The sequence below is a fragment of the Dama dama genome, chromosome 18 (assembly GCF_033118175.1).
Source record: "Dama dama isolate Ldn47 chromosome 18, ASM3311817v1, whole genome shotgun sequence".
NCBI classification, from domain to species: Eukaryota; Metazoa; Chordata; class Mammalia; order Artiodactyla; family Cervidae; genus Dama; species Dama dama.
This window is the reverse complement of record NC_083698.1, coordinates 19,450,774-19,590,186: the sequence shown is the minus strand read 5'-3', so window position 1 is coordinate 19,590,186 and position 139,413 is coordinate 19,450,774. Positions and strand designations below refer to the sequence as shown.

Here is a 139,413-nt window from a genome sequence, read left to right as displayed (position 1 = left end):
ATCTGCCTGCAGTGCAGGAGACCAGGGTTTGATCCCTGGTTGGGAAGATCCGCTGGAGGAGGGCATGGCAACCCACTCCAGTATTCTTGCCTGGAGAATCCCCATGGACAGAGGAGCCTGGTGGGCTGCAGTCCGTGGGGTCGCAGAGCGGACATGACTGAAGCGCTTAGCCTGAACGTACACAAAGCACTTGGATGTGTTCTGAAGTTGTAATGCTCTAGTTTGCAGGCCTTTGATTAGTGTTTCTGCTTTGTCTTCTAACCTTACCTGCCACCCTTCTCATTCCTACTCTCCCACCCCCACTCCTGTGCTCCATCCACATAGCACTACTCCTCCACGTATCCCACAGCATGCTGTGGATGAAAAAAATAAGTCAGCTGATCTAAGAAAGAAATGGAAAATTTTACTGGAGCCAAATTAAGGATTACAGCCCAGGGCAGCCTCTCAGAAAGCTTCGAGGACTGTCCCACCTGTTAGAGGTCAAACACAAGGTTTCTGAGGCAGAGGACTGGCTGGACATTAAGTGACATTATTATTGACAGCTTATACACTCTAGCAAGTTGTGGGTCACAGCTCATCATGGCCCCTTATAAGATTAAGAAGGAATGTTATCTTTTAGGGAGCTGTCTTGTTGGTGCTAGGAGAATGTTGCTCTTCATGGCTGAGCAGGTATTTCTGCCGATGGGGAGGCTGGGTTGATGCATAACTCAGATACATGAGGCACAGTAGAGGGGAGATAGGGGGCCTAAGGGCACAGAAAGCTTTTATGTTTCAATTTTTCTTGTCTTGCCATAAAACATGAACTTTACTTTACAGTGTCCTTCTATTTCATGACTCTGCACTTCTTATATGATGCCCATAGGTCCCACATCTAGCCCTGTTCAGCCCTCCACTGACCCTTATTCCCTTGGATATCCATGTATCGCTCAATACCAGGTTCTAGAACCTGCGTCTCTAACTTTCTCAAACAGAATAAGTCACTCTTTCCTTTGTGCTGCTTCTAGATCATGTGCCTGCCACTACTGAAGCTCTCATCACTTTGAAATTCTTTGTTTTCACATCTTAGTCTCCTGCTAGACCCTGTGATCCCCAATGTCTAGCACAAAGCAATCTACCTTAATTAGGCTGATTATTTTTTTAAAGCAGACACAGCTACCATTTAAAACTTTCAGGATGCCCCTCCTTGAGGCTTATCTTTGGTTGGAAAGAAGCACTTTAAATGCCCCTCATCATTAAATAAAATGTAAAGTAATCAGGCAATCAGACAGAATAGGGCCACTTTTTAAGAAATAGTACTGCCACTCCAAATGGAATTGTCACTTGGAGAAGGACAAGACTTTGTCTAGAGCAAAGGAACATCCTGGATGGAAAAGAAATAAAATTCATGTACTTCAGTGAATCGTTCCATTTAGACTGAGATGGTCTCAACCAAGATCTATGGCAAGAATGGGCCTGAAATGAGGACAGGTAACAGAAAGTGAGGGAAGGGTCTACACTGTAACCTGGAGTCAAGACTACGATGCAGATGGAAGGTAACCCCAGTTCCAGGACCCACTATAGATGAATCAGAAACTCTCCCTCCCTCCACATCCTGTCTTCCTAACATGCTGGACTTAGTCCAGATGTAGGTGCACTGTTTCTTTACATCATAACTACTACAACTTCTGTAAAGATCTTGGTTAATAATCACATTAGAATAGTAGGTCCTGTTTGGAACAACAGTTCTACAGGCAAAAACAGCAATGAGTGAAAATCAAGAGGCACTGGAAGATTGGCCATATTATTCTAGACTCTATCGTTACAAAGTATTTAAAGGTAGAATTGGCTCATTAAGTTCCCATGGTTATCAGATCATTCAGGGAAAGAGGACAGGCCCCAAGAAAAAGATACTAGTATTCCTTGCTAACCTAATATTTGATCCTGAGGTGGCTGTATTTTGAAAAATAAGGTTTGTGACTTTCTTTGTGCCCCAAGCAGCTGATATCAGTCGCAGAATAAATAGTCATCAAAGATTTTATTTTTTTCATTTACAAACTGCCAAGCTCAGTTTTGTACTTTAGGAAGATTACTCTGGCCAAAAAATGGGTAAGAATAGAGAAAGAAAGACTGGTTAGGAAGCTTGGTAAGACTCCTGAATAGAGCTTAATTACAGCTCTATTGGATTGAGGGGGGAGGAGGAGTTAAATAGTTTGGAGAGAAGATGGACAGGTCCTAGAAATTCATTCAGTAAATGAGGTAAATGAGGTGTCATATGGCTCTTATGTATTTAGCCAGAGTAACTAGAAAAATGTTGTAACAATTAACAAAAAGTAGAAAGCATGCACACAAAAAATTAGGAGGCACCAAAAAAATTAGGACGTTCAAAAGGTGGCGTTGGTGTGGGAGAGAAGACAGATAATGAGCCTGAAGTAAGCATGCAGATTTGAGGCGGTGGTGATACGGGTGCACACAGAGCAGTCAGTCCAGAGGTTTTCGAAAAGTTATCAGAATCACTTGGTGAGGTTTGTCTGTCTGCTTATTGCAGAAATTTCTGTTAGTTGGAATTTTTAGATTACATGTTACATACATTATGATTGATTAAACAGGCAGCACATTCTGATTTCCTCACAAAGCTGTAAACTACTGTTGATTATAATGCTATCATAAACAGAAAATAGTAGGAAAATAATGATTGCAAACCAGCAGGGAGCACTAAAATAAAGCCTGCTTTCTTGTGCAACAGCTGCTCTGTGTGAATGTGTGCTTCCTATGTCAACAATTTTTTCAAGTGCTTAGTTGTATAGCACTTTTAAAAAATTTTGATTTTCATAAATCCGAGGGATAACAAGAATTCTGGCAGTGGGGGAGGGGCAACAGGAAGCAAGTCTGAATTAAATTAAATCTGGATTTACTTGATTTTATGGCTTCCCTGGTAGCTCAGATGGTAAAGAATTGACCTGCAATGTGAGAGACCTGGGTTCAATCCCTGGGTTGGGAAGAGCCCCTGGAGGAAGGTGTGGCAACCCACTCCAGTATTCTTGGCGGGAGAATCCCCATGGACAGAGGAGCCTGGTGGGCTATAAAGAGTCACAAAGGGGTCACAAACAGTCAGACACGACTGAGTGACTAAGCACAGCCCATATCTATTTTATAGCCACACACTTTCTGCCATTTTTTTAAGAACACGCAGGAAAGCTTACTCTTCTATATGACTAAAAATTTTTAGCTTCAAACTTTTTTATTTTCCATTGAAACATTTGTTTAATTGGCATACTTCGTTAATAATGCATGGCTTCTTAGAAATACAACTATGATGTATGGTCAAAAGATTTTATAGTTTCCCACCTAGACCTACTGAATCGGCTTACCTAGGGGATAAGGTCTTTAAAAACTTCTGGAATGAATGAGAAACAATTAGAAATCATTGACAGAAGCTGGTGCAGGATAAATTCCCAGGGGTTCTGGGGTACATGCAGGATAGGTGTGACTATTAGAGAACAGAGGACAGAAACTTAGAGGCCTATGTTTCCACATGCATAGCAATTTAAAACTTACATTACTTTATGTAATTCTTCATCTGTCAGGAAGGGGTCAGAAGAGATGGTGCCAAAACAGATGGGGGTCAGAAGAAAGGATGTGTTGGCTCCATCGAGGAAGACTGTGTCTCTGTTATGCATACAATCCTGGTCAGTATGTATGAATATTATGATCCAGAACTAAAAGAGGACTTAGAAGGAGGCTAAGGGGGGATTTGCTCCTGTTTAGTTACATTTAATCAGTACGGTTAAATACTGATATGAATGAGGATCTTCCTTTCACTAGAAGCGAAGAATCTAGGTCATCCCCGGCCCAGAAGGCGGGGATATCCAAGTACAAGGATCGAAGATAGGAGTGAGAAGGGCGCCCTCTGTAGGTTGTACAGGATCAAAGCAGGAATCAAATCAAACCCTTCTCAGAAACTCTACTACTTATGCTTTGGCCACCTGATGCAAAGAACTGACTCATTGGAAAAGACCCTGATGCTGGGGAAGATTGAAGGAGGGAGGAGAAGGGGATAGCAGAGGATGAGATGGTTGGATGGCATCACTGACTCAATGGACATGAGTTTGAGTGGACTCCAGGAGTTGGTGATGGACAGGGAGGCCTGGCGTGCTGCAGTCCATGGGGTCGCCAAGAGTCGGACACGACTGAGCGACTGAACTGAACTGAACTGATGTATAAGATCAATAATTGTTACGTGAAATAGTCCTTTATTAATTTATGATTACTTTTAATTTTTTAGCTCCCTTATGATTACAGAACCTAGTAACTACACAGCATTTTAGTCAAAAGTGATGAGGATTTAAAATTACTCTAAGCTACTGAAATTTTCTGGTGTGAAACCAGTAAACTGAGCAAAGACACAGCAAAATTTCTGAACTGTTGAAAAGGAAAATAACACTGGTGGCTATTTGCAAGTATTATAATGAGCAAACTGAGTCCTAAATTTGATATTTTATGTTATTTGCATTTTTATAAAAATCATTATTTGTTAAATAAATGAAAGAGCAGTTACAGTTTATAAAGCTATTTTAAAAAGAATTTTCCATATTTAGCAATGACGTCCCAAACTGCCTCAAAAAAAAAGGCAAAATCTGTGTGATTGATTCCAGTTTTATAAATGAAGAAACTGAGGCTCTGTGACAGTGAGAGATTTATTTGCCGAGGGTCACTAAGCTAAGGTTTTGGAATTGTAACTTGGCTGATTCCAGGTAAGAGCTCCGCCCACGACCACATGCTAACCAACTTTGGGATGTGGAGTAGAAGAACAGGAGGAAGGTTTTTTCCAGAAAGCTTCTGCTGTACCAAACTGGGGCTTCCCTGGTGGGTCTACCTGCAATACAGGAAACCCAGATTCAACTCTGGGCTGGGAAAATCCCCTGGAGAAAGCAATGGCAACCCAGTATTCTTACCTGGAGAATCCCATGGACAGAGGAGCCTGGTGGCTGCAGTTCATGCAGCAGAAAATTACGGAAGGTCAATATGTCCTTGTTTTAAAAGTACATTTACTATTTTTAACACAATAATCCCTCATATGCTTACTTTTATCATGAAGACATAATATTTAAGGATTAATAACCAGCAGGCTGAAATCTATTGAGAACTGGCAGCAAATTTATGATGTTCTCAATCCAAAGGGATTTTTATGGTCTTAACACATATCCAGATGTAGTTTTAAAATCAGGGAATGAAATAGTTTAAAGTTTAGCACTGACACAGAACAAACTAGTGTTGGGGAACTGCCCTATCTTCTATTTAAAGATAACTCTACCCTTTAAAGGAAATTGGAGGTTTTTTTAATGAGATCATCCTCCAATAAAATGATGGGTCTTTACATTTTCTTTTGAATAGTTATTCTCCATGACACTAATTGAAGGTATTCATGGATGGCTTATTAATCTTAGAGTCAATTGCTTTTTCAGGAATCTGACAATTAAATCAGGCTGATATTCAGACTGAGACATTGCTTATGTTTTAATTCATATCTTAAGACAATAGAAATGTACAAGCCAGGTTCTCAAATATGCCTATAATTCTGAAATTAAACTTGGCTTCAAGATGTGCTAAGCACCAAGTATAATAAGGCAATGTTGTTTCAGGGAAAACCTGAAATATTAGAAAGAAAGTTATATGTTGAATTATGACAAAAATAAGTAGTATTCAACTGGAAATCTTGGACTATATACAATACTGTATACTATAGACCACAAAATAGAACTCCATCTTACCATTTAAGTTTCATATTGGAAAAAAATTTATTTCATTCTAAAATAGTAGGTGCAAAGAAAGTGTAAGTGATCTATTAAAATACCTTGGGATAACTAAAATCTCAGTGTGCGTGTGTGTGTGTGTATGTGCATGTGTGTAGGTGTTAAAATCCAGCCATATTATAGATGCTAAACTATCAGTATCAGAAAATCAATTTATCTAAGAGTAAAATTAAAATTATTTCTCAGTGCTGTTTATCCATGTGTAAAATTGTAAACATAGCTGAAAAAATATTAAGAATTTTGCATATTCTGTTTAAAAAGGAAATTATCAATAATGGACACAGGTAACATTTTCTACTTGAACTTTCCATTTATTTAGTTGAAGGTTAGAGGTGGATTGGATTAGCCTCTAAAGCAGGGATGAAAAGTGGACTGTAATTGGATCTTCTGAATTTCATATACATCTTGTAAACTTAGAAAATAAAACTATATTAATAAAGGAAAAAATCTATTTTCTTTGAAGAAATGGATATTAAAATCAGGCTTCTAAAAATCAATTTCCTTTTAATACTTTGAATATGAAACTATAATTTCCAAATAATTTAAAAAGTCCATTTGTTTAAGTTTTAGTCAAATATTATGGAATAATATATTGTTGAATACAAAAGTTGAAAGTTTTAATAAGTTCCAAGAATCCGCCTGCAATGCAGGAGATCTGGATTCGTATCCCTGGATTGGGAAGATCCCCTGGAGAAGGGAAGGGCTACCCACTCCAGTATTCTGGCCTGGAGAATTCCATGGACAGGTGAGCCTGGGGGGCTACAGTCCACGGGGTCGCATGAAATTAAAAGACGCTTACTCCTTGGAAGGAAAGTTATGACCAACCTAGATAGCATATTAAAAAGCAGAGACATTACTTTGCCAACAAAGGTCTGTCTAGACTATGGTTTTTCCAGTAGTCATGTATGGATGTGAGAGTTGGACTGTGAAGAAAGCTGAGCACTGAAGAATTGATGATTTTGAACTGTGGTGTTGGAGAAGACTCTTGAGAGTCCCTTGAATAGCAAGGACATCCAACTAGTCCATCCTAAAGGAGATCAGTCCTGGGTGTTCATTGGAAGGACTGATGCTGAAGCTGAAACTCCAGTACTTTGGCCACCTCATGCGAAGAGCTGACTCATTGAAAAAGACCCTGATGCTGGGAGGGATTGGGGGCAGGAGGAGAAGGGGACGACAGAGGATGAGATGGCTGGATGGCATCACTGACTCGGTGGACATGAGTTTGAGTAAACTCCGGGAGTTGGTGATGGACAGGGAGGCCTGGCATGCTGCGATTCATGGGGTCGCAAAGTGTCGGATACGACTGAGCGACTGAACTGAACTGAGTGACTAACACACACACAGGAATATAAAAATATTTTGACATTAAAAAGTATATGCAAGTGCTGATGGGAATACAAATGGTGCAGCTGCTTTTGGAAAACTGGCAGTTCCTCAAAGGTAAAACATAGACTTATCATATAAGCCAGCAATTTTATTCCTAGGTATCAACCCAAGAGAAATGGAAACATATGTTTATACAAAACTCACATATTAATATTCATAGCAGCATTATTCATAATAGTTAAAAAGTGAAAACAACCCAAATGCATCCTTCAACAGAAGAATGGATAAACAAAAATGTGATGCATTCATATAAAGGAATATTACTTGGCAGTAAGAATGAATGAATACTGATGTATACTCTAACATGGATGAACCTTGAAAACATGATGCCAAATGAAAGCAGTGAGTCACAAAGGGCCAAAGGCTGCATGATTCCATATATATGAAATGTCCAGTTCAGGCAAACCTATAGAGACAAAACAAACAGCATCTCTATATAGTGTCTCTAGGTAACCTAGGCTAGGAAGGAGGTATGCTGGGAAAAAGTGAGAATTGACCACTAACATGCATGGAATTTCTTTTTAGGGTGAGAAAATGTCCTAAAACTGATTTCAATGATGGTTGAAACTGTGAAAAAAAGGGGGGAGCAATAGCAATCTCTTAAAAACTAACTGACGCAAATAAATCATGTTTCTTCAAAAAAGATTTGCACACTTGCCCATATACAAAGATATTTAAATCTAGCATGTTTATAGGAGTAAAAAAAAAAAAACAATTTACAGTACTCCAATTCTTCAGGATATATATGCAGGCTATTATTCATGTTCAGTAGAACATTCTGACTGAATTCATTATAGTTCTTTGACTACAAAGGGAAAACATCACTAGGCTTTAATAGATCTCCTTGAGTTTTTATATCAAAATAAATAAATAAATATATTAAAAACACATAAGCATATCAAAATATATCTGATCATCTGAAGAGTAATTCACTAACAAGCACACAGTTAGCATATATCAGCTGACTATCTGAAGTCATCTATTCAAGACTTCACAAAACAACAGAATGCCTCTGAGGGGTTCAGTTCAGGATTGTGTCCACTGCGTGTTTTCATCTCACAGATGATCCATTCCAAGTAAAGTATTAATATAAAAATTGCCCTGCTGCAACATCAAAGAAGAGGACTAAACCAAGATCAAGCAAAGGTATTTGGCAATCCACTGTGCCAGTGGATGAGGACTTAGTTTAGCAACTGCGTTTGTATACATTCTAATGCAGGCTGAACATCTGGACTGTTGAGCAAGCTCAACACTCATGTGACTGGGAGAATTTTGGCATAAACACAGACAGTGTTATGTATATGGGTTCCTTTTGCAGACTGACATCTATGTCTTGGAAATTAAACATGAATTTATGCAAAAAGAAAGGATATCAGTACATATGTACGGTATTTAGAGATTGCCTTCTTGCCAGTACTGTAGTAGGCTCTGGGGAATTAAAAATGCATGATGATATGTATTTATAAAAAACATGAAAAAGAGATACAATATGTTCTTTAATCATTATTATAATAGATACCCCCACGTATTATTTTCCTTCATGAATTTAGCCCTAAACACATTATAAAATATTTAATCAAATATCTACAACACTAAAATTTTATTTGCTTTGTTTTCCCCTCTGCCACTTCTTTGCCTATAATTTTAAGTGACTTAAAAGGGATCAGGATACCAGACTTTCCTTTTTCCATCCCAAGGAGCTCTGACAACAAATCATTTCACACATGGAATAGACAAACGGTGGGCTCTTTTTTAGATTTTTGAGATATCCAAAATTAACCACTAAAGTAACTTTGGGGACTCTTTTGAGACCATGGAACATTCTGCATCACCCACATATTTTTTGGAAATTCAGCCTTCACTGAAGCCAGAATTAGAGTTGACCACATGGGAAGATTTTTGTTTTGTTTTTTTTTTTCAAGAAACCCTCAACTCAAACACGTTTGTCTGTGTACAGCAGTCAGTGCTGTTAGCTACCAACAGATGAAATCACTTCTAAGTGGATAAAGATGTCAGGCAGCTCTTTGAATCTGCAGGAGGGCCAGAGAGCCTGGCTTGGAGGCTGCACAGTCAAGAACCATAATTCTACTCCCACCATTGATAAATGGCACCAGCAAAGAGACCAACCGCTGCAGCAGTTGCTGGATGAGGCCACCACAGACCACACTGCCCACACTGCTGAGGGTGAGTCCTGGACAGCACTACCAGAGCCTTGGCCACGGGCAGCTCTGTAAACTGAGTGCATCCACCACGGCGCTCAGGCTTCCCAGGTGGCACTAGTGGTAAAGAAAATTGCCTGCCAATGCAGGAGACACAAGAAACACAAGTTCGATCCCTGGGTGGGAAGATCCCCTGGAGTAGGAAATGGCAACCCACTCCAGTATTCTTGCCTGGAAAATTGCATGCATAGAGGAGCCTGAGGCGAGAAGGGGCAGCAGTCAGATTAGTGAGCTGCTGCCCTAACCCAAGAAAAGAGTAAGTATATATAGGCATATATGTGGAAAGCTACTGTCTTAAGGAGGCCTGTCCTCCAAGGTTGTTTGGAATAGTTATCTCTTAAACGGCTGGGGCAAGGAATTCTGGAGATCGGCCAGAGGCTGGACCGGCGGGAGCTGGGCAAATCAACCTTAATGTCCATTTTGTTTTTCCTAAAGGTGAGAGAGTTCTTTGTTTTGCATAGAATGGTGGGGAGGGCCTGGGGGGGGTGTTTAACTCCAGGTTATTTTGAGCGAGGAAACTTTCCTTCAGAAAGAAGCAATGAGGAACTAAAGTCAAAAGGCAGAATAGAAAGGGAGAGGCAGTGGGGCACCTAAGTGAAAGGGTCTTCAGGCTTGTAAAACATCTCCAAGGGAATGGCCAGCCTTTGGAAGGGCTGTGTTAATCTCTTCCGTTCATAGGTGGGCAGGGTCAGATAATCTCTCTATGAGCTAAACAAAGGCACTTTAGTTTACAGTCAGGCAGGGGGCAGGGTCCTTTGGGGCAAGCCATTAACTATGATTATAATAACAAAAGCAAGTCAAAGAAACAGTTTCCAAAATGGAGTAAGAACTGGCTTCTTCTCCACTACAGTGGGGGAAGCACTGGCCAAAACTGCTGATGGCCTAACAGCCTAAAATATTCAACAGGATGTGAAAACATTGCTTTTCAGATTCCTGGTGGACCATGCCTTTCTCTGCTCTGAAAATGTAGCTTCTGCAATAGGTGAAGAGGGCTGGAGAAACAGATTCAGAGGGCTGGAGAACAGAAACAGTGTTCCTTCCCAACACTGCTGGTCCCTGACACATAATTCTTTCGTATGCATGTTTACTTATAGATTATGTTCAGCATCATAAAATTTCAGTGCCAATACACAAAGTTTGATAATAAATTTTTGATACACAATTATAAAAAGAGAAATAATTCATGTCAATGTATGCCAAAAACTACTATAATATTGTAAAGTAATTAGCCTCCAACTAATACAAATAAACGAAAAATTAAAAAATAAAAATAAAAAGAGAGAAATAAGGGAAGTTGAAACTATGGCAGAAGAGTTGATGTGACTGTCTTCCTCCTATGCCTGGAATGCTTCTGGAAATAAAACATAACTACTCAACTTAAAAAAATTGGGCACTTTCATAAATTCATGGTTATAAAAAACAAACAGTTTCTCAACATCATTCCTCTCCTGTTTTTCTTTTCCCAAAAACACCCCTCTCTCCATGGTGACTATTTTAAGCTTTATCTATTTGTCTTGAATGCCCATCTCATCCTGCCCAGGGCAGATAAAACACCTCATTCTCTGGCTATCATTCTCTTTCCCTCTAGTGATGGTAGAGCCTGAGACCCTCTTGCCTGAGACTAATGCTGCCTGTGCTCTGGACCCCATCTTCTCCCACTTTTTCATGGGCCCCCACCATCATTTATTTCACTGTGTCATGGGTTTGCAAACTCTACATCTATACTGGCTATTCTTCCTCAGTATGGAGACATGCTCAAGGTTCTCACGTTCTCAAAAACATCTTTCTTCATCCAGAGGGCTGTCTTCCTGTTGGTACCAAGTTTTTCATTGCCCTTACAGCCCCATTTTTTCCCACAAGTTTCCTGGACTACCTCTATTATCTCACTCTGCAGGCCCTCTTCAGCCCCTGAGATCCCCTGTACTGCTCCCAGAAGTCAGCAAAGACCGTGAGAACTGAGTCTAATAGTTCTTAGGTTTTATCTCCCTTGATCACTCAGAAGCTTTGAGACTGTTGACACCACTTTTCTCTTCATTTCTCTGAAACTACAGTCTCTCCGTCCTCCCCTCCTTCTCTGGTCTCTTCTTCTCAGGCTCCTTGGAAGGCTTTAACCCGCTTACCTCTTAATGTCATTATTGCCCAGCCTTAGTCTTTGACCTCACATTTTTTTTTCTCTTCACACCTCAATGGGCTTCTGCATTTCCTCTCATGATTCCAAATATCATCTCAATAATGACGACTCTAAAACCTACATCTTCTCCCTCATCTTCTAAGCTTTTCAGCTCTAGACCCACGTTTCTGACACCGTATCTCACACAGGCTCCTGGAAATCCCACAGGAATCACCGACTCAGAATGCTCAAAACTGAGCTCCCAATTCCTCCCTCAAAGCCTGCCTATTTCCACAGCTGGATCTCTTCTTTATGGAATGTCACAGCATCATCCCAGCTGACCGAGCCAGAAAACTGTCATTACCCTTCACTCATCAAGTTTTTCTCACTCCTCATATCCAGCCATTCATGAAGCTCTTCCTGCTGATTTACCACTTCAGTATCACTCAGGACTGTTCATCTCTCCATCCCTAAAGTTTTACTCCAGTTTATGCCATGACTGTCTCTTGTCTACGTCTGGATGGCCACCCAGCTTCAGTATTTCCCCTGCCTCCCATCCCACCCGCTCCAGTACATTTTCTACACTGCAGCCAAGGGGGGCTTTCTAGTATCCAAATATGCCTGCTGGCTTCTTTGTCTAACATCTTTTACTGCTACCCCTCAGTCTCCAAGGATAAAGTCTAAACTGTCTAACATGTTTTAAGATCTTTTGCAGACCTTGCTCCTGCTTGCTCCTTCAGCCTTACTAGTTACTCACAATGCTCCAGCCACTGTAGCACTGTTTCTGTTGGCCGTTACACCCGGCCACATGTAAACAGTGACCCAAATAACTGAACGGGGTAGGAGGAGGGACGTTATTACAGTAAGTCCTCTACACTGGAAACTTCAAGCTGCAAACTTGCAAAGATGTAAATGTGCGTTTGCATGTCCAGTTGGGAAAGTTAGTTCACGAGCCTGGCGTATATTTTCATTGCATGCATCCTCTATAAGTAGGTCTGCTTTTGTGAACTTTACAGTACTGTATGGAGTACATAGTCCAGTATTTTTATCCCAAGTCCAGGATGTCTGAAAGGAAGTGTAAAGGCAGAGGTGATGTAGCTGGTATTGATAAGAAGCACCAGCTGTTGTACTGTACAACTGTACTTTTCAAGGTACTGTATTCCAAAATGAAAATATATTTTTATTTTTTGTATTTGTTTATGTATTATTTGTATGGAAAGTATTATAAATCTAATACAGTACAGTACTACATAGCCAAATGAGTTAATTGGGTATGAAGGCTAACTTTGATGGACTTACAGATAAACTGGACTTGAGATATGGAATATTTCCTGCCATACCTGGTGGCTCAGACAGTAAAGAATCTGCCTGCAATGCAGGAGGCCCGGGTTTAATCCTTGGGTAGGGAAGATCCCCTGGAGAAGGAAATGGCTATCTGCTCCAGTATTCTTGCCTGGAAAATCCTATGGACAGAGGAGTCTAGTAGGCTATAGTCCATGGGGTTGCAAAGAGTTGGACACGACTGGGCGACTAACATATGTTACCTGCCATAGCAGTAAACAAGGATGTCACAGTCATCAGGGATTGTAGCCTTCCTACATGAGCTGGTGAGCCCTAAGAGGACTCAGAGAGGAGAAGAATACCTGCTCTCTAGCAGCCATCAGACTACTGCCATTTCCTAAGGTAAGCCCTGAAGAAACGAAGCTCAGGATGTGAAAATACGGGATAAAGGCTCCAGGATACCTGAGATGCATATGAAGGGGATGATTTCATTGAGCCCAGATTCTTGCATCTTCCCATACATAGAAAAGCACTGAATTCCTTAACTTGGGTTTAATCTGGTTTTCTTTCATTAACAATAATTTTTTAATGTTCAGACTACCTGCCCTTTGTTGCAAAACTTCTATATAACTGGCTTCTCCCTTCACCTTCTCAGAGCAGTTCTCTCAGGGTTACTTGAGATGCTGTCTCCTGGGCTTGAAGTCCCCAAATTCCTATAATATACAACATAACTCTCAACTTGCAGGTTGTGATTTTTTTTTTTAATTTCCCCCACTTATTTTATTTTTTATTTGGGTATAGTAGGTTTACAATATTGGATTAATGAAGTGTTCAATGAAGTGAATCAGTTTTCTGTATGCATATACCTCTTCCCTCTTGGACCTCCCTCCCCCTCTCCATCACACTTCTCTAGGTCATCACAGAGCCCTGAGCTGGGCTTCCTGTACTATACAGCAGCTTCCCATTAACTCTCTATTTTACGTTGACAGATTTATGAAAGCGCTCTTGAAATGGAACTCATTTGTATGTAGGTGACTTACTGTATCAGGAAATCCAGAGGGATATGGTTCAGGGTTACAACTGTAGCTCCTTGATATCATCCACCTCCCAGTCTCCTTATTATATCCTTTTATGCTACCACCCACAGGCTGTATATTGTAACCCTGCTTATTTAATTTATAGGCAGAGTACATCCTGCACAATGTTGGGCTGGATGAAGCACAACCTGGAATCAGGATTGCCAGGAGAAATATCAAGAACCTCAGAGGCAGATGACACAACCCTAATGGCAGAAAGTGAAGAGGAACTAAAGAACCTCTTGATGAAAGTGAAAGAGGAGAGTGAAAAAGCTGCCTTTAAACTCAACATACAAAAAACGAAGATCATGGCATTCAGTCCCATGATTTAATGACAAATAGATGGAGAAACAGAGGAAACAGTGACAGACTTGATTTTCTTGGGCGCCAAAATCACTGTAGGTGATGACTGCAGCCATGAAATCAAAAGACACTTGCTCCTTGGAAGAAAAACTATGATGAACCTAGACAGCATATCCAAAAGCAGAGACAACACTTTGCCAACAAAGATCCCTAGAGTCAAAGTAATGGTTTTTCTAATAGTCACGTTCAGATATGAGAGTTGGACCCTAAAGAAGGTTGAGCCCCAAAGAAATGATGCTTTTGAACTGTGGTCTTGGAGAAGACTCTTGAGAATCCCTTGGACTACAAGGAGATCAAACCAGTCAATCATAAAGGAAATCAACCCTTGGAAAGACTGATGGTCAAGTTGAAGCTCCAATCCTTTGGCCACCTGATGTGAAGAGCCGATTTATTGGAAAAGACCCTGATGCTGGGAAAGATTGGAGGCAAGAGGAGAAGGGGACAACAGAGGTAGGGGACAATGAGATAGTTGGATGTCAACTATTGACTCAATGGACATGAGTTTGAGCAAACTCTAGGAGACAGGGAAGGACAGGGAAGCCTGGCACACTACAGTTCACGGGTCACAAAGAGTCCAACACGACTCAGTGACTGAACAATGTTACCACCTACAGCTTTCCTCCTTATGGTCACCTCCCAGTAACAAGATGACTGCTTCACCTTGAACAATACATTCTCTTTACAGATAGCAGATGAGACAGGAAGCAACAACTCTCTCTTTATCGAGAGAGTGTTGCAAGGAAAAGCCAATTCTGACTCCATGTTGGAAACTGTTTCTTGGGCTTGCTTTTCATTGCTTTTGTTATTATAATCATACTTATTAGCTTTCCTTAGAGGACCCTGTCCCTCTGCCTAACTGTAAACTAAAGTGCCTTTGTTTAGCTCACAGAGAAATAATCTGACCCTGCCCACCTGCGAACAGAAGAGCCCTTCCAAAGGCTGGCCATTCCCTTGGAGATGTTTTACAAGACTGAAGACCCTTTCACTTCAGTGCCCCACTGCCTCTCCCTCTCTATTCTGCCTTTTGACTTTAGTTCCTCATTGCTTCTTTCTCTCTGACTCTCCGAAAGCACCTAGCATACAGACCCCACAAGATAGTTATTCTGAGGCACTAGCCTGCATCTGGAAAAGGACTGGGGAAACAGTCTCTTGGAGGGCACAAACAAAACCTTGTGCACACCAGGTCCTAGGAGAAAGGAGCAGTGACCCCACAAGAGACTGACCCAGACTTGCCTGTGAGTGTCCAGGAGTCTCTGGCAGAGGTGTGGGTCAGCAGTGGCCTGCTGCAGGGTTGGGGGCACTGAGTGCAGAAGTGTGTGCATGGGACAGTTTAAAGGAGGTCCCCATTATCTTCACTACCTCCACCATAGTTTGGTCTCAGGTAAAATAACAGGGAGGGAACAGAGCCTTGCCCATCAACAGAAAACTGGATTAAAGATTTACTGAACATGGGCCCCCCAATCAGAACAAGACCCAGTTTCCCCCTCAGTCAGTCTCTCCCATCAGGAAGCTTCCATAAGCCTCTTATCCTTCTCCATCAGAGGGCGGACAGAATGAAAACCACAATCACAGAAAATTAACCAATCTGATCACATGGACCAGAGCCTTGTCTAACTCAATGAAACTATGAGCCATGCTGTGTAGGGTCACTCAAGATGGACAGGTCATGGTGGGGAGTTCTAACAAAACGTGGTCCACTGGAGAAGGGAATGGCAAACCATTTCGGTATTCTAGCCTTGAGAACCCCATGAGAAGGCAAAAAGATAGGACACTGAAAGATGAACTCCCCAGGTTGGTAGGTACCCAATATGCTACTGGTGATCAGTGGAGAGCCAACTCCAGAAAGAATGAAGGGATGGAGCCAAAGCAAAAACAACACCCAGTTGTGGATGTGACTGGTGATGGAAGTAAAGTCCGGTGCTGTAAGAGCAATATTGCACAGGAACCAGAATGTTAGGTCCATGGATCAAGGCAAATTGGAAGTGGTCAAACAGGAGATGGAAAGAGTGAGCATCAACATTTTAGGAATCAGCGAAATAAAATGGACTGGAATGGGTGAATTTAACTCAGATGACCATTATATCTTCTACTGTGGGCAAGAATCCCTTAGAACAAATGAAGTAGTCATCATAGCCAACAAAAGAGTCTGAAATGCAGTACTTGGATGCAATCTCAAAAATGACAGAAAGATCTCTGTTCATTTCCAAGGCAAACCATTCAATATCACCGTAATCCAAGTCTGTGCCCTGACAAGTAATGCTAAAGAATAGGAAGTTGAATGGTTCTATGAAGACCTACAATACCTTCTAGAACTAACACCCAAAAAAGATGTCCTTTTCATTATAGGGGACTGGAATGCAAAAGTAAGAAGTCAAGAAATATCAGGAGTAACAGGTAAATTTGGCCTTGGAGTACGGAATGAAGCAGGGCAAAGGCTAACAAAGTTTTGCCAAGAAAACGCACTGGTCATAGCAAATACCCTCTTCCAACAATAGAAGAGAAGACTCTACATATGGACATCACCAGATGGTCAGTACTGAAACCAGACTGATTATATTCTTTGCAGCCAAAGATGGAAAATTTCTATAGAGTCAGCAAAAACAAGATGAGGAGCTGACTGTGGCTCAGATCATGAACTCCTTGTTAGCAAATTCAGACTTAAATTGAAGAGAGTAGGGAAAACCACTAGACCATCCAGGTATGACCTAAATCAAATCCCTTACAACTATATAGTGGAAGTGACAAATAGATTCAAGAGATTAGATCTGATAGCCAGAATGCCTGAAAAACTATGGACGGAGGTTCATGACATTGTACAGGAGGCAGTGATCAAGACCATCCCCAAGGGAAAGAAAGGCAAAATGGTTGTCTGAGGAGGCCTTACAAAGAGCTATGATAAGAAGAGAAGTGAAAGGCAAAGGAGAAAAGGAAAGATATTCCCATTTGAATGCAGAATTCCAAAGAATAGCAAGAAGAGATAAGAAAGCCTTCTTTAGGGATCAGTGCAAAGAAAGAGGAAAACAATAGAATGGGAAAGCCTAGAGATTTCTTCAAGAAAATTAGAGATACCAAGGGAACATTTCATGCAATAATGGGCTCAATAAAGGACAGAAATGGCATGGACCTAACAGAAGCAGAAGATATTAAGAAGAGGTGGCAAGAATACACAAAAGAACTATATGAAAAAAGATCTTCATGACGCAGATAGCCACGATGGTGTGATCACTCACCTAGAGCCAGATATGCTGGAATGCAAAGTCAAGTGGGCTTTAGGAAGCATCACTATGAACAAAGTTAGTGGAGGTGATGGAATTCCAGTTGAGCTATTGAAATAGGATTTGAAAATTAGGATTTGAAAATCCTAAAATATGATGCTGGGAAAGTGCTGCACTCAATATGCCAGCAAATTTGGGTAACTCAGCAGTGGCCACAGGACTGGAAGAGGTCAGTTTTCATTCCAATCCCAAAGAAAGGCAATGCCAAAGAATGTTCTAACTACCGCACAACTGCACTCATCTCACAGGCTAGTAAGGTAATGCTCAAAATTCTCCAAGCCAGGCATCAATGGTACATGAACCATGAACTTCCAAATGTTCAAGCTGGATTTAGAAAAGGCAGAGGAACCAGAGATCAAATTGCCAACATCTTTTGGATCACTGAAAAAGCAAGACAGTTCCAGAAAAACATCTACTTCTGTTTTATTGACTATGCCAAAGTCTTTGACTGTGTGGATCACAACAAAATGGAAAATTCTTAAAGAGATGGGAATACCACACCACCTGACCTGCCTCTTGAGAAATCTGTATGCAGGTCAGGAAGCAACAGTTAGAACTGGACATGGAACAACAGACTGGTTCCAAATAGGAAAGGGAGTATGTCAAGGCTGTATATTATCACCCTGCTTATTTAACTTATATGCAGAGTACATCATGAGAAATGCTGGGCTGAATGAAGCACAAACTGGAATCAAGATTGCCGGGAGAAATATCAGTAACCTCAGATATGCAGATGACACCACCCTTATGGCAGAAAGTGAAGAAGAACTAAAGAGCCTCTTGATGAAAGTGAAAGAGGAGAGTGAAAAAGTTGCCTTAAAGCTTAACATTCAGAAAACTAATATCATGGCATCTGGTCCCATCACTTCATGACAAATAGATGGGGAGACAGTGGAAACAGTGTCAGACTTTATTTTTGGGGGCTCCAAAATCACTGCAGATGGTGATTGCAGCCATGAAATTAAAAGACGCTTACTCCTTGGAAGAAAAGTTATGACCAACCTAGACAGCATATTAAAAAGCAGAGACATTACTTTGCCAACAAAGGTTCTACTAGTGAAAGCTATGTTTTTTCCAGTAGTCATGTATGGATGTGAGAGTTGGACTATAAAGAAAGCTGAGCACTGAAGAATTGATGCTTTTGAACTGTGGTGTTGGAGAAGACTCTTGAGAATCCCTTGGACAGCAAGAAGATCCAACCAGTCCACTCTAAATGAAATCAGTCCTGAATATTCATTAGAAGGACTGATGCTGAAGCTGAAGCTCCAATATTTGGGCCACCTGATGTGAAGAACTGACTCATTGGAAAAGACCCTGATGCTTGGAAGGATTGGGGGCAGGAGGAGAAGGGGACGACAGAGGATGAGATGGCTGGATGGCATCACTGACTCGATGGGCATGAGTTTGAGTAAACTCCGGGAGCTGGTGATGGACAGGGAGACCTGGCGTGCTGCGATTCATAGGGTCGCAAAGAGTCAGACATGACTGAGTGACTGAACTGAACTGAACAAGAATACCCGTATCAGGAAGGCTAAACCTAGTCATAAATTTCCTGAATATCTACTTATGTATTGGGCAGAGCTCTGTCATGCGGCCCTTAACTCTAAGTCAAACAAGAACAAGTAGCTTTCTGTCTGTTTTTATATGTCTTTTAACCTGGGTGTTTTGCTACTTTGAACAAAATGAGAGCTCTGTTAATAAGAAAGAACTAAAAATGCCATTTTGACTAAATAACAGAATTTACCCCAGGAAATTTTATGAACCCCTGAAATATGAAAACATTCTCTGTCAGGTCCTTTTCTCATTGTCCCTTGCTGCTGTTTTCACCTGGAATGATTTTTCGTAACTCTGATGTGCCTGGCTAACTTCTACCTATACTTCAGGTCTACCCTAAATATCACTTCTTTCAGAATGTCTGCTTGGAACCACTCCTATTCCCCCTTCCCTCAGATTCCAAACCAACACTTCCTGTGTACTCTCATGATGTTTGGATTTTTAAACTCTGACATAATTTTTTTTTTACTCCCCATGCTTTCCCACAAGACTGTCTATTTTGCTCACCACTGTATGTTCAGAGTATGCAGTATACACACTCAGTATAACTTGTTGAATGAATATGAAATACACATGACTATGTTAGTGATTGAAAGGATATATATAACATATATATACTATTTATATACTTTATACATCTATTTAACACACTATACAGATGTTAGTAGTTAGAATAGGGAAAAGGAGTCCAAAATGGCAGTGGCTAAAAGACAAAGAAAGGGAAAAGCCCTTGAAAATGGAACAAAAGAAAATCCAGGGACTGGAGTGAGAACCTTAGGAGAAACAAATAAGCCCCCTTCCTGGCTAGGCCAATCTGCCGTAGGGCAACCTGGTTGGGGGTGCGGGGGCGGAGGAGGAGAAAAAACGTATAAAAAGAGGAAGCTAAGAGGGATTGCTTCAGCAATACATTGACCAAGAACTTCCAGATGTTCAAGCTGGCTTTAGAAAGGGCCGAGGAACCAGAGATCAAATTGCCAATATCCGCTGGATCATCGAAAAAGCAAGAGAGTTCCAGAAAAACATCTATTTCTGCTTTATTGACTACGCCAAAGCCTTTGACTGTGTGGATCACAATAAACTGTGGAAAATTCTGAAATAGATGGGAATACCAGACCACCTGACCTGCCTCTTCAGAACCCTGTATGCAGGTCAGGAAGCAACAGTTAGAACTGGACATGGAACAAAAGACTGGTTCCAAATAGGACAAGAAGTACGTCAAGGCTGTATATTGTCACCCTGCTTATTTAACTTACATGCAGAGTACATCATGAGAAACGCTGGGCTGGAAGAAGCACAAGCTGGAATCAAGATTGCCGGGAGACATATCAATAACTTCAGATATGCAGATGACACCACCCTTATGGCAGAAAGTGAAGAGGAACTAAAATGTCTCTTGATGAAAGTGAAAGAGGAGAGCGAAAAAGTTGGCTTAAAGCTCAACATTCAGAAAACTAATATCATGGCATCTGGTCCCATCACCTCATGGGAAATAGATGAGGAGACAGTGGAAACAGTGTCAGGCATCATTTTTGGGGGCTCCAAAATCACTGCAGATGGTGATTGCAGCCATGAAATTAAAAGATGTTTACTTCTTGGAAGGAAAGTTATGACCAACCTAGACAGCATATTAAAAAGCAGAGACATTACTTTGTCAACAAAGGTCCGTCTGGTCAAGGCTATGGTTTTTCCAGTGGTCATGTATGGATGTGAGAGTTGGACTGTGAGGAAAGCTGAGCACCAAAAAATTGATGCTTTTGAACTGTGGTGTTGGAGAAGACTCTTAAGGGTCCCTTGGACTGCAAGGAGATCCAACCAGTCCATCCTAAAGGAGATCAGTCCTGGGTCAGTCATTGGAAAGACAGATGCTGAAGGTGAAACTCCAGTACTTTGGCCCCCTCATGCGAAGAGCTGACTCATTGGAAAAGACCCTGATGCTGGCAGGGATTGGGGGCAGGAGGAGAAGGGGACGACAGAGGATGAGATGGCTGGATGGCATCACCGACTCGATGGACATGAGTTTGAGTAAACTCCGGGAGTTGGTGATGGACAGGGAGGCCTGGCGTGCTGCGATTCATGGGGTCGCAAAGAGTTAGACATGACTGAGCGACTGAACTGAACTGAACTGAAGAGGGATCGAGGCCTCTCCTTTGGGGCCAGCCTGCCCTCACACCTCCAGGGTTTACTATCCTTTGTTTGCCAAATAAAACTCGGAGCTGTAACCAAGCTATAACACTGGCTCGCCATTTTAAAACTTTGTTGTGGCAAGACAGAACCAAGGAAATTACACACTCCCCCAACACAGAGATCCAAGGAATTAGAACATACTTAGAGAAAAATATGGGCTGAATCATGTGGGGTGGATCAATTTTACTCAAAATTAATAATATGTGCTCCCTATCCCCCACCACCACCCCTATAATGTTACTGGCCACTTGCTTGGATGTGTCATTTTTAAGATGTTAGCATATGTTAGACAGATCAATGAGATTCAAAAAAGCTAGCTACTTTGAAGAAATGAATGACTAGAATAAAGATCAGGATTAAAGAATATACCAGATGATGAATCAAAGGAGAGATTCTAATATTTCTCTCTCTCTTTCTCTCATCTTGGCAATGAAAGCTTCCTAATTGGAACATAATAGTTTTATTATCACTTTATGAAGCCTTACTCATGTTTTAAACTATCATCATCAACTTTCAAATGTTATTACACATCTTCTCCCACTTCCCAATGCCTTAGCATTTAGCAGAGAGTAAACAAAATTCTGTTGGATAAAAATGTGCCAGGAAAGTGGCTGGATATGTCAAGAAGCAACAGTTAGAACCAGAAATGTAACAATAGACCTCTTCCAAATTGGGAAAGGAGTATGTCAAGTCTTTATGTAGTCACCCTGCTTATTTAACTTATATGCAGAGTACATCATGCAAATGCTGGACTGGATGAATCATAAGCTAGAATTAAGATTGCCAGGAGTTAAAAGCTATATATGACAAACCCACAGCAAGCATCACCCTCAATGGTGAAAAATTGAAAGCATTTCCCCTGAAATCAGGAACAAGACAAGGGTGCCCACTCTCACCACTACTATTCAACATAGTGTTGGAAATTTTGGCCACAGCAATCAGAGCAGAAAAAGAAGTAAAAGGAATCCAGATAGGAAAAGAAGAAGTGAAACTCTCGCTGTTTGCAGATGACATGATCCTCTACATAGAAAACCCTAAAGACTCTACCAGAAAATTACTAGAGCTAATCAATGAATATAGTAAAGTTGCAGGATATAAAATTAACACACAGAAATCCCTTGCATTCCTATATACTAACAATGAAAAAACAGAAAGAGAAATTAAGGAAACAATACCATTCACCATTGCAACAAAAAGAATAAGATACTTAGGAGTATATCTACCTAAAGAAACAAAAGACCTAAACATAGAAAACTATAAAACACTGATGAAAGAAATCAAAGAGGACACAAATAGATGGAGAAACATACCGTGTTCATGGATTGGAAGAATCAATATTGTCAAAATGGCTATTCTACCCAAAGCAGTCTATAGATTCAATGCAATCCCTATCAAGCTACCAACGGTATTTTTCACAGAACTAGACCAAAGAATTTCATAATTTGTATGGAAATACAAAAAACCTCGAATAGCCAAAGTAATCTTGAGAAAGAAGAATGGAGCTGGAGGAATCAACCTGCCTGACTTCAGACTCTACTACAAAGCCACAGTCATCAAGACAGTATGGTACTGGCACAAAGACAGAAATATAGATCAATGGAACAGAATAGAAAGCCCAGAGATAAATCCACACACCTATGGACACCTTATCTTTGACAAAGGAGGCAAGGATATACAATGGAAAAAAGACAACCTCTTTAACAAGTGGTGCTGGGAAAACTGGTCAACCACTTGTAAAAGAATGAAACTAGAACACTTTCTAACACAAAAATAAACTCAAAATGGATTAAAGATCTAAATGTAAGACCAGAAACTATAAAACTCCTAGAGGAGAACATAGGCAAAACACTCTCCAACATAAATCACAGCAAGATCCTCTATGACCCACCTCCCAGAATATTGGAAATAAAAGCAAAACTAAACAAATGGGACCTAATGAAACTTAAAAGCTTTTGCACAACAAAGGGAACTATAAGTAAGGTGAAAAGACAGCCCTCAGCCAGGAGAAATATCAACAACTTCAGATATGCAGATGATACCACTCTAATGGCAGAAAGTGAACAAGAACTAAAAAGTCTCTTGATGAGGGTTAAAGAGGACAGTGAAAAAGCTGGTTTAAAACTCAACTGTCAAAAAACTAAGATCTGGCCCCTTCACTTCATGACAAATAGAAGGGGGAAAAGCAGAAGCAGTGACAGACTTTACTTTCTTGGGCTCCAAAATCACTGTGGATGGTGACTGCAAAGATGAAATTAAAAGATAGTTGCTCCTTATAAGGAAAACTATTAAAAATACAGCATATTAAAAAGAGAAGACATCACTTTGCCGACCAAGGTCCATATAGTCAATGCTATGGTTTTTCCAGTAGTCATATATGGATGTAAGAGTTGAACCATAAAGAGGGCTAAGCACTGAAGAACTGATGCTGGAGAAGTCTCTTGAGAGTCCCTTGGACTGCAAAGAGATCAAACCAAGTCAACCCTAAAGGGAATCAACCCTGAATATTCATTGGAAGGACCGATGCTGAAGCTCCAATACTTTGGCCACCCGATATGAAGAGCCGACTCATTGGGGAAAAAACCTGATGCTGGCAAAGACTGAAGGCAAAAGAAGAAGGGGCTGGCAGAGGATGAGATGGTTAGAAAGCATCACTGACTCAACTGATATAAACTTGAGCAAATTTGGGGAGATAATGGAGCACAGAGAAGCCTGGTGTCCTGCAGTTAATGGGGTCACAAAGAGTTGGACATGACTTAGCGACCGAACAACAACAACAGCATCAAAATGTCATTATTCTTCATATAAGGAGAAAAATGGCAAAACTTAGCTTAGAAATTGTTGTCTAAGGATTTCCATATTGTATTTCGCAGAAGAATAAGACTCTATGCAGGTTTCTCAGGCCTAATTTTTCTTCTATGTAGAATTCTGTATCTTTTTATTAATCCTTATGACATGTATTGATAATTTAGCACATCCATCTTCCCTCTTAGGTAAACCTGGACTCCAAAATCTATATGAATTATTTATGAATTAATGCTTTCTGAAAACTGAAGAAAAATTGAAGTGTAAACTAAAAATTAAGATTGAAGAAGAGTTAATGTTTGCTAACCTCATTCTGATGCTGGGAAAGATTGAAGGCAGGAGGAAAAGGGGATGACAGAGGATGAGATGGTTGGATGGCATCACCGACACAATGGACAAGAGTTTGAGTAAGCTCCAGGAGCTGGTGATGGACAGGGAGGCCTGGCGTGCTGTAGTCCCTGGGGTGGCAAAGAGTCAGACACAACTGAGCGACTGAACTGAACTGAACCTCATTCTAAGTGGGACAGTCATCAGAGAATATGCTTTGGGAAAACAAGCCATATCTCTGAATGATATAAACACTTTAACTTCCACATTTCAATAACATGAATAATGTAAAACATTACAATGTAAAACATCAAGTGATGACATTTATATTTTCAGTGAGCTGACATAATTTATAAAAACATTACTAAAAAATTAAAGAATTTCAAGGCATAAGTGAAGTTAAAAGTCTACTTGTAAATAAGCCATTACTTATTCATTCTTTCTATCTTCATCCAAATTAATCACCTGCTATGATACAAGGGAGGTCTCGATTGGGCAAATGTTTGCTTTCAAACCTAGAACCAATATTTTTCTTCTTTTCTCCCTCTAATATTACTTCTTCTCAGATTTACTGAGATATAATTGACATATAACATTGTAAAAGTTAAAGATACATTAGCCTCTTGACTTGATACACTTGAATATTGCAAATGATACCCCTTATAGCCTTAGCTAACACTCCCATGCCATCACATAATTACCATTTCTTTTCTGTAGTTAGAACATTTAAGCTGCTATTCTCTTACCAACTCTCAGTGTACAATGCAGTATCATTACCATAATCACCATGCTCTATGTCAGACCCCCAGAACTTGTTGATCTTATGACCAGAAGTTCGTACCATTTAACCGTTTTCTCCCTATATTCCCTCTACCCAGACTTGGTAACCACCATTCTACACTCTGTTTCTCTGAGTCTACTGTTTTTTTAGATTCTATATTTAAGACCAACCATGCAGTATTTGTCTTTCTTTGTCTAACTTATTTCACTTAACATAATGTTTTCAAATAGAACCAACATTTCTTAATTAATCATTTTGTGCACTCTCTAGGGAATAACTTTCACTTCATAACTTCGCTGGATTTCCCCCAAAGGATGATGAGGAAAGCAGCTTTTCTGATTCATACACGGCTAATACATCCTGTTTCACATTTCTATTTGATTCATCAGAAACTGTTTGAATGAGTGTCCAAAAAAACTGGGGGAAAGTAAACTCCTACATAATAGAGAGCTGCCAAACAGAAGTTTACATAATTTTAAAAGGAAGAAAGAGAAAAAGGAAGGAAGAGAGGAAGGAAGGAAGGAAGGAGGCCTCTGTGTCTCCAGTGCTTTTCCCTAAAATGTTTTTCTTTTACCTTGGCCTTTCATCTGTCTCTGAAGACCTTACTATTCAATTCATCTCTAGAATTTATCGATTAGCTGAGTCTGAGTCTGTGTTTGGAAAGATTGTAAGAGGAGTTTAAGTGAGAACAAGTTCTAAACAGCTGCAGGAAATTACTGAGAAAATCCACAAGCATTAATAGTAGCTACGTAGATTGATTCCTATTTGTTTCCTCATAAAAATCTATCCATTCTAATAGTGTTTAGCTTTTCTTTGTTGTTGAGTCATTTCAGTGGGCTATCTCCACACTAGCTCAGAGTCACTGCCAGCTCCACTGGCCGTGGACAGTCCACGCATGTCATTGCTTTCCCACAGAACTTACTAGACCCTAGACCCTACTAGCTGAATGCATTTTGTTGTGCCTTTCTTGCTCTTTAATCAACTCTTTGTTTTGAATTCTGTTCTTTCTCTTAGTCTGTTTCCCATAAATTGAATGTGAAAGCCGTTCCCTCACCCCTTCTAACTCGGGCCTCATAAGATAATACTTCCAACTCACCTCTCATGCCAGAATGTACTTCCAACTGCGACCAATCTTCCACCAGGGGATGAAATGCTTCTTTGTTTGTTTCCCCATCCTCACACCATCATGCTGCTTCTATGAAAGGGAGCAGAGGCTAGCAGAACCTTGCCCCACATTTGGTTTTTTCTTTTTTTTTTTTGCCACATTGTAAGGCATGTGGGATCTTAGTTCCCTGAAAAGGGATCTAACCTGTGCCCCATGCAGTTTTGTTTTGTTTTTAATTTACTTATTTTTTAATTGGCTCTCTAAAAAGATATTATTTGTTTTTTTAAGGATGTATTATGACACTGAGATCAGAGACAACTGGTAAGGAACATTTAAGTGAGATTTTTATAAGCAGGAAATAAAGGCAATTTCTCTGACAAGACAGGACATGCGTATGGGTGTGTATACGTACACCAGGCTACTCATGATAGCTCATATTCAGAGATGGTTATAGATGTTCAGGAAAAGAAAAGATTTCTTCTGACCTGACCAGAGTCACTGGAGCCCGCCAGACTGATGCTGTCAGGACTTTCAATTCTAGGTGGACAACAGATGTCCTCTCCTCGTCTTCAGAACTCCATTCCCTGAACGATGTGCCTGGGAAACTGATTCCCAAAATATTACCTTCTCGTTATCATATTGCCTTCTGGACTGTGCTGCGCTAATCCAGTTATAATCCACTGCAGCCTGGAGCAACTGCAGGTAAGCCTGGCACCCTGCCTTCTCTGGCCCCAGAGCCTGCATACTTTAGCACTGCAAACGTGTCAGAGTTCATAACCCAGGACACCTCCCAAAACAACAGCAGCAGCAATGTTGTGAAACCCTCTGGAGCCCTAGCAGCCTGTGTGAAAGAAAGTGAAAGTGTCAATCGCTCAGTCATGTCTGACTCTCTGCACCCCCATGGATTGTAGCCTGCCATGATTTCTCTGTCCATGGAATTCTCCAGGTAAGAATACTGGAGTGGGTAACCATTACCTTCTCCAGGGGATATTCCCAACTCAGGGATCAAACCCAAGTCTCCTGCTGCCAGTTTACCAGGGACTAATAGACAAAGCCAATACAGGACAATACCTGTACTCTGAAAACTTTGCTTTTGTTGATTTCCATTTGATACTGAATGAGTGAAGCCATCATGAGCATCAAATACCCTCAAGTAGCGGTCTACATATGTGAAAATTCCAAGGCCGCCTATGGGATGCTCTGTGTAAAGTGGGGACTATATATTTGGGGGAGCAGCCCATGGCCAGGGTTTGCCACTGTGGCATTTTAGCCAACCATTGTGGCTCTCTTAACATATTAAATATGGTTTAGAAGAGGGATAGTGATTTGTATTGTGATATCTATCTCCAGTTAAGTAGTAGTCTAATGCATTATTTAAGCCATTTTCTTCTTCTGGATGACCATGTAGATACTTTTTCTGGATTTTTATCTCCTTCTTAATGTGTGGTGGTGTTTTGTATCCACACCAAAATGACACATGATCTCTAGCACGTCTTGTCTTATCGCCAGTCCAGGCATCACCAGTTAAGGTAATCTTCTGACCCCATTGACAGGTCTGGCTCCCTGATTTATTGCTTCTAAATTTTAAAGATGGTGTTCAAATACAGCCAAGTCTGCATTTCCTTTCCACTGGGTACTGTCCATACAGAAGCAGACCAATCCATAGACAAATGCAAGATCAAATGTGCTCTCAAAGAGGATAAACAGCTACGTAGCTGCCTATTTTCACCCCACTGAATTAAAAACTACAACAGCCCTGTCCAGAACACTTCATACTCTATAGAAATTACAATTCCTGTTTCTCATATCCCATGAGTTCCCCAATTTCACGGATACACTTGAGGCAACCTGTACCTAAGAGAAAAGATGTGTGCTGTGTGCTCAGTCATGTCACATGACTCTTTGGGATCCCATGGACTGCAGCCCACCAGGCTCCTCTGTCCCTGGAATTCTCCAGGCAAAAATACTGGAGTAGAAGTAATTAGCCTCCAACTAAAAAAAAAAAAAAAAAATACTGGAGTAGGTTGCCATTTCCTTCTCCAGAGGATCTTCCTGACCCAGGGATTGAAGACACGTTTCCTGAATCTCCTGTATTGGCAGGTGGATTCTTTTACCACTGAGCCACTTGGGAAGCCCGAAAAGAAAAGATAGGATGGTTAAAAATACCTCCAGGATGGCATTTTACCCATAGGCAAAAGGCAGGACACAGCACCAAGCTATGGCAAGATCATATAAGGAGTCTTAGCTTCACCTCTCATCACAACCACTCTTTACAATCACATGTCTCCTCTAAACTGATGGAGACAATGAACCTTACTTCAGTTGTCTCCTTTCCTTATTTATTTAACCCCAAAACTCTATCCACTATGAGCTCCATTAAGCTTAGCCATGCGAAGCAAGACTTTCCAGAAGGTATTGCATTACTGAGAACTCCATACTCAACTGCTATTTCCAGTTCATTGGAAAGGGAAAGTATCAGGAGAAATTTTTAATCTCCATAGCATCTATGATGGGTCAAAAGTCCAGCAAAAACCTACCCACATTCATCTAATCCTCTGACCTTTCTAAGGAGTTAAGAACTATTCTTGGTCATTCTCACTTCACCCCACCCAGGGCTCATCAGTCTCGTGGTGAAGAAAGGTCTAACAAAATATATTCCAGTTGTAGATCTGGCACAAGCTAATGCCTGTGTCAGATAATTAGAAAAACTGAAATTAGTTCATTCCTGTTTACTTGTTTACCAAGGAGTTGGCATTAGCCAGAATGATTAGGATAATATCAACATTAATCTTAATTCATGAATTATTAAAACCTTAGACTGAGTTACAGTAAATATGCAGGAATAATATTTTAATTTGGTTCTGTCTGCAATCAGTGCTGAAATGATGGAAAAGCATCTTATGATTAAGTATTGGCAATAAAGGTGTCATTTTCATTATAATAACATTAAAGATAATCCCTCTAAATAAGATGAACTTTGTCAGGTTACCTAAATTAAAAGACCCATTTTTCACCAGAAACAGAAAATATCATGACTCCTGAATTCTTATTCTTGCACCAGGAGAAAAATATGTTCGAAATCATCATTCTGAACAACTAGAGACCAGATAAAATATACGCAAACATCACAGCCAATTATATATTGAAAATGATATCTTAATAGACTTATGCTGTCAAATAATAGTCAGTTGCTTTTCATATCAGTATGAAAGAAACACAAGTTGCAAAGCACAGGGGAAACAATATTTCCAATTTGTCTTCCAGTGACTGCATTAGACAAGGAAATTACTAATCAGTATCTTCAATTTTTTGCCAATGCAAAAAAGAAACTTATCACGTAAAAATTCAGTTATATTCCTTGGTGCACTTTTATACGCATTTCTGTTGGGTTTATTCCATGGAGTAGAATTTCTAGGTTATAGGGTGTGTGTGTGGTGTGTGTGTGTGGTATGTGTGTGTGTGGTGTGTGTGTGGTGTGTGTGTGTGTGTGTGTATTCAGTCAGTCAGTCTTGACCAAATCTTTTATAACCCCATGGACTGTAGTCTGCTAGGCTGCTCTGTCCATGTAATTATTCAGGTAAGACTACTGGAGTCAGTTGCCATTTCCTTCTCCAAAGATATGTGTATGTTCATTTTAATGGAAAGTGAAAGTTTTTCAAAACCAATGTATCCTTTCATACTTTAACTACCCATGGATGAGAGTTCCAGTAGCATCACATCCTCTTTAGTATTTTTACTTTGTACTGACAAGTAAAATATTTGATTTTAGCCATTCCCTAATGAATACTTGGTTTGAACCACTTTCTATAAGTCTAATGGCTTTTGTATGTCATTCTTGGTGAAGTGCATGTATAAGCCTCAAGTTATTTGTCTTTTCAGGGACAACAACAAGCTGGAATGAATGGTCATTCTACAAGTTTTGACCTATGCAGCTTTAAAATTCAAACCCAGTTCAAATACATAATAAATTCTTATCATTTTCTTCCTCTTAGTTCAGTACGTCTCAACTTATTATTATTTTGGTAGAAAAACTGGTTTCTTTACACAATGATATATGTTCCCAGTGTATAGCTTTGGAAAATGACTAATATGAAAACTGCTGCCTGACTGAGTGTTGAGCCCAATGGACAGATGCTTAATCTTTAAAGTTATCGTGGGTTCCTAACCATTACTGGAGGCCAAATATTAGAAAAATACAATATGGAGACAACTCTGTTTACCAGGACTGTTAGAAATAGGTGGTGTGAAAATCTATTTGATAAGCTACATGAGCTAGGAGATGAGAATACCAAGAATTATGCTTGTATAAATATTGGTGATCGCAATAAATGACTCTTCAAGGTACGGGTTGTTGTCGCTGCTGTTGTTCAGCTGCTAAGTCACGTCTGACTCCTTGTGACCCCCACGGACTACAGCACGCCAGGCTTCCCTGTCCTTCCCTAGCTCCCAGAGCTTGCTCAAACTCATGTCCTTTGAGTCAGTGATGCTACCCAACCATCTCATCCTTGCTGCCCCATTCTCCTGCCCTCAATCTTTCCCAGAATCAAGGTCTTTTCCAGTGAGTCATTAATAGAATAGAGTATGTACTCTGAGCATCAGAATGGCAAAATGGGAGTGGTTTCTACTAATAATAGATCTGGTTCCCTGCTGAATCCAGAAAAAAGAACTTCCTTTCCTTGCACGTGATTATTTATTAGGTAAATATGCCAAAATATCACTTTCAATGGATGTCAAAATACTAGCCTACTCAAGAACATACATTTCTCTCTCTTCCATCAGTACCCAGTCAAATGTTTTTGATTTTAGATCAGTGTGTATGTTTGATAAATATGTTTTGGGTGTATTTTTTTAAATATTACTGCACTACACATCAAAAGTTTTGAGCAATTGGTACAGCCATTAAGAGTGTATTTGTGTACCTGTGTCCCTATACTCTGATGACCACTAATGTTTTGATATTTTAACATTTGCCAGTTTGGTAGATAGAAAAAAAATATGTTTCTTCTGTTTAATTTTGATTTCATTAAATTATGAGTGTCATAGAACATCTTTTCCATATTCATTGGTCATTTTCATTTTTTTCTGTGGACTATCTCTTCATATCTTTTGACTGTTTCTCTATTGGACTGCTGACTATAAAGACAGCCTTCAGAATGGGAGAAAATAACAGCAGATGAAGAAACAGACAAAGGATTAATCTCAAAAATATACAAGCAACTCCTAAAGCTCAATTCCAGAAAAATAAATGACCCAATCAAAAAATGGGCCAAAGATCTAAACAGACATTTCTCCAAAGAAGACATACAGATGGCTAAGAAACACATGAAAAGATGCTCGACATCACTCATTATCAGAGAAATGCAAGTCAAAACCTCAATGAGGTACCATCACATGCCAGTCAGGATGGCTGCTATTGAAAAGTCTACAAGCAGTAAATGCTGGAGAGGGTGTGGAGAAAAGGGAACCCTCTTACACTGTTGGTGGGAAGGCAAACTAGTATAGCCACTACGGAGAACAGTGTGGAGATTCCTTAAAAAACTGGAAATAGAACTGCCATACGACCCAGCAATCGCACTTCTGGGCATACACACTGAGGAAACCAGATCTGAAAGAGACACGTGCACCCCAATGTTCATCGCAGCACTGTTTATAATAGCCAGGACATGGAAGCAACCTAGATGCCCACCAGCAGACGAATGGATAAGGAAGCTGTGGTACGTATACACAATGACTATTGATTTTTAAGAGTTCCATTTCAATGACAGAAATTAGTACTTTGTAGCGATAATGTTAGCTGTATGTATTACACATTAATTTCTAAGTTTTTCGATTTTGGGTACTATGTATGTCATAGTTTCATCTAATAAAGCACACTGTATTTTTCTTTTAATGCCTTCTGAGAGCATATGCTTTTGCTGTGATGCATACAGAAATTGTTTGTACAGCTGTGGTTTTTTCTCTTTCCTTCGGGCAGGTTAAAACTTTTGCAACAGGATTAAGTAATCATTTTAGGCTCTAAAATCATTCCACTTTATCATCTTGCCCAGATCCCATTTTTGAGATTGCCATTCAATGAATATTAACTGAGACCCAGCTATTTGCCTAGGCCTATGCTGAAATTTGAGTAAACTCCGGGAGTTGGTGATAAACAGGGAGGCTTGGTGTGCTGCAGTTCATGTGGTCGCAAAGAGTCAGACACGACTGAGCAGCTGAACTGAACTGAACTGAACATGCTGAAATTTGGGATGAGAAAAGCCATTAGCTAAACTACAGAAACTTAAATACAACTTACACTGAACCAGTAACCTTGTTCCTTAGTAATTTCATGAAAAAGTCTTCTTCAGACATTTTCTTCTCACTAGTCTTGAAATATACAATTAAGCTTGCAGGAGGAGAAGGGGACACAGAGGATGAGATGGTTGGATGGCATCACCGACTCAATGGACATGAGTTTGAGCAAGCTTGGGGAGATGGTGGAGGACAGGGAAGACTGGTGTGCTGCAGTCCATGGGGTCACAAAGAGCAGGACACGACTGAGCAAGTGAACAACAGAAGATATTAATACTTATAAATACATATATATATATATATATTTGTTTTGCACTCCATTATTATTCCTAGAAGTAGCTAGATGGCTTCCTATAGCATTCTTGGAGAGTGCAGGGGAAGTGCTATCATTATTAGTGCTCAGGTTAAACTGCTGTAGCAAGACTAATTTAAAAGAAAAAAAAATTTTTTTAATTTATTTTTGGCTGCACTGGATCTTGGTAGCTTTATGAAGGTTTTCTCTAGTTGCAGTGAGTGGGGGCTACTCTTTGTTGCAATTTGCGGTGGCTTCTCTCGTTGTGGATCACAGGCTCTAGGCACATGGGACCTAGAGCACAGGCTCCGTAGTCGTGGTGCATGGGTTCAGTTGCTCTGTAGCACGTGGGTCTTCCCAGACCAGGGATCCAAACTGTGTCCCCTGCATCGGCAGGCAGATTCTTAACCACTACACCACAAGGGAAGTCCACAAGATGACTTCTTAGGCAAACGTCTTATTAGGTAAATGTCAGTACTGAGTCACATGGCCACAGTCAACTCCAAGTGAGGCTGAGAAATTTCATTTCTACTTGGACCACCATATATTTGCTAAAATTCTGGTGGCTTCTACGATTAGAAGGAATTAAGAGATATTGATACTAGGGACACTTGGCAGTTTTTGCCATAACCCATTTGGATGTAACTCAACTTTTTTTTTTTGCTTCTTTTACCCCATGTGGACACACCTCTTTTCCAAAGGTGAACAATGTAGAGTCCAACCCAGTTCAGCTCAAAATCTAGAATTCCTATGTGATATGAAGTTCTTTCCATGAGTCCTGAGGAGGCTTCATCTGGTTCTGGGATTGACTAACTAGTAGATAATTTACCTGCCACTTCCCACAGCCCTCACGTTCCCACGAAAACACAATCTACAGTAGTGCAATAGAACCAGGACAATTGCAATAAAAATTCCTACTTGGAAAAGAGAAGGATATAAATGATACAGAGAAGCTGGTCTCTAGCAATGCAGAAATCTCGCTGGGCAGCAATTGCAGACTCCCCTCACTAGCACTGGAGTGAGCTCCCTGATGACATCCTGGCTCTGCCTTCTTGGAAACCCCCAATCCACTGTCCTTTCGGTCTCTTGGCTTTGTCCTTTAGGAAATTCCTCTTTATCCATCATCCCCTGGGACACTTCTACAGAGCACACTGGAAAGCATATTCTCGTTTCACTTTAGATGTGATGATAGACAAGGAGTTTCAGGGCTTAAATTGAATGCAGCCCAAGTTTCTCAGTTCCCTGCAGATACAGGGTTAGAATCTCAGGAGGCGTTTTCTTATCAGACTTTTACACACTAGACTTGCAAGTTCTTTGGCACTATAATTTGCTCAAAAAATAGTTGAGTTCTTATCTATTCCAGGTAGATGTATGTGAAAGAAAGCACAGCCAAACACCTTATCCGTATATAACCCTGATGATGCTATATTCTCTCTCTCCCTTGAATTAACAGCAGCTACCCCGGGTTTGGAAACCACATCCTTAATCTGATTTTGGACTGGCTCACATTCATGGAGAAACCTTAAGAGAGGGCTCTAGAGCAAGGTCCTGGGTGACAAGTTTTATCTGCTGTGATTTTGTTTATAGAAATAGTTGTCTTTTCCAAGTTACTAATCCCTCAGTCAATTTAGATTAAAGGCCACCTGCTGAGAATAGAAAGGGAGTTATACTCCCTTTCCAGCTCTGCGTCACACTGATTAATTCTTGCCTGACTCATCTCTCTCCTAGTGCATTGCTAAAAGCTGCAAGGGACAGCCAAGGCACATTAATATTCTGCAACTTTCTGAGCCCTGTTCCAGGAGATACAGAATTGGTAGGCACATGATCTGCCTTCTTAGTTACCACGGGTAACAGTTTTATTTAATGTTTACTATAAAAAGGATTACTGGCTCTTCAGTCTGAAGTATCTGTTTACTCATGCTCAGCAAGTCTGTCATTAAGGATGGGACATGTATGTGAGAATAGTTTTACAGTGTAAAACTCCACGTATGGTATCAATTTTTGTATTAATTAGGGTTGAAGCTGAACTGCTTTAAAAAGAGACTTCAATGGCTCTAATGAGAAGAACATTCTTTTTATCTATTCATCTTAAACAAGATTGTAACAGGCAAACTCTGTCAGCAGCTACATGTGGCTTCCATCTCTGAGCCCAAGGTGGCTATTTGAGCTCTTGCTGTTTCACAGCCAGTGGAAAAGAGAGTAGAAAAGTGGAGGACAAAGAGCTTTCTTTTCAAGGAAGTGACTAGACACCTGTCTTCATAACTCAAAAAACTTTATCTCACATCATTAGCCTGAATTTATTCAGATGACCTTGCTACTAGAGACACAGAAAACGTGACCTGCTAAGTCACTCAGGGGGGTTTCTGTTACTAACAAGAAGAATGGAAGAATGGATAACAGACAACAATCAGTGGATACAGATAATACACTAACATATTTACAAACAAACATATTGCTTGATTTTTTGACATCATTTTGCGGGAATGGTATGCATAGTTACAAATGCAGTTTTTAGCTTCCAAGTTACGAAATTACATGTTTTCAATCTACATTTCATATCTTTTGAATATTCAGGCTGTTTATCAATACCAAGTCACTATTTTTTATCTCTGCTACTTTCTGCTTTTATTTTTTTTCTCCTTCGAGTTACACATAGTTTTTTTTCAAAGCTCTCTAAACTTCTACCTTATACTTTCTGAAACGTTCAATAAAACCAAAACTTCTTACTAATGTGTTTGATGGTAGGAGACTATATACGCTAATGCAAAAGGTGAGTGAATACATAAAACAGCTGATGATATTCTTATAAGAGGTGTTTTCTTCCTTTCAACAAAGGAGGAATTCTCCCTACCACCTGAACAGGTATTGTTCATCTTAACTTTTACTTCTCACCTCTGCATATATAACCCATCTCATCAAGGATAAAGCACTGCAAACTAGTAATAGTTTCGGGCATTCAGTTTTGTTCCCTACAGTCCCGCCATCACCATTTTTGTTGTTTTATTTATTCTACTCACTCCCTGAGCTTCCCCCAATATTCCCTCCTTTCCACAAGGTTTCCATGAGCAGTTGAACACTTATGCTTATATTTCCCTTTCTCGGCACTCGCGGATGCTGTCTGTTCGTTTTAGTTTTGCTCAGATGGTCTTTCTTTCTTCACCATATTTTGCGTGTCCTGAGCCTGTGCCATCCTCTCCTCCTCCTCTTTTCATTTAGCTTAACCTGGGGCAGCAGCTCAACAGCCTTGTGCGGACTCCCACCAGCTTGGCTGCGTTTTTGACCCCAGCCCCCAGCTGACCACCGAAGGCCACTGGGCATGTGGATTTGAAGAAGAGTAGGCAGGCAGATGCATGCTTAACCCTGAGAGAAACTGAGGTTAAAAAACAAATGATTTACCTAATACACTTAGTTCAACCAGCAGTGGTGCAATTAGGATTCTTCCCAAGAATCCTGACATCCTTTCAATTAGAGGATTAATTAAAAGACTTCTCAGGATATCATACAGTGTTCTTTACCATTGCACTGCTATTGTAAACAACCACACTGCTTTCAGACAAACCAACGGAAGTCCAACAGCCTCAGTAATCTGTCAGTCACATTTGACTATTAGGGAGGATCCAGGGGAGGGTCAGGAAGGGATCTGGTTCTGCCAAGGCTGAGTAATTTACCTTCTGGAAGAAAAACCATGCCCAGAAAATTGAATGAAATTACACCCATTTCTTTTGGGTCTCACTTAAAAATTATGTTGAAAGCTAACAAGTACAAAATACATTTCAAAAACCTATAAAACTAGAAATTTTAGGATCATAGAATATTTTAACAAACTGTAGGGTACTTGTAATCCTTGTTGGGAAATAGAACAAAAACTTCCATACTTTTTGTTAACTATTTTTTTCATTAAAAATTGGGGAATCATTATTCTATTGCTTTTTTTCCCCAACACATTCTTCTAAGTTTGTGTTCGTTTTAGTGCTAGAATATGGAATGATTTGCTCCTATGTATCATTTGTGAAATTCCCTGAGAAATATATTGTGGTTGGCAGAAACCTCTTCACTTAAGGAATATCATCATGGGAACATAAAGAAGAGGCTTATGTGGATTCTACAGGAGTAGTTCACCATTATATAAATTTTCTGCTTTGAGTAATTAATGACCTCTTTGGACCTGAAACATTACAAAGAAAAGAACAAAACTATAGTCTATTCAACTGTAGCTGAAAAAAAAAAAAGATGTTATCTTTGGTGCCTTAAATAAAAGTTCATGTAAAATAATTGTTGTTGTTGAGTTACCAAGTCATGTCGAATTCTTTACAACACCATGAACTGTACCCAGCCAGGCTCCTCTGTCTCTGGGATTTCCCAGGCAAAAATACTGGAGTGGATTGCCATTTCCTTCCCGAGGGGATCTTCCCGGACCAGGGATCCAATCTGTGTCTCCTGCACTGGCAGGCGGATACTTAACCACCTAGCCACCAGGGAAGCCCCATGTAAAATACTTGTGACATTATAAAAACATGACCTTTTTGAAACACTTTAATATTCAGAAGTTATGATATCAAATAATAATTATTCTCACTCAAATCTGGGTTGAATATTATATACCATTAGAAGCCTGTTGGCTAACCTCTCTGATGATTCACTGAAAATATTACCATTCTAGCAATGTTACTACTGGCTCTTCAAATACATAAAATTTACTACTCTCAAAAACCAAAGCTCAGGGTTTCTATGGTGGCTTAGTGGTAGAATATCCGCCTGCCAATGCAGGAGACACACGTTCAATCCCTGGTCTGGGAAGATCCCAGCTCCTGCCGGGCAACTAAAGCCGTGCACTGCAACTACTTAGCCTGAGCTCTAGAGCCCGAGAGATGCAACTAAGAAGCCTGTGTGCCTTGAGCCTGAGCTCTGCAACAAGAGAAGCCACTGCAACGAGAAGGATATGCAACTAGAGAGCAGCCACCACTCACCATCGGAACTAGAGAAAAAGTCCATGCAGCAACAAAGACCCAGAACAGCCAAATAAGTAAATATTTTTTAAAAAAACTCCAAAGCTCAAAAACAATCTTACTAAGTTAGGTGTTTAATTGTTCAAACTATTTTACTGTTGGTTAGACCCTAAAAAATTGTCATATCCACTCCCTTGTCTCCAAAGTGTCTCACCATAGGATATTTAGCAGTGTTACTCTAATTGTGAAGATACCAAGTGCCTTATGTGAACCTAGTATGGGAAATTTCATTCTGCATCTGTTTGTAAGAGGGTCAGGTTGAAACCAGAATACTCTCTTGCAAGGATTAGCGAAGAGATGAAATATTGACCAGATTTCCCCCTAGCTACAATTATATTTATTTTCTGTTTTAGAAATTGGAGTCTAAGCTGAAGGACAGAAGAGAGTAGGAAAATGTACCGGCTTCCCAGGTTATCAGCTTTTATCCACTATGCCAACCAACTAGAATCCTGGCTTCACTGTATATCTTTCTACCCAGTGGGGCAGTGGAGGAACAACTCCCAAAGATGACCACATCTTGTCCTGAACCTGTGAATGTATTACCTTACAAGGCAGAGGGACATTACAAATGTGATTAAATGAAAGATCTTGAGAAGGGGAGATTATCTAAGATTATTCAAGAGGGTCCAAGAAAATATAAGGATCCCTTATAAGTGAAGGAAGGGGCAAGAAAGAGTCAGGGAAGGAGAAATGACTAATGGTCACATGGCAGAGGGCAGATAGCGAAAGAGAGATCTTTGAAGATGCTACAATGCTAGCATTAAAGACTGAAGAGGTGACCACAAGCCAAGGAATGCAGGAGGTAGGCCACTAGAACCCAGAAAAGGCAAGGAATGGAATTTTCCCCCCAAAGCCCCCAGAAGGAATGTAACTCTTCAGCCCAATTTAGAATGCTGAACTCCAGAACTGGAAGATGATGTATTTATGCTGTTTTAAGCCACTGTATTTGGGATAATTTGTCACAGTAGCAATAGGAAATAAATATACCATGATTCAACAATATTAATTTTAAATATAAAATATCAAAGAATAGTGGAGTGAATTGCCATGACTTTCTTCAGGGGATCTTCCCAACCCAGGGATTGAACCCAACCCAAGTCTCCTGCCCTGCAGGTGGATTCTTTACCTGTATCCATATAACTTATCTTATTCTATTTTATTTATTTATTTATTTTGGCTGCACTGGTGCAGTTTGTGGGATCTTAGTTCCCTGACCAGGGATTGAATCTGTGCCCTTGGCAGTGAAAGCATGGACTCCTAACCCCTGGACGGCCAGGGAATCCCCTATCCATCTGCTAAATAATTAAATCTCGGGTACAGGGTTTCTCTGGAGAAGGCAATGGCACCCCACTCAAGTACTCTTGCCTGGTAGATCCCATGGACAGAGAAGCCTGGTGGGCTGCAGTCCGTGGGGTCGCAAGGAGTCAGACACCACTGAGCGACTTAGCAGCAGCAGCAGCAGCAGCAGAGTTTCTCTGCCATGATGACAAGAATATATAGCAAATTTAGTTAATTAATTAAGAGCTCTCATTTAGTCCTTCATGTGAAACAACACGTTAAAAAAAAAAAAGAGGCCGTTGTCCTACCATGTGGTAGTATCTCATTTTAGCTTGTTTCCTTAAAGTTTCTCTGGAGTAACAGCGCATTTTCATTTTGCACTGTAACGACTCTACGTTAGGGATTCGCAGTCTTGACCCTACTGACATTTTAGACTAGACAGGCCTTTGTCGGGAGAGACCTTCCTGTGCATCCCCGACTTCTACCCTCTAGGTGCCGGCAGTGCTAGATGTCCCCCAGCTGTGGCAACCAAAATGCCATCAGACATTGCCAAATACCCCCAGGGGGGCACGGTCGACACTGGTGAAAATCACTACTTAGGTAACGCATTATTTGGGGATACACACCCCACAAGTACCCACTAGAATATTCACAAGAACATTTGGTTATGCTATTAGGAAACAGGGCTTCCCAGGTGGGGCTAGTGGTAAAGAACCCACCTGCCAATACAAAGGACATAAGAGAGGCGGGTTCGATCCCTGAATCAGGAAGATCCCCTGGAGGAGGGCATGGCAACCCACTCCAGTAGGCTTGCCTGGAGAATCCCATGGACAGAGGAGCCTGGCGGGCTACAGTCCATATAGTTGCTAGGAGTTGGACACGACTGAAGCGACTTAGCACACGCTAGGAAATGATCAGAAAGACAAAGGCTGCTGTGTCTTTGAAATCCATGTTTGTAACTAAAGGAGATGGAGAACCTCAACAAGGCAGTCTCTCTCGGACTCTACTGGTTTTCTTCTTGCCCCACCAGGATCTTCTCATCCTCTTTGCTGCCTCTCCCTCACCTCTACATGCTGGAACATCCCAGGGCTCAAGTTATCCACTCAGAGGTCTTCTGTATTGACACACACCCTAGGTCATCACATTCGCTCTTAAGCCCCCAGATGTATCTACACACTGATTCACAGCAAATATATGTCCCCGGCCATGAATTCTCTACTGAACTAGAACAGCTAGTCAACAACTTCAACTAACTGTCCAATAGGGTGAGCATCTCAAAAATAAACACATTCAGCTCCTGTTTCCCCACTCAAACCTTCTCCTTCCACTTTCCCAGCTCAGTAAATGGCAGCGCCTCTGATACTCAATTTCTCACATCCTCTATCAAATCCACTATCCTCTCACTGGCTCCATATCCAGAATCCATAGGAATCCAATCCTTCTTTGCCACCAGCACGATCAGCTCTGTCTGGGATTAGAATCAGTGCCTCCTAACCGGCCTCTTTTTCTGTCTTCTCATCCTGCAGTCTCTTCTCAACTCAACAGCCAGAGTGTTGCTCTGAAAATGTCAGACAAATCACATCATTCCACTAAATCCCATCCAGAGGGAAAATGAAAATGCCACGAGTTGTATATGATCTAATCTTTCTGATTTCGCTTCCCACACTCCTCCACCTCTCCATCACTCTAGTCACACTGACTTCCTCACAATTCCTTGAGCAAAGCAAGTAGCTTCTTATCCCTCTGCATAGAAAGGCCCCAACCAGAGATGTGCCCAAAGCTGTGTGTTAGTCACTAGTCATGGTTCTCCATGGAACAAAACCAACAGGACAGACAGACACAGATCTCAGTATCTACTTACATCTATCTAGACAAAAAAAAAAGATTTATTGTAAGTTATTGGCTCACGTGAGTACGAAGACAGAGAAGTTCCACAATATGCCATCTGCAAGCTGGAGACCCAGGAAAGCCGGTGGTATAAATTTCCAGTCCGAGTCCAAAGGCCTGAGAACAGGAATTCTGATGATGTAAGTCAGCCCAAGCGCAGGAGAAGACTGACGTCTCACCTCAAGCAGTCAGGCAGAGAGAGCCAATCCAAACTTCCCCCACCTTTGTGTTCCATTCAGGCCCTCAGTAGGCGGAATGATGCCTGCCCACATTGGGAAGGCTGTCTGCTTTACCCAGTCCGTCAATTCAAATACTAATCTCTCCAGGAAATACCTTCACAGATGCACCCAGAAATAATGTTTAACCCGATAACTGGGCATCCCATAGCCCAGTCAAGATGACACATACCATTAACCCTCACAGTTCATTCCTCACTTACTCCAGGTCTCTGTCCAAATATCACCCTGGAGAGACCTCTCCTGTTCACTCTATCTAAAACAGAATTGCTCATCTCAGGATCCCTGGCCTTGTTTTCCTTCATAACATGACTAACTGACAGAATACGGATTTTAACATTTGTATCTTTCTGTTTCCACCCACTAGATTGTGGCTTCACTGAGTGAAGGTATCCTTAGCTCTCTACCCTCTGCTATATTGCCAGCACTAGGCTATAGACCAGGATATACAGAATGAGATAGATATATATTCATATGTATCTATCTCAGAAAGATATATATATATATATAGATGTGTGTGTGTGTGTCACACACACACACACACACACACACACACACACACACACACACTTCAGGATATACATGCCAGGATAGCCTAGCAAGTAGCAAATATATTTTAAAAGCAATATAGGGTTGCACTCTGTTAGGCTTCCCTGGTAGCTCAGATGGTCAAGAATCCACCTGCAATGCAGGAGATCCAGGTTCAATCCCTGGGTCAGGAAGATCCCTTGGGAAAGTGCATGACTCAGGATATACATGCCAGGAGAGCCTAGTAGGTAGCAAATATATTATAAAAGCAATATATGACCGCACTCCACTGAACTTCAAAATTGGAAAACAGTATAAAATACTTCCACAGCCACATCCAAATTGCTTTGAAAGTCACTCAATTGTGTCCGACCTGCTTAGAAGTACTCTTCATTTCCAATCTAAAATAAAAGTAAGTATTGACTGTATTTTTCAGTGTTTTCAAGATCTAGCAAAATCTTTTTTTATTAAAATGAACAAAGAGTGCCCTCTACTGTGCTATACAGATGCATGCATCTCTGAAGGGATTTTTGGCTTTTTAAAAAATTATTTATTATTGGCTGTGCTGGATCTTCATTGCTCTGCGTGTTTCTCCAGTTGTGGCTACCAGGGGCTTCTCCTGACAGGCTCCAGGGGCACAGACTTCAGTAGTTGTGGTATATTGGACTTGGCTGGTCTACGACATGTGGAACTTTCCTGGACCAGGGATTGAACCTGTCCCCTGCACTGTCAGGCAGATTTTTATCTGCTATACCACCAGAGAAGTCCTGAAGGTATCTTTTTTTTCTTAATTTTTGCTTTAGTCAGGGAGAACACTGTTTGAAGAGGTTTACAAAGAGATAATTTTCATCTTTGATGCTATTAGTATTTCTAGAGTAAACAGAAAGTAAATCTTACGCTGCTGGGGTGTAGATTTTTCTTTAATGGCTATTTACCACCTCACACTGGATTTGAGGCAAGAGTAGGACATAAACAGAGTTTTTTAAGTCAGGGATGTTTTGCCAGTTATCAGATACCGTGTAGGCTAAACAGCTACAGTTTTTGCTGCTTCTTGCATCTGAATGAATATAAGAAGTCTCCCTGGATAACGAAGCCAGAAGAGAACTGTAGTGATTTGCAGAAGGCTCTAGTAGGTATTTATCCTGGCTGCATATTATATTCACCTGGGAGCAGTTAAAACTATTAACACCCAGATCACTTTCAGCAGCAATACTCAAGTCTTCCTTGCCAGTCTGTGAGCCTTTTAGTTCTTTCTCTTGCCACGCTGAAGTGGTTTTCCGCTGGGGGCAATTTGGCTTCTCTCTCCCCCCAAGGATATTTGTAATGTCTGGAGACAGTTTTAATTAGTACACTGGCAGAAGGAGGAGGAGAGGAAGGGGTTACTGGTATCTGTTAAGCAGAAGCCAGTGATGCTACCAGTCATCCTGTAACACCCAAGCTCCCAGAGCAAGAATTATCAAAATGTCCATAGTGTCAAGACTGAGAAACCCTGCCTTCTCAGCCTGGGTAGGAGCTCCAGAAATGGAAACGAAACTTCTGGATTTCATACCAGTCTTAGTGGGAAAACACTTGGTCTTCTGCTCTTAAATATGATGTTGCTTGGTGGTGCTCAGTCATGTCCTACTGTGTGACTCTGCGTACTACAGACCCATCAGGCTCCTCTATGGGATTTCCCAGGCAAGAATCCTGGCATGGGCTGCCATTTCCTTCTCCAGAGGATATTCCCAACCCAGGGATCAAACCCACATCTCCTACATTTGCAGGCAGATTTTCTAGTGCTGAGCCTTCTGTACATATGATGTTAGCTATAATTTTTTTTTTTTTTATAGATTCCCTTTTTCACATCAAGGAACTTCCATTCTATGCCTGGTTTGCCCAGTTTTCATTATCAGTGATTGCTGAATTTTATCAACTACTTTTCTGCACCTATCCAGATATTCATATGATTTTTTTCTTTTTAGTCTGGTAATATGGAGATTAATTTTTAAATGTTAAAATAGGTTCCTGGGATAAAACCCATTCAATGTAGATTCAACGTGATACATTTTAAAGACTTTTACATCTATGTATGGAGGAATGCTGGCATATAGCATTCCTTTCTTATAATTCTTTGTTTAGCTTTGATATTAGGGTAGTACTGGCCTCATAAATGGGTCAGAAAATGTTCTCTCATCTTCTATTGTTGTGAACAGTTTGTACAGAATTGGTATAACTGTGTTTTCAAATGTTTGATAGAAGTCACCAGGGAAGCCCAATGAGACCTAGGCCTTTTTCTGCCAGAGGCATTGAACTATGAATTCAATTTCTTTAGTAAGTGTGTGTGCTGCTACTGCCCCCTGGTGGATCAACGTAAAGAATCTGCACAGCAATGCAGGAGACTCAGGTTCGACCCCTGATCTGGGAAGATCCCCGGAAGAAGAAAAGGGCAACTGACTCCAGTATTCTTGTCTGGGAAATCCCATGGACATAGCGGACTGGCGGGCTATAGTCCATGGGGTCACAAAGAGTAGGATACAACTCAGCGACTGAACAACAATAATGTGTTGCTACTTAAGTTCTGTTTCTTCCTGAGTTAACTTAGTTTCTGTCTTCCAAAGAATTTGCCCATTTCATCACTGTCAGATTTATAAGCATAAAATTATGTTTCTTATTTTCTTTTCCGTGTCCATAGATTCTGTGCTGTAACCCCTCTTTTATTCCTGATATTAGTATATATAAATATAAATTTATATTTTCCCCCACTTTCTAATAGTCTGCATTGTTTTCTTCTGTTTCCTTTAGATTTAATTCACTCAGTTTAAGGTGGAAGCTTACATCATTGAGGCCTATTTATCTAATATTAGCATTTAGTGCTATAAATTTCCTTTTAAACCCAGAGTTAGCTGTATCCCACACATTTTAATAGGCTGTATTTCAATTTTCATTGAGATAAAAATAATTTGTTTCCCTTGTTATTTTTTCATTTATCTGAACATTTGCAGATTAGAAAGATATCTGCCTGTTATTTCTATTTTAATTCCATTGTAATTAGAGAACACAGTTTGTATGACTTCAATACTTAACATTTGTTAAAATTTGTTGTATGATCCAGAATATTTTCTCTCTTGGCAAATAATTTAAGTGCCCTTAAAAACCAGTTATGTGTACTGCCAGTGTTGGTGGGGGCTTCCCTGGTGGCTCAGATGGTAAAGAATCCACCTGCAATGCAGGAGACTTGGGTTCAATCCCTGGATTGGGAAGATCTCCCGGAGGAAAGCCTGGCAACCTACTCCAGTGTTCTTGCCTGGAGAATCCCCATGGACAAAGGAGCCTAGCAGGCTCCAGTCCATAGGGTTGCAAAGAGTTGGACACAACTGAGCGACTAAGCACTTTATTGGTGAAGTGGTCACTACACATCAATTAGGTTAAAGTGGCTAGGAAAGCTGTTCAAATCTCTAGGTTCTTACTGATTTTCTTATTCTATCAGTTCTTGAGAGATTATCTCCCCATTACAATGGAATTCCATGTTTTAGTCTATTATTTTCAGTTTCATTTTCACATTAAAATTTTTGGACCATATGGATTTATCCAGGCATACACAATAAAATGTGGATCCAACCTTTTCTTTTTCTTCTTTTATCACTAAAGTATTTCATTATTAATATTTTAGGTAGTACAATAAGGATGGTATTTAGGAGAGACTGTTTTAGAAAATATACAAAATACATAGCATACTTTTAAAGTATCTAACATGTATTTAAAACTAAAAAGGGAGAAATCACAATGGGAAAAAAATCTAAAAATAGAGGAAGAAAAAATATTTTGAAAATACAGTTTTTAAACTTCAAGATGTGCTTCCTTATATGCAATGAACACTACTATTCTTTTCTTTCTTTTGACTAGAATTTCATCTCTCTGAGTAATGTATCCAGCACAGAAACTATTTTGAAGCCAATTCTAGGACATTCTTGAAAAACAAACAAACAATGCTCAGACACAAAACAATAGTTCACTTTACATAGGTTCTTTGTTTCCTGGTCTTTTGTTCAAAGTTAATGCCATGATCTGATTGCTTATTTGAAATTTCTGAGCAAGCTACTTCAGAAGTAGTCAATAAGAAATACTTATTTCTGGCTAGTACTTGACTTTCCTGGATTCACTAATGTTCTTTCCGGTCACAAATTTCACACAAAGACCAGCTTGCTATATTTTTTGAAGCAAAGAAAGGTCTGTAAAGCATTAGCTGAGAGCTAAATTTGTTACAGTTTTTCAACCCAAAAATCTTTGAGGAAAATCAGAGACAATAAAGCAATCTAACCTTTCATATTAAACATTAATAAGCAATCGCTTCATTCTAGAAAAATAGAAAATATATCATGTAACTTTTTTTTTATTAATTCGGCTGTATGAAATTGCATTTCAAATCCAAAAGACTAATTTCCATATGTGTTTACGTGTAATTGGAGTTTTAAGGCTGCACAATGTCACAGAACGACGGCCCTGCTATAATCCACCAAATGTTCTTTTTAGAAGTAGACTGGTTCCCCTGCCCTAGGATGACTTCACACGTGTTGCAGGCGTTTCTCCCAGCCACATCAGTTTTGGGTGTGAAATGCAAAAAGGAATTCCCTAGCTCACCTTTTTCAGGTAATTTTTACAAATCCTCTTTATCCCCGCCAGCAGCCCTTCAATTTGACTATACCGCAGGACTGATGATACCGCAGCTGATTTTGCTGGTAATTTCTGTGACCGCCCCAGGGTTTTGTCCTTCCCTCAGGGCTTGCGACGATGACCCACCTGCCTCCTCAGGAATTGCCATCCCTGCCTCCGAGTGCTTGCGTTTGCGATTTGGAAAGTCATGTTTTCACAGTGCAGGCTTAAACAGTTGGGTCTGTTAAGGGGAATGTTTTGTAGTCCAGTGGTGACCGGAGAGAACCCCGAGGAATCTCCCCGCTTTTTTAGGCTTCAGACCCACCGTTTAGGGAAAGCTCCCACCTCCGGAAGCAAACCAAGATCTAAGCCTGTAAATGCCTCACAGGTTACGAAATCCAAACCTAAGGACAGCCAATCACAATCAACTAGGCTCCAAGCTGTAGCCAATCAGCAGTCATTTCCTTGCTTTCTTGCCACCTTTTCTCCATGAAAATCTCTCCCCACTGCTCGGTTTGGCACTGATGGATCCAAGAAGGTTTTTGCGCAAAAAATATTCTTAAAATGGTTAGTACCCTTCTATTTATCTTTTAACAGGGCCTGGGTTTCATTTGCACTATGATATTTAACTCTGTAACGATGGAAAAGTTTAATTCTAACTACTTAATGAGTATTTAAAAATTAAATTCATATTTATTTATATATAAAAGTATTTTAACCTTAAAGTTGACCGTGTAATTAACTCACACATCACACTTGAATAAAATGTCACAACATGTCACCGTTTTAAAGATACGTATTTTAATGATAAAAGACAGTATTAGTGAAGCCTTTTTGTATATATCTTTTGTGACGTTAAACATGTACTGTCAAATATATAGATGTATATAAAAGTGGTTAAGAATATAAATCATTTTGTCAAGAAAGAGCTGTGCTTTCAAAGCCTTCTTAAAAGGCCATAAAGGCAAAGTTTCTCTTAGGAAATGACGCTTAGGAGTTAATAGTATCACAGTTACATCAGCTAAAGAAGGAAAATAACAAACTTTTAAAACCATCTTAACAGAAATCTTACTGCAAATAGGTGATTCTTTTCAACACAACACATAGAAAGAAGAATAATCTCAAAGGCAGGTATAAACTTTCTTCCACGGTGTATTAAAAGTAGGAGTTTGGCTAATGGCTCCGGAATTGTAAAAGTTGCTGACAAACTCCCCTAGACTGTGTAGTTTTTCCTCTTTAAAAAGTCATATAAAAAGATACGTCAGCATCCAGCAGAGCTAATATTGGTCCATAAGAAAAGTTATAAAAATATTAACATAAGAAAATTCCAGTTTAAAAGAAATTTCAAACCAATTCTAAGCATGGAAAAATAGCCATATGGCTGAGGTTAATTTTATAAAGTCAAACAAGCTCCTCCTCCCCCCTAAAACAGCAATGGGACAGCTGCCCCATTATATTTGTTTTTTTCCTACAAAAATCAGTTTACCACCTGCTGGAATCCCAGCCCAGGAACCAGCCTGTGAAAGTAGGTGGCTCATGACCCTGTTTTATGATGACAATTGGCGTCCTCTTGTCTCTTCCAGAAGGATCAGTCTCAAGGTATAATTTGGCTAAAAAGAGGTTAAAAAACAAATTCGGTTAGTTTCAACTAAAGTAAAATAACTAAAGAATGAAAAGCCTTCCAATAAAAGTAGTAAATTTTCATGGGCCCAAAGTAGCCAATGCTACTCCATTTGAACAATTCCTTATTATTTTCTCACATCTGGAATGTGCATGTCTCATTATTGCCTGAAAAAAATTCCAAACTTTATGGAATTATCCTTACAGCATAATTATTGTTTACTTTGCAATAATGAAAAAAAAAAAAAAAAGCACTGCCTGAAAGAACAGCATTCCTCAAAAGGAATTTATAAAAATCTAGATTATCAGAGTTATGGAACTTTTACTATTTCCATAATTTAAAAAAATGAATTTAAAAGTCTCCAAATAAATTGATATAATTATATCCTAAACTAGATAACAAAATATAATTTTCTTGTTCCTATTCTGAAATTCTTCAGTTTTAAAAAAATTCCATTACTCTTTAGTTCTGAAGGTGAAAGCTAAGATTCTTCTGATTCTTCTCAATTTTGATATATGGTTTTGGAGGATGTGGTGCAAAGAGAAATCAGGATCTTAACAACTGTTCAGAATTATGTCCTAATTGCCTACAGGATCCAGCTTACCAGACTTCAAAGATTCTGCTTTCTCAACTTCATTGGCATCTTTTCCGATCCAAATAAAAATCTGCAAAATGAAGTAATAATAATACTGATAATTTTGGGAGTATAGAGGCAGTGTGAGCCTTATTCAATGTGCTTCTCATACCATCTCCCTTAATCTTCACAACAGCCCCAAAGTCAGGCATGTGGAGATGCAGGTGCAGAGAAGTTCCGTCGCTTAGGCTAATGTCTACACTTATTAAGAGGGACTTCCCTGGTGGCTCAGACGGTAAAGTGTGTGCCTACAATGTGAGAGGCCCGGGTTCAGTCCCTGGGTCGGGAAGATCCTCTGGAGAAGGAAATAGCAACCCACTCCAGTACTCTTGCCTGGAAAATCCCATGGACAGAGGAGCCTGGTAGGCTACAATCTATGGGGTCGCAAAGAGTCGGACACGACTGAGCGGCTAAACTTTCACTTCAAACTTTCACACTTATTAAGAGATGCCTGAATTTGTATCCAGCCAGTTTGACTCCAGATAGCACATTCTGGTATTTTATGTTTATATAGTATTTTTCTAGTTTATAAAGTGAGCCTTCCTGAAAATAACATACTGGCTGGTTTTTTTGCACACACGCTCCTGGGGTGTGTAAAGCAGGCATTATTCCCATATTATTATCCTGAGGGAGCCACATGTAGCTTGTTCATGGGCAATCCACACTCCCTTTAGGAACCCCTAACTTAAACCTAGTCTTCTCCTATGTTATGGTATCGGTCACACTTTGGTAAAAGCACTATGTGTGTGTGAGCTTAGTCGCTCAGTCGTGTCCCACTCTTTGCAACACCATGGACTAGAGCTTGCCAGACTCTTCTGTCCGTGGGGATTCTCCAGGCAAGAATACTGGAGTGGGTTGCCATGCCCTCCTCCAGGTGATCTTCCCAACCCAGGTTCAAACCCACATCTCCCATGTTGCAGGCAGATTCTTTACTGTCTGAGCCACCAGGAAAGCCCAAATATTGTTTAGTATTTAAATACTGATTCTTTAAAACCTGATATAAACTCTGCATGCATCCTTCTTATCAAATGTAGGTTGTGTACTTCAATGATGAAAAATTCTCCTCAATTCCCTTATATTTAAATCACTTTAAGATCACTTGTTGGCAGAGAAATTTTGGTCAAGTTGGTTTTGATTATATTCTAATTCGTACTGAAAGTGCCAGAATATTTGCCTGCAGGCACAGAACAAACTATGACAGCACAGCTGAGTAAATAAATAGTTTAAAAAAAAGTGAAGGGGAGTGCAGGAAATATTCTAAAGCATCCTTGATTATGCAAGCAACAGAGCTGACTACAAATGGAAAAGATTAAATTCTTCTGAATAACAAAACTTTCTTATTTTGTAATTCTTAAATACACAAAGGTGTTTTATTGACATGAGGTTTTACATTTCATATCTAGAAGTGGTCCATTCACTTAGGGAGAATCTATGACCAGATCCCAAAGTCAAATATGCTAATTCAAGACCAAGAAGCTAAAGTATAATATAACTGAATGATTTAGTGAGTAAGAGCAGACCTAAGGATAACAAATCTCTGTGGTTGACTAAAGACTAGGCCTAATTCAGGGACGTGCTTTATATTTGTTCTATATTTATGTAGCTCCTAACATATTTAATTTTCCTTGTCACTATTCTTAATTTGCTGCTCTTTAGTTGATAAATCATGTCTGACTCTTTTGCGAACCCATAAGACTGTAGCCCTCCAGACTCCTCTGTCCATGTGATTTTCCAGGCAAGAATACCAGCGTGGGTTGCCATTTCCTTCTCTAGGGGATCTTCCCAACTCAGGGATCAAACCTGTGTCTTCTGCATTGTCAGGCAGATTCTTTACCAATGAACCGCCAAAGAAGCCATTATTAGTTTACATAGAGGTTAAAAGAAAACGACTCTCAGGTATGATTTCCCTGGTGGCTCGGACAATACAGAATCTGTACAAAGAATCAGACGTGACTGAGCAACTAACACATAACACATCGAAGTGACATACAAAATCACCATTAATTTGCTACAAATAAAGATATATATATTAACAGTAACGTATTTTAGTGTGTAGATTCAAAAGTATTCTGTTTGTTTCTTCTCCAGGGGAGAGGTCTCCTATGACTTCTTGTCAGACTTCAAGAGAAATTCTGAATATTTCAGTCTCCCTGAGGCATTGCAACCCACTAATGCGTTTATTACTTAAATGTCTGAATAAATAAGGAACAAATGGATCTCACAAATAAATGAAAAACAGTTTTTTGTTGTTGTTTGTTTGTTGTTTTCACCTAAAACTAGACAGCCAAAGATGGATAGCCATGGAATTATTTCCAGCTTAAGAAAACAACTTGCCATATGCATTAGTTTTATTTTTGCCAAACTGTGGAAAGTTTCTTATAAACATAGCCTAAATCCATGGGTCTATTTATTATTAAACTTGCCATTTCTCAAAGAAGGTTGTATCAGCTCCCAACTATAAGCACACTCTCTCGCTATGAACAAAATACAGTTTTACCTGTTCCCAAGCATCTAACAGCATGACATCATCTTCTGCTAAATCATCCTGAGTGAATTCTCCTGGAACCTCTTCAATCTGAAATAAAAATAAAAAAGCTTTATAACCCAACAGTCAAGCAGTGATTTTTCTAATATAAAGGATACAAATGCTTTGTATTATCTGGAGCATAGGGAAAAAAAAGTTTGTTAGTCATTTTTTACCTTCCCTTTGGGCAATAAAGACTTCAATAATTGTTTATCTATTTAATCATGTATCACAAACTGAGGCTATCTTATTTAGGGAGGAGAGTACTTAACATGAAGATTGCACATGGCTTTAGAGAGGCCGTGCACAAGCAACACAGCCGTAGTTTCCTCTACTTTCAGATCCTAGTGACCAGTTGCTCCACAGGTTTCTGTTGCCTTCCTAGTTCCTAAAGACATTTAAGTTTATGATGCAGGTATTAAATCTTCTTTCATTTTGTAGGTAGGTCAAGATTATTTTAATAAAATCAACAGGTCTGGTCATGTTTAAAAATCAATCCTTTTCAATAAAATATTATAACAATATTCCATAAGCAAAGTGTCATTATTTTTATTTTAAATGGGTTAAATTGTGCTCTCCAGAGCTAACATTAAAGGGTAATGGGCTAGTTTAACAACCCAATACCAGCAGGCATTCATTAAAGTTCAAATTTTTGAAAGAATTCTGGCTGAGACTCCCCCTAATCATTAGGGAGGTGGTGATAGATTGGATTAGGGTTTGCAGTTCTTCACGTCTCCCCTCTGCGGGTGATTCTGCAGGTGAAGCTGACTGTGGCCTTGGCCGAGTCACATTAGCCAACGGTACTCAGCAGGGCCTCCTGTGCTCCGGGGCTCTGTCCACGGATAAACAGGCATGAACCTAACCTGCGGCCCCTTGAGCATGACAATACCTGTTTGTTGTAACCTGATGGTATTCTGAGATTGCTACACAAAAAACAAACACTAGCCATTTACAGAGGGCAAGAAATGTGTTTATGTTGGTCTTTTAATGGACCGGAACCTGGTGGTCTGAAGAGTAAGAGAGAGAAAGAGGCTGACATCCCCTGGTTTACGCGGAAAGCCAATAGAGCCCTGTTCTTAAGGCTCGCGCTGATGCACGTAGGCATCAGGCACCCTCTCGAGTGGGTGAAGGCACAGTGCGCCTTCTCGAGAGGGTCTTAGAAGCCCGGGCAAGAAAGTGAGCTCAGCGGGCCTCCACACTCCAAGGAATTAGTCAGAAATAGAGAGACAGAGAAAAAGAGAAGGAATAGAAAGCAAGAAAGACACTGGGACCAAAGCTCTGATGGAGCAAAGGTGTTTTAATCAACATGGCTTGGGCATATATACAGTAGTTATTCTCAGCAAAGATAAAGATTAAAATTCCAGACTTACAAAACAGAAGATGATCCCTATTAAAGAGAGAGTTGCAAACAATCACCTTTTACCGTATGGCTCATAAAAAGGAAGAGGGTACTTATCACCATAATGAGAAATGCCTGGATTCCTTAGCCCCGGGAAAGAGAAAGGTGTGCCCCTCCTCTTAATTCCTGAATATTCAGGAATCAATAAGGGCCAGAGGGTTCCTGACAGATCCAAAACAGCACACAGGCAGCCTCTTGTTAAATGCTTCCAGACATGTTTATATGTCTTTTTACAGAATATACCATGCCAGGCACGGCTCTAATTCTTTATATGCAACAACCAAGATAATATTCACAACAACTCTCAGAAGTCAGTACTAGGATCAGCCCCATTTTTCAGATGAGAACATTATAACATAGAGAAGATAAGTGACCAGCCTAAGGTCACACGGCCAGGAAGACATGTCACCAAGTGAGTGATATCGAACAGGCACACGGGTTCTAAAAGCTGTGCTTTGGACCAACAGACTCTGCTGTCTTGTATGAATCTACACGTCCAAAGCCTGTTTTCTGATGATGGTAATAAGATCAAACACTTGTTAGCAACACCCCTTTTCCTTAAAATGTTAAGAATTAGAGTTCCAAATGTCAAACAAGAAAATGAATAGGTATAAAGAAAAAAGTGTATTTCTCTTATATAGGTGAATGACAAAAGCCAAAAACTAGTAAATTTTTTTAACCTAAGAAAAAAGCCTAGGAATTATATTTGTAAGTATATATTTGCATATTCATTTTTGTAAAATATATCTTCATTGGAAACAAGCATGATATTTATAGCAATATTAGCAAATAATACTCAAGAAATTCGAGAGGCTCACACTGAAGAAGATGTTATTTGGATGCGATACCAAATAACAGTCAAAAGAGTAAAACAGATTTCCTGACAACAGATTTATAAAATACAGGGATTTCCTGCAAAGTAGATGAACAATTGTGGTGCCTAACAACCTAATATTTATCACAATTCACCATTTAAATCTTTAATCTTTAGGTCGAATCACTTGTAAGCTTCAAGTGTGTTTCACATATGAGCAGTTTCTTCTTCAAAGCGTTTTATTTCAAGTATGCAATGTACCTGGAAAAATATTAATTTCCATGTGTATGTTCAAAAGTAAAGCTTGTATTTACCAAGACATGGTAACCAAATCTTTAGTTCAAATTTTATCAGCAAAGAGTTTGTTCCTTAAATGAAAAATTTACACAAAAACCTAGCATGTCAAATGGAGAAAGCAGAATTTTTGTGATTAAACTGAGATGAGAGGCTCAGCCCAGGATATTTCAGAGACCCACAGAAAATCACTCTTATACACAGATACTTTTACTTCGAATTGCCTTGAATTCAAAGCTTGTGAATGTGACTGTGACATAAAATATTCCTGTTGATTTCAGCTCACTTGCAGGTGTGTGCAGAGCGTTCTGTGATTTTGCTCAATGATCATAATATTTTCATAATGTTTTTCATTCCATCAACATGGTGAGACTTTTTACTCCCCTGGGAAACTGAAGTGTAAAATTTTCCATAGTTTGATCAGAGAAACCACGATTGCTGCCCACCAAAAGTGTCAAATTATTAAATTAACAAATCCAACCATGTGCATATGCATACAGAAATAACCACATGCTGAGACAGGTGCAAAGTAGCTGGTATTTTTAAGAGCCGCTCGATTTATATGGTACATTACAGCATTCCCATGCTTTCCCATCCATTATCATTGGCTTTTAAATCAACCCTGTGTGGAGCAAAGATTGTCATCTGTGGTTTGCAAGTAAACCAAAACTGGGAATGGGAGTAGGGATGTCACTGGAAAGAATCAGCAGGATCAGAATGCCTCCCCTTCCCCCTATTGTTCCGTTCTACCCCATGGTTTCTCGGGACACTTACAATGAATCTTCCAGTTTTGTTGGAGCAGCCGTAAAGCCGAGGGGGATGGTCTTCAGCCTGGGATTCGAGCAGAGGGGAGGTCTGGTAGTCTTTTTTCCCTCCAAGGGAATTCCAAAACTCCTCTGTGGAAAACACACTGAGTTAACCTATGCATTTTCAGGAGCATATGGTCAGTATTGCTTTACAGTAACGAATAATTGCATCTCACCTCAAGTTCATTCTTAAGTTACTTAAATATAGCAGGAGAGGTTACACAAATATAGCAGGTACCATCACCCATAATTGCAACGAGTGAATGGGTTTTTAATGCCCTATAACCATTACAAAGTTCCTATTTATAAAAAAGATAAATTACGTGATAAGCAAGTACACCAAATGTAAGTTCTGGCTCGTGTCCTTGGCCCCATCTGTACACACCTGGTTCCTCGCCTTCCTGAATCGTTGCAGTTTTGCATTTGAGGACACTTGCCACGTACTCTGCTCCTTTCTCCTCCTCCTGTGTGGCGCCTTTTCCTACCCAGATGTAGCCATTATTTTGTCGCAGTTTCAGGACAAAAACATCATTGGAATTCAATGAATTTGCATCAACATCTACCTAGAGTATGAAGAAAAATAACACGATTTAAATTCATGGCTGGTCCCTCAGTAAAGATGCCCAAGAAGCTGTGCTGGTGCCAAACCACCTACAGACTTCTGTCCTGATCCAGGAATTAATTCAAGGGGCACTAGGACACCACATGTTATTGTTGTTCAGTTGCTAAGTTGTGTCCAACTCTTTACGACTTCATGGGCTGCAGCACACCAGCCTTCCCTGTCATTCATTACTGCTGGGAACTTGCTTAAACTCATGTCCACTGAGTTGTGATGCCATCCAACCATCTCACCCTCTGTTGCCCCTTCCTCCTCCTGCCTTCAATCTTTCCCAGCATCAGGGTCTTTTCCAGTGATTTGGCTCTTCACATCAGGTGGCCAAAGAACTGGAGCTTCAGCTTCAGCATCAGTCCTTCCAATGAACACCCAGGACTGATTTCCTTTAGGTTTGACTGGTGTGATCTCCTTGTAGTCCAAGGGACTCTCAAGAGTCTTCTCTAGCATCACAGTTGAAAAGCATCAATTCTTCAGCACTCAACCTTCTTTATAGTCCATCTCTCACATCCATATATGACTACTAGAAAAACCATAGCTTTGACTAGACAGACTTCTGTTGGCAAAGTGATGTTTCTGGCTTTTAATATGTTGTTTAGGTACAAAAAACTTTTCAGAGCCAGGCTTCAACACTACATAAACTGTGAACTTCCAGATGTTCAAACTGGATTTAGAAAAGCCAGAGGAACCAGAGATCAAATTGCCAACATCCACTGGATCATCGAAAAAGCAAGAGTTCCAGAAAACCATCTACTTCTGCTTTATTGACTACGCCAAAGCCTTTGACTGCATGGATCACAGTGGAAAATTCTGTGTGGAAAATTCTGAAACAGACAGGAATACCAGACCACCTGACCTGCCTCTTGAGAAACCTGTATGCAGGTCAGGAAGCAACAGTTAGAACTGGACATGAACAACAGACTGGTTCCAAATAGGAAAAGGAGTATGTCAAGGCTGTATACTGTCACCATGCTAATTTAACTTATATGCAGAGTACATCATGAGAAACACTGGGCTGGAAGAAGCACAAGCTGGAATCAAAATTGCTGGGAGAAATATCAATAACCTCAGATATGCAGATGACACCACCCTCAATGGCAGAAAGAAAGAAGAACTGAAGAGCCTCTTGATGAAAGTCAAAGAGAGTGAAAAAGTTGGCTTAAAGCTCAACATTCAGAAAACTAAGATCATGGCATCCCATCATTTCATGGCAAATAGATAGGGAAACAATGGAAAACAGTGAGAGACTTTATTTTTCTGGGCTCCAAAATCACTGCAGATGGTGACTGCAGCCAAGAAATTAAAAGACGGTTGCTCCTTGGAAGAAAAGCCATGACCATCCTAGACAGCATATTAAAAAGCAGAGACATTATTTTGCCAACAAAGGTCCATCAAGTCAAAGCTATGGTTTTTCCAGTAGTCATGCATGGATGTGAGAGTTGGACTATAAAGAAAGCTGAGCATCAAAGAATTGATGCTTTTGAACTGTGGTGTTGGAGAAGACTCTTGAGAGTCTCTTGGACTGCAAGGAGATCCAACCAGTCCATCCTAAAGGAAATCACCCTGAATATTCATTGGAAAGACTGAGGCTGGAGGTGAAACTCCAATACTTTGGGCACCTCATGCGAAGAACTGACTCATCTGAAAAGACCCTGATGCTGGGAAAGATTGAAGGCGGGAGGAGAAGGGGACGACAGAGGATGAGATGGTTGGATGGCATCACCGACTCAATGGACATGAGTTTGAGTAAGGTTCTGGAGCTGGTGATGGACAGGTAAACCTGGTGGGCTGCAGTCCATGGGGTTGCAAAGAGTCAGACACGACTGAGCGGTTGAAGTGAGCTCACCTAGGTACCACTAGGTAACTGCTAGGGGTTTAGAAACATTAGAACAGGAGCATATATTGCTGGGTCACTGTAAGGCTCACCTGCCTGCATGATCCTCTGAGAATAAAATGAGGCACATTCAAGTGATACATAACAAGGATAATATTCAAAGAGACCGCAAAAAGGATGATGGCCTATAACTAATATTTGGAAAGAGGATGTAATATTCCCAAATGACACACATAAAGCACAGTGTTCAGATTTTCTCTCCCCTACTAAAGAGGTTTGTCAAATAATCAATGGGACATCTCAAAATCATAAAACAGGGAGTGAGATTTAATGTAAGAAAAGACTGTACCAGAGGTTGACGAAAAGCTTCTCCAGGCTCAGATAGAAAAAGAATATTTAGAAGGGGTTAAAAGCATAGCACTGACAAACCCCCTTCCTTTTAACCAAGATGCTGTGGATACCATCTGGGATGAGCCACGTGAGCGCAGTTCTGGTCCGTGTGGCCCAGAGTGAGTGAGAGACGCCTGGTTGAGACCAGACTCCAGGCTGAGGATGAGCCTGAAGGTGGAGCCTCGGGGCAGCAACAAGGCACGTGCAGTCTCAGGCTCGGGAGGGAGCCTGTGGTCCTCGGATGGGCTTGTGTCTAAGCTCGTCATTTCGTGTCTCTGCCTGGTCTGAGGCCCTCTGGACACACATCTGTGTGACCGTGTGTGTGTGACTTTCCACAGGACTCCATGTGACGTGTGCTAGCAGGGAGATGAAGAAGGACGAGAAAGCAAGACTGCGATAGGGCAGCCACAAGGGAGGAGGGGTTCCAGCGTGTGGTGTCCTGAGGCCAAGTGCAAACAGCCCATCGGGAAGCAGCTCCTGATGCCGCTTGGCCAACCGTGTGGAGTGGCCAGAGGAAATCATCAGCGTGTGGAACGCCGGTCTTGCCCAGGTTCATCAGACCCCTGTCCCCAGAGATAGCACTGGAGGAGCAAGGAAGCACTGCTGGAAGTTTTCAAGATGTGTCCCAGGTATTGGTCACACCCAGGGGAATGGTTATCATCCTCTTTCAGTAAGACGTTGGCCCCATGGACCAAGCTCGAAGGGATCCATCAGATGTGATGATGAAAACTGATAGGAATTGTGACTCCCAATTCCTAATCCAAATGTCTCCTTGTTTTGTGTGTGTGTCTGCTTTCAGTCACTCAGGCATGTCCAACTCTTTTTGACCCCATGGACTGTAGCCCACCAGGCTCCTCTGTCCATGGAATTTTCCAGATAAGAATACTGGAAAGGATTCCCACATTCTACTCCAGGGGATCTTCCTGACCCAGGGAATGAACCTGCATCTCTTGCTCTCCTGCACAGAAAGGTGAGCTCTTTACCAAATGCACCACCTGGGGAGCCCAAATGCCTCCTTGCTGGTATAGAGGAAAGAGCGTGGATGATGGAGAGACAGGTGATAAGAGCCCCAGACTATGTGAGGTCAGGGTGGTAGTTCCACAAAAGAACCTTACAAAGCTTTAGCCTCCCAGGAGATGAAAACAGAAAGCCTTATCAATAGTGTTTTGACTGGTGCATTTCAGAGACTAGGAATGCAAAGGTTAGTTTGAGAGGCTGCAAGAAAAGAAAGAATCTGCATCACAAGCAGCTCACGATGCCTCATAAAGAAGTGTCCACTGGGAAGAGACCAGGACTGTTCTGATTCTTCTTGACTCTTGCCTCTGAAATCAGATGAGAGGGCCTGGAGATGAAAACTTCACTTTCAATTTGACAGATTAAAAAATCAGTCATAATTGAACACATGAGAATCTAGGCACAGAATGTCGTGGATGAGTCAACACAGAACAGCATTTAAATTATATGACTAAATGAGATCACTCTGAAGAAGGCCAAGACAGTCCTGGAGAGCTCAAGAGCTTCGAGGACAAGCAGAGGAGGAGAAGTCAGCAACCGGGTGGGAGTGAAAACAACCTTCAGAAGGGTGACCCTCAAGTGTGGAAGAAATCCTGGTAAGTGTGGGGTTTCAGAAGCCTAGTTTAGAAAATAGTGTTTTGAGAAGACAAAAAAGAGCAACTGAGTCAAATGCTAGGAAGAGGTTGAAAACAATGGCATCAGAGAAGAGACTTTAGATGGCAAAAGGTAGGTCATTGGCAAACTCGATGAAACCCATGTGGGTGGTGTGGCCGGAAGGGATGGCTGAGCGGAGTGGCTTTTGACAGAGGAGGCTTAGCATAGCAGGGACAGTGAGGGGGTGAAGATGTCTCAGAATAAGGAGTGCAGAGAAAGGATGTGGTAGCCGGGTGGGTCAGAGTCAAGAGAGTTTTTAAAGAAAGGATGGAAGTGTTTTCAAGGCATGTTTGTGCTGCAGAGTAAGTAATCCAGAAGAGAAGAATAAATCTTCTTCTGATTTGAAGAGAAAGGAGATGACTGCCTGCAAGAATGATGAACTAGAGTTAGGATGAGAGCATCGGACAGAGAAATCCAGGGAAGTCCTCAGAAAAACCCAGGACAGGGGACCCAGGACAGAAGTCAGTGGCGGGGGATGGGGGCAGATGGAATTTGGCCTGAGACAGGAGTCATTTTATTTATGTAATAAATATGTATTCATTTATTTACCAGTGTATTAGTTTATACAAACATTATTATTTTTATTAATGTATGGATAGCAATATATCAATATTAATGTGTACCTTAGTGTTTATATGTAAATTACTACTATGTTTATTAACTGTTAGCTATCAATAAATTAACAACTGAAATTGATTTCGCAAAATAGGCAAGAAGGAGAATTCTATATACAGATGCAGACAAGCTGGTGATATTGGAGGGGAGTAGATAAGGTAATTGGGCTTCCCATGTGACTCCAGTGGTAAAGCTCACCCGCCAATGCAGGAGATGTAAGAGATGTGGGTTCGATCCCTGGGTCAGAGGGCATGGCAACCCACTCCAGTATCCTTGCCTGGAGAATCCCTCGGACAGAGGAGCCTGGTGAGCTACAATCCATAGAGTCACAAAGAGTCGGACACGACTGAATCAACTTAGCACACACGTGTGCAGATAAGGTGGATCTTCTGGGATTATTTTTATATTCTCTGTGAACTCAGAATCCACTATCAGTAGAGAACTGGGATGTTGGAGATGTGGGGTACGGGGGGTGTGATGGGTGCAGAGGGTTCGTGGATTCAGCCGTGAGACTGGAGAATTGCTGGAAGAAATGGGGGCTAAAGGGCAGGAGACATTTGTCACACATTAGATGCTTGAGGTGCTAAAGCTATCACCAAGGACAAGGTCTAGTACAGGACCACAAGTGTGAGATGAAGTGGGGTCAAGATAAGACTGCTAGATGAGAGGAGCCAGCGATGGAGACAGTGAGACAAGAAAGCCATCAAAGAAGAAAGAAGAAGGGAGCAGGACTCTTGGCTCAGCGGACACAGAAAAGGGGATGGAGGAGGGAGACGGATAAGAAGGAATGAAGTCAATGGGGCAAAAGTGAGCAAGGAGGGGAGTCTGCCGTCCCATCCCTGCTCAGTCTGCATCAGGGAAAAACACAACTTCCACTCGAGAGGGCTGTATGGGCCTCTGTGACCTCAGAACACAGAACAAGAAAGGGGGCAGCTCAGAGGAGAGGCTCCAAGGGGAGGGACGCTGTGACCCACCTGCTTTTAAGGGCTCATCTGAACAACTTGGCAGAGCGGTCCAGGTTTGCGGACATACAGAGAGCGCAGGGCAATTAGGAGACTTGGGAGACCTGGCTTTCAATGATGGCTGAGGGGATGGGGTGAGGAACTGTGAAGAATCCTCCTTGAAGTCAAAGTACTCAGCCATCCAAAACCCTGGGCCCACTGGCCTTGCCCCACACCTGGCGGGCTTGGGGCCTGACACCGCGATCTGGGGCTTTACTTCTTTCATAGCTGCTACTCAGAGTAGCTCGTTCGGCCAGCTGAACTATGCCTCTGGTCCAGGGTGGCAAAGCTTGCTTTCCATGTTCCCTTACATTCGTGCAAATAAGGGCCTTCTCTCTTAACTTCCCCAGTGTGGTCACCGGACCATCACCTATGATACATCCTCCCCCAGGCATTTCAAGACAGAGCTTAAGCTGTCTCATGCCTTCAACAACTTGATTTGTTACATTCTTCTTCTTCTGTATATAATTCAATTTATTTTTAACTGAAGGATAATTGCTTCACAGTATTGTGTTGGTTTCTGCCAAACATCAACATGAATCAGTCATAGGTATACCTTGTCCCCTCTCCATTAGTCTTAAATCCATTTGTTTTGTTACAATGTGGCCGAAAAATAGGAGAGGCCTGGTATCTGATTAACTTTTTAACTTTTTACTTGATTCTCCTGCTTTTAGTATTTTTAATGGTGAACACTGGATAAATTATAGCAATGAAAGGGGTTTACTTGCCACTTTTTTTTAAAGACTAATATTGGCTGATGGCTCGGGTCCACTGGGAAGTCCATGAGCAGGGCAGGTTTTATTGACTGCGTGACATTACCTCCACAATTCTGGTGATCGAAGCCAGGTTTCTTCGGACTTGAAAGAGGCGTGTAGGGGGGGCTGGCGCCTGACCTTCTTTCTTTGATGTTCCGTTCTTGTAAATAATGAGCGGTTTGTCTTTGAACAAACTCAGCAGGTGAGCAGGTTCTTTGCCTTGGGAGACTCGAATCTGGGGGCAGAGGGGATAAAGAAATGTAATAAAGAGGGCAATGAAAGAAGGCTGTATTTCCAAAGACGTCCTTACTTTTCTTTTCGAAAACAAAATTAAAAGTAAATAAAAAGTCAAATGCAGGAGGAATGATGATTAACAGAAAATATAGGTTAATAATAACCAAGCACAGCTTCCTTGCTGACTTAGGAACCATTCGTTATTCCAGATACAGCACACTGGGGCGGGGGGAGGTGGGTACAATACCACATTGCACTGCTTTCTGCTTCCACACTGTACCACTTGCATCTTAGCACAAAGATGTAAAAAAAAAAGAGTAATTTGTATAAAAGATGACAAAGATAGCACTTCGTTGTTTTTCACTTTTGGAGATGTAGATGAACACGTGTGAACATGTTAGTCACTCAGTCGTGTCTGACTCTTTGTGACCCCATGGTCTATAGCCTGCCGGGCTCCTCTATCCATGGGATTCTTCAGCAAGAACAGTGGAGTGGGTTGCCATTCCCTTCTCCAAGGGAACTTCCCAACCCAGGGATCTAACCCAGGTCTCCTGCATTGCAGGTATATTCTTTACCATCTGGGCCACCACCATAATCTAGGAGTGAACAAAGATTTCAATCCAAACATCAAATGCTGGCAAAATAAACAGAATAGACTTTTACTTTTTAACTTACCTGTAGAAATGGTTAATAGTAGATTTACTTAATATAATCATTTGTCAGGATAAGGAAATTGAAGAAAATAAATGGTAAATGACTTAATTTCATCTATTAGTTTAACAGTCAGATACTGGATTAGACATGAATTGCCTATATTTTGCATAAACTATTGATGCATTTATTTACATAAAGAGTTCAAATTTTGTGTCAGTCTCCTATTTTTTTCAATTACCTTGCCTTTTGCAAAAATTGAACCATCTCCCCTACCTTGGTCTGTTTGTTTTTTTTTTTCCAGAAACCAAGTGAATGAGAATGCTGAAGTACACACCATCGTGGGGAGGCCTACGGAGCAGTGAAAGTAACTCCACAGATAACCTGCAGTTAGCAGACATTTATTTAAATAAGCAAGTAGCCAATTATGAAACTGTGTTTTGAGTCACAACCCCAAAGCTTGGGGCAAGGTTAGCTAAGAGTACCTAAAACTCCTGTTGGCTTAGCATTTCCCATACCACTGAGAAAACCTCAATTACCGGATGGAGAGAAAGAGGGCTACTGATTAAAACCCATTCTCCACTGTGAATGAAAACTGGAAAGAAAAAGCGAAATTCCCTGGCAGTTCATGCTTAGGACTGCACTTCCACTGCAGGGAGTTCAGGTTCGATCCCTGATCGGGGAAGTAAGATCCCGCAAGCAACACAGCAAGGACAAAGAGAAAGAGAGAAAGGTAAATTGAAAACTTTTCAGTACTGTTAATAACTGTATGAAGGAATGTTTAAAATAGTGATTTTATTTATTGTAAACCTCTGCCATCTAGTGGTAAACTGAGGCATTACGATTTCATTGTTAATTCAGGATTCAAATGGTTGACAAATTCATTCATTGGGTGTATTAAATATTAGTAATTAACTGTGAAATTTAGAATTTATAAGGCACAATGCATATCTTCAAAATTTTGTGTCACTTGGTAAGAACAGTTGAAAGATTGATTAAATGACATTGATGATGTCAGTTCTTAGACATATTTCATTCAGGAAATGAATGTAATAAATAGTTCACGGGGAAGGTCACAGAGAGTTAAGTATATTTAAAGAATTTAATAATCTTATTAACTTGTTAATTGACAATTAACAATGTTAGTTTATTTTAAAAAATTAATATGCATCTTTAAATTTAAGTCTAACTTGCTTTGTTTAGGAACTAAAAACCAAGATGGAAAGAAAACCAGCTAGAAGACCAGATTGGACCTCTACATCTTACATATTATGCACTAAAGTATCGGACTTGCTTTTCTAATTAATTATTACCTTTGAATCAGGTAATAATTTAGATAGAGATTTGATTTATAAAGATCTGAAATGTATAAAGATTTGAAAACTGGAAAGTGATCAGCTGGAAGTGATAACTCAGATAGAACGGTTTTAATACCTAGTAACAAGTGGCTGCCATTGATCTCAAATGATTCTAAAGGAAAGATTCTTTGGGGCTCTAAATCTGTTAATAGCCAATTTTTGTTTCTATTTTTAAAAATTTGTCCCCTCTTTTCCAGAATCTGAGAGAACAAGTACGGCATGAGACTAGGAATATTTAAATTCTGAAATGAAAAAAAGGAAATATTTAGAAAGTGTCAAATCTGCATCTCGACGTGGGAGAAGGGTTTTAACAAGACATTGGGCTTGCAAAACTTGTATGAGTTTAGGGGGTAACAATATCCCAACCTGCACAGCCTGTCCCCCAAGGGATCTATCCAACTGAACAGTCAGGAATGCAGAGGTTGTCAGCTCATCCCGCGTGGCATTTGCTCCTTGCCTGGAGGAACCAAAGTAAAACAAATTAGCTTGTATTTAAGTTTTAAGATCTTCTAAGGTAGGCATTTCAAACAGAAACTTGAGTTATTATGAAAGATCAAGAAGAAACCTTGCTGTTTTGACATTAAAAAGCCATAAATGCTATTGTTTTTTAAAGTACTAACACTGAGCCATGATCTAGCCTATGTATTGTTTAGAACAACATATCACAGATATTTTTAATCTCCATTTCAAGGGTCCATTTTTAGTTCCATAATAACTTAGCTAAGTAGTCTATTCTGTCTGATTTCAACTTGGAGCTGCCTATTTTGGGAAACAATCTCAACAGTGAAAATAATCCATTTGAGTAGTATATGAGCTACATCTATTGGGCTGGATACTAGAGGCCCTTTTTTTTCCATGACTATTTGGTGAGCATAGTAACAAATGTGTGGACCCAGCAATGGAGGGGCTTTCCAATTGGCTCAGTGGGTAAAGAATCTGTCTGCAATGCAGGAGACACGGGAGACGCAGGTTCAATCTGTGGGTCAGGAAGATCCCCTGGAGGAGGGCATGGCAACCCACTCCAATACTCTTGCCTGGAGAATCCCATCAACAGAGGAGCCTGGCGGGCAGTCTATAGTGTTGCAAAGAGTTGGACACGATTGAATCAAGTGAGCACACACACCCACACACAGGCAATGGAGAGGCCCCCATTTTGTCATTCTGGTCATTCTTTAAAGGAATTATGAATAAAATGGTAAGAGAAGCTAAAGTATCAGTGACCAGAGAGGAGTCAATAAATCAGTTCATCGAGTTCATTGGTAACTTCTCTTTCTAGGATAACTTGTGGCTCTAACTCTAAACACTGGCTTCACCTACACAACAGCCTCTGGGAGATCTGCTTGTTCGATGACTGTGGGAGGGAAAAGCCAGTGAAAAGCACTGAGCATTGTTTGTACCCAATCCTCCTGTCTCTACATGACCGCAGGCTAGCAGGAAGAACACCAAAGATGGAAACGGATTCTGACAATTAATTCTATTCTTTCTTCTGAAGGTTTGAGAGTGACCTACCTATTCCATACCCAGAACCAGACAAACAATAGGCTCCCAACCTGGACAACACACACACACACACACACACACACACACACACACAGACATACACACACACACACCACACATACACACACACACACACCACACATGCACACACATACCCCCCAGCACTGAATGTAGGAAGCATGTCTCATTTATCTCAGAATATTTCATTGAACCAACAGAGTCAAATGGTTGATATGAAAATGTTGTACAATGGGGTGAAAAAAAAAAGGACATGCTCATGTCAGACATATGTTTAAAAAAATAGAAAATGCTTTCCATAATAAGGGCACACATGAAGATACAGTCTTTTAATGCAAATAGCTGAAATGTTCCATGAGCCTGTCACACTAGCAAACACTTCTGGGAGCCGCTGGAAGCACCAGGTGGGGAGGAGCACAGCTGAGGAAGCAGCAGGCTCTGTCATCACCTGTCCTTTATTCCCTAGCTCGGCAATTTCTTGGATATTTCTTCATTTTCTATTTTTTCTTCAGGAAAACACCAGCTAACAGACAACATCACTAAACTTTTGTCATCATTTTGTTTTGTTTTTTTTCTTTCCTGGAGTATTTCAATCAGCAATAGTGAAAACCCTCAGCAAACTTTTGCCTTCTGACACTCTTAATAAATATTTCACTGTTTATCTCAAACCCCTCTTTCTCTTCCTGTCAAAGTGACCACGCTTTCACCCACACAGATTCAAACTAATTTGCTTTATGGATCTGTGACCCAGGCAGTCAAGGACTGCACTGTAATCAAGACCATAAGAAAATTGCTCTTTGCCTCTAACTTTGAAATCCTGTGCTTAGAGGGAGAAAAGAAGCTATCTACTTTGATATGATTTCTTCTTTATAAATCGGTGGTACTTGTTACTCATTAAAAATAAATGCTGCATGAAAATGGAATTTACTGCTTCAAGAGACTCATTATCACCACTGATCAAAGTTTGTTTAATTTCAATTACTTGACAGTTCAGAGAAAAGATCACTGCTGAAGTTAGTTTTCTCTTGTCATTTTAGAGTATCAGTAGCTTCAGAAATAAAAAGACAAATTTGTGTATTCAGCAGTGATTTCATTCAAGTTTGTCACCTTTAACTCTGCCTCTTGGACTTAATCTATTCATATCCCATGACTGAAATGACCACATAAACTGAAAAGTTGTTTAGTTTGAAGCTAGTCTTCAGGAGGCATTTTCTAAATGCCTTCTCACTATGTTTATGGAAGGTTTCAAAGTTCTGCAAACTATACATCAACAAAACTGACAAATTTAACATCTGTGCTATTAAACGACCCCATGGACTGTAGCCCGCCAGGCTCCTCTTGTCCATGAGATTTCCCAGGCAAGAATACTGGAGTGGGTTGCCATGCCCTCCTCCAGGGGATCTTCCCGACCCAGGGATCAAACCCAGGTCTCTGGCAATGCAGGCAGATTCTTTACTGTCTGAGTCACTAGGGAAGCCCAACTAATCACTTGGCTGCTTCTCATTCACTGGTTTTATCTTTTGCTTCCTAACTTTGCTCGTGCCATACACCATTACTGATAGATTAGAGCTAGGAACACCTTCCTATCTGCTCCCATCTCTGCTCCCACTTAGATGTCCCTTTTAGGAGTCCTTCACCAATGACCTAGCAGTGAGCTTGAGTGTCTCTTCCTAATTCTACACAGATCATTCAGCTTGATTTTATCTTAAACCTTCATACTTCATTGAAATGGCTGATAACCATCCTTCTCTCTTTAAGTATAATTCTTGGGGAATGTTTTTTTCACCATTGTATCTTTAGTATCTAGCTCAGTGCTTGGCATACAGAAAGTGCTCAATGGACACTTTCAAATGATTTAAAGAACAGCTTTTACATTCAAAATTTATAACCTGTTTTAATCTGTTTTATCTATATCCACATAGTTATTTATGTGGATTGCAAATTGCTCATTCCTCAAAACATTCTCTTGAATTACTTATTTAATCTTTCCTGTTTGATCTAAGTGCCACAATTATTAACTATATTTTTTACATACCAAAAAGAATTTAGAGGAAGACCAAGAAACAGAATGTAAAAGAAAAGCTTACTCAGAATGTAAGTAATGTAAATTCATTATGTACTTACAATGAATTTATCCCTACAGATGCCATGCTTTGCACAGATACTTTTCTGAATTAAAACTTTAGAAAAGGAAATTGCTTCTACCAGGGGATAGCTGCAGACAGGCCTTAAAGATAGCTGCAGGTCAGGGTGTGAAATGTCGCTTCACCCGTTACAAGAGTTGTGACTTTGCATTAAATTATTTACTCTATCTGATTCCCCCCTCCTTTTATATCTTTTGAAAATTACCTGATTGTGAGGAAGAGAGATAATACATGGAAACATTTAGCATTTTGCTAGCACAAACATACTGCTCAAAAAAACTGGTTGCTATGAAGATGGCATCTTAAACACAGAGCTAAAGAGCTAAATATATTCATCTTTGACAGGATATGATGCGACTGTGGGGTCAGAAATGTCTCTGAACACAGTGGTTCTCATTAATGCCATGGTGTACATAAGAAACTCAGGAGTCCCACCAACTGGAGGTCTGATTTATTTGGTATAAAAAGGGCACCAGGTATTCAGCTTTGGGAAAAATTATCCCGGTTAGTATGTGCAGCTAGTGTTCGGAACTATTGCCTAAGGCAGTGCCTGTCAATCATTAAAGTGATTCTGAATCATCCTGAGAACTTGTTAAAACACAGGTTCCGCTTTAGTAGGTCAAAGGTGGGGCCTGATATTCTCTATTTCTAACCAGCTCCCCTGTGACGCTGACAAACCTGGTTTCCAGACCACCCTCGGGGTACCAAGAACCCATGGGGTGGGGACAATCATCTCATCTCCTGATCTTGGTTAAGCTCAAGGCACTGGCCAGTATAAGGGGGAAGTGGTCACACTGTGAGGACAGATGACTCTGTCATCCGGTGGGACACTCACCATAGAGAAAAGTCAGCTTATCAGCAGACACCTGAGTCCCTGTCTATTCAGTATCCTCACTGAAGACAGCTACCACCACGTAGGCAAAGGCAGGATCCTGCGTCATCCTCACAACTTCAACCTACACCTCTCAGCTTTAATATCTTTTTGGAAAATTCTTTTCTTTTCCTCAGTCTTCTCAGCAATATTCCACTTTATCTGATCTCACTTCATAAATAGCCTGAAAATCCAGCATCACGTGATTTGTTGCAGAATCCCGTCCCTTTGGACTAGTCCAGCATGCTCTGTGTACTTCACTTACTCGGTTGGACGTTCCCATTGGCACTGACTCTAAGTCAACTTGAAGGCGAACGTGTTAGTTACTCAGTCATGTCCTGAGGCTTTGCGACCCTATGGACCATAGCCCATCAGGCGCCTCTGTCCATGGATTCCCCAGGCAAGAATACTGGAGTGAGTTGCCATTTTCTTCTCCAGGGGGCCTTCCTGACCTGAAGATCAAACCCAGGTCTCCTGCATTGCAGGCAGATTCTATACCATCCGAGCCACCAGGGAAATACACTTAACCTTCAATTAACTCAAATCATTATGCAAAAAAAGGATAAGAAATGGAAGCAATAGTATTTTTTATTTAGTACTGCTATGAATTTCATGAGGACAAAGAATAAGGATGAATCAGTTTGAGATCTCCAGAGTCTGAAATAGAACCATAAATTATATACATGCCTTAGAGTATCTGATTCATTGAAATGTTGCAACTCCAATCAGGATGAGCCTCTGTGAATTTTAACTTATTGTTAAAATGTACCTGATGCTGGCCAGCTGGAGTGTTGTTAGCTTTCAAAGGAGAAAGGTTATTCAACTACATCTCCACTAAATGAACACTCCCCTTCAGCTATCAAAACCTTTCTCCTAAATTAGTAAGGATGACTATTATCTAAACTGCTTATGGACAGCAGCTACAAAAACATAGCCAAAATCACACTAGAAGAAAATACGACATTCTTGTTATACAAAGCTCACTAGGAGCTTTATAGGATAATTTTTTATCCCACATTGCATGGAATTTAATGAAATTTAACTCTGGAGCAAAAGGTGGCCTCTACAAAACTTGAGATTTTATGAAAGAGGGAAACTTACCAGGTGTAGATAATCTGTCCTCTGGGATAAGTGTAAAGTATAATGTAGCAGTCACCACCATAGAATTCACCATAGGAGTTTCGGTCAATTTCAACCCTACCGTTGTTTTCTACACGCCAAATCTAAAAGGAATAAATATGTGTCTCAAAATAAAAATCTTCTTTATCTAATAATACTTCTCTAAGGTTTAAAAAAACATTTTGGTTTAGATCTGTCATTAAAAACCTTTTACTTTTCTAACTAGTTACAAATCAAGCAACAGGAAGACATTTTTGTCAATTTGGTTATTGACTTCTTACACGCTTATAGTTCTTTTATATTTTTTTCTTTTACACCCTTTGTGGTATTTATCTCAGTTGTGAGCCTGTTGGTTAATAAATAACTATTGTTTGATTGATCAGTGAAAATAACATGACACTCGAGTGAAACAACAAACCGAAATAGTCATCTCAGAAATACATCTCTTAACTTATGTAAATTTTTCATCAGTTGGGAGGCAATTTTTTAAAACTTCTTCCCTGTGCTTTAAGGCATGAGACTGTTTTTTTTCCCAGGTAAGAGTGGCAGATTGTGACCAAACAATAAAAATGCCAACTTGCATGACTTCTATTTTCAAAATGTGCCATAAGACTGACTAAGATAGAAGCAGGCAGAACTAGCTACTTTCTATTTCCTCCTCCTCATCACAAGCTAAAGATACTTTTAACTAAAGGTTAAAAGTTGGAGAGAGAGCTGTAAATGAAATGGGAAAGTAACACATGAGTGAGAGATCGCAGACACTGCCTGCATCCCGGGGAGGCTCAGGATAGATCCTCTGTTTTGAAATTGAAGATGAGCAAGTAGAGTGGAGCAGAGCAGTGCTTTCAGAGAGCAGCCTTCCTGCTCCATCCCAGAGGAACAACGGCAGCATGGCTTGGCTAAACCCAAAATCCTAGAGAAAATCCTGGATGTCAGCTTCCCAGGGTGGCGTGGGAGGACATCTCAGAACACTACGCTCCGATATGGAGACTGCAGCCAGGACACATTTGGAGCTGGGCACCCATGTCCACCACGGGGCTCTCTGGCTGTGCTGAGCTCCAGAAAAGGATGTCTGAGCAGGACACAGACTCGGGCCCCAAAGCTGATAACCCTCTGACAGCGGCCACAGGAGGCACTTCTCTCTTTGCAGTTCCCATAAGCCCTGCCCAGCTTAGACTCACACTTGAAGCCTTTGAAAAGGGGAAAAACACCTTCTTAAATCTCTTACTATAGACTTTGGTCTGAGCAGTGTGTGATAAGCTCTGGGAATGAAGAGATAGATTATTCAATTTCTTCCCTCAAGGAACAACAAGAGGTCTGGGAGGAGAAATCTCTAAGTAAGTGAACAATCCTGTGGTACTTCTGCAATGAATCTGTGAAGAACATGACTTCTGGCTTGAGAACAGAGAGAGACATTTCAGTGCAGAGAGAAGTCTCTTCAGAAGAGATGAAGCTTGTGACTTAACTGAGTTACAGAGGAGGAGTGGGAATGTCACCCAGATGGCGGAGGGGAGGAGCCCTCGAGGCTGTGGAAGGCCTGGGAGGCCCAGCTAAGGACGGATGTTCTCAGGAAGACTGTGGAGAGCCACCAGCGTTCTCTAGGACAGAAGCGATCTTACACGGTTCCCCTTAAGTTAGATGACTCAACGGTAGACCAAACATGAAGAGATTTTAGTTAGGCAGAATTCTTAGGTGGGTTTCAACAGTTTTTGTCAGAAAATGGCAATAATCAACAAATTCATTTTGAATACTCCAGAAACATCTGTGAGGTTGGCACGTAACACAGAATTTGCCTTTCTGAACACCCCAAAGGTGCAAGGGAAGGACAGACTTAAGTCCGTGGAGCTTTCGGAGCAATGTACCCACACTGGCCAAGTCTATCCGAAAGCAGAAGCAGGCTTGGACCAGGAAACGAGATGGAGGCAGCTGGGTTCCTTGGAGGCCTCTAAGGTGATTAGGTGATCTCACACAAATTACCTGGCTTCTTAGAATCTCAGCAAACACACTATACACTAGGACTGAAGGTCAGACAATGTCGTCTTCCAACTTTCAACTACCTGGTTTAATATACAGTCTTGGATAATCTTTATTAATCATTAAAATGCACATTTTTACAATGTGTAGCTTCCTGAAGTTATATTTCCACATAAACTGGCATAAATGGGCTTGACAAACAAATAAAGAGAAATATGTAAGTACCTCCACTTTGCCAGAACCATCATCCACCATATGATGCTGGGCTGCCATCTGTGGAGAACTGTGCAATTTTGAGGCATCAAATGGAATTTGTTTTATTTGAGCCACTTTTTCTGTGACATACACTTTCCCGAAGCCATCACTCTGATCTCTATCTCTCCAGTCCTTAAAGAACTGTTTGAAGATTGGTGTTTCACCTCCTTCTGGAAGAACTTGAATCTGAAATGTAAAAAATTATTACTATTATTAGTTCAGTGGGTAAAGCATCAGACTTTTAATCCAAGGGTCCAGGGCTCATGTCTCTGTTCAGCTGCTCTGGTTTGGGCTTCCCTTGTGGCGCAGTGGTAAAGAATCTGCCAATGCAGGAGACATGGGTTTGATCTCTGGGTCAGGAAGATCCCCTGGAAAAGGAAATGGCAACCACTCCAGTATCCTTGCCTGGGAAATTCCATGTAAAGAAGAGCCTGGCAGGATATAGTCTGTGGCATCGCAAGTAGTTGAACATGACTAGTGACTAAACAATAATAATTATAAACAGAAAAATAAGAGGCCAAAGAAAAACATTAATCTAGTTGTGGAGAAAAAACTAAGGAAATGCAAGGAGGATCCTTTTTTTTAAAGATGACAAATGCAAACTTAGAAACTGGAATCCTTATATGAATGCAAAAGGAAAAGTATCATATATGAAGCTAAAACAATTCAACCCTGCTTTTTTTCTTATAGCTAAAGTAATTGCCAATGAATGTGGATGTTTGAGAGAAGAATCAAGTCATTTCATATGTTACCATTACAGTCAAATAAGTTTGACTGTTTTTCTATATTATGTTCATAGGAGGCCCATGACCTGAAAGAAATGATCTCCTTGAGCTACTTTTGCCGGGACATAAAAATGAAGAGAAAAGATGAAGCTAGGAGATTCAGAAAAGAAGAGCAACTAGTCAGTGTCTAAGTTAATCTCCATGAAGGCAACTATTTTCCGGGCATTCAGTTCAGTTCAGTTCAGCTGCTCAGTCGTGTCCGACTCTTTGCGACCCCATGAATCACAGCACGCCAGGCCTCCCTGTCCATCACCAACTCCCGGAGTCCACCCAAACCCACGTCCATCGAGTCGGTGATGCCATCCAGCCATCTCATCCTCTGTCGTCCCTTTCTCCTCCTGCCCCCAATCCCTCCCAGCATCAGGGTCTTTTCCAATGAGTCAACTCTTGGCATGAGGTGGCCAGAGTATTGGAGTTAGTCCCTGTTTATACAACTTGCTCTAAGGAATAACTGATATATGCTCTCAGTTAATTCAACTGTGCTTGACCATCTGGACTTAAAGCCTGTGCAGGAAGTGAATGGGCTTTTTATTCTAATCACAGAGTCCCATGGAAAGTCTAATCTATTTCTGCAAAATTCCATCCTCCACAGAGAGTTCTAGGCGCACAGGACATAACCCTGCACGCACATAGTTAAGAATGACGTCTGTGTGTGCTTTTTTGAACTAAATTCGCTCATAAGTTTTGTGGTGATGTCATGAGCTCCCAAATTTAAAAATTTTTTCCTAGCTAGTTCATTTCCATACGTACTTGGGTATTCGTAGAATAATTCATTTGCCCTAGGAATTCCTCAGCAGTCTTCATGGCAGCCTTTCTCTCCTGGGGATTAGCATCTTTACCTAACAGGCAACATAAATGAAAGAGAATTTTAGAGGCAAGATATTACATCATTAAGAGATACTTGTGCACCAAAAATTAAACATAATTAGAATTTAATTTAACTACAATACTGAAAAATGACAAAAACTTCCTAGTATACTAAATATGTTTAACAATATTATAATATACAATATATAAAAAAATTCTATTTCTAGTGCCCAAAGACTTTCTTTTACCCCATCATCCCTGGTAAATAAGGCTAATAGTAAGAAAATACGGTTTTGATGTCTGTATTGTATAGATCATGCAGAGAGGTAAGCAATTTTTTAAGTCAGAAAAGATGTTTTATTTATCTTTCTGAAGAAATACATATAAATCTGAAGTATGTCAACAATGCCAATGGCATTTTTTTTTTTTTTTACCTTTCCATACAAAAATCTGTTTTGCAGCACCATGGTCCAAAATGAAGCATTCTTCAGACAGAAGCATCGCCATGGAGAAGGGGTTTTCTTCTGCCACCAGACTCACTTTCATGGAGCCACTGGCATCTGAAACCTGACATGAAAACCATGAGCTTGCTTGAGGATGATCAGTGAGTTCTAAACTGTGATCGTGGTGACAGTTGCCAACACTGTACATGTAATAAAAACCACTGAACTGCACACTTTAAATGGATAAACTATATCACATGTAAGTTATATCTCAACAAAGCTATTTCAAAGAAAACAAAGACAAAAAAAAATCCCTCATGAACCCAGTTATACCTTGGAAAAGATTTTCTCAAAGCCCTTTAGCATAAAAGTACTAATAAAAAGCTGAGTTTCAACACAGAAAATAATAGTGATAATAATCATGGATAAAGTTTGTTTCAGTTTTCACATATACCAGGTGCCACACAATGAACTTTACATGATTATTTCTTAGTCTTTATAAAAATCTTTGAAATAGATAACCTTGTACTCATTACACACAGAAAGCTGAAGCTTAAACGTTCATTCATTCAATATTCACTGAGTACTACCATAGGCCAGACACTGTGGTAAGGAAGGCATTGATGCATTATAGCTTATGCTTACAGACTTTTTCAATATGGAGCCTGTAATCTCCTTAAATACTTTGTATAAATTATCAAAGTAAATCTCATGTCACAAATAAAACATCATAAAATAAAACTTGTGACATCTGTGTCACAAGTAAACTTACCGAGACTTCCAAAGTTTAGAAACGGCTACAGAACCTTTTTTTTTTTTTAAAAGCTGGAGACTTACAGCTTACAAAGTCTTAACAAAATTTCCTAGGTTAGAACTCAGTTTTTTCAAGGCCTGGTAGGCTGCAAGGTAATCCACCTGGGCACTTGTTAAATATGCAGATTTGAGGGTCCTCCCTAGATGAGTGGTGGGGTTTTACAGCACTGCGGTGGGGTTTGAATTCTGTATTTTTAGAAACTACCCTAGGTGACTCAGCTTCCTAGCCCTGTGTTGTGGCGTTAAGTCATTTCAGTCGTGTCCAACTCTTTGAGACCCTATGGACTGTAACCTGCCAGGCTCCTCTGTCCATGGGATTCTCTAGGCAAGAGTACTGGAGTGGGTTGCCACGCTCTTCGCCAGGGGATCTTCCCTAGCCAGGGATCGAACCTGAGTCTCTGATGTCTCCCGCATTGTCAGGAAGGCTCTTTACCACTAGCGCCACCTGGGAAGCCCTGTTCAGCTAGTCCTAATTATTTTCAGGACAGAAATAGAAGTATGCAATACATGATACACCCACTAGAGAGAGCATTGACTCAAGATTAACATGTGTGTGTTAGTCGCTCTGTTGTATTCGATTCTTTGAGACCCTGTGGACTGTAACCTGCCAGGCTCCTCTGTCCATGGGATTCTCCAGGCAAGAAATCTGGAATGGGTTGCCATTCCCTTCTCCAAGGGATCTTCCCGACCCAGAGGTCGAACCCTGGTCTCCTGCATTGCAGGCAGATTATTTATCAACTGAGCCACCAGGGAAGCCCCAAGATTAACATGTTCATGCTTATTTCTTTAATCTCAAGACGCTATCTGAGGGGAGAACAGCTTTATTTAATGAGGTGACATAAAAGGTGTTTGTTAAACTCTTGAAATTGGGTTTTAGAAACCCAACTCTAATTATAAAAATAATAAACATAAATTAAAATAAATTTGTTTAAAAATAAATAATTTAATTAAAAATTAATTTAAAATAAATTAATAAAAATGAAACCCAATAATAAAAAATAAGCAGTCACAAAATCTTTAGAATAATAATTTCTGTGTGGCTTATATTAAAATTATCAGCATTTAGGAGTGGTAAAGACATTTTCCTTTGCCATCTAGAAAAAAAGAATCTACTTCTCCTTTCTTTCTACAAAAAAGGAAGTTATTCTACACAAGACAGTAACTTGAACTTCATTTAAAAATCAGTGTGTCTGAGCTAGCCCATCCGTTTAAAGAGCAGAAACTAGAAGTCCTTCTTATCAGAGATGAGAAAGGGACTCAGTTCCACAGGGAGACTGTGGTCTGCTCCAGATCATGTGCTTGGAAAGTTACAAAGGGAGGGAATGCCTAACGGATGCCATGTGACCAGTCTCCTCACCTGGTACATCGTGTGGATTTTGTTACCCTCACCAGCAATAAAATCATAAAACTGTGGGTTGGAAGGAACCTAGGTAGTCTTCCAATTTAATCTCTCTTTCTTCAGATAAGAAAACTAAGACCCAGAATGGCCGTGTCTTGGCCAAGGTCACCCAGGCAGTCCTTCCCATAGAGTTAACATGGAATTAAGTCTGCCAACGCCCAGGACAGTTTTTACCTTTTTTCCTTCCAGCTGTTTGATTTGATAGCCTTGCCCTCTTGTAAAAATAAAGACTTCATGATAGCTAAACAGGATATTTCAAGTAAGGTCACAATTTTATAGCTCATTAGGATTTCATAAGAAAAAGCTTACCGTCTTTTTACTCTACGAAGGAAACACTTTATTGACTGCATTGTACTGAATGTAAAATATCAGGATATATTATTGCTGGAGCGATGAGCAGCGGCTGCAAGGAGCTGGAGCAGCAAGTGGCCAAGAGAGCTACCCCACGTCCAAGGTAAGGAGCAGCGGCTGCGCTTTGCACCAAAGAATTGATGCTTTTGAACTGTGGTGTTGGAAAAGACTCTTGAGAGTCCCTTGGACTGCAAGGAGATCCAACCAATCCATCCTAAAGGAAATCAGTCCTGAGTGTTCATTGGAAGGACTGATGTTGAAGCTGAAACTCCAATACTTTGGCCACCTGATGCAAAGAGCTGACTCATTTGAAAAGACCCTGACGCTGGGAAAGATTGAAGATGGGAGGAGAAGGGGACGACAGAGGATGAGATGGTTGGATGGCATCACTGACTCAATGGACATGAATTTGAGTGGACTCCGGGAGTTGGTGATGGACAGGGAGGCCTGGTGTGCTGTGGTCCATGGGGTCGCAAGGAGTCGGACACGACTGCGCGACTGAACTGAACTGTTGCAAACTAGTACAGCAACAATATGTATAATTGTTTAATTTAAATCACAGCAAATTATTTGTTGTTTTTAATAAAAAATTTTAAAGTAATAGAAATAGGAGTTTTAAATAACTGTGTTAAAGCACAGAACAAATTCTTCCCACACACTTCTCTTTGAGGGCAACGAGGAGCATTGTCATCTGTGGCAAACAGTCCCTCCCCAGCAGGTCTCCCCAGCACCAACCTGTCCAATAAAAACAACAGAACTTCCTACCAGTGAACTCACCATGTAGAGTTTAGCCATTTTCCTATTAGTTATATCTGCTTTGATGTCATCATCATCTTCTCCATCCCTAAGCTCTGGCTTTTTCCCTAATACCTAGAAAAAAGTGTACAGATAAAAAGATAAAGACCTCTCATTAATGGTGCAAAGTTTTAAAAAAAGATTCTAAAGTCATAGATTATAAAATATTAGCAACTGCAATGACGAGGCTCAGACATTTCTCACCAATCACACTAAACTGGCCTTCTCCCACAGGTCAAATCAATCGATAGCATTAAGTAAACAAACACTGCGTTTGCTGGTGATGTGAACTTTCAAGAAAGAGAAATCCCAAACTTGAAAGTGTAGGTCTCCGTAATTTTGAAAACTAGTAGCAATTAATTAAAATATGAGTTCTAAGTTCAGCTGTGCAACAAAATATCTTCTATAACCTCTGCTTCTACAAGCAATCTATAGGTTTTGTTAATTTATTATAACAAGTCTTGGTCAAAATTACTCTTTGAGGGTAGGGTACTATTATTATTATTGATATAGGCCAGGCTAGATAAAATGTCAGTTAATCATATCATGCTTTGCTTCCTGCTGCATTTTTGACACAGAACAAACGAACATCAAATGAATGAATGTGCTTATGTACTCTTCGCACACCTGATGCAATCCAAAAGTTTAAGGAAAACACTTGGTAGAAAATACATTTGGATCTGCTCTGAATTTCTGTACACTAAAATCATCCCCCAAAATGCCTATAAAGATGTTAATTAATGAATTTAATTAATTGACATAAATATCATAGTATGTTAAGAAGAGGAATCAAATATAAATTTATTCAAAACAATGAGTTTTATAACACAAAGATATAAATTCAAGTTTAAAAATGCAAAGATGCTACTCATTTAGATTTAATAAATATTTAATACACAATGAGATTCCATGCATAATGTGTTTTACAGTCAGTATTCCTTACAAATATACTGTATGAAAATACATACTACTGAATATCAGACAACAATAAAAATTTATATGAATTCTAATCTATGCATGAGTATGGCACAGTCTCGAGTTTAGAAATCTACTAAAGACTTATTTTCCTCTGGGACTATGCCCATCTTTTTGCTTACACAATGATGCATAAAATCCTTTAATTATTGGACATACTAAATGATTGCAATATAGTTTTTCTTTTCTTGCTAAAAGTAGGATCAAGACAAAAGTTAAAATGCAACCAAATTTGCTTTTTTTTATAACAATTTTATCTTGGTTAGAAATATGTATTCCTTATAAGAGCAGTGAAAGATGTCATATACCCTTTTGAAGTTCTACTCCAATGAAGACAGTCATTTGGAATCAATAGTTTGGGATAAGGACATATTTAACACTGAGACATCTCCCAGTGGACTAAGTAAGTCTGAGATTTGGGGCATACTCTTAACTTTTCATTTTCAGACCACAGTTCCATATTAGCTAAGGATCTGTTTTATTTTTATTTATTTTTTATTGAAGGATAATTGCTTTACAGAATTTTGTTGTTTTCTGTCAAACCTCAAAGTGAATCAGCCATAGGTATACATATATCCCCTCCCTTTTGAACCTCCCTCCCATCCACCTCCCCAACCCACCACTCTAGGTTGATAGAGTCTCTGTTTAAGTTTTCCTGAGTGATACAGCAAATTCCCGTTGGCTATCTATTTTACATATGGTAATGTAAGTTTCCGTGTTATCTTTCCATACCTCTCACCCTCTCCTCCCCTCTGCCCATGTCCATAAGTCTATTTGCTATGTTTATTTCTCCACAGTTGCCCAATAAATAAATTCTTCAGTACCGTTTTTCTAGATTCTGTATCTATGTATTAGAATACGGTATTCATCTTGCTCTTTCTGACTTACTTCTTTGTATAATAGGTTCTAGGTTCATCCACATCATTAGATCTGACTCAAAGGTGTTCCTTTTTATGGCTGAGTAATATTCCATTGTGTATATATACAACAACTTTTTATCCATTCATCTGTTGATAGACATCTAGGTTGCTTCCATGTTCTAGCTATTGTAAATAGTGCTGCAATGAACAATGGGATACACGTGTGTTTTTCAGTTTTGGTTTCCACAGGATATATGCCTAGGAATGGGATTGCTGTGTCATATGGTGGCTTTATTCCTAATTTTTAAAGAATCTCCATACCGTCTTTCATAGCGGCTGTATCAATTTACATTCCACTAACAGTGCAAGAGTGTTCCCTTTTCTCCACACCCTCTCCAGCATTCATTGTTTGGAGACTTTTGATGATGGCCATGATGATGGCCTAACCCTAACCCTAACTCTAACCCAACCCTAACCCTAACCCCTAACCCTAATTCTAGCCCTAACCCTAACCCTAACCCTAATGATGATGGCCATTCTGAGTGGTATGAGGTGATATCTCATTGTAGTCTTGATTTACATTTCTCTAATAATGAGCAATGTTAGTATCTTTTCATGTGTTTGTTAGCCATGTGTATGTCTTCTTTGGAGAAATGTCTGCTTAGGTCTTTTCCCACTTTTTGATTGGGTTGTTTTTTTTTTGTTTTTTTTTTTGGTATTGAGTTGTATGAGCTGCTTGTATATTTTGGAAATTAATCCTTTGTCAGTTGTTTCATTTGCTATTATTTTTCTCCCATTCTGAGGGGTCTTTTCACCTTGCTTATAGTTTTCTTTCCTGTGCAAAAGTTTTTAAGTTTGATCAGGTCCCACTTATTTACTTTTGCTTTTATTTCCATTACTCTAGGAGGTGGATCTTAGAGGATCTTGCTTTGATTTATGTCATGGAGAGTCCTAGCTACAGCAATCAGAGAAGAAAAAGAAATAAAAGGAATCCAGATCAGAAAAGAAGTAGTAAAGCTCTCACTGTTTGCAGATGACATGACACTGTATATAGAAAACCCTAAAGATAGTATCAGAAAATTACTAGAGCTAATCAGTGAATTTAGCAAAGTTGCAGGATACAAAATCAATACACAGAAATCACATGCATTTCTATATATGAACAATGAAAAATCAGAGAAATTAAGGAATCAATCCCATTCACCATTGCAACAAAAAGAATTAAATATCTAGGAATAAACTTAGCTAAGGAGACAAAAGAACTGAACACAGAAAATTATAAGACACTAATGAAAGAAATAAAAGATGACATAAACAGATGGCAAGATATTCCATGTTCCTGGGTAGGAAGAATCAATATTGTGAAAATGATTATACAACCAAACACAATCTACAGATTCAATGTGATCCCTATCAAATTACCAATGGCATTTTTCACAGAACTAGAACAAAAAATTTCACAGTTCATGTGGAAACACAAAAGACCCCGAATAGCCAAAGCAGTCTTGAGAAAGAAGAATGGAGCTGGAGGAATCAACCTTCCTGACTTCAGATTATACTACATAGCTAAGGATCTTAATTAGCCTCTCAAAGGACTAGAGGGCCTCCCAGGTGGCGCTAGTCGTAAAGAACCCACCTGCCAATGCAGAAGACACAAGACACACGGGTTCAATTCCTGGCTGGGGAAGATCCCCTGTAGGAGGGCATGGCAACCCACTCCAGTATTGTTGCCTGGAGAATCCCAGACAGAGGAGTCTGGCAGGCTACAGTCCATAGGGTCACACACACACAGTCGGACATGACTGAAGCAACTTAGCACACACTCATGCACAGACTGTAACATAGTTGGAAATTGAGTCCAGGAATTTACCAGAAACAGGCTTAACTCCAGAGGTACACAGAGGCTATCTGTTGTCCAGTATCATTTTAAAATTCAGTTCAATAACCAAGCATTTTGCCCAATATCTGACTGGGACGAATTTCCAACTGCCTGAATTCAAGTGAAGTGAAAGTTGCTCAGTCATGTCTGACTCTTTGTGACCCCATCAACTATAGCGCACCAGGCTCCTCTGTCCATGGAAGTCTCCAAGCAAAAATACTGAAGTAGGTTTCCATTCCCTTCTCCAGGGGATCTTCCCAACCCAGAGATGCAACCTGAGTCTCCTACACTGCAGGCAGATGCTTTACCAGCTGAGCCAACAGGATTCCCTGATGACTCAAATTGTAAAAAATCCAATTGCCTGCATAACGCTTAAAAACTTTACATCTTTCCTAGAAAGAAAAAAATACTATGTTCACTTTATCAACGAGGCCATACATTTTGATCTCTGAAATAACCTGTAAATACAGCTTTTCTTTTTCTCAATAGGTAAGATAATGTCTAAATTTAAAACACTCATTTTAGGTTTCTCAATTGATGAGCATTTAGCTTGTGTAACTCTTTGTGTGTGAAATAACATGTATCAACAATCTAAAGAGGAAGTGAAACAGAGAAATCTTATCTGAGAATGCTCCTTGAAAGTTTCACCTAAACCAAGACCTGCCATTCCAGCTTGGAGTCCCCACTTTCCTTCAATTATTTCCTGTAAGTTTCCACTTAAAAGTACCACCATCCTCTAACATGCTCCAAACTTAACTTTATCTTTCCACAAAACTGACCATTCTCCACCCGTGTCAGTGAATCTCTATTCCTCTCTCCACCTGGACTTAAAATCATGACATCAGTTTTGAATACCTGCTGTCCTTCATTTTGAATCCCTTAGCAGCTTAGTCATTGAATTCTCCCTCTTTACCGATGATGCTGAAAGTCTCTGATTCCTGTCTATATTAACCTCCACCCTAGTTAAGTTCTTCATCACTCAAGTCACAGGTTAGGCCTACTCCTGTCAATTCCCTCCTTCCTTCAGTGCCCCATTCATCTTTTCATCCAGAAAGTTATTCTTTACAGTGGCTGGAAGACTCCCTATTTCACTTTACTTCAGTGTTTCAAGAAGATGACTCCAGATACGATTTACATCTTTTATCTGCAGTAGTGATTCTTTTTGTTTGTTTGTTTGTTTTATTTATTTATTTATGGCTGTGCTGGGTCTTCACTGATGCCCAGGCTTTTCTCTAGTTGCAGAGAGCAAGGGGCTATTCTCTAGTCGTGGTACACAGACTTCTCTTGTGGCTTCTCTCATTGTGGAGCACAGCTCTAGGGCATGTGGACTTCAGTAGTTGCACCTCCCAGACGCTAGAGCACAGGTTCAGTAGTTGTGGCACACTGGCTTAGCTGCCTCAAAGCATGTGGAATCTTCCTGGAGCAGGGATGGAACCCATGTCCCCTTCATTGGCAGGGGGGATTTTTTATCATTGAGCCATCAGGGAAGCGGGGCAGTAGTGATTCTTAAGCTTCAATGTGCTCAAGCAGCATCTGGGTAACTTGATAAAATACAGATTCCCAACTGCCAGCTATTACAGTGAATTTGAGGTGAAACCCAGGAATCTGCAGGATTCCTAGGTGGCACCAGTGGTAAAGAACCTGCCTGCCAATACTGGAGCCATAAGAGAAGTGGGTTCTATCCATGGGTTGGGAAGATCCCCTGGAGGAGGGCATGGCAGCCCACTCCAGTATTCTTGGCTAGAGAATCCCATGGACAGAGGAGCCTGGTGAGCTATAGTCCATGTGATTGCAAAGAGTCAGACACAATGGAAGCGAATTAGCACACGGGCATGCACCAGAAATCTGCAGATGATTCTGAATTGGATGCTACTGACAGAGCCCCAACTCCTCTGAGATGATTCTGAGTTGGATGCTACTGACAGAGCCCCCAACTCCTCTGCTCGGATTCCAAGGCACCTCCAGAGGCTGGATATAACGTACTCAGCATTATTTCCCAGCATCTACCAAGTAACCTCCTCTAATCAGGCTGATATTTTCCATGTTCCCTGGCAGCTGTGCACTTTCCTTCCCCAGGGCTGTACTTAATGCTGCATGTAACTCACCTAGGTTGACTGGGTGTGGCAGAAGCAAAACCAAACAACTACTCTTTGGTTGATTCAGCTAATTATAATTAGCACAATACTATTCAGCATAGTAATAGCTACCACTTACTGAATGTCTCCTATGAGTCACACATAGACACATGTTAATTTCAACTTCATAAGAGCTCCTGTGAACCAGATACTGTTATTTTACAGAAAAGGTCACTGATACCCAATGAAGCAAAGGGATTGTTTTACACACTGCTACGTGTTGAGGCTGAGATTCTGGTTGTTGTTCAGTTGCTCAGTCATGTCTGACTCCTTGTGACTCAATGGACTGCAGCACACCAGGCTTCCCTGTCCTTCACCATCTCCCAAAGTTTACTCAAACTCATGTCCACTGAGTCAGTGATGCCATCCAACCATCTCATCCTCTGTAGTTCCCTTCTCCTCCCACCTTCAATCTTTCCCAGCATCAGGGTCTTTTCTAATGAGTTGGCTCTTCACACCAGGTGGCCAAAGGATTGGAGTTTCAGCTTCAGCATCAGTCCTTCCAATGAATATTCAAGGTTGGTTTTCTTTAGGGTTGACTGGTTGGATCATCTTGCAGTCCAAGGGACTCTCAAGAGTCTTCTCCAACACTACAGTTCAAGAACGTCAATGCTTCAGCACTCAGCTTTCTTTATGGTCCAACCTTCATAACCATACATGACTGCTGGAAAAACTGTAGCTTTGACTATACAGACTTTTGTCGACAAAGTGATATCTCTGCTTTTTAATACATTGTCTAGGTTTGTCATAGCTTTACTTCCAAGGAGCAAGTGTCTTTTAATTTCATGGCTGCAGTCACTGTCCACAGTAATTTTGGAGTCCAGGAAAGTAAAATCTTTTATAAGCTTTCTCAGGAGAAAGGTAAGGTGGTCTGGCATTCCCATCTGTTTAAGAATTTTCCACAGTTTGTGATGATCCATACAGTCAAAGGCTTTCAAGTAATCAGTGAAGCAGAAGTAGATATTTTTCTGGAATTCCCTTGCTTTTTCTATAATCCAACAAATGTTGGCAATTTGATCTCTGGTTCCTCTGCCTTTTCAAAACCCTGCTTGTACACCTGGAAGTTTTCAGTTCACATACTGCTGAAGCCTAGCTTGAAGGCTTTTGAGCATAACCTTCCTAGAAGGTACAATGAGCACAATTGTGTGGTACTTTGAACATCCTTTGGCATTGCCCTTTTGGGGGGACTGGAATGAAATCTGACCTTTTCCAGTCCTGTGGTCACTGTTGAGTTTTCCAAATTTGCTAACATATTGAGTCACTTTCATAGTATCATCTTTCAGGATTTGAAATAGCTCAACTGGAAATCCATCACCTCCACTAGCCTTGTTCGTAGTAACACTTCCTAAGGCCCACCTGACATCAGACTCCATGATGTCTGGCTCTAGGTGAGTGACCACACCGTCATGGTTATCTAGGTCATTAAGACTTTTTTGGTACAGTTTTTCTGTGTATTCTTGCCACCTCTTCTTAACCTCTTCTGCTTCTATTAGGTCCTTACTGTTTCTGTCCTTTATCATGCCCATCCTTACATGAAATATTCCCTTGATATCTCCAATTTTCTTGACATGGGATATTTTATACTTGTCTGAGACTGATGATTTTATTTCTTTGAAAATTATCCATTAATGATAGTACCCCCACTTGTCTAAACACCATGTAGTGGAATGCATTTATATATTTATTGCTTTTTATTATGTTGCATGTATTCAACTAAAACTTTTCAAGTGCCTTAATGTGCCACACTTAATATAACCGACGGTTATATATCAATGTGTACCAGACACCTTTCTAAGCACTTTACATTTATTACATTGTTTCATATTCATAACAAGCTATGAGGTGGCACTTTCAATATCCCATTTTATGCTTGAAGAAACAAGTTCATGCAGCTAGTAAATGACAAAGTCCAGATTTGAACTCTGACCCGAGAGTATGTGTTCTTAACTAACAGGCTGTGCTGACTCTCCTAGCGATGTCAAAAAGTCTTCACTTAACTGTTTAGGACTTGTCGTTGGAGATGAAGCAGAAGGAGTTTCATAGCAGAGATTGTATATTTCTATTTATTGTCATGTTTATTTCTCCCATTCTGATCAGAACAATGCCAGCAAATACACCGTGCAGCACTCATGCTATACACAGTGGGTATGGTACGCTCCCTTCCTCTCCACATAGCTTCCATTTTTCTCCAAGTCCTATCTGTCTACTCCCCTTTCCTCTTGATTCTGCCTATGCTGTGGGCCTTAAAGGCTGAAAGAGAGAAGTTCTTCCATCTGTCAGTGTTGTGGGAGCAAATAGCCCTTAAAAAAAGATAAACAAGCATGAAAGAGCTACTAAAAAATGTAAAATAGTAAAACTATGATTTTTTTATTCACATAATCATCAGAGGTTAGGAAAAAACTGACAATATCCAGTGTTGGGAAAAATTCAGTATTCTAAAAGTATTCCCGAGAAGGAACATTCTTCAGAGTGATGAACAGTAACAAAAGCCTTAAAAGCATGGCCTATCCAGCCTACTCTGTTGACCATACGTCTCAAGATATGTGAAAAGTCCACTAAACACATATCCTAACACAAAAGACCCATCTGTTCACCTTCTGAAAGTCACAGCCACCCATTATTCCACAGCATGTTTCTCTGTATATATATAGTTTAACTAGGTATGCTACTAAATTATTAAAAGCAAACTTCATAAATTAAACTATGAATGGTGGCCACTTCTTTTATAATTTTATTTTAAGGATATGGAAGAATATTTAATAAATTTTCAGAAAAATGCATGTGTGGCATCAACAGCACTTGTGTAATATTTTAAAAAATACAGGTCAGAGATAAGAAAGAGTTCCTCCACCAACTATGTCTATTCACACTTGGAAAGCAGCTCTGCTCACCTCTATACCACTAACACTGTACTCTATTTACTCTTATATGTAAGGTAAATCATGTCAACATATGCATATAAATACACATTAAGGAATATGATGGCATTTCAAATAAATGACTTGGATGGAAAAAAAAAAAGGATGCCTATCATTTGATTCAATCCTTCTACTCAAGTAGTTTATTCTAAGGAGATAATTAAAATGTATGCAAAAAATTAACCTGATAAATGTTCATTACACTGTTTTATAATATTAAAACCACCTAAATTGATGCTTTTCAACTGTGGTGTTAGAGAAGACTCTTGAGAGTCCCTTGGACTGCAAGGAGATCCAACCAGTCCATCCTAAAGGAGATCAGTCCTGAGTATTCATTGGAAGGACTGATGCTGAAGCTGAAATTCCAGTACTTTGGCCACCTCATGCAAAGAATTGACTCATTGGAAAGACCCTGATGCTGGGAGAGATTGGGGGCAGGAGGAGAAGGAGACGATAGAGGATGAGATGGCTGGATGGTATCACCAACTCGATGGACATGAGTGTGAGTAAATGCCGGGAGTTGGTGATGGGCAGGGAGGCCTGGCGTGCTGCGATTCATGGGGTCACAAAGAGTCGGACATGACTGAGTGACTGAGCTGAACTGAACTGAAATGCTCAACATGGAAGGAACTCATTAAATAAATTAGGCTATAGCAATACAGTGGAAAATTATACAGTCATTATAGTATGAAAATTATTTGATGATCAGGAAAATGTTTACAACATTTCAAGTAAAAATTTAGATTTCAAAGCATTATCTACAGTATGAACTCTTTCTTACAAAAACACTGAGCTGTGTATGTGAAGACAAAGGCTAGAAAAAATCTGGTAAATCTTTTTTCAAAGGTGGGACTTAGGGTAATACCTTTCTCTATTATGACTAATTCAAAAATTTCAACAATAAACATCTATTTTTCTTTAATAAAACTATAAAAACTTTTACTTAAAAAATGCTGACATCTCGTATTTGTTTCCCAGTGGTAATTTATTACTTAAACTGAAGTAATTACCACTTCATTTTAACTTTGTGATGGTGGTTTAGTAAAAAAATCATGTCTGACTCTTTGTGACTCTGTGGACTGTAGAGTCCAACAGACTTCTCTGTCCATGGGATTTCCCAGGCAAGAATACTGGAGTGGGTTGCCATTCCCTTCCCCAGGGGATCCTCCCAACCCAGGGATCAAAGCCAAGCCTCCTGCATTGCAGGCAGATTCTTTACCAACTGAGCCACCAGGGAAGCCTGACTACCTTAGGCTTCTGTCTCAGCCTTATTCCTTCAGTTCATCAAAGGATAGTAAATATTACTGGTTCCCTAACAGCTCTAGGCATTTTGACCAGAGAAGCACTTGTTAATGTCAAGACCTAGAAGGAGCCAGCAGGGGCCCAGGGTTCTTAAGTTTTCAGCTAGGAAATGAAGTAGCTCCAAAGATGGCAGGGACTAGGTTGTTACAGATAGGATGTGAATACAAAAATGGGAGTATCTGTATCTTTTCCTCTGTTTTATCAGTAACATAATGGAAACACTTAACAATGCAAAACACTACTCTAAATATATTAAAGAGGTTGGAAATTTGTGGAAATACAATTTTGTTCTTTGCCTAGACTTTCTTTTCTGCTGTTTATTCTTTGCATTCAACAGAAGCTCAATTCAAAACAACTCAGAAGATATTTATATTAAATTATTAAAGCAAACACACAACGCAGCTCTATATTCACAATCCCCTATCTTCAGAATTTCTAGGTTTTCATGACCTGTGCCAAGACCATCCTCAGTGTCTTGTGTGTTTCTTTTGTAAGATCCACTGCAACTTTGTTTAAAGCATAAGTTGGCCTATGTGTAAATTTGTTTTCTTAGAAAGAAGGATCAAGCAGTTAAGGAAAACTTTGCTTGCTGTACTTTCATAATCTTTACTGACTTCTCACATTTACAACTGTCTTTATTTATTTTGAACCTTTTAGCCGGAGCCATCTATTTTGGACAGAAAATTCCAACATTTGCAATCTAGCTCATACAAGACACATTTTCCCTCCTTTGACATTCAACAGAAACGTCAAGATGCTTGGACACTTTACAGTAAGAAATTGAAGTAAATAATAAGAAAAGAAGAGATAATTATATGGCCTGGAAGAAGAACAGTACATAACTCAAACTCCAAATAACCTGGGATAAAAATTATCTACGCTGGTGTCAAGTGCTATAGAGTTAAACAGAGGGTCTTACGTACTTCTCAACCCAATTTCATCTCAAGATTAGGAAAATGAGTTAGGAGTGTGCCTTAGGCCCAGGTCTTAAAAACACTGAAGCAAGGATGTAACTAACCCCTGGAATTCCAACTCCTACTGCAGTGCTTTTAAGAGAATGAGACATGGCATTGTTTTTGCCTTAATTATTTTACTGTAAATGGCTCTGCTGCTTTTTTTTACTAAATACAGAGTAAGTTTCTGCATTCCAAGAGCTAAAATTTTAATTGCTCAGTAGTTTTTGTGTCTTATTTCCTTTCCCTAACTGGAAAAAAGATCAATACAGTGCAAGCATATGGTGAATAGAAAGAAATTGTTCAAGTGAAGTACAGCCTCATAGTTATGGTATATTTACTTACTTAGAGACAGTTTATGTCTTTGGTAAGACTAATATTTGGTAACAGGGAAGAAACACTCATATAAAATGACAGGCAATTCTGAGAAAAGTGGCACCCTCCTGTAGCCAGCTCCACCTAATATGGAAACAGTCCAAACATTTGCCCTCCTGCTGTCTCTCACTGATGGACTTCCCCACCTCTGAAAGACCTTTAGCCCTTTACTGATAAGTCATATAAACAGTAATTTAATACATCAAATGGTGGGTAAGGTATTTTAGACTGAGGGGAAGCGTGTGAAATACATGTTTGGATAAAAGGACAAAAGTGAAATGAGTATCCACAAGAGAACTTCATTTCATTATCTCGCTCAGGGCGGTCCAGTAGAATTTTCTGTGACTATAATGTTTCATATCTGTGTGATCCAATACAGTAGTCACTAGCTACCTATAGCTACCGAGCACCTGAAATGTGGTGAATGTCACCAAGTAACTAAATTTTAAGTGTCATTTAATTTTAGCTAATTTAAATCAAAACCTAAATAGCCACTTGTGTCTCACACGTCAAATACATGCCTCATTTGACAATGTAGCTCAGGAGGATACAAAGAATGCTGTGGCCTAGGGGAACTGATCATGACGGAGACCTGCATTACTGTAACATCCACATTTTAGAGATTATATTTGGGGGTCAATGTCATGAGAAAGTTAACTCATAAATTATTATAATATAGAAAGCTAATCCACAAATTACTACTACATAAAGCTAACATGACTTTCTTTAACATGGAAACATAACTCCCAAGTTATTAAAATATATAAGCCACAATGTCAACTTACTAAACTAGAGCAGCTGTTTTCCGCTGACTGCATAGTAGACCCACCTAGGAGTTATGCTAAAGAACACTCAAGTCTGAATCCCAGCCCCAGAGATTCTGAACGAAGCCCTGGCACTGTGTATTTGGAGAGACCCTGGGCTGGATACAGTGATACAATTTAAACCTTCAGTGGTATCAGCTTTGTTAGCATGGCTCACTCAACCATCACGACAAGTCTGCCGAGCATTTCTGACTTTCACATGCGTGTGGGCTAAGTCACTTCAGTCGTGTCCAACTCTTTGCAATCCTGTGGACTGCAGCCCTCCAGACTCCTCAGTCCATGGGATTCTCCAGGCAAGAACACTGGAGAGGGTTGCCATTTCCTTCTCCAGGGGATCTTTCCAACCCAGGGGTAGAACTCACATCTCTTATATCTCCTGCTTTGGCAGGTGGGTTCTTTACTAGCAGCGCCACCTGGGAAGCCCATATCTTCACAAAAAGAATTAATCTTGTGGACAAATTAGCATAGGCTGGTGGTCTAGAGGTTGCCCTGGGTCAAATCTTAAAGATTCTAGGCTTTCTGCTCCTTCTGGGGATTATTAAACCTTTTTCCTGTAAGATCTCAAACCCATTTGGACATTTCTACCTGATCAGTGCTTGAATGGACACTTTCATCATTGGCCTTTACGGTTCCTAATCTTTATGCTTCACAATGAGCACCCTCCAACCTTGTCTTTTTCACAATTCCTTCACTTACTAATATTAGACAATCTGAGCTGGATGGACCCACAACTAAATGACTCTGTGACCTTATTCTCACATTTAAAATGGTATAATAATTAATACCACTCACAGTTATGATGATGATTAAATGAGGTAAATAAACCTGACTTACATATAACACTTAATCAGATTAGGTAGAGTTTTATGACAAGAGAATTGTGAAAATTTCCTCTTTATCTAATTCAGAAAATTCCCAAGCACCAACATTTAACTGAGAAAATTCAAAATGGCTTTCATATATTCTGAGGTGCTTGAAAAATATCTGCCTACCTTTTATACTCACATTAAAACAATGTATTTTCTTTCAAAGAAAATATCCACCCCAATTACCCTGCACCTAAGGCCTCTACAGTATGGATGAAAGGTTGCACACTGAGCCTAAGTGATATAAAATAAAGGGTCAAGCCAGCCTATTGAGCACAAAAATTGTGCTACAAAAGCTAACACTTTCAATACGGAAAACACAAAATAGGTATGACTGTCAAAAATGCGTAGCAAAATTTTGGAAGAGCAACAGATGTGAGTCCCATCTCTCTGCATGTTTAAGATCTGCCATGGAATGAAAATCTGCCATGATGTGTGAACCACAGACGTCCTCTTCCCAATCCACGTGGGTAAGTTACATAGGCTCTCCCCGACTTACTTTCTTCATAGAGTGAGGACGCAGAGATGCTACTGGTGTTTTGCCTGTCTCACCTGGGTCTACTCCCAGACTCAACAGCAAGTAATTCCTTAAAGTCCAAAGGCTTCTGCTCTCTTATCTGATGGCATGATCTGGCCACGAAGCTATACCATACCCACACACAAGGCATCTGGAGGCTCTGGGGAGCTAATACCCAAGGGGTAACCCTCAAACAAAGAGGGATGAGAGTTACCAGCTAAATCCTGCAGCCAGCTCAGCCTTCAGTGGGCCAGTTCTCAAGTGTTTTCCATACAGTTTCTCAGAGGGTCCCTCTGGGACTAGGTCCCAGTTGCCTGCAGCAGTAAGTAACTTACTAACAAACTATTGCCTCATTTTACTCCTACTCCCTGCTTCCAGGATCATCTTCCAAATAACAATCTGCTCCCAAGTCCTTTTCCCTGAAAAGGCATTTGAGGAACCTAAACCAAGACAGGGGATAATAAATGTATCCACTTCATAGGGGTGTTTATAAAGTAAATGAGACGGTAACAGGCAGGAAGGCCAGGGGTCTCCAAACGAAGGAAATAGGCTGCAAGTGTCAGACATTTTTTCTCTCTCTCTTAAGCGGCAGGAGGAAACAAACTAGTGATATATTTTTTTCCCTTCTCTATACAAATTTAAAAAGGAAGTTCCTCTTAAAATACTGTGCTGCCATAATGACACCCGGTTCCACCTGAAGTTAACTATTCTCAAACCTTGAATTAACCAATGCATTTTTCTTATGCAAATGTTTGTCTTAAGCTATGTTAATATACTATGTTAATATACTATGCATTTACCCCAGACTGGTTCTGCCTAATGGCTCAGAATCAACTTGACAAACCAGTATGTTATACTCAGACACTGTTCCCCTAATCTATGTAAACGAAACTATTTGTATGGTAATCTGCCTTTCTACAAGATTCAAGTCAACCATTTTATGGCCCAGGATGACTTGTCTGGTGCCAAGATTATCCCAAAATACATCTTTCGGATGAGAGGCCTGGTTTTGAGTTTTAAGACATTCTGAGTTTTAAGACATTCCTCTCTTTCATTAACAGACTGCTAGTGACTATATAACATGCAGCTAAAAACTAGCAGGCGGGTATTCTTTCTGCCCCCTTTTGATGTCTATGTCAGAAGCTTTCTCTATCTCCTTTCTACTTTCATAAAACTTTATTACACAAACGCTCTGAGCGATCAAGCCTCGTCTCTGGCCCCGGACTGAATTCTTCTCCTCTGGAGGCCAAGAATCCTGGCGTCTTTTCGTGGTTCAGCAACAACCTTTCATAAACTAGCTTATCTATGTACGGCCCACACAAGAATGCCAGTTGCAAGTAGGCCCTGGATGTTTGTCCTGGGGCTGCTTGTCTTACCTCCTCTGCAGCAAATAAAATCCATGACAAATTTGTTTCTTAGGTTATTGAGTTTTTGTGTCCTTGATAAGAAGCACTTGCAACACCTAAAGAAAAATGCAGCTAGAAAGAAGAAAACGTGAACAGAAAATTCAGCCAACTAGTGAACCATTTGTTCTTACCCGTGTAAAGGAAGACAAGATGAAATTAGTATTATATATTTTAATATTTAATTTATAAAATGAAACTCAAGGAGTTGTGAATCACTGAATCTCAGAGATCTGGCCCTTTGATATTTGAGTCTGGCTAATTCTTAGCACCGGGATAAGAAGAAATCTCCTGAAACTGCCAAAAGAAATATAGTCTTACTATCAATTCTTTTTTACTATATATATATTTATATGCACACATATATATAATCACTATTATCACAGCAAACATGAGGAGAAATATAACTAATAGAGAAACTAGAAACATGCCTTTCTAGTGTAATATTTGTGTTAGTTTATCAGTTCAGATATAGGGAAGAGCCACCCTTCCATACAGGCCATCTGTCATGGAACTGCATTATCTTATTGATAGGACTTATCACTCTTCCCTCACTTCAGCTACAAACTAAAGGAGAAATTACCTCATTCAGAAAAGCTTGCCAAGTAGTATTAGCTTGGATTGACTATATAAAGGTCTTATCAGTAAGGTCACAAATCTTTATGTTGAACTTTGGTGTGATAAAGTAAATTATTTGAAAAAATCATCTTCTTATGGTTAGCTATACTTTTACTATATTTCTTATCTTTGTTCAGAATATTTCAACTGCCCCCAGTGGATGAACCAATGAGGAACAAAGTGGGTATCCGAATTAAATACTAGACAGGGCTTTGCTGGTGGCTCAGAGGTAAAGAATCCGCCTGCAATGCTGGAGACCCGGGTTCGATCCCTGGGTCGGGAAGATCCCCTGGAGGAAGGTATGGCAACCCACTCCAAGTATTCTTGCCTGGAGAATCCCAAGGACAGAGGGGCTTGGCAGATGGCACAACTAAAGCAACTGAGCATGCATCCAATAAAAATATTCATTAAAATAAATAACAAATGAACAGTGCCTGGCACATAAAATAAGCTATCAATAAATGGTAGATACAAGGAGCTACAGCAACTGTAGTGCTCTTAGAGGCATAACCTTGCAGCGTGCCCTGCTGGTCACTATAATTCTGTTGATTTGGCATGTGTACTAAGCATCATTTACCGTAAAGCAAAATGGGGGATAATTGAAGTGTACTGCAACAGAGAGAAGGAGAGATTTCCATTTGCTGGTACCTCTGATACTTCCTCTCTACTCAATGTGTAATGTGAGGATTACTCTAAAGAGAGTGGCAAATATTTTGAATCCTCTTACCTCAAAAAGCTTTGAATGGTAAACCCATAATGGACCACGTGGCTCTCTAACAATGTTATTTCAATCACACAACACGTTCTGGTGAACTTCTCTGGTGTGCCAGACACCACGCGACATGACTAGGAAATTCCAAAGTATGTAAGACATTGTTCAATTTCCCAAGAACTTAAAGAGGCTGGAAAATAAAGGAGGGGTAAACAAGGAAGCTAAAGCTGCTGGGATAGCACACAAAGAGAAGTGTACGTATCTAACAAGTACATTTCTCTAACAAAACGTTTTCTGTTGTCTCTTAGTGTTAATATGTTTACTGTGCCTACTGACCAAACCAATATCTTACACAACTCAGATTTCCACCCTCACAAGCATGAAGTTGTGACTAACAAGGAATTAAGAGGGTGGGAGCTGCTTCCCAGGGGCTCAGACAGTAAAGAATCTGCCTGCCATTGCAGTAGATGCAGGTTCAGTCCTTGGGTCAGGAAGACCCCCTAAAGAATGAAACGGCAACACACTCTGGTATTCTTTCCTGGGAAATCCCATGGACAGAGGAGCCTGGCGAGCGAAGTCCATGGAGTCACAAAGAGCTGGACATGACTTAGAGACCGAGCACACACACAAGAGAGCAACAGAAACTAATTTAACGAGTGATGTGCGTGCGGGTGCATGTGGGTGTGTTAAAAACCCCCAAAACAACTTTGTGTTTTACATGTAGGGAGATCAAAATACCCATGTTTATTCCCTGACACTAAAAACCTGTGGTTTTTATTCTTATTTATACCATTTCCCTATAAATCTTTAGACCCTTTAAAAATACTACATACTCGTTGTTCCAAAATTGTCATGAGGGGATTTTCAAAATAGCTCCCAATTTCTATTAGTGGTACTTCTTTGGTTCATTTGACACTATTCTACAAAGATAAATGGGGACTGATATATTTAATCAAAAATCACCCCCAGAAAATAAAGTTTCTTCTATTCTCTGTGGTATCACTTTCAAAATGATCAAGCTTGATTCAAATATACAATATTATTTTAGTTAAAAGATTAAAATATAATCCCATATAAATCCAGTAAACTTAAGATTATGCTATGAAAGCAAACATTTCCACAAAGAAGCTTCATGGAATGTCAACAGAATTATAAATTTGCAAATTCCAACTTGCTTTTTCATCTTTTACTTTATGTGATAAAAATGTATGACTATTCCAGTGCTTAGATTAAACATTCAAAAGCATTCCTGCTTTTACTTTCTGTAAATTCAAATCGTACAACCTTGAAAAGCATTAGTACCCCAGCCTTTAATGTAAAGTATTGGAGAAAAATAAACAAATATAGGGGGTGATTTCAAAAATAAAGCTCTACATCTCTATAGTTTCTTAGAGTTCATGGAGCGTATTCCTTTTAACACGGGCATCAGGAGAGGCAGCACCAGGATTATTGACAATGGCCATGCAAAGTGGTCGGGGTTGGTGGCCGGCATTGATACGCACTAGAGAGTGAGCGGAGAGGGCTTTGGACCCTAAGTGAACAAAAATAGAAATGGTGTCCAGTTTTACTGAACACTAAGTGGGGAGTGTCTACTGAACACTAGACCTGGGAAGGAAGATTTTACAGATGGCGAGACCCAAATGTAACTCCTGGGGACCTGCACTTTTACAGAATCAGTTTCAGGCATCAGCTATCTATTTCTTCCAGTACTAGGTATTCTCACCTGGAGAACACACAATCTACCTAACACATGGGAAGGCAGACAAGTTCAAGGCTAGGTTATCACTTTCCAGGAGATAAGTTGTAACTATCGATGTATAGAAAGAAGACTAGCAGAATATATAGATTATGCTTATCTAAACACTAACTGCTCCTATATCAATGTTGTCGGTTTTAAAAGTTAACCATCCTATGGCTTTCTTCATATCTTCACCAACACTATCGTCTAAAACACAGGAAAGTTTTTAAAGCAATACTATCCTCTATGCAACAGGAAGACAAATGTGATTGGTTATCTAGTACCTCAAAGTTCGCAGTTAATTGTATTAATTATCTTCATATTAACGAGCCATGAGTTAGAGCTGTGAAGTTTACAGATAATAAGGCAGTATCCCGCCCTCAAGGAATTTAGTGTAGCATCATAATTAAAATACAAATTTCACTGGGCAAAGTACTTTGGGGAAATATAACTAAAATTTTACTCTTTGTCTAAACAGACATCTCTAAAGGATAATTTAAGAAACACCTCTACAATTCAACTCTACTCTACTCTTACTTACAATATACTCAGATCTTAAATATAAATATCCATCATAAATATGTAATCAACTTGTCAAAAGAATGACTGAATAAATTTTCTTACTTTCAAGCAATTATGACTTATAATAACAAGATGAATACAATTACTATATGGGGAGATCCTCTAGAGATGATCTTATATGCTTTTGTCATGCAGTTTAAAATACTTAAGTTTGGGAGGGATGGATTGGGAGTTTGGGGTTAGCAGATGCAAACTACTATATACAGAATGGATCAACTACAAGGTCCTACCGTATACAGCACAGGGAACTATATCCAATATCCTGTGATATTGGAAAGAATATGGAAAAAATGTATTTATAAGCAAATCACTTTGCTGTACAGCAGAAATCAACACAACATTGTAAATCATCTATACTTCAAAAAAATTAATTTTAAAAAATACACTGTTGGTGGGAATGCAAACCAGTACAGCCGCTATGGAGAACAGTGTGGAGATTTCTTAAAAAACTGGAAATAGAACTGCCATATGACCCAGCAATCCCACTGCTGGGCATACACACTGAGGAAACCAGATCTGAAAGAGACACGTGCACCCCAATGTTCATCGCAGCACTGTTTATAATAGCCAGGACATGGAAGCAACCTAGATGCCCATCAGCAGATGAATCGATAAGGAAGCTGTGGTACATATACACCATGGAATATTACTCAGCCATTAAAAAGAATTCATTTAAATCCGTTCTAATGAGATGGATGAAACTGGAGCCCATTATACAGAGTGAAGAAGCCAGAAAGATAAAGAACATTACAGCATACTAACACATATATATGGAATTTAGAAAGATGGTAATGATAACCCTATATGCAAAACAGAAAAAGAGACACAGAAGTATAGAACAGACTTTTGGACTCTGTGGGAGAAGGCGAGGGTGGGATGTTTCGAGAGAACAGCATCAAAACATGTATATTATCTATGGTGAAACAGATCACCAGCCCAGGTTGGATGCATGAGACAAGTGCTCGGGCCTGGTGCATTGGGAAGACCCAGAGGGATCGGGTGGAGAGGGAGGTGGGAGGGGGGATCGGGATGGGGAATACATGTAAATCCATGGCTGATTCATGTCAATGTATGACAAAACCCACTACAATATTGTAAAGTAACTGGCCTCCAACTAATAAAAATAAATGAAAAAATTAAAAAATAATAAAAAAATAAAAAATAATATAAAATGCATAAGTTTTATCATGAGAAATCTTTCAGCTTCTGGTGGTATCACTCTGACCATGCTTTCCAGCATTTGAGGACCCTCACAATCTGTTCCTACTCTTGGACTAAGTTTTAGATTCAGTGCATGCTCATCTTCTCAATCAGACAATAAAAATATAGCCTCTGAACTTGATTGGGAAAAAACCTGGTGATCAATAAATACTGATTGACTGAAATATCATATGACACTCTAATTTTCTTTCCAGTTTTCTCTTTTAATCCAAAATTTAAATTAGTGATTGTACATATGACTTTCCAGGGAGCCTTAGTGTTTTTTATAGAAGCAAGAAATCTAACAGTTCAACAACACAGCATCTGTTCATAATCCCCCTGTAGGATGTTTACTGCCAGGATTCCTTCATTGGCATGTACAGTGATTATGGGCTAAACAAGTTCATTAAATTACACTGAAAAAAAAAACTCTTTCCAGGTTAGTTGCTTTGTTGTTGTTTCAAACTACTTGCCCCTTCTTTTTGCTATCTACCCTGCAGATAGCAAGATGCTGACTTTTTAAAAATGAAAGTCTGTAAAACATACTGATAAATTATTCATCTTTGCCATTCTTCCTCAAGGGACTTTTAGCCTCCCTCCTGATGTTTAGAGAATGGGCAGAACCAACAAAGAAAGTTTGAGACCTTCGGGCTAGTGAGATATTTGATTTTCCTTCACATTCACTGATTATTTTAAATCGGAAAAGAAAAAAGACCATGAAAAAAAGCTTTACATAATTTATATGCAGCTTTTCATGGTAAATATGCTTACAAAGAGGAGAAAACCAGGACAGAGGAAATGCGACCCTAGTTATAGGCTTTAATTAGTTCTGCTTATAGTATTACTTTCATTATTTAGGCATGTGACTTTTAAAAGTGCTGAAGATACAAAGAAGAGGCTGACCACACATCCTGTTTCCCCAGAGAGTTCTTGTTAACGCATGTGATGTCTGTCTGGTTGGCGCCCCCCGTTTCTCTCCAGTGTGTTTGGTTTTGAAGGATGATAAATGTATGATCATCCTAGAGATGAGCCATATGAAAATAGTGTGAAAATATTACAATACTGTGATCAATAAATAGTTGAACCACCTCTAAATAAACATCAATTTTTCAAAAGACTCTCAGAAAAATTACTTTTCATTATTTTCTGTGTTGATCACTTGAATGTGTTACAAAGACATGTTCCAAAAATTCAGCATTGAATATGGAGTCATGACAACTGCATCATTTAATTGGTTGAAAAGTCCTTGAGTTGAAGCCATTACCAACCTTCATATATAGACTTTCAAAATTTTGGGATATAACTTTTAAAAATTCTCATTAAAAATGAGTCACTTAAAAGATCAATTTTAGAAGATATTCTGAAAGATTTTTTAGATTTTTTAGAATCCTCTAGCAAAGTCAACAGTTGCATTAGAATCTCAGAAAAAAAAAGTGGCATTCCATCATCTTAAACAAGGTAACCTTCTTTTGTCCCTGTGCTATGGCCACTTTGGACCATTTTTGCCAAGTCTGTGAACCCCTACTAATGAATGTATTTTTAAAATGTTTAAAATAAAATACTGACTATTACAATGAAAATCAATTATATTAGAATACAACCATTAAAAAATCAAAATATATGTTAAAAAAAAAACATGATAAAGTAGTAAATGAGCTCCTTCGTATACTCATTACATAATATTATTGACCAGCAAGTCTAGTAACTGCCATAATTACCAAATAGTGATAAGCATAAATGATATTTTGAAGTTGTTTGCAATACCCATAGTGTGATCTGAAAAGTCACAGGTTCTGCTTGTGCTACTGTTGTTTATTAACTACATTCACAACTGGAGAAAATTTTCATGAAGAGGTTAGTGAAAATGAAACTGATTTTTTTCCCAACCAACTTCATGAACTTTCTGAATTCTATTGTTACAGGTACAACATTAAGAAGGCCTAGAAGTCAAACTAGTTTATCGTAAGTGCATACTTAATTCATCAAACAACTACTTACCCAGGTAATCAAGCTACAAAAGAACATTTCTAAAAATGAAACTTCCCAATGAATGCTTTTTAACAACAAAAAAAGAAGGCTTCCACTGAAAATTCAGTTCAGATCAGTTGTGAGAACTGTTGATCATAACGCAATATACATTGAAATGTACTAAATAGAAACAAAATAGGTATTTTCTAGGAGTTTTTTTAGAAAACAAAGATCCCCTAAAGCACACACAAAGCATTTTTATATTAAACAGTGTGTCCCTTATTCCTATCTCTAATATTTTAAAATCAGTTACATTTTTACAAAATTTTTTTCCTGAGATTTGCATTATCTCATTTTAATTTAACAGCATCACACAGTCATACTTAGGCTTTTATTTCTCAAAACTTTGAATGAAATCCAACAAGCAAAGACATCAAAAATACATATGTGCAGTTAAGGCCCTCAGCCTCAGCAGCTTCACTCTCTGGAAGAGACTAAAGTGACTGGTAATTAAACATGTGGAATCACAGATCATTGGAACCTAAAGGAACCCAAGAAGCCAGTTTGTCTAACCCTGGTTTTACTAATGAGGACCCAGAGACAATGAGAGGTTAAGGGACTCCCAAGATGACATGGAGAAGCTAGCCTGACAGTTAATGCAACACGTCCTCCAGCTCCCAGCAAGGACCAGTTGTGTTCCCCGGGCCACCTCTATCAAAAGACAGCTATTGAAACAAGGGGCTACAATCAATTAGAAATACATCTTATTTATCATTTTTGCTTCTCAATATAAGAATTATATAACTTAAATGATGATCACATTTCCAGAAGAGAGGTCTTTAAAAAATATAAAAAAATGAAGAATTTGCTATAAATAGTTTCAAGGTCTAATTTATTAGTAAGGTAATTTTGACTATTGAGAACCCAGGTAAGCCATTCCTAATTTTATTTTTTCAGATGGTCTTTTTTCTCTGATTATAAAAGGAATCCATTATAAATTTTGAAAGCACAAATGAAGAGGAAGATAATAAGAAGCCATATATCCAGAGTCCAAGACATCATTGATAATGTTGGTAATATTTCAGCATATTTCTTTCCAGATATAAATATATATATGAACATACAGCTATATGACATAAACTTTCATATTAATATAATATTACACATAAAATTTTACAGCCTATCCTTTCTCTTAGCATTACACCAAGATTATCTATCTTGAATTATCTTTGAATTCAAATCATTTCCAAAACATTAATGGGAACTTTGTGTTTAGTGGTTATTAAAGTAAAAAAGTTTAAAGACACTATAATCAATAAAATGATTCCATTATATAATTTTCACTTACTGGATTATGTGGCCTAGCATTGGATCAGGTAACTCTAATGCATTAAATTGCTCTAAATAAAAAATATTAAAAATATATGTTTATAAAACTGTCTTTAGAAAAATTTAAATGCAAATGGCTAAAATCTTTGGGGGAAAGGTGTAATATCCTAGGGAATTAGAGAAATGAAAACTCAAAGAGAAAAGTGGGAAGATTCAAAAAGGTACTATGATAGGAAATGCTGACAGGGCTCTGTAAAGTCATGAAGGAACACAGTACTTAATGCAAGGAAGCAGCAATAGGTACAGATATTTAGGGCCTAGCTCACATAGGAATTCAATAAATATTTGTTAAATAAATGAATGGCAATCAATTTACCAACATATATTTAGAGAGTTGAATAAGATTACATCCTTTGACTGACAATCTTATTTAAGGGAATATATACAATATATGACCAGTGCATTCTCTTGGCAAAACTCTTATTAGCCTTTGCCCTGCTTCCTTCCGAACTCCAAGGTCAAATTTGCCTGTTACTCCAGGTGTTTCTTGACTTCCTACTTTTGCATTTCAGTCCCCTATAATGAAAAGGACATCTTTTTTAGGTGTTAGTTCTAAAAGGTCTTGTAGGTCTTCATAGAACTGTTCAACTTCAGCTTCTTCAGCGTTAGTTGTTGGGGCATAGGCTTGGATTACCGTGATATTGAATGGTTTGCCTTGGAAACAAACAGAGATCATTCTGTTGTTTTTGAGACTGCATCCAAGTACTGCATTTCGGACTCTTGTTGACCATGATGGCTACTCCATTTCTTCTAAGGGATTCCTGCTCACAGTAGTAGATATAATGGTCATCTGAATTAAATTCACCCATTCCAGTCCATTTTAGTTCTCTGATTCCTAAAATGTCGACATTCACTCTTGCCATCTCCTGTTTGGCCACTTCCAATTTGCCTTGATTCATGGACTTAACATTCCAGGTTCCTATGCAATATTGCTCTTTACAGCATCGGACCTTGCTTCTATCACCAGTCACATCCACAACTGGGTATTGTCTTTGCTTTGGCTCCATCCCTTCATTTTTTCTGGAGTTATTTCTCCACTGATCTCCAGTAGCATATTGGGCACCTACTCACCAGGGAAGTTCCTCTTTCAGTATCCTATCATTTTGCCTTCTCATACTGTTCATGGGGTTCTCAAGGCAAGAATTCTGAAGTGGTTTGCCATTTCCTTCTCCAGTGGACCACATTCTGCCAGATGGTGATTGCAGCCATGAAATTAAAAGACGCTTACTGCTTGGAAGGAAAGTTATGACCAACCTAGATAGCATATTAAAAAGTAGACATTACTTTTCCAACAAAGGTCCGTCTGGTCAAAGCTATGGTTTTTCCAGTGGTCATGTATGGATGTGAGAGTTGGACTGTGAAGAAAGCTGAGCGCTGAAGAATTGATGCTTTTGAACTGTGGTGTTGGAGAAGACTCTTGAGAGTCCCTTGGACTGCAAGGAGATCCAACCAGTCCATCCTAAAGGAGATCAGTCCTGGGTGTTCATTGGAAGGACTGATGCTGAAGCTGAAACTCCAGTACTTTGGCCACCTCATGCGAAGAGTTGACTCATTGGAAAAGACCCTGATGCTGGGAGGGATTGGGGGCAGGAGGAGAAGGGGACGACAGAGGATGAGATGGCAGGATGGCATCACCGACTTGATGGGCCTGAGTTTGAGTAAACTCCGGGAGTTGGTGATGGACAGGGAGGCCTGGCGTGCTGCGGTTCGTGGGGTCGCAAAGAGTTGGACGCGACTGAGCGACTGAACTGAACTGATGCTTAAATTGTCCTGTCTTTGGAGAACTGAGTCCTTTGACTTCACCCTAGTAATCTTTAATAATTTCTTTACTTTTTGGACAAAGAGTCAGATACAACTGAGCAACTGAACTGAACTGAACTGATACAATATATAGACTCAGGTACTCACTGTAGTTTTCTTAAAATAGAAAAACTGTTCATAACTAAATGTTCAGGACTGGTATACTGATTAAGTAAATGATAGAGATGTAAAGAGCCATATAGACAATTCATGTTAATTTAACAACTATACTAAAATTATAAGTGCCCTACCTATACTATAATTCTTAGTTTAAAATGATTGAAATACTTAAAATATTGGTATATTTAATCTCCTGGTATAAGACTTTATTTCATTAATGAAATAATTTTAAAATTGAAAAATATCACTACATTAAAAAAAAAGTTGAGAAGCTCAAATAAATAAACTATTGTTTTTCTTCCAAAATATTTTCTTACAGTCAATCTCAAAGGTGTTGCCCACCTATCAGTCCTTGAATATCACAGAAGATCGGGAACAAGGCTTCCTTTGATAGTCATTCCAATGGTGGGAAATACAGTCGTGATCCTCTGTTCTCCTAGTACCATGACTTAGAAAACTCTGATACGTCCTCTTACCTAATCTTAGCCTATCAGAGATGTTATTAAATCTAACACACACACTCACACGTACAGCTTAGAGTGGCAAGCTTTTAAAAACCCACACAACTCATCATACCCGTGTTAGCTCGGATGGTTCACTCCCTTCTTCTACCACAATTAGCTGAGATCTTCCTTTCCTTTCGTTGTCCCGGATGCCAATGGCCACCTGGCTGGCCTTCAGACGCTCATACTTGTTACAAGAGGATCCACACCACTGGTAAATTACCTGAAAGAAAGAGACCGACCTTTTGATCCCAAATATGTGACAGACATTCAGCCCTGGTGTAATACATGCTGTGATTAATTAGGGAACAACAAAAAGGCATAAAAATAAAGTTACCCATTGTTGAGGTATATATAATTTGATATTTTTAATTTATACCTCATTGTGTATTCTGTTGCTTTCAGTTAGCATTATAAAGTGAGAATTTTTAAACATGGAAAATATAAATATATATATCAGCGTTCTCTGTGTATATAATCCACAAAGTACAATTTATGAAAGCAAACTTATAGAAGTTATATAAATTTAGAATAATAAATCTAACACTCTTCAGAAAGTTAGTCAAGAATCTATTACAGTAGTAATATGATCTTGCTGATCATAAAAAATGATATATCACGTTTGTAAAGCAATTTAACAATCTTTACTGAGTCATAAAAAGTTAAACCTTTGACCCAGTAATATCACTAACTGGAATTTATTTTAATAAATTATTCATAAAGAAGAGGAAAAAACACGTGTACAGGGGTTTTTCACAGCTGAGATTTTTGTAAATTGAAAAGACATTAAATGCTCAACAATAGGGTAACAGTTATATAAATTAGGATATATAGAAAAAATACTTATATATAAAATTATACTTTAACAGAAATTTAAAAAAATAGAAACAGAACAGCAGTTTGATAAACAGTAAATCAAATACATCACTTGCTATGAATATTACAGTGTATATATTTTGGACTTAGGTATAGTGTTCATAAAGTATATAGTAACAAATGTAAAGTAACAATAAATGTCATTTTCTCCATTAAATGTGATTTAACACAAGAAAGAAGTTTAATGGTACCCAGGCTGGTGGGATGTGGGAGTAGGTATTATCACACACTATTAGGGTGACAGATACTAAGACAGGCTCTTTTCAAGGGCAGTTTGGCGTCACATCAAAAAATTACATGTGCTTTTAGAATCAGGACCATTTGTAGGAATCTACTTTACAGAAATATTCAGACACCAGATACAAAAACAAAGAAACAAAACAAAATGCCCATTCAATAGGGAAATCACCATAAAAATGTCATTATGTGGATACTACAGACTATCCTTCAGTGGTTAGAAATCGAGGATAATGTTTAAACACTGATGTTGAAAATATCCAGGTACATCGTAAAGACTTAAATAAAACCACACAATAATACAGTTCCATTTAATTAGATACAAAAATATAAGCTGTTTCTGCCTTTGCAGGAAAAAGATTTTTAAAGCTACACTATCTCATGGGGAGGGGCACATATTTGTAGAAAGAAAGCCTTCAGTTTTTACTCTGTCAGTATTTTTTTCCCTTTTTTTTTTTTTAAATAATGTCACTCATTTATTAAGTGTTTATTAGGAGCTAGATGTTGGGAATAGAGATGAATGAGTGAAAACTAGCTAGGAGAGACTGACATGTAGATAACTAAGGCTAGTAATATGTTTGCACTATTGTTGGTTTTCAGAACGTTTCCATACATATTTGTCTAGTCAATTTGGAGAGGAGGTTGCACTGTGGTTAAGTGTAAAGGAGACAGACTTTAGCAGCCATTTACTATGTGACTCTATGTTTGCAAACTTTCAAAAGAAGGAATGAATTAATAACAGTAAAATTAAACAGCACCCCCAAAATCAGAGAAACGGTCTCTTTTCTCAGAGCTGTTTCTTAATTCAAAGATAGCTTACTATTGCCTAACATTTGGCAGGCTCCCTCTCTGTGAGGGTGCAACTTCAAAGCACACAGGCCAATAACAGTTTCTCTAACCCCTTAAGCTGCACCCCCACTCCCATGTTCCTTATTCATCTGCTCCACTTTCCTTTTCAGGAATAAAATGTAACTCTTAGGAATTTATGCCTTCATAAGATGTAAAAGAAAAAGGGACTGTGCCTTGCAACTCCTTTCATTTCAGAACCTGGTCTAGTTATTCAACATGGTTAAGGGAGTGGTTTTTTTTTTCTTCTGTTCTGTTGTTTTTGTTTTTCTTTTCCTGTTTTCTACACCTGGGCTTCTGAATATGAGACTCACATTTAGAGGCGATTTGAATACCAGGTCCATGTTAGCAATTACAAACAGTGAAAACAAATGGTTCCCAATGAGCAGCCAACACCTAGTCACTGAGCATTAAAATCCGATGTTGGAGTAGGATGGTGGTTTTTTTTTTTTAATATGGATACCTGAGCCTGCCCTTTAGGGACTCTCAGGTGTGCTCCAGGCAACTGCGTTGACTGACTCTCCCCTGATAATTCTAAGCATTAGACCAGGGCTGGAACATCTGCTGGTCTCTAGGAGCACACCGCACCTGGCAGGTGTTGCAGGGAATCTATCATTTCTAATCACCCCCTGAAGCAAAGTAGGCTACTCTGCCAGTAGGCTTAGGCTCTTAGCTTAGGCACCTTTTTCACCTTATTCCACAATATTTTGCAATTGATTTTTTTCTCAGTAGATCTGAGAGAACAAACTTTTAATATTTACATTACAGTGAAATATAAGAAGTGGATAAGAAGTTAGCTCTCAAGATGTCTCAGACTCTAGCCACTTTCATTACTGATTTGCTCTGTATTTTTATATTCATCCAATAGATGTTTATATTCTCCCTACTTTAGTTTTATAAATGACCTCTTATCTACTTCAAAGAGATTATATAAAATCACACTAACTGTAAAGAAATCAAACCAGTCAATTCTAAAGGAAATCAGTCCTGAATATTCATTGGAAGGACTCATGCTGAAACTGAAGCTCCAATACTTTGGCCACCTGATGTGAAGAACTGACTCACTGGAAAAGATCCTGATGCTGGGAAAGATTGAAGGCAGGAGGAGAAGGGGACGACAGAGGATGAGATGGTTGGATGGCATCACTGACGTGATGGACACAAGTTTGAGGAGTTGGTGACAGACAGAGAAGCCTGGAGTGCTGCAGTCCATGGAGTCACAAGGAGTTGGACATGACTGAGCAACTAAACTGAATTTTTATTAATGTTTGTAAAGCATTAAGGAAGCCTGGTAAAATATGTTTGAAAATGAATTATAGTTAATGATAATTTTATAAATATTATTATTTAACATATAATTTTATAATATTCCTTGGACCCCAAAATATCTTCTATGATATTACTTTGAGTTTTTTATGTGCAGTATAAATTCACAGATAAATTTAGTTTTAGAAAATATTCCTCACCATTGCTTAGGGAACAGTTTCAACCTTTAAAATAGCAAAAAATATATCTAGGAAAAACTCATAAAAATAATAAAACTTTTAAAACTGAAGTTTTCCTTTTAACTCAAAGAAGACTAAATCATCAAAGAAAGCATTACCAAAAAATTTCTTATTGAGCATGAAAACAGATGTTGTATGTTATGCTTACTCTTTTATTATTTTCACCTTATTTTGTGATATTTCTAAGTAACATAGCTTATTTATTAGAATTTTCAGTGGTTAACTCAGACAAGAAATGCAATAAAATGTGGACTTGAAATTGCTAAAAGCCAGAACTGTTTAAAAAGTTAATTAAAAAATAAAATTAAAAAATGTGAAAGTTAATAAAAAACCCTTTTCATTCAACACTATGTTTTTTATACAAACACAGTTTGTTCAGTCATGGGCATTAAAACATACTTTAAATTTTAAACAGAATTTGAGCAATTCACTCAATTTGAGCAATTCATATTCTACCACGTGTAGGTGAGGTGGTAAGACATCTCTTTAACAGAGCGCTACAGTGATGAAATGCATGCGTGCACTTCTATTAATAAGCTGCACTAGCCCAACACACACCCTATTCAGAGGCAGTTGGTTAAAACTACTTCACCACTCTGCACATGAGGAAACCTTGTACTCAACTGGCCCCATGCTTGAAAAACTCCCCTATAATTCAACTGAACCTTTTTTTAGAGGGCAAGGGCTAAAAAAAATAAGAAATTCTGCACAGAGCTAAAAAATATAACTGATGTGATGGGTTGATGTGTATTCTTAAAACAGAAAAAGTTCTCATTATAATTTAAATTGTTTTGATTATAATATTGAATGGGAGTTAGATAAACTTTCTGTAAATCTGATTTAAGTGTACTAGACACTGAAAATTGTAAAGCAAATACAGTTTCAGAGGCAACTATTTTACCCAAGGAATTTAATAACTCAACACTGAATGTTACATTTTTGGGGGGAAAGGATATAAAAACTCCCTATAAATATGGAAATATCCATTCAATTCAGACTGAAGTCCACTTAAATTTTGGCTGAAATTTGCTGATGAACACCCTCTAGTAGAAGCTTGTGAAGCCACAATTAGCTCTTAATGTACAAACTATTTAAGGAAAGTAAAATTATTCTGGGTAGTTGGCAAAGGAAGAAATAAGGGAGTAAAGACAGTTACTGGTGATTAGTTTGGACCACCAGTAACAAGAAATAAAAGTAAGTGAGTGGTATTCATAGAAACAACCACACTGGGGGCAGACCAGAGGTTTCTAAAATTTCTTCTAAACTACATGGTCAGAGCTAACAAGTCAAACATTGAAGTGTGGCCAAACCTCATTCGGGGACAGGAAATAAGAGCAGAAATAAAACAATGGTTAAAGATGCTCTTGAAGGGAGGCAAGATTTCAGAAGCTGAGTTTAAAGGAACCCTCCAATGATGGTGACTCATAACATGGGCAAAGAACTCAGCATGGACTTGCTCCTTTTTCCAAGCTATTTATTCTAAATACATCTAAAAGTTTATAAAAGCTGGGGGTGGGAGGAACAGACCTCTTACTCTCCTTGCTTCTATTGGTTTTATGTTTCCAGTGCTTAGTTTTCCCTTTGTTGTTGTTTAGTCACTAAGTCGTGTCTGGCTCCTCTGTGACCCCACGGACTGTAGCCCGCTAGGCTCCTCTGTCCATGGAATTTTCCCAGGCAAGAATACTGGAGTAAGTTGCCATTTCCATCTCCAGGGGATCTTTCCTACCCAAGGATTGAGCCCGTGTCTCCTGTATTGCACGCAGATTCTTTACCCAAGGATCAAACCCATGTCTCCTGCATTTCACGCAGGTTCTACCCCTGAGCTACCAGGGAAGCCCTAGTTTTCCTTAGATCTAGTTAACCAAATATAGAAGTTCATTCAGATACCCCTCTAGGTGGAAGGGTCCTTAAGCATTGCTTAAAAAAAGATATTAACTTGCCCAATATTTTCAAGAATCTCCATTTCTTTAAACTTTAAAACATGATTTTTAGTTTTTGGATAAACAGATGTTCATTTCTATTCTATTTTGTTGTTGTTTAAAGTCAAGCTACCTCAACATCCTTCAATGACATGCATATGTGTTTTTAAAAGCATCTCTGACTGAAGGATAGAAGATGGATGCAGAGGGTGTGGATGGTCTCAGAAAGCTGGGCGACCAGAAAGGAGGAATTGCATGTGAGGTAGGGAGGTAGGACAGAGCAGTGCTGACAGAGAAAAGGAGGAGAACACAGGGATATTTATAAGACTAAAGTCTACAGGGATGGTCAGTCATGCCTTTGGATGGGTTCTGGAGGACAGGGAAAGGGGCTAATGACGTGGACAACTCTAGCATGGCTGCAGCAGTGATGTCATTTATCGGGACCAAGAGACAGCTTTTGGAGCAAACTTTTCATAAGAAGAGAAGGTGAGGTTGTGTTCTACTCAAAACACCTCGCAAATCAAGGAAGTCTTATAGTCACATTTAAAATAATTTCCGCCGGCCGCATAAGCAGGTGACTCAACTATTTTTAACCGACTTATTTGTTCTTTAGACATATGACCGTGAACTTCCCAGCACCTTTAGACATTTCCCATATTGAAATGGGAATGTTCAATAACCTGAGGGTGGGGCTTAAAAAGAATCTACATCAGGACGTCCTTGGCAGTCCAGTGGTTAAGACTCCTCACTTCCAATGTAGAGACGTGGGTTTCATCACTGGTCAAGGAACTAAAATTCCATGTGACACGTGGCACAGTCAAAAAAAGTTAAAAGTTTAAAAAAAAAAAAAAAAAAAAAGAACCTATACCAAAGGCCCATTCCAGAACCTTAAAGATCAGAATTCCAGGAATCAAATCACAAGTATCAGTACTCTTAACACCTCTTCTAAATGATTCCAGTGTGAAACCATGATTGAGAATTAAAATATAATTCCTAATACCTTGAGAGCCATCTTTCTTAGTGCCCTCATCCATTCCCCAGTTACAGCAAGAGTGTAGCTCTATTCCAGAGCTTCTAGCATTCTACCTGACCACACTCTGACTTATGTAGGCTTTTGTCTGTCTCCACTTCACAGCACCTTGAGGTCAAAGGCTATCTGGTTTTCATCTTTATACTCCAAACACCCAACACATGCTAAGAACACACTAAATGCCATTCGTACTTTTACTGTAAATACTGTAAAATCTGTAAATTCTACAGATTTAAAATTAGGTTGATCTTTCCCATTTCTCTTCTTGTTGCCTGAAGGCTCTCCCCAGTAGATCTAGTGAAGTACTTTGGAGTAAGGAAAAATGTATCCAGCACAAAGAAGATTCTACTCAGTTTTCAGTTTTAAAGTTAGCCTTCTTAAGTCATAGTAGAGACAAAAGTCTGAAAGCCAACAAAATGTTAATTTAAAAGAAACTTGATTTTGCCAGAGTAAAGGGTTTTGCAGGGGAGGAGTGAGGATGTGGTCTAGAAAGCCAAATCTGTATATCAAGAACCACGGGCTTGGCCTCGGGACTTGAGTGCACTGCAGGAACCCCCGAGAGGGCAGCAGTGTGAAATGGTGTAAGACTAGTTTCGTCAAAAGATAGTAGGTCATTACAAGCGAAACATTACTAGGAAACATGACCAGGTGCAATGAATCTTTGAGAAGAGCTTGGTAAACTTCTTGTCCTACATGTTTGTCATACATTTATCCCAGATGCTGAGCATGAGAGCAGAAACAACTCTGGACAGCGTCCAGGCAGTTGGATTAACAGGTATTGGCAACAACTTGAATACACTGTTCCGGAAACTTTTATGTGGCGTGGGAAAAGCTAAGCAGAACGCCTAATGGTGGGTACAGCCGTGGCTGACAGAACCAGGAAGGGCCTTGCTGTGGAGATGTGGGCATCTCAAAAGACCAAAGTGAGGATACTTTCCAGCAAATGGCTTAGTATAGAGGTCAAAGCCCAGCACTTAAGATTCAGTGAAATGTCAAAGCCTCTAGGAAGGTTGGAGAGGAGGGAGGCTGAAGACTAAACCAGACTCACACTTTGATCGGCAACCCTGTCCCCATCCCAGGCCATGACATTCCATACGCTTCCTCTGGGATGGGGAGGGGGCGGGTGGGATAATCTGATGTGCTTTAATGACAACAACTGTAGTGTCAACGGCAGCACAGGAGGCAAGTAGAAGAGTTTAACTCTTCACTGGGTTTAGCAGAAGGCATTGATGCTCATAGGAAGCACAGTTTCAAAGAAACGGTGGTCAATGAGGAAGTGACTGCTTTCTCGAAGCAGATGACTGACTATGAGAGAGGGCGGGATAGATTATAAATAGCAAGGCAGTAAGCCAATATTGCATAACTGACCAGATAAGTTAATAAGGGAACAGAACATGCAGAACATCATGATTAAAAACCCACCACCACAATTACCCTTCAATTTAAAATAAATACATTTTAAAAAATAAATGAAATGGATAACCAACAAGAGGAAAGAAAAGAAAAACTCAGCACAGATTCCTACTTTTCTGAAACCTAATTCTCCACTGGTGGCTGGCTCTAATATACACTTAGCTAACTTCAGATCCCAAACTTTGAGAATATGGGCTTTTTTTCATTATCACTCACATTCTCGAGCTACTGATGCTCTGTTGCAATATTAAGCTGTGATGTTATTAATTTCTACAAATTCCTCATATCTTTAAAAATAGTGGGTGAGTAATGATTTATAAATTCAGCAACATACATATATATTTCAGAAGCATTTTTTCAATAATTCAGTAAATTCCAAATTGCTGAAATCTAGCCATGTCTCATATCATTTACTAAAAATACACTAAATATGACAATTTATCCAAATCATCCTCTAAAACGATAATTATCTTAACTTCCAAAGTGAGTAAATGAATAATTTTACAATTTCATGCTTTAGGTTGAAAAGATTACGCTGTCATGTCTAGGGAATATTTTGTCATTGTTGTTGTTCAGTCACCCAATCATGTCTGACTCTTTTGCAACCCCATGGACTATAGCCTGCCAGCCTTTTCTGTCCATGGGATTTCCCAAGCAAGAACTCTTGGAGCGGGTTGCCATTTCCTTCTCCAGGGGATCTTCCTGACCCGGGGATCGAACCCTCATCACTGCACTGGCAGACAGGTTCTTTGCGGCTGAGTCGCCAGGGAAGCCCCTAGGGAATATTTACTGTAGTCAAATCCTATCACACCAAGTGTTACTAAGGTATATGCCACATCACCTTAATACTAGTGATTGTTTTTTATCCAAAAAAAAAGCTCACTTCCCTCAAAAACAATCAAGATACAGGATTTAGGTTATGCCCATAACCTTAGTGTTGGCCATGTGGCTTTAGCTAAATGACAGCGTTAGATGTTCAACCTATCTTCTTCATACCTGGGTCATAAAACACACGAAGTAACAGCACTGGCTTCCCTTTGTGCCCACTAAAGCAGAAAGTGGTCATGAAATAATTAACTCAATAACTGCTATTAAAATATTATGACAGAGGTTTTGATTCCATTCTTCTTGGTTGACTGTGACACACCCCAAAAATAAAGTCCCCAAGGTAATTGCAAGATCTTATCACCTTTTAGAAACTTTTGGCGACATACCAACTGGTTAAAGGTTAGTAATATAAACACAGGTCATGTGGGTGTTTGTTCTAAAATACTTAGGAATTCAGAACTTGAATCCTACTAGGATATCCCTGGGAGTGGTGGGAAAGTTCCACAACATAAGATGGAATCAGCTTCAAGTATTGCTGCAAGAAAATCACCCCAAATGTCTCCAACCAGCCACGAGAGCAGGAGATAACTTGAAAGTCACTGAAAATATTAACTACATAGAATAAAGAAAATTTACTATTAAACAGGTCAATGTCCTTGAACCTTTTTATAGAGATTTTGTCCCTATGGCATGAGCCTGGATTTGTGGGGAATATTCCTATGGCACATATTACCTATGGGAAGACAGCATGTTACCAGAGCTATAATCCATCTAGCACAGCATTGAACTATGCAGTCCATTGTAGAAACTCAATACTTACTCAATAAAATAGTAAGCAATTTCATTGTTGTTTAGTTGCTCAGTCATGTCCAACTCTTTTGCAACCCCATGGACTATAGCCCACTGGGTTCCTCTGTCCAAGGGATTTTCCGGGCAGACTACTGGAGTATGTTGCCATTTTCTCCTCCAGGGGATCCTCTGAACCAGGAATCAAAACTGCATATCTGTGTCTCCTATACTGCAGGCAAATTCTTTACCACTGAATCACCAGGGAAGCCAAATAATTTCATTACTAATACTAATCAGTAGATTCTAAGCCAGATTAGACATAATCTATTCTGAATTAAGCAGATTCTGAAACTGTTGCAAGATACTCTGTTATAGAGCCACTTCATCTTCTATACTACCAAGTTCACTTTGTAGAACGTAAAGGATGTAAACTATGAATAGAAAAATTCAGGTCCTATCCCAGATCGCTGCTCAACCTGCTTTAACGCAAGTGACTTGCTCACATCTTCTAAGCTGGTTTTTCCTTGAAACTGGGATGGTAACTGCCATTTCCAGATATGATTGTGTGTCAGACAGGACTGAATCACCATCAGCTGAGATCAGTATGTCACTAGAAACCACAGTCAAAATGAAAAAAAAAAAAAACCCCAAAAAACAAGGAAGTTAAGGCTCAAAGAGGTTAATGACTTGCTCAACATCAAAGAGTAGACAGTTGAAAAGTTCAGTTGGACACTATTCATGACAAAGAGATTACTGCACTTATAAAGCAAATACATTATATATAAAAATTTTTTTAGGAAAGAAACATTGTCAAATAATGGCAATGATGAATTACATTATCAACAGAAAGTGTTTATGGACTCCAGAGCACGTCTAATAAAATACCCAAATTTATAGATGAGAACCTGAGATTATATTCAACTTGATGAAAACTGAGGTCCACTTTTTCCATGAACCATATCACCTTATATTTAAAAATACTTCATAAATTATAAAGGGATAAAGGGCTATAAAATATAAGTAGTTAAGAGAGAAAAGTAATTATTGTACATTAGCTGTGAGAGATTCCAAGTGCTATGACTGTCTTTGGAACTGCACAGCTTAATACACCTGATCATCTATTTATATGTCATGGTTTTGCTTGCTGGTGAGTGGAGAGAGAGAACAGTATCTGTTTTCTGCCTAGATATGAAGGTTAGGACTTAAATCTGGTTAGGGCAACAGGATAGCATCTAAAGTTGGAAAGGACATTTCCATGAAATTCACTGTGAAATACAGGGCAAGAATACTGCCATTTTGCATGCAGATGTCTCAGTGTGACACTGGGAATTGTACTTTGGGCATTAGCAGCATAATCTCAACTGTGCACACAGCTAGTATGATCTCAGACAGTCGGATTATACACTAGTAGTAGTAAAAGTAGAGGTGACCCTAACTTAGAGAACCCAAGGAAGTTTACAATTCGGGTCATTTTCCAAACCATTTATCACCTTAGCATATTTAATTTCTGTGCTCCTGCCAGCTTAATACTGCTCAGACTGAGCTTTGTGTAGTTCCATTTTTAAATTCCTTGGTGTCACTTCTCTCTACATACATGAAATAAACTCTTTGACCTCTGACTAATGCTCTTCCCCAACATACTGCCTAAGGAGAGGCAGTAAAACAAAATACTTAGGTAGGAATCACTGTTCCCTGGTGGCTCAGTGGTAGAGAATCCACCTGCAATGCAGGAGACACAGGTTTGATCCCTGGTTTGGGAAGATCCCCTGGAGAAAAAAACGGCAACCCTGCCTCTGCACGTGGTTTCCAGTAGCAGGAAATACCCTTTATTTCTACCTTTTTTCCTTCTACTTTTGAAACGTTACAAAGTTTTGATATTGCCCATCCCACTAAGATAATACTTGACATTTGTACTTGTGCCTCTTCTAACAATTCTGAGAGAATTAATAAGTATGAAATAGTATTATGTGTGTGGATATATGGGATATATTAATATTTGTTGAAATACTTTCCCTACACTCTTCAGGCAGGCTATTTACACTCATCCTACGTCCAGGTTAAATTCTAGAATCTTTGCTTCCTGGGGGAATCAATTTCCCCCTCAAGCAATGTTTTCCCACACACATTTCAGGACAAAAATAATTAGAGGAAGCTCTGTTCAAGAAGAAGGGGAAATATATTAAGAATTATTCAATTTCTGTTCTATGGTAGGAAGAACTAAATCATTACTCCATTCTAATTAAGTTTATCAAAAGAAATAAAAACTTCTGAAGTTTTATGTGTCATTTAAATACTTGCCAATTAGTCATATGATATGACTGCATCTCACGTAGCCATAACCGCTCTCTAGCGTGTAGAAAAAGTGATTATCTTCCACAACACATACATCTGATTTGATCTGAAGACAATTTACCTTCCTCTGGACACCTCCAGGTAAGCATAAAACTTACAGTGCCAAGGTCAATGATGAAGCAGTCACCCTTGTTGAAACTGTCCCAGCTTAGGGGAACTTCCGTGGCCCTGACGACTCTCCGACCTTTCACATGCAGGAGCCTCTGAGCAGTCAAGTCATTTGTAAGCACATGATGGAGTCCAGATGCCACACCTCCAGCCTGATCAGTGACAGAAAGAAAACAAAACAAAACAAAACAGATGAGGTTTTGACATGGCAGCTTAGAAAACCGCAGTGTTGGTGCCAAACTGCTTGCTAGACCAAAAGAAAACAGCTAAGTGCGTGTGAAAAATTAAATATGCAGAAGAGAATTTCCAACAGGCCAATCAATAGGTAATTGTTTTGTTTTAGGCTCTTTGTCCTTCCTATTTTAACCATTCCAGTTAATACTGCAAATATTTACTGAAAACCCTCAGTATATAAAACCTGCTACATAAACAGAAAAGAGCTGTTATTCTTTTCCTTTGGGAACTAATGATTCTCAAAGCAGTGAATGCGAAGGCAGATAAGGATTTCAGAGGAAAAGGTAACAGGAGGTTAGAGAGTCAGAGGTCACAAGCATACACGAAGAGGGCCCGGGAACCAGGCAGCCTGAAATTCCCACAGTCACAGCCTCAAGACAGAAGAGGGACCTGAGTGCCTGCCAGGTATGGGCTGCTTCTAATCTTCGTCCTTGATTTTACATTAAATAATCACCTGTCTTATTTATCTATTTATTTAGGTAAAAATGGTTTACAAAACATGCCAGGCCTAAGTATTTACAGTCTAAATTGGTTGCATACCCCCACCGAAACAAAAAGAAAATCAAAGTCCAACCACAGTGAACTAAGAAATGGGGACAAAAAAAGAGGAACTATATCAAGCACGTCTTCTTGCATCATTTGAAATTAGCTTTCAGCTTTTTTAAGCTTTTCATTATTTTCCTGAATTAGTAAAATGTTAGGGACAATAATATTTATTTACTTCCATAATTAACTATGAGGTAATGTGCAAAATAAAGGTACAGTGGAAATAAATCTGTTATTTATTGATCAAAATCCTCCCATGATAATATGGAAAGAAAATTAGCAGTAGAAGTCTATATGGGACTTCCCCGGAGTCCAGTGGTTAAGACTCTGCTTTCCAATGCAGGGGTGCGAGTTTGATCCCAGGTTGGAGAACTAAGATCCCACATCCTGGGGGCCAAACAACCAAAAATATAAGACAGAAACAATATTGTAACAAATTCAATAAAGCCATTAAAAATAAATGTTCCACATCAAAACAAAATCTTTAAAAAATGAAGTCTATTAAATAATCCAGATTTCAAGTTTATTACATCAATATATACAATAAATCCAAAGAAAGAGGTCAAGCTTCATATATAATTAGTAGCACATTCTTTAAATTTCCAAATGACTTTTAGACTTTTCTGCTTTTCCAAAAGGCCCTCATGAATATAAAGGTTTTATTAGTATGGGCTTAAATGTTGACTTCAGGATAACTATCACCACAAGCTTTTACAAATGCATAATAATTTCCCAGTTCATAATTTTAAAAGGATTGCCATATTTCTTGACAGCACAAAGTATTATACAGTAAAGTTTTTCATCTACATATTACTATGCTTGGCCGTTTTAATTTTTCAAAATAAGAATTATACTGTGATCTGATAACAAAAAATAGTGTAAGAACACTGTGTTCTGAAAAAAAGTTATAAAATATAGAGTTCACTTAGGCTGAAAATAAATATATAATATTAGGATTTCATACAGTGAACTATCAGAGTGATATACATAGTCTGTGAACATTTAATGGCATTTTAAAAATTAATTTTGACACTAATAATCGATGCCAAAAATGAACAAAAAACTTAAGTTTCATATATATCCATATAAGAAAGTAAGTAATTCTTCTGTGAACATTGCTTGAATGAACCCTAGAAACTCCCAGTCTCCTTCTACCTACTTTATAGAATGAAAGCGAGGCGGATGATCTGCTAAACCAAGGGAACCATAAATACAGTTTTACTGGCTGACAGATGTCTAATTGTTGCTACTTACAATCACAGTTGGGGCTGGGTCTTGTTCAAGCTGGAAAAGGGGCTTAGCCAGAGATAAAATAGAAGGAAGCAGTAGTAAGTAAATAACCCTCTATAACTCTTCCCCAACTCCCTATAAAACCTCACAGAGAAAAAAACCACAAGTCGATTAAATGACATGGGACAGGGGAAGATGGTCTCAACATTTCCTAGCTACATCTTTACACTGCATATGGCAACTAAATGTGACCACTGCTGACTTGGTAATGGTAGACTTTGCCAAGTTTTACTCATTTCAAATAGACACAATATCCTTTTCAAAGAGTATTCCTAAATAAAACATTTATCCAGACATTTGAACCATTTACTTATATTGAAAGCATCATAACGTCATGGTTACTAGCTTAGGCACTGGAGTCGGTCACCCAATTCAATCATATAGCACCTATGAGACCTTCACAAATTCGCTCTCTAAGCTTCCATTTACTTATCTCAATAGGATGATAATGATAGGAACTGTACTACAGGGCTGTTTTCTTCAATTAAATGAAATGACACACGTGAAGTGCTTTGTACATCCCTAAAAGCATGAAATTAAGTATAACATAATAATCTTTGCTGTTCTGGGTGGTAAAATGATCCCTGTTTCCACATCTCCTATCAAGTCTAGCTACAACTACACATGTTACCATCTGGTTAATGTCACTAATGATAAGATAGTAAACTGATTTTTTTGCTGATAAATTTGACCTCCATCTGCAAATATCCTCTTTCTAAAAAATGCTGATTGGTGCTGGTTTTAATGTTGACAATTAGAAGACAATTATTCAATAACTATAAAATTACTTTTATCATGTCCACTTTTAAATATATTTCCAGAAGTTTGATTTCAGAAGATCCACTAATACCAGAAGAATTAATAATAGCATGAGTCTCAAATGATTGCATATGCACTATAACATACACATTTTTATCATTTAATCTAATCCTTATGACACCTACACAAGAAAGCTGTTGTTACCCTGTTGCACGTTTGAGGAAACAGCACAGAAAACCTGTTTTCCTGAAGCAAACAAGCTACATGTGACAGACATGGGTTCATAACCAGGATGATGGTACAGTACAAGCATTTAGTAATACAAGCCCCAGCTTACTCTAAATCTTGGATTCACTGATATACAGTATATTTCAGGATCATTTGACATAAAAGTAATTCATGAATTAAATAAAAGGCAATAGTTTCCTATTTAATAGTCTCTAGACTAGAGAGAAGTCGGAGAAGGCAATGGCACTCCACTCCAGTACTCTTGCCTGGAAAATCCCACGGACGGAGGAGCCTGGTGGGCTGCAGTCCATGGGGTCGCTAAGAGTCGGATATGACTGAGTGACTTCACTTTCACTTTTCACTTTCATGCATCGGAGAAGGAAATGGCAACCCACTCCAGTGTTCTTGCCTGGAGAATCCCAGGGACGGGGGAGCCTGGTGGGTGGCCGTCTATGGGGTTGCACAAAGTCGGACACGACTGAAGTGACTTAGCAGCAGCAGTAGCAGCAGACTCGAGTCAGAATTCTAGTTTTGTAGTTTACTTCTGAGGTTTTAGGTCTCCACAGGGCTAATATACTGGAAGGGTAGGATGGTAGGGTCTCATAGAACACCTGCTGAAGCATGTTTGATTTTTAAAAAGATTGTTTCTGGGGTATATGTAGGGAAGGTATTCCTCACACTTTAACTGAACATTCTCAGGGGCATGGGGAATAATGAAGGATAGACAATCTGCAAGGGTCACTGAGAGAATTCCAGAAAAAGCTATCCTTTACTGAAAGTTGCCTTAAAGGTATAGAGATAGTTAATTATCTGATATTTTACTTGTTTATTTCCAAAGTAAAGTCATTTGATGATGAGTTTCAGGCCAAAACACATAAACTCTGTGAGTGTATGTGTGTGTTGGGGGGGTTGGGTATGTGTGTATGCCAGTGTATGTGTAGGAGTTTGCAAGGCTGAACCACACATATGTTCAATTCAGTGGTTTCATTTGTAACATTTCTAACATCAAACTAAGCTCTTTGGGAAATGTATGTATAGTTCTATGTATTAACTGAAGTTATAATTGTTATAAATACTGGATTCATATGTTCCAGAACAACTGAAATTCCTGAGTCATGGGTTATTTGTAGCAAATTCAGTGATTCTTTAGAATAGCAAAAAATAAACACTATTGATGCCCATGTTGCTTATATTTACTTAACTCCATTAAAAATTAACCTGCCAAATGAGATTAAGTCAGAATATGTCACACATTATACCATATATTCCACAAACATTTATCCAGCTACCTATTATGTATCTAGAGAGTCCTGGGGATATATGAGTGAACAAAATAGATTAAAATGAAACCAAAATACCCTGCCCTCTTGCTGAATTACTTCACTCTGTGTAAGTAGCATTGACACATACTACCATGTGGAAAACAGCCAGCCAGTGGGAAGCTGCCGTAGGGCACAGGGAGCTCAGTCCGGTGCGCTGGGATAAGCTGGAGGGGTGGGATGAGGTGGCGGGGGCGTGGAGGGGAGGTTCAGGAGGCAGGTGGTGTGTATACTTACGGCCGATTCACACTGTTGTATGGCAGAGGCCAACACAATATTGTAAAGCAATTATCCTCCAGTTAAAAAAAAAAAAAAACACCTGCCCTCAGTGAACACTTATTCTATCAAGACATGAGGTGTGGATGGATAGGAAGAGAAAGGGGGTCATAAAACAATTCGAGGGAGCTGCTTACCTTGTATTTCAGACCTCCTCTAAAGTAGCCAACAAAATCCGTAGACTCATAGCCTTGAAGTTCTCTGTTCTGCACAGGTTTGCCCCCCAAATAGTCATCCATCTGAACAGTAAAGATGGCAGCCGCTGTGCTTTCATCCTGAGTACACTCCTTCCCTGAAAGAGCAAATGACAGTATCTCATTTGTCACCTGAGACACAGGATTAAGGCAGAATGTCTGACAAGAAAAAACTCAGAAACTGTCTTTGAAATATATACTAGTACCATAAATTTATGTCTGAATTGTTCATCTTCAACAGAACAATCTTTCAGCAGAAATGATGCAATATAAAATACTATTTTGCTAATAACTAAAAGAATTGCTCTGTATCTGCTTTCCAGTTCTTTTTTTTTAAAAAACTTTAAAAGAATCACCACTGTCCAAATATGTTCAGGTTGATATAACAATATATTCCAGTAGGATTCAGATTCATTTGGTATAGTCAACAAGATCAGGCTGTCAAAACATTTTTCAATTGTCTTAGCCTTTCTCAGCATTAATCTCCAGGTTTCCAACATGTCAATATATTAATATTTGTAAGGAATACAAACATCACGGGCCAGAACTAAACAACACTTTGAGGATGGGAAAATTAATGTAACTTGACCTTATCCCTATTTTTTAAGTATAAGGGATTTTTTTTAATAAGTATGTCTAACATAGGCATAATTAAGTCATTAAGTTTTTAAGGAATTTCACATGTTCTGATTCTTTCCACTGCCACGCACCTTAGTTCCTCCAAAGTCATAATCTTCAAGATAAAATAGCCCTTTCGAAAAGCTCAACCCACAGCTCACAGTCAGTCCATAATTCTTTTAGTTGGGCTTCTCTGACTCCAATGGAACATGGTCACCCTTCAAAATTCTCCACATGTAATCTTTGAAGTCCAGTTTTCTCCAGCAATTTACTGTAGTACCATGTTTAAGATCAACAGATGGATCTGTCTGGTTCTGAATTTGACAACTTTAAAAATGGGGCTTCCCTGGTGGCTCAGTGGTAAAGAATCCATCTGCCAATGCAGGAGGTGTGGGTTCAATCCCTAGGTCAGGAAGATCCTCTGGAGAAGGAAATGGCAACCCACTCCAGTATTCTTGCCTGGGAAAAGCCATGGACAGAAGGCCTGATGGGCTAGAGTCCATGGGGTCACAAAAGAGTCAAATACAACTTAGCAGCTGAACAACAACAAAAATGTATTAAGTTCAAATCAGATTTACTCCTAAGCAATAAAATCCTAGAACAGTACAGATTGTTGGGATATGCCAATACTTTTTCTTTTAAGTTCAGACACCGTGTTCTCAAGATAAACATGAAGATCGCTTCTAGGACTACAGAGCTGATAATTTCCCTCATATCTTAAGCTTTCCCCTATGTTTGAGTCCCAGTGTCCCCACTTCATTATCTTACTGGCATCAGATAATATTCTCTGAAGGAAAAGGGAGAATAAAAGAACCAGCATGCTCACATCTTTTGAATGTTAACATATGCAGTATTATCCTGGGAATTTAACATACAACACACATTTAATTTTCATAATTCTAATACAGATCTGATCCAGGCAACCTCACTGAGGTCAAAACACCAATTCTTAAGACCCAGTGTCCTCAATTACACAAAGATCAGAACCAGGACAGTCCTGAGAGGACCTCAAAATTTATAAGACATTTTAAAACTTTTACTATTCCTAACCTGTGTGAAAACCATTAATGATTCTAGAAATAGTAGCAGCTAATATACACTTATAGCACCCTTGCTATGGGCCAGACACTGTGCTAGTGTTTTATATTAATGATCTGCTTTAACCTTCAAATGACCCAATGTAGCTGAAATCATTTTCTACCATGTTACATCAGAGGACACAGAGGCTTAGAGAGAAAAAGTAACTTCCCTGAGGTCATAAAGTTGACCTTTGGCAGACACAACACAGGTTTCTGTGACTGCGAGGCACAGATCTTAGAAACTACGATACTAGTTGGCAATTTTTATACTCAGACTCTCACTAGCAGTAAAATTTTGAGGTGACTGGGGAATGTAATTTTCCTCCCTGGATAATTGACACATAAATGTTTAGAAGCTGTAACAATACTAGAGTTCACCTGGAACCGCAACTAGGAGTATTCACTAAAGTTGAAGAAAGGAAGTCAATCAGGTATATTAAAGAAAGAATTGAATTTATTTATAACTCCTCTCTTACTCTCAAAGAGGACCGGTGAACCATCTTCTCAGGGAAAAAAAATCAGTCGCTACGTATCAATTTTATGAACTCGATGTGGTCAAAGGAAATTACTTAACACACATAAAAATCACATGCAGTTTTGCAGTCTGAAAGGGCTCGAGTGTCATCTTCTGTCCACTTCCCCAACCACAAATTAGATTACCAATGAAGGCAAAGATGTAGATTCTACACGGGGGCTTTAGGAGGGAAACTTAAATCAACGTTAATATGGAAGGTGTTGAGGATGATGCATCTGATACACATGTTTTTACTTGAGAACAAGTTGAAACCTGAATTTCTTGAGGTAGTTACAAATGGATAGGTATCTGATTAATGTATGAACTGGAAGTAAGTTAATTAAATTATCCTATAACTTGTTGATGCTTATGTACTGGGCTTCCCTGGTGGCTCAGACGGTAAAGCGTCTGCCTGCAGTGTGGGAGACCCAGGTTCAATCCCTGGGTTGGGAAGATCCCCTAGAGAAGGAAATGGCAACCCACTCCAGTACTCTTGCCTGGAAAATTCCATGGACTGAAGAGCCTGGTAGGCTACATAGTCCATGGGGTCGCACAGTCAGACACGACTGAGCAACTTCACTTTCACTATGTACTGTGCTAGGCCAAGGAATGTCAGTATGAGTAAATCAGAGTCTTTTTAAAAAGGCTGAAAGATTTTAATGAAGCCAATACTAGCCTTTGAATATAAAAACTAGTATCAAATTCAGTTATAGCATGAGGAAATTCTCATTAAGTGTTCAAAAACTCATGAGTGTTCTTAATGAGTTCTTATGACTTCATTTATTTTTCCTGTGCTGATTTTCCCAGTGCCGTTCATGTTATGTTGTTTTATGTTATGTTATTTACATTATATTGTGTTATATTTTATTTGTAAATATGCCATAAGTTTGTTTAATCTCCAAGTCGTGTATGACTCTTGTAACACCCATGGACCACAGCCCGCCAAACTCCTCTGTCCATGGGATTTTCCAGGCAAGAATACGGGAGTGAGTGGCCAATTCCTTCTCCAGGGGATCTTCCTGACCTAGGGTTCTAATCTGTGTCTCCTGCACTGCAGGCAGATTCTTTACCACTGAGCACCCTGGGAAGCCATATGCTGTAAACTTCCTGAAATTGTTTTGAGGATGTGATGATTTTATATATAAAACATAATAAAAAGAGAGGTTTAATGACTAGGTTAGTGGAATATCCACTCATGATAAAAGCTCTCGGCAAGTCTGGAATACAGAGGAAAATTCTCAACTTAATAAACAGCATCTTCAAAAAACATAAAGCTAACATAATTTTTAATGATCAAGGACTGAATCCTTTCCCCCAAAGATGGGGAACAAGGCAAGTACTCTTACTGAATATAACACAGGAAGTTCTAACTATTGCAGAAAGGTAGGAAAAAGAAATAAAAAATATACAGATTGTAAAGGAATAAAACAATGTGTCTATTTAGAAATGACAGGATGATCTGCATAGAAAATCCTAAGAAAAAAACAAACCCTTAAGAATAAATGCATTCAGCATGATAGCATGATAAATATTAATCAATGACAAAAAGCAGTCTCATTTTTATATAGAAATGATGAACGTGCAGAAATTGAAATTGAAAGCACAATACCATTTTCAGTCACTTCAAAGAAACTGAAATACTCAAGAATATGTTTAACAAAACAAGTCATGATCTACATGCTAACAATTACAAAATGATGATAAAAATCAAAGACCTTAGTAAAGACAGTGTTCATGAATTGTAAGTTTTGTAATATAATAAATATGTCAATTTTCCCCAAATTAATCTATAGACTTAATGTCATTCTTGTCAAAATCATTTCAAGGTTTATTACAGATTACATGAGTTTGTTATAAAATTAATGTAAAAAGGCACAGTCCCTAGAATAGCTAAAACAATCCTGACAAAGAAAAATAAGGTAAGAAAACTAACTCTATCTGATATTAAGTTTTCTTACACAGGCATAATAACAAATTAAGATAGTGTGGTATTGGTTGAAGAATAGACAGATGGATCAATAGACCAAGTTTCCTCCAATGGAACATTTTGTAAAACGTTAGTATGTATAGTTCAGTATACTAAATTAGTATACTCTATGTATACAGAGAGTATACTAATTCAGTATGCTGCTGCTGATGCTAAGTCGCTTCAGTCATGTCTGACTCTGTGCGGCCCCATAGACGCAGCCCACCAGGCTTCCCCATCCCTGGGATTCTCCAGGCAAGAACACTGGAGTGGATTACCATTTCCTTCTGCAATGCGTGAAAGTGAAGTCGCTGAGTCGTGTCTGACTCTTACTGACCCCATGGACTGCAGCCTACCAGGCTCCTCCGTCCATGGGATTTTCCAGGCAAGAGTACTGGAGTGGGGTGCCATTGCCTTCTCCACTAATTCAGTATACATACATTAAAGTATAAGTATATAAGGACAGGACAGCACAGACTGCCACAACCAGCATACTGACAGTGATACAATCCACTTATACCTCTCGTATTTCCCCAATCTTACTTGTAGTCATCTGCATTTGTACATTAGTTATATATAATTTTATCACATGTGTAAATTTACATACCCACCATCATAGTCAAGACACTGTATATAGTTTCATCACCAAAAAATCCCTTATGGTGCCTTGTTAAAACTCCACCCACCTCCCACCTGAATCACTCCTTCCTTACCTCATCCTTAACCTCTGGTAACAATGACTCTAGATTTAAAAAATATTATGAGTAGAATCATATAGCATGGGACCTTCTGGCATTGTTTTTCTTCTTCCCATGAGGCATAATTCCCTAAGGGATTCATCTGACTTGTGTTTGTCTGGAGTTTGGGGCTCTCATACAGAGTGATGTCAGAAAGAGAAAAACAAATATCATATATTAGCACATATATGTGGGAGCTAGAAAAATGGTATAGATGATCTTATTTGCAAAATAGAAATAGAGACAGAGCCATAGAGAACAAATGTATGGACACCAAGTGGGGACGGAGAGTGGGATGAATTGGGAGATTGGGATTGACATGTATACACTATTGACACTATGAATATAATAGATTACTAATGAGGACATGCTGGATAGCTCAGGGAACTCTACTCAGAGCTGGGTGGTGATTTAAATGGGAAGGAAATCCAAAAAAAAGAGCATGTGTATATATATGCATGTATAGTTGATCCACTTTGCTGTACAGCAGAAATTAACGTAACATTGTAAAGCAACTATACTCCAATAAAAATTCATTTAAAACCAAGTTTGTTCCTTTTTGTTGTTGAGCAGTAGTCCTTGGTATAGATGTGCCCTTTGTTTAATCAGTAACCTGTCGACAGTTATGTGGGCTGACTGAAATTTTTGTCCATTCAAATAAAGCTGCTACGACATTAATGTACTGGATTTTCCATGAATATGAAATTTCTCTGGATTAAATGACCATGAATGCAACTACTGGATCACATGGTAGTTGCATGTTCAGTTTTATAAGACCCTGCCAAAGTCTTTTCCATAATCTCTGTACATTTTATATTCCACCCCCACCACAATCAAGGTATAAAACTCCAGTTTCTCAGCATCCTCCCCAGCCTGGGTATAAGTTCTTTGTATTGTATGTTGTATACTGTCGCCCAGTTTTTTGGATTCACAGTGCCTTGAAATAGAACCCAGCACAGACTAGTTGGTAGATGCATTTAAACTACTAGGTGCAAAACTGAAATCTTTTTTTCAGGAAGAACCAATGCAACAACTTCTAAATTACAAGCAACAAATGCTTACTTTGTAAAGGAAATAAAACAAAAAAATAATCAAATAAAAAGATCTGAGATATGCAAGGGTATTATGGAAAGACACTGAGGGAGAGGCCAGGGAAGATAATTATCTTCTGTTCTCCTGTTTTGGGTCCCACTTCTTCCTGTTTCCCTTTTCCTCCTCTCAGCTGGCCTGTTTCTTCATTTCTAGGCTATGCCCCTTCTCATTCCAGGCTGACTTTAACTCTATTCTCCTTCATCTTCCTCTCAACTGACTTCCTTTAGTCAGACTTTCTCTTCCCTTGAACTTTCAGCTCCCCTCTTGGAACTTTCCCTCAATCTGTTTTTCTGAATAAACCTCATGAATTAACCCAAATTTAGGTCTAATGGTGTGCTTGTGCTCAGTCGTATCTGACTCTTTGCTACTCCATGGACAGTAGCCTGTCAGGCTCCTCTGTCCAGGGGATTTCCCAGGCAAGAATACTGGAGTGGGTTGTCATTTCCTCCTCCAGGGGATCTTCCCAACCCAGAGATCGAACCCCCATCTCCTGTGTCTACTGCATTGACAAGGGTTCTTTAACCACTGTGCCACTTGGAAAGCCCAAATTTAGGTCTAATTATATCTACAGGTCCTGCTGGCTACTGTACTCTAAACTTTCCACATTTCCTGTGAGTTTCTATCACACAGCCCCTCCCAATTCCCCTCATCTGCCTTTTTTTCCATCAAGGCTTTTCTGCTTCCCAGTGACCACAGGCACTTTGTGTCTCTTTCCTGGTGCTCATCACATTTTACCTGTGTTCTATCACTTCTGTTTTATTGCATCATTGAGATTGTAAACTTTCAGGGAAGTTTCTTAAGGTACTCGTATGCAAAAATGCCTTACACAGTGCTGGACACATTGAAAGTTACTGAATTAACCTATTAATTAACGCACTATTAAGTTCAGTGTTTATAGATCTTTAAGATCATAAAATGTTTCTGCCCAAAGCATTTCTATTAAATTTTTTGAAACTGATGAACTAAATCAGTTTAGTTTTTCTTCCCTTTCTGAAGTCTGATTCATTCATTCATTCAGCGTAAGAGTTAACTTGAATCTATTATCCCTACGAAACACGGTGCCTAAAGAACTTATCTAGATAAGAAAGAAGCTACAGAATTAAAACAATTGTATAGGTTCTGTCTTACCCAGATAAGCTCTCTAAGCATTGTGTTTTGTAGGGTTTACCTATGGAATTAAAACAATTGTGGGGCTTCCCTGACAGTCCAGTGGTTAGGACTTGGTGCTTTCACTGCCATGGCCCCAGGTTTGATCCCTGGCTGGGGAACTAAGGCCCCACAAGCTAAACTGGGTGGCCAAAAAACAAAACAAAACAATAGTGTTTAAAGCTCACTTGGATTCCTCTGACAAAGTCAAATTTAATTATTATCTGCAGCAAGATATGACTTTCTCATTTCAGTTCACCAAAATGACAAATGTGGCATTTCAGACACTTTTACTCTTTGCAGAACTAAGTACTGAACAGAAAGACCAAGGTGAAGGCATTACTATTCTATGTGGCATCATTCATTCATGAACATAAGTTATACATTAAGACTTCAGTGGGGTGATTCTTGGTATAAAACATAAACAGATCACTGTCTGTGATAAAAGGAATAGTGACATTACACTGGAAACCCACAATGAGTTTGGATCTCAGCCTCAGCCTCCTCAAGCAGGCACAAAATTTAAATAAATGTTATAATGAGACAGTCCTGTCTCCCTGTATGGATTTCTCATTTGAGTGTTTGCTCCAGGTGGTGGCTAATATTGAGAACATCACTTCTCAATGTTCTCTACCATCTTTCTTCTCAAAATCTTCAAATGTTAGGAAGGAAAAATGACTTTCAGGGACTACAAAATGTGTATGTGTGTGGTTTTGTGTGTTTTCCCCATAATGAATAAAACTAAAAATAAACACAGTCTAGGGGAGGCAAGCTGATTCTCAACGGAGGCAATAAGGCTCAGATAATCGGTGTGTTGTTAGACGGGGTGTGCCCACTGGCACAGGATCTCAGAGGGAGAAGTTAGACATTCAGGATGTTTACGAGTAAAAGTAGAAGGTGGAAAAAGTAGAACACACAAGCCCCAGTGTCCTCAGAGCCCGGCGCGGGTGAAGCCCAAAATAATTACTACCGATGAAGGAGCTGTTTTGTTCCCACCTGTGTTCTTGCTCAAACACATAAGTAATAAATATAAAAATAATCATTATAAAGCGACTCATCTAAATACAAAATCTGCCATAGAAAGTTATTTACTTTGTATTGATAAGGCGGCCAGCATCCTAATCAAGAGGAATTAATTTCTGTTCACCAAAGATGCAAGCAGCGCGGTGCAGGCTTGGAATGTGATTTTTAAAGCAGCCAAGAACTTACCTAATCGTTGCAATTACTAGAGAACGCTAAGCTGAGTCCAAGGCTATACATATATATATAATTTTTTAAAGGACTTCCCGCGGCCGCGGCGAATGCCCACAAACTTGTTTGACTTCATCTCCTCGCTGACGGGGAATCCAGGACTGAACTTGTCGGAAGGTGAGCCTAACTTGGCCAGCCCCAGGGCGCGGCTGGCAGCTGTCCTGGGAGGAAACGGGAGTTTGGAGACTGGAAGGTGAAAGGGGGAGAAGCTGGAGGAACCAGCTGCAAAACCTGGGGGGTGGACTCGACAAAGGTCAAAGTGATGGAGGTAAGACTGCTCCCCCCCTTCGCCGCGCCCTGCGTTCGCTCCGGCGTTTGCAGGCGCGGACTCTCGCGAGTGGAAGGTGTCCAACCCCAAAGTTGGAGGGGGCGCCCCCGGGGCGCAACCGGCGCGATGGGTCTCCAGGTGGGTCCAGCTAGCGCTGCCTTCCCCCAGCCCACCACTCTCAATTCCCGGGCGGCCGCGCCCCTCCCCGAGCCGGCCCCGCGGCCCCTTACCCAGCCAGAAGTGCAGGCGGTAGGTGAAGCCCCGGCTGGCCTGCGTCGTGTGGAGCACCAGGTAGGCATCCCCGACGTAGAAATCGCCGTACGCGCTCTCGGGCACCGGCACCAGCTCCAGCTTCTCAATTCTCCAGACCTGCAGCCCCGCCCGCTTGCCCGCGCGGGCGAACTCCTCGTGGTACAGCCCCTGGGCCATGACTCGGGCACGCGATGTTCCGGGGAGCGGACGTGGGACCTCACTGACCTGGGAGTCGGACTGAACTCAGACCGACTGGAAGGACCCAGGGTTTGCGCTGCAGGACGGGAGGAGGGGCGGGGATGATCGGGGGCGGGGCCCCCAAACGGGAGGGGCCAAGTGCCCAGGCAGGAGTTACTAGCCAGGAGGCAATCCCTTCTCAGCCGAAGCGCAGCATCCTGTACCAACCTCCTGCGCCCTTTCCTGCAGCCCGAGGGGAATCAGAATCTCAGAAATCGTAGAGATCCTGAGGGAACTTACTGAAACTCCAGGAAATACGTCCTCCCAGGAAGGACATTTTCCCTGGCAACAGATGCAGGAGATCAACAATTAAAACTGTTTAGTGCATCGTTGAAGGAAAAAAAAAAAAAAAAAATTGGCTGTCCAGCTAACGATTAATCATCAACTCCATCATTTTATCTGCCAGTCCCTCCATCCCCGCTGGCCACAGTTTCTCTCTGTCTTGGTCTTCCCGATTTGAAACTGCCATGAGAAACAGCTTGTCAGTTTTCTTGGAAAGAATGAAAACCTGGAAGGACAGTGGTCTTACCCGGGGGACAGACCTCTATAAGTCTTCAGGGGTTCAGGGAGCTGTGATTAACCTCTTTGCCACCTGCTTCCTTTACCAAGAAAAGTTTTGGGGGAAAAAAAAAGCAGCAATCCTCTTGGGGTGTTCTCAAGCTGGGCTGTTTGTGACTGTGGTATTAGATACTTAGCTTACCGTGTGAGTTACCTCTTACAAATGCTTCAGGGTGCTGATCTTATTGCCTTCCCTACAGAGTTTGCTTTTGTAGCATGGGCAAAGCACTGTAAAATATAGATGGAAGTTTACTCCTTATTTTGCATTCATTTAACTGAAGCTGATGTGGCAATTGATTTTATTGTTATTGAGAAAGCAAATTTCTCAGGATGCAGAGGAAGAAAGCTAGTTTTTATGCATGTACATTTTCTGTCACTGTTTTCCAAATTACAGGCTTCTCTAGAGGTCACTAATTACATACAATTTGATTTTTCCTTAATTAATTTGTTTTGAAATAGGTATTACATGACCATGGTAAAAAATTCAAAAGTATAGGTGAGCAATAAAAATGTATCTCTATTTCAGCTTTCACCAGAGGCAGCTGAGTTACCAGTTTCTTGTGTATTTTTCCAGACATATTTGATATTCTTTCATCTACAAGAATATAGATAGCATAGTAATTTTATTTTCTAACAGAAATGGTAACGTACACACTGTCTGTAACAACATATCAAAATATCAATACCCAGTACTCATAGAGCCTCTTCTTTTTACTGACATATGGTATTCCATCTTAAAAATGTACTGTAATTTATAATGTTCAAGTTCATAGGTATTTAAATTTTGTCTATATTTTGCTAACACAGTGTTGCAAACAACATTTCTTGCAACCAACCATTCTTGGTTCTGAGGCTTTAGCAACTTACTAACTACAGCAAACCTCAGGTTCCTCATGTATAAAATGGGAAAATAATAGTTTTCACCTTGAAGACTGTTATTTAAATTAAATGCACAAGTACCTGTGTCTGTTTGAATGTTCTTTGGCATTGCCTTTCTTTTCCAGTCCTGTGGCCACTGCTGAGTTTTCCAGATTTGCTGGCATATTGAGTGCAGCACTTTCACACTATCATCTTTTAGGAGTTGAAATAACTAATGTGGAATTCCATCCCCTCCACTAGCTTTGTTCATAGTGATGCTTCCTAAGGCCCACTTGACTTCGCATTCCAGAATGTATGGCTCTAGGTGAGTGATCACACCATCATGGTTATCTGGGTCATGAAGATTTTTTTTTTGTAGTTCTGTGTGTTCTTGCTTAATATCTTCTTAATATTAAGAAGATCTTCTTAATATCCTCTTCTTAATATCTTCTGCTTCTGTTAGGTCCATACTGTTTCTGTCCTTTATTGAGCCCATCTTTGCATGAAAAGTTCCCTTGGTATCTCTAATTTTCTTGAAGAGATCTCTAGTCTTTCCCATTCTATTGTTTTCCTCTATTTCTTTGCATTGATCACTGAGGAAGGCTTTCTTATCTCTCCTTGCTATTCTGTGGAACTCTGCATTCAGATGGGTATATCTTTCCTCTTCTACTTTGCCTTTTGCTTTTCTTTTCACAGCTATTTGTAAGGCCTCCTCAGGCAGCCATTTGGTCTTTTTGCATTTCTTCTTCTTGGGGATGGTCTTGATCACTGCCTCCTGTACAAAGTTACGAACCTCTGGCCATAGTTCTTCAGGCACTCTGTCTGTCAGATCTAATCCCTTGAATCTATTTGTCACTTCCACTATATAATCATAAGGGATTTGATTTAGGTCATACCTGAACGGTCTAGTGGTTTACCCTACTTTCTTCAATTTCAGTCTGAATTTGGCAATAAGGAGTTCATGGTCTGTTCCACATTCAACTTCTGATCTTGTTTTTGCTGACTGTATAGAGCTTCTCCATCTTTGGCTGCAAAGAATATAATCAATCTGATTTTGGTATTGACCATCTGGTGATGTCCATGTTAGAGTCTTCTCTTGTTGCTTCCAGATGTTCAAGCAGGATTTAGAAAAGGCAGAGGAACCAGAAAGCAAATTGCCAACATCTGCTGGATCATCAAAAAAGCAAGAGAGTTCCAGGAAAACATCTACTTTTGCTTTATTGACTACGCCAAAGCCTTGGACTACGTGGATCACAAGAAACTGTGGAAAATAATTCAGGAGCTGGGAATACCAGACCACCTGACCTGCCTCCTGAGAAATCTGTATGCAGGTCAGGAAGCAACAGTTAGAACTGGACATGGAACAACAGACTGGTTCCAAATAGGGAAAGGAGTATATCAAAGCTATATATTGTCACCCTGCTTATTTAACTTATATGCAGAATACATCATGTGAAATGCCAGGCTGGATTAAGCACAAGCTGGAATCAAGATTGCCAGGAGAAGTATCAATAGCCTCAGATACACAGATGACACCACCCTTATGGCAGAAAGTGAAGAACTAAAGAGCTTCTTGATGAAAGTGAAAGAGGAGAGTGAAAAAGCTGGCTTAAAACTCAACATTCAGAAAACTAAGATCATGCATCTGGTCCTATCACTTCATGGCAAATAGATGGGGAAACAGTGGAAACAGTGAGAGGCTTTATTTTCTTGGGCTGCAAAATCACTGCAGATGGTGACTGCAGCCATGAAATTAAGACGCTTGCTCCTTGGAAGAAAAGCTATGACCAACCTAGACAGCATATTAAAAAGCAGAGACATTACTTTTCCAACAAAGATCCATCTAGTCAAACCTATGGTTTTTCCAGTAGTCATGTACCGATGTGAGAGTTGCACTGTAAAGAAGGCTAAGCATCGAATAATTGATGCTTTTGAACTGTGGTGTTGGAGAAGACTCCTGAGAGTCCCTTGGACTGCAAGTGAAAGGTTGCTGAACCACAAAAGATGCCAGGATTCTTGGCCTCCAGAGGAGAAGAATTCAATACGGGGCCAGAGACGAGACTTGATCATTCAAAACTTTTGTGTAATAAAAGTTTTATTAAAGTATAAAAGAGATAGAGAAGGTTTCTGACATAGACATCAGAAGGGGGCAGAAAGAGTGCCCCCTCCCTAGTGTTAGTAATGGAGTTATATACTTTTTAATTAGTTATTACAGTGAATCAAAAGAATGTCTGCAGGTTGTAAAGACCTTACTAGACCCACTCCCATAATTTACATTTTAAGATTACAGGGTTAGCCAGAAGGCTTTTTCCCAGAAACTGTCCTCAAGCAGGATACATTATTGTTATATAATCCTAAGGAATGTAGAGGAAAATAAGTTTGTCCTTTCCTCCTCCTTGAGAATCCCGGACCCCTTTCTCCTTGGGGACCCCCAGACTTCTTATCAACCTGCCTAGGAAATGACTCTCTCATTCCCCCCTCCTCTTTTAGGAGAATTATGTTGCCAAGGGAAAGGGGCATTGTTTTCATTCCATAACTGCTTCCTGCTATTTAGGGGCATAGTCCCTAAATTGCTGAGGCAACATATTCTCCTAACCCTCATATTGAGGGTCTCTGTTCCAGGGGCCCCAAGTAATAGTTGGTGGAGGCTGTGGCACTTGTAGGAGCTTGGACAACCATTTGTAACTTAAAAGCTTTCAGACAGTTAGAAACAAACCCTGTTTTACAGTTATAGATATAAGGCAAAATAGTCATTAAACAAAGTTAAAATCAAAATTAAAAGTCACATTATGTCCATAGTTACATCAGTCCATTTTAGATTGTTAGACGTCATTACAGAGTTGAAGAGAATCCTTTCCTTGAAGTGGAGATGACCACCACGGGAAGCCTTCCACTGATGAAGAGGGGAGCAGTTAGACCGATTATGAAATGCAGTGTAGGAATGAGTCCAGGACAGGAAGGCATTGTCTTGAGGGCCAATGGCAGACTCAGGACTTTTGGAGTCAGCAGAAGTAGGCTCACATAGATTATCAAGCCCATCTGAAAAAACAAAGTCAGAGCATAGAAAGTAAAGACATAAAATGACATCGCTTGGTTCTGGTCAGGGTGCCACCTCTTAACTCGAGTGTGATGCACCCACGAATCAATTCTTGCCACTCTGACAGCTGTGAGAGAAGAAAGAATAACCTGGTAATTAGGGCCTTCCCAGAGGGGCTTGAGAGATTGGCCCCCAGATCCCAATGTTTTTATCAGGACCTCGACTCCTGGCTCAAGTAGAGGTTTGCTTGACTCAGAGGCTGGGTCAGGAGTCACCTCCCGGAGTTCCATTAATGCCTGTTGAGAAGCTGAGAGCTGAGTTACATAATTAGTTAATCCTAAGGCTTTAGGAAAACTTTTCCATTGAGCATTTTCAGGAATTATTAATCATCCATCCTCTGACTGTAACCATCCTTTATTAGTAATCTTTGCTCCTCTTTTCTCATATCTTTCTAATTCTTCCTCAGTATGTTGTGGTTTTTCCTGTTCCACAGGACCTGTCCAGATCAACGATGTCTGCAGTGAATGGGTTTTGCAAAATGCCGCTTTTCTGGCTTGACAGTCCACCAGCTGATTACCTTCTGCTACTTTACTCCCATCCCGGCTGTACCCTTTGTAATGCATAACAGCTATTCTTTAGGACAATATATAGCAGTTAAAAGTCTTTTGATCTCTCTGAAATGCTTAATAGGTTCTCCTGTTGCCATTTTAAACTGTCTTTCTTTCCATATTGCAGCAACAGCATGTAAAGTCAAAGCATGCAAGCGTACTTAGAATCAGTGTAGATATTTATCCTCTGCCCTCTGCCCTTTGCTTAACTCTAGAGCTCAGGTCAGAGCCACAGCTCCGCTAACTGAGCACTGGTTCCTTGGGGGGCGGGGCGGGGGGGGGTAGAGATTTTGCTTCTAAAACCTGTTCAGCCCTCAGCACGGCGGCATAACCTGCTTTACGCTCCCCATCCCGAACAAAAGAACTGCCATCTGTAAATATTTCCATGTCAGGTTTGTCTAATGGGGTATCCATTAGATCTTCCCAAGCTGCATAGTTTAAAGTTAGAAATTGGAAGCAATCGTGATCAGGTGTTTCATTTTCCTTCTCAGGAAGGAAAGTGGTAGGATTTAAATTTCCACAAACTTTAAAGCTTAGTTATTGGATCTTCTAACAACAATGACTGATATTTAAGAAGCCTACTGTCTGTCATCCAAGTATTAACCTTAGAATTTAAGATTCCACTCACATCATGAGAAGTCAGTACAGTAAGATTTCATCCCTAATTATTTTTAAGGCCTCAGGTGTTAATAAAACCATTGCCCCAATTACACTTAGACAATGCGACCTAGTGAAATTAGGTCTAATTCTCTACTTCGATAAGCAATAGGTTGCTAGTGAGGCCCTCGGGGTTGTGTCAAAACACCCAAGGCCATACCTTTTCTTTCAGTGACAAATTAAATTCTGACCCTGTGGGCAAGCTCAGAGTGGGAGCTTTCAGGAGAGCCATCTGAAGAGCCTTAAAAGCCTTTTGAGTATCTGGAGACCAAACCAGTTTGTCGGTTTGGGCCTGCTGGGTCTCAGTTATAAGTTTATATAAAGACTGGGCAAGTTCCCCATAACCCGCAATCCAAATGCAGCAGCAGCCTGTGATTCCTAAAAATCCTCTCAATTGTCTTAAAGTCATAGGTAGGGGATGATTTAGTATAGGTTTGATTCTCTCGGGGCCTATGGCCCTAGTCCCTTCTGATACGATTAGGCCCAGATATCTAACAGATTGTTGACAAAGCTGAGCCTTTTCTCTTGATGCCTTGTAACTGCAGCCTGCCAGAAAGTTTAAGAAATCGTCTGAGGCTTGTGAGCAAGCTTCCTCTATCTCAGCACAGATCAAAATATCATCTACATATTATAGCACCAATGCTTCGGAGCTATTAAAGTTTTGTAGATCCCGTGACAAACTTTGCCCAAATAGGCAAAGTGGACTGGGCAGTGGGCTGCGCAGACAGTCCACTACGGAAGCGGATCGGGAAGAAAGTGGGCCAGGGGCTTCGTTAAGCACAGAGTAATTTGCCCCAATATCTAAAAGGAAATCGACGGATTGGCCCCCCACAATTGTTACTACCCAGGGTCCCTCAGGTATAATTAGGACGGGAGCTTGTGTGGGGACCCCTGGGCACCTTCAGTCCTGATTGTCTTGAGAGTCCGACCCCTGAAACCTACACCTCTCCTCCAGTGTGGTCCTTTGCAGACGGGACATGGAGCCAGGGGCGGCTTAGATGCCTGAGGGCAATCCCGCTTGAGGTGCCCCTCCTTTCCACAGTAATAGCAAACCCATCCCTTTTCACCTGGGTCCCTCTTGGCACTTTTCTCAGGCTGTTTAAGAACAGTTTTGACAGCCATTACAAGGGCTTCCGCCTGCTCCTTTGTCTTTTTCTGCCTTTCTTTCTTTTCCTCATATTCCCTACCATAATAGGCTGTTTGAGCCAGTTGCAACAGATTATCTAAAGATTTGGTCCATACGCCTGTTTTAATAGTTTACGGCAGATACATGGAGCCGTAAGTGAGTGAGCAATCTATCTTTTAAGATCACTCTTCCCTCTTCACTTTTAGGATCAATCTCAGTGAATCTGAGAAGGGCTTCTCTCAGTCTATCTAGGAATTTACCAGAAGCTTCCTTCTCCTCCTGTTCTGTTTGCCACTTTGGCATAGTTTAAAGTCTTAGCACACACTTGCCTGAGTCCTTCAAGAATACATCTGACAAAACGACTGATCCCATCTTCCTTTAGCCTTGTTATACTCCCAGTCTGGTTCTATTGTTGTAGCCACGCGTTCTGGGAAACAATCTCACTCAGAAAGACAATGCAGATAGTGGACACTGGCAGGCCCAAGGCAGAAACTTCTCTTAGCCAAGGACCCCGACCGGCTTTTGTGAAAACTTTATATACCCTAAATTGTATAAGGTTCCCTGAAACTAGTCTGAACAAAGGAAAAAGAAAGATACAATCAAAGTTAACCTGCAATCATATGCCTTAAGCCTATATAGTTAACAGTGGACAGTTATCAATAGGCCTGTGGTCATACCCCAATAAGCATAATAGAATGTATGATTTATTTTGTTACACAGATAATTAGGGTATTCTTTTAGGCGACTGAGAGTCTAGGTACAAGCCCTGGGGCTCTTCCTTCGGGGTGGGTGGGAGGGGGGCTGGTTTTCCAGTTGGCATGTCGTTTCCATAGATACTGGGCATATCGCTCAAAGTCCGCAGTCTGGCCCCAGATGGAGGCCTGCTTTCAAGACAGAGCCTGTTCTGTTTGCTCCTTCGCTATAGTTGGGACCGCCTGATGCCCAGTGGGGAGGGCGGCTATCTCATTCTCCCTCTTCCCTACTGATTCATTACCAAGCCACTCACCTCCATAAGCAACAGCGTTCCCCCAAACTCAACTTTTGGAGTCAGGAGTCAGTATTTGTCCCAAGATACATATCACATCCTTCCATGTAAGGTCATAAAGCAGAGTAATGCCTTTAAAAGCTGCTCTAATATATTTTTCTGGGTCCTCTAAATAGTCTCCCAGATCCTCCTTGATTCTTTCTATTTCTTCATAAGAAAAGGGCTTATTAACTCTCATAGACTGATTATTTCTCCTGGTGGGTGCTTCATGAAGAGGCAACAGCTTGTGTGGCTGTTTCTCAGCCTCTCTGGCTGCTCTGCGCATATGATCCCAGGATAGATTGGAGAAACCTGCTTTTCTTTATCTCTTTGTCTCCTGTCGTCCATCTCATCCTGTATTTCACTGTTAGTTTTTGCTCTCTGAGCTTCTCTTACTTCAATTGTCTGAGTTTCTATGGAAACCAGAGTAGTCTGAGGTTGTACTGAGACAGGGGTTGTTTGGACCTCTACTTGGGCCGTTTGACTCTCAGTTTGGGTTTTTACCGAGACCAAAGCAACCCTTCCTGGGGATGCTTCCCTGACTTTCAGTTCGCTCAGTTTGGAGCCAGTAAGGGGGCAAAATAGGAGGATAGAAGGGAGCTGAAGGTTTCACACCCAAATCTATATCCTTAGGACATAAGTCTGGCATAACTCGTAGAGAGAAAAAGAGCAACACAAATGCTACTTCCACCCATTTTCCTTGTTTTCTACAGAATCAGTCTAATTGTAAGACAGTATTATAATTAAGAGACCCTCCAACCGGCCACCGTTCGCCATCCTCCAATGGATACCATGGCCATGCAGTATCACATAGGAAGATCAGGTGTGTCAAAGGAGTGAAGCTGGCATTGTTAGCGCGAATCTGTAAGAGAGAAAAAAGCGACCAGCGCCATCTTTCTACCAAAGGCATCCCTCCCTTCTCTAGATGGGGATGTAGACAGACCTTACACCGAAGTTTTCCTTCCATGGTTGGACTTGGTCTGTCCCTTACCGACACAGGCGCCGTACTCGCCCCTCCTGGTTCTACCACTAAGGCGGGGTGGAGATGCACCAGGGGTAGACCTGATGGCGTCCTGGACTAATGTCCAGTTCCTCACCATTAAAACTTGCTTGCCTCTGATGCCATCCCAGGTGCAATCAGAATAACCTTCCGGAATGCCTCCCAAGCTGAGACCGCTGGGGGAAACATTCGTCACCTGAGTGCATGTGCACGACCCTGAGTATATTCTTGACCTCAATAAGACCAGTGTGGACATAAACCTGAGATGTTCCTTCCAAGCGTCACCACACCAGTATAAGAGACAGCAAAAGAGATGGTGAAGGGCTGGCCAGTGAGGAAAAAGTGATTTTGTCCTCGAGTTATTAGGGCCAGTCCTTCAAGTTCATTCCCACAAATTCCATAGAAAGAATATACAAGGAGTTGGGACAAAAGCCTCTGGAAAGCCTCTTCTGGTACACTAAAAGCTAGTGTTCCAGAGGAAGAAACCCATTGCACTTCCAATCTGAGTAACCTTTAACCTCAGAGATGCTCCTGGAGCGAGAGCTCCATCCAGCTTCCAAACTTTCGACTCCTAGCGAGGCTAGGCACTTCCTGACTACCAACCCAAGTCTGGGACCTAAGTAACAGCACACACTAACAGCACAGATCACAAGTCCCTTGAAAGTCTATGATCCGACAGATAGGTTAGTATTCTAATTCCCAAGGAGTTATGAAATGGTCAAAGAGACCGGAAAGTTTGAGAAAGGAAAGTTCAGTCCACACGCTTTGCCCATTTCTAGTTGGTCCCCGAAGGAGACATTGGGTGCCTCTTGGCATTGGCAGGTCAGTCTAAACCCCCGACAGGTTTCTGCCATAAGCCGTATGAGGTCACCGCGGAACCGCAGAGCAGGGCTCCTCACTTGCTTCATGCAGGGCATGTCATTCATTCACACAAGCACACCGTAGAGTTAGTAAAGTACAGCAGAAAACATGTTCAGTAGGAGAACAAAGAACTAGAGCTCCAAGCATCCTTACCTTGTCCTGAAGAATCCCGGATGAGCCCCCAAGATGAAAGGTTGTTGCTGAACCGCAAAAGATGCTGGGATTCTTGGCCTCCAGAGGAGAAGAATTCAATAAGACCCCCGGACTTCTTATCAAACTGCCTAGGAATTGACTCTCTCACAAGGAGATCCAACCAGTCAATCTTAAAGGAAATCAGTCCTGAATATTCACTGAAAAGACTGATGCTGAAGCTGAAACTCCAATACTTTGGCTACCTGATGCAAAGAATGGACTCACTGGAAAAGACCCTGATGCTGGGAAAGATTGAGGGCAGGAGAAGAAGGGGACAACTGAGGATGAGATGGTTGGATGGCATCACTGATGCGATGGACATGACTTTGAGTAGGCCCTGGGAGTTGGTGATGGACAGGAAAGGCTTGCATGCTGGAGTCCATGCGGTTGCAAAGAGTTGGACAGGATTGAACGACTGAGCACGTATGCACATTACGCAGTGGTAAGCTTTCTTTTGCTCCTCTAAACTCCTTCTCCATCCTTCTGCACCTTGTAGCCTTCCTTTAAGACCAGACTGCATGGCCTAGAGCAATTGGGCCTCAGTGTCTTCTGGCTTAGGGGCTGCTTGAAAATCAGAGGAAGAGGTGAGTAAGGTCAGAGTATTTATTTCATCGACTTCCTCTACCAAAAGTCCCTGTACTTTTAAAGACAAATAACTGATTTTTTCTCTCCTTTGGATTCAAGCAACTGTACCGTTAGGTGTACTATCCCTTTTGGGTCCTCTGTCCTTCTACTAATATATGTAACCTCTAAAAAATTAATAATATGAATTTTTCTGTTTTGTATGTGCCCTCTGTCACAGATTGAGATCCTAATTACTAAAAACTATCAGCTACGTTTTTTTTTTTTTTTTCCTAACACAATGTTAGGTAGATATGAGAAGGCTTATTTTATAAATGAGGCAACTAAAGATCATGGAGCTAGTGAGTGGCCAAAGGAGAATTCAAGCTCACTGCGTCTAATTCAAAAACACATGTTCCTTACCAAACCTTATTCTTTCAAGACAAATTATTTGGCCAAGATTTGTTCATGTAAGTACACGTTGTATTTTTTTTTTCTTCAGAC

The 139,413-nt window shown here is 39.8% G+C and overlaps 1 protein-coding gene and 2 long non-coding RNA genes across 3 annotated transcripts in view; 2 read left to right on the top strand and 1 right to left on the bottom strand.

Moving 5' to 3' along the window:
* Positions 1-47,174: 47,174 nt before the first annotated feature.
* Positions 47,175-128,465, bottom strand: SCIN (scinderin). Its single transcript, XM_061164991.1, has 16 exons — positions 128,169-128,465; positions 119,211-119,365; positions 114,412-114,573; positions 102,592-102,741; positions 76,864-76,956; positions 73,515-73,647; positions 73,024-73,112; positions 71,459-71,674; positions 69,242-69,363; positions 63,974-64,064; positions 61,429-61,599; positions 54,874-55,051; positions 54,457-54,578; positions 51,149-51,226; positions 48,622-48,682; positions 47,175-48,006 (listed from the first exon to the last, which is right to left on the bottom strand). The coding sequence occupies exons 1-16, from the start codon at positions 128,365-128,367 to the stop codon at positions 47,879-47,881; spliced, it is 2,148 nt and encodes a 715-aa protein (XP_061020974.1). The 5' UTR covers positions 128,368-128,465; the 3' UTR covers positions 47,175-47,878.
* Positions 127,565-133,732, top strand: LOC133072107 (uncharacterized). Its single transcript, XR_009696634.1, has 3 exons — positions 127,565-127,938; positions 129,990-130,168; positions 130,953-133,732. It is a non-coding gene; the product is annotated as an uncharacterized LOC133072107 (long non-coding RNA).
* A 2,357-nt stretch (positions 133,733-136,089) lies between these two features.
* Positions 136,090-139,413, top strand: part of LOC133072761 (uncharacterized) — an 8,468-nt gene continuing 5,144 nt past the window's right edge. Inside the window, exon 1 of the long non-coding RNA XR_009696808.1 lies at positions 136,090-138,790. This is a non-coding gene — a long non-coding RNA (uncharacterized LOC133072761). The remainder of the gene's footprint in view (positions 138,791-139,413) is intronic.

Coding starts and splice junctions, on each gene's coding strand:
- SCIN (XM_061164991.1), bottom strand. CDS start 128,367: ATGGCCCAGGGGCTGTACCACGAGGAGTTCGCCCGCGCGGGCAAGCGG. Junction 54,579..54,873: donor TCAGGAAGGCGAGGAACCAG/GTGTGTACAGAT, acceptor TGTTTTCCACAG/AGGAGTTTTGGAATTCCCTT. Junction 48,007..48,621: donor AGCAGAATCTTTGAAGTCTG/GTAAGCTGGATC, acceptor ACCTCTTTTTAG/CCAAATTATACCTTGAGACT.